At 35.8% G+C, this 107,710-nt stretch overlaps 9 protein-coding genes across 22 annotated transcripts; 3 read left to right on the forward strand and 6 right to left on the reverse strand.

The window, feature by feature from the left end:
* Nucleotides 1-3,256: 3,256 nt before the first annotated feature.
* Nucleotides 3,257-18,053, reverse strand: LOC132172844 (uncharacterized). Its single transcript, XM_059584409.2, has 9 exons — nt 17,935-18,053; nt 15,700-17,744; nt 15,019-15,160; nt 14,821-14,903; nt 13,233-13,471; nt 11,903-11,989; nt 8,916-9,015; nt 5,291-5,504; nt 3,257-5,201 (listed from the first exon to the last, which is right to left on the reverse strand). The coding sequence occupies exons 2-9, from the start codon at nt 17,680-17,682 to the stop codon at nt 3,667-3,669; spliced, it is 4,383 nt and encodes a 1,460-aa protein (XP_059440392.2). The 5' UTR covers nt 17,683-17,744; nt 17,935-18,053; the 3' UTR covers nt 3,257-3,666.
* Nucleotides 18,054-20,439: 2,386 nt separating this feature from the next.
* LOC132172845 (Ras-induced vulval development antagonist protein) lies at nt 20,440-24,870 on the forward strand. 6 transcript variants are annotated; one of them, XR_009439199.2, is made up of 4 exons: nt 20,440-21,961; nt 22,269-22,439; nt 23,666-23,753; nt 24,852-24,870. XR_009439199.2 is itself a non-coding variant. In XM_059584410.2 (2 exons), the coding sequence occupies exon 1, from the start codon at nt 20,512-20,514 to the stop codon at nt 21,946-21,948; it is 1,437 nt and encodes a 478-aa protein (XP_059440393.1). In that variant the 5' UTR covers nt 20,441-20,511; the 3' UTR covers nt 21,949-21,961; nt 23,666-23,994. The 6 variants fall into 6 exon arrangements, 1 of the variants encoding a protein (XP_059440393.1); XR_009439198.2 differs by lacking the exon at nt 24,852-24,870 and adding an exon at nt 24,144-24,486; XR_009439200.2 differs by lacking the exon at nt 24,852-24,870 and adding an exon at nt 24,066-24,083.
* Nucleotides 24,871-34,211: 9,341 nt separating this feature from the next.
* On the forward strand, nt 34,212-35,711 carry LOC132171392 (uncharacterized). The gene has a single exon (XM_059582700.2). It carries the CDS (start codon nt 34,689-34,691, stop codon nt 35,601-35,603), a length of 915 nt encoding a protein of 304 aa, XP_059438683.1. The 5' UTR covers nt 34,212-34,688; the 3' UTR covers nt 35,604-35,711.
* A 1,532-nt stretch (nt 35,712-37,243) lies between these two features.
* On the reverse strand, nt 37,244-41,928 carry LOC132171364 (spindle pole body-associated protein). The gene is made up of 3 exons (XM_059582661.2): nt 41,575-41,928; nt 38,591-38,732; nt 37,244-37,759 (listed from the first exon to the last, which is right to left on the reverse strand). The coding sequence occupies exons 1-3, from the start codon at nt 41,862-41,864 to the stop codon at nt 37,667-37,669; spliced, it is 525 nt and encodes a 174-aa protein (XP_059438644.1). The 5' UTR covers nt 41,865-41,928; the 3' UTR covers nt 37,244-37,666.
* Nucleotides 41,929-44,493: 2,565 nt separating this feature from the next.
* WDR5B (Transducin/WD40 repeat-like superfamily protein) lies at nt 44,494-46,736 on the reverse strand. 2 transcript variants are annotated; one of them, XM_059582490.2, is made up of 3 exons: nt 46,003-46,736; nt 45,280-45,584; nt 44,494-44,939 (listed from the first exon to the last, which is right to left on the reverse strand). In XM_059582490.2, the coding sequence occupies exons 1-2, from the start codon at nt 46,657-46,659 to the stop codon at nt 45,294-45,296; spliced, it is 948 nt and encodes a 315-aa protein (XP_059438473.1). In that variant the 5' UTR covers nt 46,660-46,736; the 3' UTR covers nt 44,494-44,939; nt 45,280-45,293. The 2 variants fall into 2 exon arrangements, with proteins under 2 accessions (XP_059438473.1, XP_059438472.1); XM_059582489.2 differs by lacking the exon at nt 44,494-44,939 and having other exon boundaries at nt 45,175-45,584.
* Nucleotides 46,737-48,909: 2,173 nt separating this feature from the next.
* LOC132172081 (F-box protein SKIP17) lies at nt 48,910-55,331 on the reverse strand. 2 transcript variants are annotated; one of them, XM_059583518.2, is made up of 13 exons: nt 54,845-55,331; nt 54,220-54,395; nt 53,309-53,503; nt 53,118-53,228; nt 52,462-52,547; nt 52,263-52,384; nt 51,077-51,141; nt 50,925-50,961; nt 50,754-50,816; nt 50,591-50,655; nt 50,436-50,510; nt 50,073-50,343; nt 48,910-49,396 (listed from the first exon to the last, which is right to left on the reverse strand). In XM_059583518.2, exons 1-12 carry the CDS (start codon nt 55,175-55,177, stop codon nt 50,127-50,129), a joined length of 1,545 nt encoding a protein of 514 aa, XP_059439501.1. In that variant the 5' UTR covers nt 55,178-55,331; the 3' UTR covers nt 48,910-49,396; nt 50,073-50,126. The 2 variants fall into 2 exon arrangements, with proteins under 2 accessions (XP_059439501.1, XP_059439500.1); XM_059583517.2 differs by having other exon boundaries at nt 50,889-50,961; nt 54,845-55,330.
* Nucleotides 55,332-66,392: 11,061 nt separating this feature from the next.
* LOC132172233 (splicing factor Prp18 family protein) lies at nt 66,393-69,597 on the reverse strand. The gene is made up of 2 exons (XM_059583695.2): nt 68,637-69,597; nt 66,393-66,940 (listed from the first exon to the last, which is right to left on the reverse strand). The coding sequence occupies exons 1-2, from the start codon at nt 69,471-69,473 to the stop codon at nt 66,527-66,529; spliced, it is 1,251 nt and encodes a 416-aa protein (XP_059439678.2). The 5' UTR covers nt 69,474-69,597; the 3' UTR covers nt 66,393-66,526.
* Nucleotides 69,598-73,560: 3,963 nt separating this feature from the next.
* LOC132171731 (Acyl-CoA N-acyltransferases (NAT) superfamily protein) lies at nt 73,561-86,852 on the forward strand. 2 transcript variants are annotated; one of them, XM_059583120.2, is made up of 7 exons: nt 73,561-73,729; nt 73,820-73,910; nt 76,010-76,142; nt 79,940-80,009; nt 83,172-83,232; nt 83,327-83,408; nt 86,717-86,852. In XM_059583120.2, the coding sequence occupies exons 1-7, from the start codon at nt 73,652-73,654 to the stop codon at nt 86,835-86,837; spliced, it is 636 nt and encodes a 211-aa protein (XP_059439103.2). In that variant the 5' UTR covers nt 73,561-73,651; the 3' UTR covers nt 86,838-86,852. The 2 variants fall into 2 exon arrangements, with proteins under 2 accessions (XP_059439103.2, XP_059439104.1); XM_059583121.2 differs by lacking the exon at nt 86,717-86,852 and having other exon boundaries at nt 73,562-73,729; nt 83,327-83,594.
* A 105-nt stretch (nt 86,853-86,957) lies between these two features.
* GA1 (Terpenoid cyclases/Protein prenyltransferases superfamily protein) lies at nt 86,958-94,491 on the reverse strand. 6 transcript variants are annotated; one of them, XM_088512317.1, is made up of 15 exons: nt 94,330-94,491; nt 93,547-93,633; nt 93,360-93,436; nt 92,932-93,244; nt 92,659-92,842; nt 92,258-92,472; nt 91,966-92,086; nt 91,770-91,882; nt 91,452-91,678; nt 91,209-91,324; nt 90,696-90,794; nt 90,385-90,624; nt 89,206-89,332; nt 88,429-88,623; nt 86,958-87,361 (listed from the first exon to the last, which is right to left on the reverse strand). In XM_088512317.1, the coding sequence occupies exons 1-15, from the start codon at nt 94,409-94,411 to the stop codon at nt 87,119-87,121; spliced, it is 2,439 nt and encodes an 812-aa protein (XP_088368443.1). In that variant the 5' UTR covers nt 94,412-94,491; the 3' UTR covers nt 86,958-87,118. The 6 variants fall into 6 exon arrangements, with proteins under 6 accessions (XP_088368443.1, XP_088368442.1, XP_088368441.1 ...); XM_088512316.1 differs by having other exon boundaries at nt 89,206-89,329; nt 92,932-93,235; nt 94,330-94,484; XM_088512315.1 differs by having other exon boundaries at nt 92,932-93,235; nt 94,330-94,484.
* Between the last annotated feature and the right edge of the window lie 13,219 nt (nt 94,492-107,710).

A 107,710-nucleotide genomic window follows, 5' to 3' on the forward strand; every position in this document is an offset into this window, starting at 1 on the left:
TTAACCGATCAATTACCGACCAATAAGCTTATCGGTATAAAATTTTTAACCGATAACTATCGATTACGGTTAATATCGGTTCGGTTAAAGTCGGTAATCGGTCGGTAATCGGTAATCGGTTAATCTGCCCACCCCTACCTGCACTTCCATCTTAGGCTCTGCAAGGGACACAAAAATATCAGCTGTGGAAGCCTGCAAAGTGGGAGGATGGAGGTCGTTCCACCTCCGATGCCGTCAGATATCAGTGAAGAATATAATAACGAATAACCAAGAGAATATTAGAAAAGTGCTTGCTCCAAGTCCACTCCATATCCAAAGTAAATAAATGAGAAAAGTGCAAATACTTCTTTTAAATTACCACCTCATTGTTAATGTCCCTCAACAAATTATGATTGCGTCAATATCCCTCTCAAATTGCCAAAAAACTATCAATGTCCATTCAAGACCAACAAAAAGACAAAAATAACCCATGAAGTCACCCCTAATACCTGCTTGGTGGGAGAGCATATGGAAAAAATGGTGGTCAAATAAAGTAGTAACAAAGTGTGCACACATATATAAGCCTGTCACGTGATGCCAATCTGTGAGAATCATAAATGAGAGTTTGCATGGAAGAATTATCAGTACTAAGGTAATCATGTTCAACTAAGTTTATCACCAAATGTACGTTATAGTGTAATTAAGTGGAAAATGATGATAATATAAGGAATGATCACACCATAATAAACCTGATCATCCCCAACACCAAATCATCTCCACGGAAGTTTGGAGATTATGAAAAGAAAAACAAAGCTTAGTGAATTTGGCAAGAATGTTTTTTTTTTTTTTAGACAAATCCTTCCATCTCTTATGCATTATTCATTCTCTTTCTAAATTTCAAACAATTATGTTGTTTTTATTTCCACTACCATACAAAATGTCAAACTATTCCTTTTTATTTTGGCTGAGAAATATTAAGATTTTCTGCATGCCCAGTCTGTGAGAAGCTAGATAAGATTATTGAACTCCTACATGATCCTGAAACTACTGAAATTTGTGTAATGGGCAGACAACATATGGATGGAGACTTTTATATTGTCTGGTCAGGTCACACAAGGTGGAACCGAACTGTACTTTACCGGGCCTCTTCCTAAATCCCAAAAAAATAATACCTTCACTTCAAAATTAATCCCAACATTCATACTTGTTATACCACATCAATCATTTTTTTTATTATTATTTAAATAAAAAAATCACTAGAAAACAAATTTTTTATATTTTTTTCATATAAAATATACTTTTTTTCACTTTTCTCCACAAAATATTTTCAGTAAAACCAATCAAATATATATTCCTAAAAAGGCACTACAGTGCCAACCCTTAGCTCCGCCTCTTGGCAAACACTACCAGTACCGATGGTATACAAAGTATTCAAATTTGGCAAATAAATATCAATCAAAAAGTAGGGGAATCACTGTTTCATCTGTTTCGACAGAGTCAAGAGTCAAGACAATTTTTGGATTAAGATGGAGACAAATTTGAACCAAATAACTAAGCACTGTCAAACACAGACAAGACCATGGAATCTTTGATTTTGTCCCTTTTTTTATTTATTTATTATTATTATTATAAAAAGGAGTTGAGGATAAGTTACACAAAAGATTCAGTGAAAATGTCTATATATATGCCGATAATAATATGATTATTATTTTTGGTTTAACTTAATACCAAGGGCTTGTCCAGTTAAAGGAAAAATAATAATAATAAAATTTAGGGAAAAATGCAGTTTACCCCCCTGAAGTTTTAGGAGTTTTTCAATTTTAACCCCAAAGTTTAAAAATTGGCAATCTACCCCCCTGAAGTTTCAAAAATTGGCAATTTAAACCCTCCGTTTAATTTTTCCGTCTAAATGGACGGAAATCTATGAAATTACATCACTACCCTCAGTCTTTTTTAAAAAAATTTCCGTCCAATTTAACGGAAAAATTAAACAGAAGGTTTAAATTGCCAATTTTTGAAACTTCAGGGGGGTAGATTGCCAATTTTTGAACTTTGATGTCAAAATTGAAAAACTCCTGAAACTTCAGGGGGGTAAACTGCATTTTCCCCTCAAATTTAAATATGAAAGAACCCAGTTGTGTACATTTTATTATAGTTGCACATCACACGTGTTATAGTTTACCAAACATATAATATATACTATTTACACTTGTCGTATGTGCTGCTTTTTGTATAGATCTAGAATATTATAAATGGGGGCCATGGGGCTCAACAACACTCTATCGTGTGACTGTTGGTTTTTCTTTCTTTCTTTCTTTCTTTTTTTTTTTTCACTTACGACTGTTGTTTATGACGTAAATAAAGCTAAAGCATATTGTACGACAAACTATCACGCGCAACGCTGTTCACATGTACTAGTTTTTTGTGCAGTACGACTATCGTTTTTTTACTTTTTTTCCTTTTTTCGAAGCAAATAGGAGAAAGTAGGAAAAATACATCAAATGAAAAATAGAGAAAATGGGTGAAGAGTGGAAGTTGTGGAACAAAGACCCCAATACAATCAGTGTAAAAAGCACCTAAAATTAATAGAGAATAGGCAAATAATAATAATTTGAAGGAATAGTTAAAGGTGCATCTAACCTACTAAATAACAAAATTTTCTTCTAAACTGAATTGAAAGAATTTCCTTCAACCTAATCTATAAAAGTGACATTTTTTTTTTTTTTTTTACATGTCCACACAAGAGAAGAGAAAATAGAAATTCGTACTAATGACATCCGCTTCATGAAGCGTAGTTCACAACCGATTCAGCTTCATGTGTCTATAAAATATATTTCAACTTTGTCTTTCCTATTAAAAAAACATGTTCATCTCATATGTTCAAGAAACACATGTCACTTTTATATACTAGGTTGAAGGAAACTCCTTCAACCCAGTTTGAAAGAAAACTTTGTCCCCTACTAAATAGTAAGAGAAAAGAGAGGCAAGAGCTCCCTTAAATCAACATAATAATATTAGGAAAGAAAAAAAAACGTGACTTAATACAACTATGGTTTATCACCTAAGACAGCAGCATGTGTAGGATGCAAAACAAGTAATATATTAAGATGAAACAGGGCCCATGACGAGTCAGATTTGGACCATTTGGTTCAAAATAAATATTGTAAAATTGGTTGGATGATGTTCCCAAATATATGTAAAGGCATCCATCCTATGTAGATCTCTTAATAGTAATTAAGAATGTAATGAAAGGATTGTTACGGGTGGGGCAAATGTGGGCAAAAAGAAAGGCCAATATTAATGATTAACCAAGTAACACTTTCATTTACAATGAGGATGGGGGATGGGGGATGGGGAAGACACAAAATACACAACCTTCAAAAGGCATCTAATTGACATTTTGGCAACCCTACATGAGACTACTATCTTACATTGCTATTAACAACTCTACTTGTGACAAAAAAAAAAAAAAAAAAAATGCTCCCCCAGCTTTGGAACATCCCCACAATCCCCCTAGGGTTTTATACATTCAAAAAATTGGCAGGCTCCGCCACTGCGATTAAGTGTCAAAAAAACTCCGACCACATCCTAGTCATGTACAAAATTGGCTAACCAAGGCATTCCGGCAACTCTGCTAATGCCTGCCATCAAAAGCCTGCTTTCTACTGAAAATGAACCAAAAGGCAATCAACTAGCCTGGTTTGAAAGAGCTATTACCTCAGGGGTGCCGCATGAATTACCCCCATTAGTGGCACAGTGAAGAGCCACATCAGAGGCAGAGCTTAAGTTGCACATAGACTCAGAATTGCACAGTGTGATACTTGCATGATCAATCTGGTGATCAGACTCGCACTGCTCTGAAGATTTAGAATTGCACTGTGTTGAACTAATGGGTTCAACCTGTGAACCAGATTCAAATTGCTTTGAAGATTTGCTCTTCACCTGAGGCCTCTCAAGAACTAAATCCTGACCAGTAGAATTGAAAATAGTCTGAGCCGCTTCTTTCTCTTCATAGACACCATCCACCACAACCTCGTGAGAATCAAATGCAATCTCCGTGATCATGCAAGCTCCATTACTCATGCAAGTCTGCAAATTAGGTTTCGTGATGGGATTTAAAGAAACTTCACAAGAAAAATGATGTCTTCCCTCGACTGCAGCAGAGACATCTGATTCATGAGTATCCAGCCCATTACCCTGGCATGTAGCAATAATGTTGGAGTCAACAGGAAAACCATTCATAACGGTTTGTCCCCTTTGGCAAACTGAGGAGGAAATTGGGTGAACCATGCAAGCTGATGCTAAAGTTGGGAGGGCTTCATCACACGAAATATTGCTAGTCTTGGGCAGAATCTGGGAACCAGAACAACCAGTAGATGATGGATCCACCTCATCCAGTGCTATAGACATATGCTGAACAGTAGCATGGCTAATTTTCCCTTCTCGAGTATCAAGCATCCGTCCATCTGACTCAATAACAGATCCCACTTCCTGCAACTGTTGAGAACCGGAATGCTTAATGTCCTTTGCATCAAGAGACATCTGACTTGCAGCCTCTAGATTATGAAGGACAATATTCTCACCAGAAACTTCTGATCCATCTACACAAGCCACATCTCTGGGCTGAGTCATAATAGTTTCAGCAGAGTGGCATATAGAAGCCTCATCACAAGAATTAGGGTTATGTTCAACAATGCCATCTTCTATTTTCATCTCACAATCAACATTGTCAGTATCCTCCCCAAAAGAAATAACAAATGGTTTTACACAATCAGAAGCTTCAGACCCAATATGAGATACCCTTAATAATTTGCTTTCATGGTCCGATTGGGAGTCCAATTCCATTGTTTTCTCATCAGGGGCTCGAATGACAGAAGCAATCTGATATTCCCTAATCTCTTCAGTTGGTCCATTAGCATCATAAACTGAATCCAACGGTTTCACAACAGTTTCACTCTCCTCCAGATTATTGTGAGTCACATGGATTTGAATTTGACATTTCATATCTGTAACACATTTGGGTAAATCGACAGTCTCACCTGGTTTATCAGATGTATCATTCAAGGAGCCATCAAGAAGCTGTGAACAGGATTCAAGGGCAGTAGGTTCGTTTCTATCATGTGCATGAGCTGCTGGAGCCCTAATAGAAACATTCAAATCCAACCCAGTTGAATATCTCGCATCAGTATTATGTGCCGCCATAAATTCAGTGGACATCATACCTATAAGAAAAGACACAGCTAATAACATATATCAACATAAAGGATGTGAATTTCTGTGTGGGCACGTGAGCATCCAGTAATTACATTACCTTGTGTAGGAATCATACTATCTTCAGCAAATTGGTGCTTCAATAATGGTTTCTGCAACATATCTATGCCGGGAAACACCAACATATTCATGTTCCTCATTTTCTGCTTGGCTGATACTCCAAGGGCCTTGAAACCAAAAACTGAAGTCCACGTTTCTCTAAGTTCGGAGATTGCAGGTATGACCAGTTTCTCAACATTTAGAGAGTAGAGAACCTAACAATAGGATCACAGAAAGTAATACCAAAAGATAGCAAGTTTGAATCAGCAAACTGAAAGGGCACAATGAGCTTTCTAATGAAATGAATGAGAACTCAGAAACAGTCATAAACACCAATAAGACATCACTCCACACAGACACTTTTAAATAGACTAGTAATATATGTTTAATGCAAGTGCACAAAAATGAGTCCTCTTAAAAGTACCACACAACTAGGAGATAGCCAAAAGCCCACTGATTATTAGAAACCAATCTGATTAAAGAATCAGAACCCGATTTGACCAAAATGATGATAACAACAATGATCATAGACATAAATAATTTTTCAAAGGGTCTTCAAACGATTTTCTTCATCTGCCCCCCTCAAGACGTTAATTTCAGTCTTGATATATGTTTGGTGAAACTTATTATTGAAAACTTGACATCATAATGGTGGCTAGCATCTGAATTTGGTGTTGTAACATTTAGGTTAACATATAAATTTCCAGCTATTGGATCAAGTTTAGAATGGTCTTAAACCATTTTATCCAGATGTCTCACAAGTTCCAACCACATTTTCATGCATGTGCATGAGATTGAAAACATAATTTGATCAAGGATTCTTCATGTAAGCCGAGGTCTGGAATAAAAGTATACAATTCCATTCTAATCCAGGTTGTTATCAGTTCAGGAAGCTTTTACACATTTCCAATGAAGACCATTTAGGGCTTTTGCATGTGTTTGACAAGATATTTTATTTCTTTAAGCATTTACTTATGCTTTCAATGCATATTATTATATCATGGAAAGTCAGAAGCATCAGGACCACTTAAAGCTCATAATGTACAATGAAAAACAAATATGAACAGAGATATGATAGTCATGGTCAATAGTGAAAATGATTAAAGGCATTATGAGAATAACAGAAAAATAATCAAAACTACTGTATAATGCCTCAATGCACCATGTTAATTATGCCTGAAAAAATGGAGAAGCAAAAAGAGCAATAAAACTAAAACATAACATCAAGGCATCTAAGACTACTCAACTACTCAAGTGACTTCACCTTGTTTGTTATATGTGTATCATCATAACCTGACATGGCGAAAGCATAGTAATTGCGAAATGTTTATAACTTGAGCATTGAAAACAAACTACAAGGTGTGAGATCTGACAATCCTGGTGATTAATATGACCAACTGATTATTCACACAGCCAAATCTTGGTAAAGTTGCATAATGTTTCACGTAATTGCTCAACTCTCTCCCCTCTCGTCGACCTGAGCCAACGTCTTCCTTCTTCTATGCTTATTCTTGGGTGCTGGTGTGGTTGTAGTCCACGGTTTTTGGTCGTCTGTGATTGATTTCTTGAGTTGGTTTTATGTAGAGGCCAAAGCCTTTGAACTTTCAGTACCAAATGGGGGACAGGTTTTTTATGGGTGATGGCTCTAAGATTAGATTCTAGCATGGATATGTGGTGTGGGGATCAATCCCTTAAGGAAGCTTTCCCAGATTTGTTCTATATTGCTGGCACTAATGATTTTTTGTGGCAGATCATTTGGAGTAATCTAGTAACTCTCATCAATGGAATATAAACTTTATCAGAGCAGTACATGATTGGGAGGTGGTTGTCTTTGCTTCGTTTTTCGATTTGTTGTATTCATCAGATTGAGACAGGGAGGTAAAGAAAAGCTTTGTTAGGCCCCTTCCAAGAGAGAGTTGTCTGACATTAGATCTTTCTATAATGTCATTGTTCCCCTTGATAGTACTCCCTTGGAAGAATATTTGACAAAATAAAATCCCCATGAGACTGTCGTTTTTGCTTGGTAAGCCACCCTAGGGAAGGTCCTAACCATGAATTACCTAAGGAAACTAACATGTTTTAGTTGTTGATTGGTGCTATATGTGTACGAAGAATGGGGAGTCTATGAATCATCTTCTACTCACTCCATTGTGAGATTGCTAGCTATGGAATGCTATTTTCAGTCGTGTTGGGTTAGCTTAATTATGCCTAGACAAGTGGTAGACCATTTCACTTGTTGAGGAAGGCTCTGTGTCAGTCTTCAAAGTGCAGTAATGTTAAAGATGATTCCATTCTGCCTACTGTGTTGTCTTTGGAGGGAAAGAAATGACAGAAGTTTAAAGACCATAAGAGGATGGTAGTAGAGCTAAAGCCTTTCCTCTTTACCACGGGAAAACCGCTTTAAACTTTCTTAATTTGCTTATTTTTCATGATTTTCTTGATCTTCTTTCTCTTTCTGACTAAGTGTATCTTTTGTATACTTCATGTGTACTTGAGGTACGCCTTTGCACTTTTTAAATGATATTTCAATTACTTATAAAAAATAAAAATAAAAATAAAAACAATTGTAGAATCAAAACATTTAGAACTTGGAAAAGTTAATTCAACACATTTTCCATTGTTTAAATAGTTTTAACCAGTGGAATGGAAGCCGCTGGCCTTTGGACTAAAAGGCAATTCCTTCCCCAATGAATAAGGGGGAGCGACTGAAGTCATAAGTTTGATCCCACATGGGTGCATGAATTGCATTTACCTATTAAATAAGAATACTAGTGACATGACAGAAACTTCAAAATAGTAAGCAAAGGATACAAATTTATCTTTCAGTTCCTCAACAGAAAGATCTTTGTAAGAAAATCATTTGATGCCCATTAACATTTAGGGAAACTAAAAGCAGCATGTAGCTAATTACACAACTCAAGCTCACAGTCTGCAACACCTGCAGCCAATTCTTTTATAGAACATTCTACATAACGAGACGATTCAAGATTTAAGTAAACTTACATCCCAAAAATGAGGTGACGAATTGTCAGATTCTACATGGAGATAGCAGAAAAGCTTCTGAACTCCCTTTTAAGGAATTGGAAGAGGGAAAACTGGGGATATATAATGTTTCTGCTTCAGATGAGGAATTCAGGGTTGTAAATGACTTCACAGAATACCATAAAGCATTTTGTTTATTATTCCAAAACTAAACTGAAATATCAAAAAACAACAGCTTTTAGACGCTCTTTTTCCTCATTTCTTGACACTTAACACTGAGATTACTAATTAAGTTCCTGTAAACTTAAAACCTAACTCTATACCATGTACGCAGCACCAACACTCAGGCAGCTCACTCTTGAATAAATCAAGAAGAAAATGTTTCCTGGAGCAATGTAAACTATTTAGATAGCCGCCACAAATTAAAGAAGACTAAGAATGAAAAAATATTGACATCGATAACAAATTTCTGAGAAGCAGTAAGCACCAATCCAAAAATAGATTTCTATTACCTCCAAAATAATGAACAAAAAGTAAATTAAACTGAGTTTAAAATTAACCAGCATTTTAAAGAACTTGTTCATGCAGGCAAGAACCTACAGACACACAAACACACACACAAAGGCATTAGATTCTGAACATACAGATTCAACAGCAGTTAGAAGCCGACGGCACATCCCTTGACGCCTATACATATGGCGGGTCCCAATGAATGGCATCTCTGCTAACTGGTTTCCATGAATCCTATTCAACAAAGCAGATGATAATAATTATTAATATCTGAATCTTACACACAAACCCATGTGCACACCAAATTGTCATCCTACTCCTGGCTAGGGATCGCCACCAGTAAACAACTTCACTCAATAAGGCAATTCATGGATGAATAGTAATGCATTAGCTAAGAAGGGGGAGACAGAAAGGCATCAAGTAGAGGTCTAGCAGTCCTGAGGGAAAGAGGAGAGCAGCAAAAATGTTACTTGCATATTCATAACAAAAACTAAAATCAACGTATCCCTGATTAATAGTGGTACACATAAACAAACATAAAAGGATGGAGTGGGGAGCTTTTTCGAGTTTTGTGGAGATTGGAGGTGGAAACCAAATATGATAGCATGAGGGGAGGTTGGTGTTCCAAGGAGGTAATGAGACCTTTCGAATTGGGAGTGTGGAAATATATGAGGAGGCGGGGAGTTTTTCAAGTTTTGTTACATATGAAGTGGGAGATGGGTCCAAAATCAAGCTTTGGCATGATTTGTGGTGTAGGGACCAGTCCTTGAAGGCACCTTTTTCGGACTTATTTAATATTGCATGATGTGAGGAGGCGTGGGTGGCGGATTATAAGCAGTTCTTTAATGAAAATTTTCAGTGGGATATATCTTTTGCCAAATCAGTGCACAATTGGGAGGTGGACTTTGTCACTTCTTCCTTCGATCTTCTGTATTCTATCAGATTGAGAGAAGGTAGTGAGGATAAAATATGTTGAATCCCCTCTAAAAAGCAAAAGTTTGAAGTAAGGTCTTTTTATCATGTGTTGTACATTCCTACTGGTTCCCTATTTCATTAAAAAGGGTATTTAGAGAGTTAAGGTCCCTTTGAGATTGGCGTTCTTCAGGTGACAACGACAATAGGAAAGATCTTGACTTTGGATAATTTGAGAAAGAGAAACGTCATAATAATGGATTGGTGTTGTATGTGCAAGAGGAGTTGGGAGTCTATAGACCATCTTCTTCTTCATTGTAAGGTGAAAGGAGAATTATACGTTTCAATTTACCGTCTTTTTGGTGTAGAATGGGTCATGACTAGAACGGTAATAGATTTGTCGGCAAATTGAAAAGGTTAGATAGGAGGCAATAACATCTTATAAGTTTGGAAGATGGCACACTTGTGCTTAATGTAATGCATTTGGGAAGAGTGAAATGCAAGGAGCTTTAAAGATTGAGAGATTTCGGTGGTTGAGCTCAAGAATGTTATCTTCAAATCCCTTTATACCTGAAGAGCGGCGTACAATAGCCTGCATTTTTTCTAGTTTTTCTGAATTTTTGGACTTTTGTTCTTCTTGTTCTCCTTATTAGGGGTCTCTCTTGTATACTTCCTTTTATTAGAGCTGCACCATTCTGCGCTTTCTAATGAGATTGAATTACTTATCAAAAATATATATCAGATGTAGATCTTTGAGATGTGATGTGTTTGCTTAAGAAGGATTGGATGAAGAGATTTACTGCAATTTGGGCATTATGCTTCCTTTGGATGCTGTTTTATTTTGGTTATCTTTCTTCAAGAGCCAAAGAGTGGGAGATGTTCCTCGAGTTCTGTTGGAAGTTGGTATTGGTGCTTCTCCAGGCTTTGATTGTTTAGGTGGATCTGTTGTGTGCTGAACTTCTCTTGTATCTTTCCCTTTTTGAATAAAATAATTGCATTCATAAAAAATAAAAAAAAATAAAAAAATAAAAAATCAGATATTTTTAAGTGTTATTTTTTTCATTCATTATGAAAGTAATCAATTTCTTTAAACTGTTTCAATACATGGACGTATGCTAAGTTCGGTTCTAGTCATTAGGATTTCCAGTATTCTGAGGATTTTAAGTAATTACCGTTTTATTACGGTAGCCAATTATTTCAACAGTTTTTAGTATTTGGTCATCGGAGCATGGTCTGCGATAGATGTTTAACAAAATGTGTAATAGAACGGATAAAGAAAAGTTCTGATAGGGGACTGTGATTAATATATAACTGGTTCGATTCAGGTACAAAATGAACCATTCAGTTGAATATTGAATCCGGTTATATTTATGATATAATTTTCTAACACAACTTGTGTATATGTACCCCTTTAATCAGCTTTTACCGCTTTATATTCCAAAATTAGATACCAAAATTAATAAATTCATAATTCAAATTCATCAATAAAGATTACTAATTATCAAACCAGATCAAGTTTGAATAAAAACCTCAGATTATAACAGGATCTGCTTGAGCAAATGGTAATGTTTTTTACGGTGGAACTTAACAAAGAAACCTAAATGTTCTAATAGAAATAACAGGTACAAGAGCAAGAGCAGAATCGTGTGAAAGCCTAACATTCCACTGCACCACAATTTTCCCAGATTCCACATAGAAGGCCTATCAGTATTGAACCATAGAATTTCAAACCAGGCCTTATCATTCAAGCCATGGTTCACTAAAAGGAAACAGAGGAATATCCCATATTCTTGGTGTTAATTCCAAGAAAGAAAATGTAGTCAGAAGTGAGAAAAAAACAGATTGCATCGACTTGTTCCTTTACTTTTTACATTCTTTAATTTTGATAAGTAACAAAATATATCGAAGTATGTCACAAGAATGAAGAGACTTCTTTTTTTCAATAGGTAATTGAGATATCATTAAAACAAGAATGAAGAGATATAAAAATGTAATCAGAGATAAAATCTAAACATCTAAGATCAAAGCCACATGCCATTATATAGTCATTATTTTGTATTCTGAGCTAAAATCCACAATCAGTTCCACTCTTTTCAAAATATGCTGTCTTCAATAATTTCTGTCTAGGAAGTAACACAAGAATTAACATTCATAACCGGCGACAAAGAAAGACATGGAAGACTCGGAGTCAATTTAGACAAACTTATACCTGATGGAAGCTGCAGAGATGATTTCGTCACCCCTCTCAAGTATTACAGTGAAAAAACCACTATAATTTAGACGAGTAAAATTTGATCTGAAAAAGGAAATGTTAAAATTTAATAAAAGACAAACAGGGCATAAATTATTGAATTCCAATTATCAGTTACAACACAAGCAAAACAAGGATACAAGTTGCCATGGCACATGTCACAATTAGTTTTAATCAAAACAAGGCACAAGGATGTGAAAGCTAACATCCTTAAAGAAACTGCCAACAGGGAAAAAAAAATAAAAACAAAATATAAGGATGTGACAGCTACCACATCATCAAAACAAACAAATCCATTCATCTTTCACCCAATAAACTGTCAATACTGCAATTGCATGATTGTTACGTTAAAATTTAATTACAGCAGCAACAGCTTTATTATGAGGTTTACTTTATCATTTAATTAAAAGAAACTTTTCTGTCATACAAACAAAAGCAAGAAAAACGAAAATATAAACACAAAAAAGAATTCACGCATTCAACAAAAACCTAACCAAATTTGATCGAAGGAGTAAAAGAAATGGAAAATTACTAATAATGTCTGATTAAGCTTTTCACATGATAAAACATAATTAAGTAGTTTATGAAATTGTTTGACCCATGTCAACAAAAAAAAAAAAATGCACACACCCAACAAGTCACTCACAGAAATATAGCATATAGTCAAAAAGACAACCTGGACTTCTTAAAAACATAACTCTAAAAAGAGATCTCAGAACAACAACCCCCCCCCCCCCCCCCCCCCGCAAAACAAAAAAAAAAAATTATGGGCAGTCTGTCTCTACAATCAATCAACTCCCAACTTATATGTCATTTTTTGAAGGTATCAATTCTGAATTCCTGTTAAATTATGACTTTCCAGGATCAGAATGCATGAGAACAACAGGCTTCTTGGCCTACAGCCTCATGCTAAGTTACAGTAGCGGTGAATTACAACCCAAGTGGAGCAAACATGGGTTCAAATCTTAGTGCTCTAGAAAAATGCTTATCAAGAAGTATGGATGAGAGAGGTTTGCGGTTCCTAACTTCCTAACACTACAGGTGCTGCTCAGAAATGTGAGATCTTACTCTTGATTTATTTGTCCAGAATTGCTTCTCTCCAATGGTCGCAAAGTGGCAAACATCAAAATCTTGAAGTCATATTTATTTCAAAAACAAGGAGTTTAAGTGTCTTAATTGACATAAAGAACCCCACAAACAAACAAAAATCACAATAAAATAAAAACTGAAGCCTGTCATTGATGTAAAAAGTGGCTTAGAAACACAATATACGCACAAGTGTACTCACCCACAATTATAGAGAATATTATGGATCAGATTGACTCCACTTCTGTGGTCAACAACAGGCAAAAAGCACTCATCCATTATGAAAAATGCCACAGCTAGCTTAGAATTCCATTCAACCTCTGGAGGAATTTCATTAGGATAAATATCTGATCCAACATCTGACCGGTGGATAAGAGTCCACGAAAATCCTCCTTCCAATTCATGTTTAACCCCAAGAAGCATCCGTAGTCTCTCAAATAACTGGCAGAACAAAAACATTTAGATTAATTTTGGTACAGATAAAACTTGAATTAGATTGAGCAACCTTCTCAAAAGGAAAGAATGTTTATCAGAAAAATTAAAAAATTAAAAAAAAATTGAAACATATATATATATGTGCGTGTGTGTGTGTGTGACTTGGGGAAAAAGAAAAATTAATGCAGCCACTGCTGCAAATATCTGAAACTTTCTCTAATCAAACTGGTACACATGCACATCCAGAGTCAAAACTGGCAGATATCACCTAAACACAAACCCTTGAATTTGGAAGGGGCTAACAATTTTATTTTATAAGTAATCAAGATATGATAAAATCTGTAGGGCGCTCTCATGTACACAAGTATGTAAGAGAAGCCACCTAGATAACTAATCACCAAAGGACAAACATATGCAGATGTCCAAAGATACTAAGTGTTGAAAAATAAATATTTAACTCCTCCAAAGTCCTCTTGTGATCCTCAAAACACCTATCATTCATTTCCCTCCATAGACACCACAAAAGGCAAGAAGGCACCATCTGCCAAAATATTCCTTCAAGGCATGAAATCTTTTATAAAAAGTGTTGTGTCTTGAAAAGTATTTTGTATTTTGAGTTGTTTGCCAAAGATTGGGAAATTGAAACTGAAAACATAAAACAATAAGAGAGTAGATTAGCAAACATAGCTGTTATTTCACAAGAGCTTTCTAGTAAACTAACATCATGCAAACTAAATTAAGATACACCTAAGTTCCCGGCTTTGGTTGATTGGCCAGGATAGAACCAGCACTTAGTAAGCAGCTGCAACAGCCTCCCCCTCTCTCTAAATAAAAATAAAAAATGCAAACAATTTCAAAATTACACCAAGACAGTGATCTCATAAAGACAAACACTCACTTCTAAGTCAATTAAAAACCTAGAAATTTGCCACTGAAGTGGTAATTGTGAATCTTGCTTCTTGTCATGACTTTATTGTAAACCACATTTTCTAGAATTAATTAATCAGATCTGAGATGTGAGAAGTCTTCAAAAGTACATATCTTTTTACTTTTTTTATTGTGTAATATGAAAATTATATGACACCATTCCATTAGTTCAGTACCCTGAAAAAGGCAAGATCTTCAAGACAGTACTATTTGCACAGTAATAAACTATTGTGCCATAACATGCGATACGGTCAAGCAGTAAGAAACAAGCTGTTAAAATTCTTAGCACTGTTGCAGATAGGCAAAACAGAAAGCTCAACTAAACTGCAGGGCAAACCCGACAGAATAGTGCAATCTCCAATGAATAACATGAGAGTAATAACTTACTGAAGTGATAAATCTAGACATTTCTTACAAAGAGAAATTACCTCTTGACATTTCTTCCCACAAAAGGATGGACAACTGGAATCAACACTTGTAGCATCCCCCGCTCGAATGCAGGATTGGTGGACTACAACAGACAAAAATTGTTAATGTTTTCAACAAAGGTACTAATTATAGGTATGAACATCTGATAAGCATAAGAATCTGCACATGATAAAAATAGATGAAGATAGAGCCAATACATTTTTCCTCACACAAACAGCACTTAAGTAATGCAGATGAGGAGATGTCATCATTATCATGCCTTTCATACGTATTCTCACCACCCATACCACAAAATTTGCATGAACAATATACACAGTGCCAGTCACCTGAAGGAAAATTCTGCAAGAAGAAGAAAAGGATTGGTGCACTGTCAGCTAGCATAAACATAACGTAGACATATTTCTAAATGTAAAAGCACCCAATAATATTCAAATTGATAGACACAATACACTGTTACAATTCTGCCTACTTTTCATGAATAACACATTATGGTGAATTAACTTTAAGGGAGCACTTCCATCATAAGCTTCAGCCAATATTTAGATCTTTGTTATATATGTAATTGGCCTAAGGGGAGGGAGAATGGAATATCCGAACTAGTGAACTCCGCTTCATAATGCGTAATCCATGTATGATAACAATAAAATAAGACAACAGAACCAGCATACCGGCTTCAATTTGTATAAACTAAAACATAAATCCAATTTCGCAAGAATTTCTTTTTTTCTGGGTTACAGAAGTATGCCCCCACACAGCTTTCAGGGCCAAAAAAAATAAAAATCAAAAATCAAAAGGAAAAAGATCAATGCAACAACAGCTTGATTATGTATGCATGTCTTTAGAATAAACCATATAATCATGTGGCAATGTATACATACTTCAATATCTAAGCAGCTTTGATGGAATGTCGATGGGCAACCATCACAACAGATCAAGTCCCCACCATCTCCACAGATACCACAGGTATCATCATTTGGGTCTTCACCATCAACATCTATGAAATGGAACCCTTTACATTGGGATTCCTCTTGTTTATTCCATGAGTCTAGCAGGCACTGCAAGAGGGAAGTTCCAGTCTCAAGAAATATATTTTGATATGGCCGAGAAGGATTGCTTCCTGCATGAGCTTCAAATTTTGAGATTGGGATGATTTCACTACAACAGTCACAATGAATGCCATCTCTGGTAATTCTACCCTCAAGCCTTACACGTGTCCTTCTCTGATTCATGAACTGCACCTTCCCATTAAGTGATACCATTCCCAAATCAATCATCCAGGCTAACACAGTACGTTTCCCATTATATAGAATATAGCCATCAACATCTGAATCCACCCCCTCCTTAGTGTTGCGAACCAACAAAGCACATCGCTTTTTATTTTGTGTTTGTCGTCGTTTATGACCCCTGACTGAAATTGGCAAAACTTCTTGTGATGTACCAGCTGAACTATCCTGCTCATGAAGCAAAGATTTCCGTTTCATTCTCCCCTTAATTGACTTACTCCCGGGACTCATGATAGAACTTGGTTTTTCCTTGTGCCTTCTCTTTTCCATAACTCCAGTCTTATCACCATCCTTGCGCTTTTTGTTTTTGTCCGCCCTTGTTTTAGAGACTACCCTTTTTAGTATGCCGAATTCCTCCTCTGGTATTGGAGTAAATACAAAACCAGCCTTATAAATCTTAGATTCACCATTACCAGCTTCATAATGCTTTTTAAGCACTCTGTAAGCCAATGTGACCGACCAGTGAGTCTTTCCATCTGGACTAACATAAACCGCATCATTGTAAGCTCTTTCAAATCTAGGCCTATACTCAACCGTCCAGCCTGCACTAAAAAGAAGATCTGTTATTTTGTCCCTTACTAAATTTTTTGTCGCAAGTCTACTAGGCTCCATGACTTCATCCTCCTGATTAGCTTTCCCTCCTTCACTTTTCTGTTTCTTGACACTAGATGCATTTGTCATCCTTGGTGACAGCCGTAATGAAGCCTTGTTGTCCTCAGTTTCCAAATCTTTCCCGGATTTATTCTTCTTTGCTGGTGAAAACCTCTTCACATTCAATTCTTTCCCAATATATCTCTTTTCCGAGTATGAACTAGTACTTGGCGCATTCCTCTTCACACTATCTCTCAGGTTTAAATCCTTCCCACCTTTCCTCAACCCAACCACTTTTCCTCTCTTATCAAGCTCAGCCTTCAAAACCTTATTACTTTCCTTCAACTTTGGGGGTCTCCCACGCCCACGTTTCGACTTTTTCTTCAACCTACCAACCGATTGATCACGGTCCTTTTCTGTCTTTGGGGGTCTCCCGCGCTTTCGTTTCAAATTCATCTTTAGATTACCAACCCCTAAATCAATTTCTTCTATTTCCACCTTAACCTTATTCATCTCACGCCCATCACTCCCAGTACCTTTCCCACTAAAACCCCGTTCACACACCCCCTTATCACCTTCCTCATTACCCCCACTTTTCACCACAAACCCCGACCTTAAAATCCGACCACCAATGTGCAGTTTACAATCCAAACCCTCTTCTTCCTTCACCTTCTTCTTCACAACACCGCCATGTTCACTCTCTTCACCACCACCAACCCTCCTTTTCCTCTCATTCTCAAGTAACCTGTCTTCCCCATCTTCTATACACTCCTTGACCAACGCACCTCTCTTTTTCTCAATTCCCACTACCAATGACTCTCTCTCATTCTCCACATTGCTCAAAATCAAATGGGGGTTTTCCTTGCCGTCTGAATCAGAAACTGTCTCCTTCATTTCATTTTGAACATTTTTGTATGTAGAAACCTTATACTTCCTATCTTTCTCCGGAATCAGCAATACCTTCCCAGATCTCAAACCCTCCCTCATCTCTCACAAAATCCACAAAACCCAAATTTCAAACAAGTCGTTTCCGCTTCAAACAGTTTCACCTGTTTCCATTTTAACCCAAACACACGTAAACAAAAACCTCCACTGATTTACTTAAGAAGTAAACCTAAACACACCCAAAAGCTAGATTTGAAGCGCTAATCAGACCCCGAAACCAAAAAAAAAAAGAAAAAAAAAGAAGATTGTACGGAACGAACAAGATCAAAACCGGACAAAAGCGACCGAGCTTACCAATGTAGAAGAGACTGCGAAATTCTACGGCACAATAAAGTCGTACGAGACATGTGTAACCAAAGAAACCGCGCATTGGGGCATGGCGTCTGAGATTTTTGGGGGTTTTAGAGAGAGAGAGAGGGGGGGCGTTTAGAGAGAGAGAGAGAGGGGGGGTTTGGGGATTTATAAGGTTTTACTTTGTTTACGTTTTAGTATTTTAGTTGTACTATTATGCTATTTGTGGAGAGAAGGAAGGGCGGGATCGTCAATTCAGTCAATTCCGTAATCACTATAAATTTATCATTTCCCTCCATAAAGTTTTATCCAAAATTGGAGCATAAAAAAAATCATACTTTAGGAAGTGTACGCCTCTTTGGCTGTCGTGAAGACACAGGGAGGAGACAGTTCTTCTGAGCAACTAGCCAACTACGGCGGGTATAGACTTGTAGTAAATATATGCTCAAAATATATATATATATAGAATACACGCGGCAAATCGCACGTGATAGATTACTGTTATACATCCCTCCAAAAAACATGTTATATATTATCTTCTACTAGAGAACTCCTATGAGTACAGTACTAAGTCCTATCTAACAAAAGGGGTTGCTGAACCCTAATATTGCATATTTGGAGCCAAGGGCGAACACCTTGCTTCTTGGTCGAAAGCTTGGGCTCGAGAGCGAACGTTCGACCAATGAGTTAGGTGTCTGAGAGGCTGGGCTAAAAGTTTCAAACTGTGTTTTGAGGCTTCTATCAAATCTAATGGTTGATATATCTCATCCTATGCTACTAAGCAGGCATAGCTTTTATAGGAGTTTGGGGCATGCCTTTCTCTGAAAAAAGTAGATAACGGGTTAAAACTGTTTTTCAGAGTGCCAGCGAACATTCGGGTACTATTACATGATAGATAAAAGGGTTTAGGCGTACATTATGGGGTATTGCCCACTGGATAAAAAGACTGGTCAACGAACATACGTAGGGTCCCTAGCAAACGCTCATACTTAAATTAAGGACGAACGTTCGTGTGGTCCCTAGCGAACGTTCAGTCAGAGAATCGAGTTTTCTAGATTTAGCTTGAAAACTTCTAGAAGATGGGCTACTCACTAGAGTTTTAGGTATTTTTGTTTTAAACTATTAGTAACTGTTTTTGTAGCAAGTCATTAATATTTTAAAACATGTATTTTTATTAGGGTATTACAAGTCACCCATACCCGGACATCCTGCCCATTTCCAATTCTCCACATGAGTCCATGAGTGATGACAGACTTGGCTGAGAGTCTACTCCTCGATGCAAATGAAGGACGTTTCCCTATATTTGCCTCCATAATGGAACCATTAGGATAGTATTTTGTTGTTATGATCCTTGCAGACAAGCAATCCGAGTTTTGCAATAGCCGCCAAATCTGTTTAGCCAAAAGTGCCGTATTGACTATCACCAAATCTCGAAAACCCAAGTCACCACTCGCCTTTGCTCGTCCCATCCGCTCTCAGCTCATCCAATGTATCTTAAACATATTTTCCTGATGTCCCCACTAGAATTTTTACATCATTCCATTAATCTCTTTACATAGGACACCCGGGAGTTTAAAAACACTCATACAATAAGTGGAAATGGCTTAGGCCACCACCTTTAGTAAATTCTCTTTCCCTACTTGGAATAGAAATTTGACCTTCCAATTATGAAGGCAATTCCATACTCTATCCTTAATGTTCTTGAAAGCCTGCACACGCAATTTCCCTAGAAGTGTTGGGAGTCCCAAGTATTTGTCATTTCTATTGGTGGCTGTTGTCCCACGTATTCCAATTGAAGAAAATTGAAGTCTTTTATTTATTTAGCTTCTGCCCTGAAACCGCTTCATACTTATCTAAGATCCATGCGAGTCTTCTCCATTATACAAGGTTTGCCTTGCAGAATAGAAAACCGTAGTATGGCTGATGCGGGGGGCCATGTTTGAGTTGGTAGAACAACATAAGAGCATCTTCAAAAGAGTAGTTAAATTCATCATAATAGCCAAATTTGACTATTTTTGTATTTTTTTTTGTCTCCAACAGAACAAGCTCTTTAACTTTTTTGATCTATTTTGCTATAGTAAATAGGCAAAAGAGCCTATTCACTGTTCACAACTACAAAATTTTGTAATCAGTTATCTCTCATCCCTTTCACCTTTCTCTCTCACTCCCTTTCTTTCTCTATGATAAAAATAATACTACAAAATAATATTTAATTAGAGTTGAGAATTAAAATAATTATTCTGCTGAAGTATGTTGTGAAAAATTAGTAACTAAAATAGAAAAAGTGGTTTTTTTTTTTTTTTTTAAATTTTTGAGATGTCCGCACAAAAGGGGGGAGAAAGATTCGAACTAGTGACCTTCGCTTCATTAGGCGCGATATTTTGAGTGGTATTTTGAGTGGCTAAAATAGCCACCCTTGGAGGAGATAGTTATAAGATCATAGTAAACTATTGAGCCTCCGACCCAACAAATAATAAATTGGGCCCAGGAAAACAATTCAAATAAATTCTGCCAAGAAGCCCAAAACAAGCCTTCAGAACAAACGACCCGCTCTGGTTATTCGTCAAATCTTCGTTTAGAATGGGAAGGCCAGCATCCACGATCGAAGTCCCCGAGAGACGACATCGTTCCAACGGCCGGTACACACCGGACTCCGACTACATCCGTCACCGGCGCAGCCCCAGCTATGACGTCTACGACCGCCACGATAACCACCAGCGCCGCCGGCTCCGCTCTCCCGACAGAAGCCCAAGCCCAAACCCTAGACGAAGCCCTAGGCCCAACAAAGCCTTGGACGACGCGTTGCCCAAGCGATTCGGCCGGCCTTACCTCGACCGCGACCACCGGAACGGGACCCGCTCGGACTCGGAGTCCGACGAGGAACTAAAGGGCCTGACCTATGAAGAGTACCGGAGGCTCAAAAGGCAGAAGATGCGGAAGGCACTGAAGCATTGTATTTGGAACGTGACGCCGAGCCCGCCGAGGGACGAAAACGATGAGTTGGAGGAGACGGAGGAGGAGAAAGCCGAGGAGATCTCGGACAAGTACGGTGGAGATAGCGGGGGCAAGAGCGATTCGAGCTTCAAAGAGAAAGAGAAAGAAAAAGAGAGTAATCGGAAAAGGAAATCCGACTCCGAGTCTGAAGAATCGGAGACCGAGTCTGAATCCGATGATTCCCGGTCGAGAAGGAAGAGGAAAAGTTCGATTTCTAAGCGTAGAAATAGAAAATACGAATCGGTCGAGAGCGAGAGCGAGACTGAATCTGAGGAAGATCGAAAGCATAGAAAGAAATCAAGGAAAAGGAGTAATCGCAGTAGTAGGAGGAGCAAGAGAAGTAGTAGTAGTAAAAGAAGAAGAAGAAAAAGGAGTAGGCATAGCAGCGATCCAGACGAGATCGAGGAGAATTCTGATGCGAGTGATCGAGTCAGGTCGAAGAAAAAGCGGTCTTTGAGCGCGAATTCTGATTCTGAGGTTGAAGAAATGAGTAAGGCGAAGGCAGAGGAGGCAAAAATGATTGCCGAAATCGATGTAGAGGCATTGCGGTTTAAGGAAATGATTGAGGCGCAGAAGAAGCCACCGCCGGCTTTGGATAACGAACAGGTGGTTGGGCCAATGCCGCTGCCAAGAGCCGAAGGGCATATTAGCTACGGTGGGGCGCTTAGGCCCGGAGAAGGTGATGCCATTGCGCAGTATGTGCAGCAAGGGAAGCGTATCCCAAGAAGAGGTGAGGTCGGTCTGTCTGCGGACGAGATTCAGAAGTTTGAGACTCTGGGGTATGTGATGAGTGGTAGTAGGCACCAGAGGATGAATGCCATTCGTATTAGGAAGGAAAACCAGGTTTATAGTGCCGAGGATAAGAGGGCATTGGCGATGTTTAATTACGAAGAGAAGGCGAAGCGCGAGCACAAGGTTATGGCTGATTTGCAGCGGTTAGTGCAGCGTCATATAGGGCAGGATGTCGGTCCTACTCATGATCCCTTTGGTGCAAAGGCCTCATCAGATGTTGCTGATGCTTGATTTTACGTATTTGGTTGGTATCTCTACCATTTTGCTCTTGTGTACTCATATATTTTCTTATGGTATTCGGTTCAATTATTATCTTTGAATGTCACTTTTAATCATATATTTTGGGTGAATCTCTGTCTACTTGTGGACCAAATACTTGTGCTTGTTATAAATAAAAATAAAAAGCTATCCCAAAAACAATGCATTAAAGGTATGAAGTAATTACTATATTTTAGTCCGTCCATTGTGAATCTTTTGTGGAATCAATTGTTGGAATTTGATTTGGTAGGTGAAATAAGATTCAGATACTAATAATTATTATCATTTGGTAGGTAGATTTGGTCAGATGTTGGATCAGATATTTATCTTAGTGAAATTCCTCCAGAGGTTGAATGGAATTCTAAGCTAGCTGTGGCATTTTTCATAATGGATGAGTGCTTTTTAACTGTTGTTGACCACAGAAGTGGAGTCAATCTGATCCATAATATTCTCTATAATTGTGGGTAAGCACACTTGTGCGTGTATTGTGTTTCTAAGCCACTTTTTACATCGATGACAGGCTTCAGTTTTTATTTTATTATGATTTTTGTTTGTTTGTGGGGTTCTTTTTGTCAATTAAGACTGTTAAACTCCTTGTTTTTGAAATAAATATGACTTCAAGATTTTGATGTTTGCCACTTTGCGACGATTGGAGAGAAGCAATTCTGAACAAATAAGTCAAGAGTAAGATCTCGCATTTCTGAGCAGCACCGGTAGTGTTTGGAAGTTAGGAACTGCAAACCTCTCTCATCCATACTTCTTGATAAGCATTTTTCTAGAGCACTAAGATTTGAACCCATGTTGTGCTCCCCTTTGGTTGTAATTCACCGCTACTGTAACTTAGCATGAGGCTGTAGGCCAAGACGCCTGTTGTTCTCATGCATTCTGATCCTGGAAAGTCATGATTTAACAGGAATTCAGAATTGATACCTTCAAAAAATGACATATAAGCTGGGAGTTGATTGATTGTAGAGACAGACTGCCCATAAATATTTTTTGTTTGTTTTGTGGCGGGGGGGGGGGGGGGGGGGGGGGGGTTAGGGGGGTGGGCGGGGGGTGTTGATCTGAGATCTCTTTTTCAGAGTTATGTTTTTAAGAAGTCCTGTTGAAGACAGGTTGTGTTTTGACTATATGCTATATTTCTGGGTGACTTGTTGGGTGTGTGTGTGTGTGTGTTTTTTTTTTGTTGACATGGGTCAAACAATTTCATAGACTACTTAATTATGTTTTATCATGGGAAAAGCTTAATCAGACATTATTAGTAATTTTCCATTTCTTTTACTCCTTTAGTTTTTCTTGCTTTAGTTTGTATGACAGAAAAATTTCTTTTAATTAAATGAAAAGGTGAACCTCTCAATAAAGCTATTGCTACTGTAATTAAATTTTAGCGTAACAATCATGCAGTTGCAGTATTGACAGTTTACTGGGTGAAAGATGAGTGGATTTGTTTCTTTTGATGATGTGGTAGCTGTCACATCCTTATATTTTGTTTTTCTTGTTTTTTCCATGTTGGCAGTTTCTTTAAGGATGTTAGCTTCCACATCCTTGTGTCTTGTTTTGATCAAAACTAATTGTGACATGTGCCATGGCAACCTGTATCCTTGTTTTGCTTGTGTTGTATCTGATAATTGGAATTCAATAACTTATGCCCTGTTTGTCTTTTATTAAATTTTAACATTTCCTTTTTCAGGTCAAATTTTACTCGTCTAAATTATAGTGTTTTTTTTAACTGCAATACTTGAGAGGGGTGACGAAATCATCTCTGCAGCATCCATCAGGTATAAGCTTGTCTAAATTGACTCCCAGTCTTCCATGTCTTTCTTTTCCACCAGTTTTGAATGTTAATTCTTGTGTAATTCCTTGATAGAAATTATTGAAGACAGCATATTTTGAAAAGAGTGGAACTGATTGTGGATTCTAGTTGATCCTCAGAATACAAAATAATGACTATATAATGGCATGTGGCTTTGATCTTAGATGTTTAGATTTTATGTCTGATTATATGTTTATACCTCTTCATTCTTGTTTTAATGATATCTCAATTACCAATTGAAAAAAAGAAGTCTCGTCATTCTTGTGACATACTTCAGTATATTTTCCAATAACACCCTGTCCCCTTGGCTCCGTACCGATTGAACTACCGATCTTACTCCTGAGCGTTGAAGCAGTTGTTGGAGACTGCCTCCATCCTAGCAGAGCCTTCGAATGCAACCTACCACTGCCGAAGCCTTTCTCCCTCTCACTGAAAAAGGATCACCATACTGAACGATTGAAAGTCATCATGAATGAAACTTACGAGCATACAAACCTCTACGCCTAGCGCTGAAGGACGATTCGAAAATAGTTGAGACCTTTTGCATCTCAAGAAAACTTCTCCAACCGTAACCTTATCGGCCTTCCGGTATAACAACTAAGCTTCTCCGCCGACCATTGCCATATTTCGCCAGAGCCAGAAAACAGTCGTGACTATTGAACATCTCTGTGCAATGAAAGTTGAACTGCTTAAAATGGAAAGTGTATTAAACTTAAAATGTTTTTTTATGGTTTAGGACTAAACTTTGAACTGCTTTTTTAATGGGCCCAGGGCCAAACTAAAAGTTTTGGGCCCAAATTCACATTTTAAAGCATATTTAATAACAAAATTTCAAAAGTTGGGGGTGGCCCCGTCTGTATGTAAATCCGGCCTGGTGTATATTCAACATCAGGCTGACTCCGCACGTTCCATGAAGTTGCTCCTGAAATCCATTGCCAGCCCAGGTATGGGGATGCTGTTAATGGATGTTGGGAACTCTAGAGAGAGATTTTTGTGCTCATTATCAATTTCTTTGTACATTTCTTTTGGGGATACGATTTGATACCAGTGTGAACAAATATAGGGTTTCTTGGCTCTTACAACTATGTGATGATGAAGTAAGTGAAATGAACATCGAGTTTGATGGATAAGGGGAGGGGCTCGCCCCTTCGGGACTGGATGTGTCTTATGAATGTGAAATGTGATAAATTCATGCATGAGAAGGGCAGAGCGAAGAATATATGCCAAAAAAAAAAGAGACCTTAAACGGGATTAAGAGATCTGTCTGTGTAAAGCCTCAAGCAATGCATTGTTTGAGTGAGAGTGTAAGACTAGTGGCTAGCTCTTGCATTTGGCTTATTCAGCCTCCAACAAGCTATGAGTGATGCATCCGAAATCCGTTGTACCAAAATTTCTTGGGTTCTCCAGTTCTCCTCAACCCGGTTGTTAGCATGTTTTGAAATAAAAGAGGAATGCTAAACCGAGTCGCTGGTCCGCCTCCCAACCAGTCAAGGAGGTGGTTTAACTATCTCTTCATGATGGTTGAGAGATGGTTTGACCATCCCCTTAATGTTGTTGTTGTTGTTTTTTTAATAATTTTTAAAAGATTTTGAAAAGTTCATGTAAAAACAATGCACGTGTGGCATTTTCACCCATTTTAACACTAAATATTAACGGTAGTTTAAAAGAGTTGTATGTTAAAGTTTAATCGACACGCATAAACACAGAGGCTATGTGTGTCATTTGTCCACCTCTTAATCATTCATGATGGTTGAGGGGTGGTTCGACTACCGCTTAATGCTTTGTGTTTGTTGTTTTCAAATTTTTAATAATTTTTAAAGAGATTTTGAATAAGTTTGTGTAAAATAAAATGCACGTGTGGCACATGTGCGACATTTTCATCCCTTTTAGCACCAAATACTAACGAATAATGTAATTCATATCGAAATAATAGTTTGAACAAGCCAAATAATAATTTGAAACTACCAAAATAATGATAATTTATATATTTTTTTTAAAAGAGTGATAATTTGAAAGTGGTAAATGTTTTTGACGTAATTCCTGTCATAGTCAATTGTTATCGATGAGAGACGAAAGAAAATATATATATATATATATATATATATTTCATACTCGATGGAAACAAGATTTATATATTTCATACTTGATGGAAACAAGATTTGGGGCGGTGACCTTATGGTGAAGTTGTGTGTGTGGGGCCGTGGGCTGGGGTCTCTTTAGCCCCCCCAACACTTCTTTTTTTTTTTTTCACGAATAAGTCTTTGCCATTCTGGATTCTAAAGAAAGAGAAAGAGAGAAGAAAAATTGTCGAAAATACTTTCCAACATTAAGTAGGAAGGGGCCTATTTTACAACTATGTGCGTTTGAGAACTGACATATCTAAAGACCTTAGAAGCGGACTAAGTTATGAAGAAGGAGAGCTGATGACGACAATCAACTATAACAGGAGCACATGGCCAATCTGGAAAAATGCAACATTTGTTGATGGCCAAATTAATGGAGAGGAGATAATCACCTTCAGTTCTACCTGGTTGTACAGCTGGCCTACTTGAAAAAACAAAATCACTTATATACTTGGAGAAATATCATTTATCATATGTTCGAAATAAATGTTATTTAATATATTTTTAGCATTTTTTTTCAATATTTTTAATTGAGTTGGCGTGTTGCATTTACCTTTAATTAAAAAAAAAAAAATCAACGATAAATTAATATAACAATGCCAACTCAACTGAAAATGGATGAAAATGATATGAGCTAGCTAGCTTCCGTGTGCATGCATATTGTCATGCATTCACCTGGAATTTGTTGACATTTATTTTATATTAAGGTGGTCATTCCCGTGATTATTTGATGCTGTTAAAAATGTCATAATTGTGTAGCCAGCATTCAACCCAACCATTATGAATTTATGAGAGAACCGACACTACCTATATAATAATGATGTTTTCTTACTATCATGACATTGGTGAAATATTGTTATATAGTTTTATTTTTTATAGAAAAAACATAACATTTCATTCAATAATACCACGAGCATAAAGCTCTTACGTCACAGAGCAAAGCTCTAAAGCAATCATAGCATAAAGCTATAAGATTACCATGTTTAGTACAAGATTCGAAACCAATCCGCTAACCCATAACTAAAATAAGATTTAATACTAGATCTGTGACAGACAGACTCAACCAAATGCATGGATAGCAATTATTCCTCGACCTTGAGAGCGGGAAAGACTCTCATGCCGAAACTCTTCCTCATCGACCCGAAGGCCAAGATAATGATCATAAATGTGAGTAAAAAAAATATTAAAGTTTATAATTGAAAAAATATCATAAATGTGAGTTATTAAGCTTTTAGATTGAGTAGTGTTTTAATATGTTATATTATGATTTCATTGGTAGACTTTTCGAAGCGTTAATCTTCTTAATAACTGGTATCAAAACCTATGGTTGTGTTATAATATATATGGTAGTGATTTTTTTTTTTATAGTTAGAGCAGGATCTGTATGAAGAGTTATTAGAGTATGGACATATATATATGGCATGAACAAGCCCACGTAGCACACTAGTGATAATAGTACTGATGTCCAATTAATTTCTCTTTTCTAAGATAGACTGTGAAATTGACTTAAATGCCCTTGTCAATAACATAAAATTTTTCCTTTTGTTTACTATTGTATTTGAATTATTGGTAGAAATTTTCTGGTTGATTCAGAAAATATTATGGTTTTGAAAGTTGAGTGGGCTTTTGTGACTGTAAAGCTGGTTAATTATGGCTCAATATCATCTTCAGGGAAGCGTAAACTTGATAGAATTCATAATTAGGAATAAATATTGGTGTTAAGAGTGGAATGCTTGATTAGTAATTTTGGTGAAAGTTGGTGCCTTAAAAAATAAATCCGAGTTGACCTGCATCGTGCATGTTGATGGTAGCATGGGCATAGATGTGGACCATATACCCTACACGAATTGGAGCTTTCAGCACATGGGGCAAGGTAGGGTTGCAAGACGGAGTCATGCTACATCCTTAATATCTTATCATCTTGATCTCTTATTACCGGGCTGATATGTTAGTGCTCATCAGTTTTTGGATCGGTTTTTATTAAAAAATAAATAAATAAATAAATGCTAATTGTTATTACTGTGTACAAGAATGATGAATAATATAAAATCGAAAAAGTGAGAAAATTGAGATACATATTTACGTGGTTTGATAAGGTGTCTATGTCCACAGGAGAGTGCGACTATATTTCACTATTAATGATTTATGATTATAACATAACATACTTATAAAAAAACCCTAATTGTACGGACGTAGTTTAAAAAATCCCAAAATACTTCGTACCGTACCACGCCGACTACTGGCCAACTGGCTAATATTTATGTATTACTCTTTATATTTGCCTAAGAGAATATGAGCTACTAGTTTTAACGGTGATAAATACAGTCAAATTAGTACAATTGTATTAAAATAAAATTAAAATGAGTATTTAGAATTACTGCACGAATAAAAAGACGTGTGTGTTACGTTGAAAAAAAGGGTGGAAAAATGGAAGCTTGAAAATCAACCTTTCACCAGCAAAATCGGTTTACGAAATCATTGCAGTGGTTCAAAGAAATGAGAAGGCATAATAGCTGTTCATTGAGGGGACAAACCAGCGAGACAAAGGCTCATAAAGTTGCTTCCCTTGTTTCACCCTTTATCATCACACTCAGCTCTAGAGATCGAGATACAGAGATGTATTTGAGGCAAGTTGATTTTTTTTTTTTTTTTTTGCAAATATTTATTTTGTATTTGATTTTGGGCATCCTTAAACACCTAATTTTCATACTTCCCGCTGATCATGTATCTCATTATATTCGTAGCGTGTTTTAAGTGACTTTTTATGCTAATCACTTAAAACATATCATGTCAGCCGGTATAATATGAGCTTAATAAATAAACATGAATTAGTCTTCACATAATCCAACTCTCACTTTCCCAAAGCCCCTATGATATCTAATTACTTATAAAACATCAGAAGATTAGAATTGTAGTAATTAAGTAACCGTTATATTTCCATGTTTAGTGGTGTAGAACCCCTGAGTTAATACTAGTTTTTTTTTTTTTTTAAGAACAAATATAGTAATACAATTAGTTATGTTAAGATGTGCTTTCTTTGTCTTTACTTTGAAAACAATAAAATAAAATAAAAAACACTAAATCCTTGTTGGGCATTGGAGAGAGTTGATGGAGTGCAGAAATTGTTGTGTGTACTTTGTTATTTAGTAAGTTGGACAGATTTTTGGCACAACTTCTTTGTGGATATTACGCTTTGGTTGCCATTGGTGGCCCATATTTTGTTTTGTCCTACTTGGAGGGTATGCGAGCCCCCCTATATGCACCTACCTAATTAGATTACTATTATCACTTCATCTTTACAAATTATGGCTCTAACTTCCTTTAATTGTTACACCAATTCTTGGTGGCCCATCACCATGTTTAATGCATGTTTCCTATATGGTGTGAAAATTTCACATTCAACCTTCTCACTCTCATGGCTGTCTATATTTAATGAGAAACGCTTTGTTGTATTCTAACATTTACTTTCGTTAAGTTGGTATGCTCTATTCATTATTGATATTTTTGTTTCCTTATTTAATTAATGGTAGATGGAGCATGCCAATCAAGTAGAGATGTATGTAGGACTGACAATTTTTGATACGACCTGCAAACCCGACACAAAATTATAATGTTAGGGTTCGGGTCATAAACAGTTTGACCTGGTTGAACAATCTATATATATATATATATATATATATGTGTGTGTGTGTGTGTGTGTGTGTGTGTGTGTGTGTGTTAAAACATGTTGCATTCGAGTCTAAATGGGTCTACTTTCTTGTGACCCATTTATTAAACAAGCAAGTCGTGTAGGGTTGCTCATGGGTTGTGTTCGAGTTTAAGGGCATGACCTGTTTAGCTAAACATGGCCGTGCAGGTTAGGGTTTACCCTTATTAAGTTGACGGGTCAAGCAAATCAAAAATTTCATTTTATTTGAAATGAAAAGAGCCATTTTTCGAAATTTTCGAGTTGTACATATTTTGATAAAAAGTGATTGTGTTATTAATGTTAAAACTTAAAAGAAAGGTTTATTTGTACGTTTCAAAAAAAAAAAAAAAATGTTTATTTGTTCAGGTTAAATTATGATATTCTCTAATTCATTTGAAGTAGAAAAGATCCTGTTGGATTGAGGTTGAGGTTGAATGGTGAATTAAAGAAAGTGATCCGTCATAATTGGAGACGGTTGGGGCATCCATATCCTTAGTGTGAGTTCAATTAATTGGTATGGCCAGGTAGGGCTCCCAATCTCCCCTTTCTTAAGGAATTGGTAAAACTATTTATTGTAGACTGTGATGCTCAGATAGGGCTTCTTTTTGGGGACCGAATCAAAACCCTAAAATGTCAAAATCATTTGGAAAATATGTTTCATGGTCCTCACTACTTTTTTTTTTTTTTTTTTCAAACTACTTAAAAATTTTATTAATATTTTTTTTTTCTAGGGTTAGAATTGCTATAAAAATAGATCCTTATCTTTATATTCTGTTAAATTTTTAATGGTGCTGTCACGTTATACCTAATCGGAAGGCGACATGTATGCCCTTTAAGAAAAAAGAAAAAAGAAAAACAAAACAAAATGGGCCTCAAAAAAGCTGGTATATATTAGAGCAATGTAGCTCCAACACATTCGAACCGGAAATGGAGCTTTTGAAAGAAAGAAAATTGATTACCATGTGTTAAACCTCTCTGGATTAGGTATTTTTTTTTGAAAAAAAAAATAATAATAATAATTTTAAATTCTAAAATTTTATTTTTTATTTTTATTTTTATGTTTTTTCGAAGCTTCAATTGCATAGCAGAAAGTTTTGCAGCGTTGTCTTGAACCTTTCTACGGTTTTAACTCTTACGTATATTAGCCGTTTGCCTAACTATTTTTTTTTTTTAAAAAAAAAAAAATTTTAATTTTCTAAATTTGTACGAAACTATATATCAAATTTCTTTGAAAAGACAAGGTTTATAAAGACAAGGGGTTCAGAGCCTTATACAATAAAATAAGGCTATAAACTAAGAGTATGTTTGGAATTGCATTTGATGTTTTGGCTATTTTAAAGTTTTTTTGACCTTTTAAAGCGCTTTCAATTTTTTTTACCAAATGAATATTTTTTTCTTTAAACAGACCTTTTAAATGTTAAACGTACACACAAACAGGCCATAGGAAGCATATAGAATGAAAACGTAAATTAATAGCCTGTTTGAGATTGTGTTTGATAAACAAAGCTTTTAAGACAAAAAGAGCTTTCGGGCAAAAAGTTCATTTTTAAGCTTTCGCCAAAAATGCGTTTTGACCATTTTTAAGCTTTTTGAACCCTTAAAAGGACTTTTAATTTTTTTACCAAATGGGTACTTTTTTTTCTTTCAAACAAACTTTTTGAGTGTTAAAGACATTTTTAAATCCTTCAAATGTAGTCCCAAACAGACCGTAAGTATACCTCCCTGAACCATTTGGTTGAAAAGCGAACAATCCACTTCACACCATATATCCAATTTCATCTATTTCTTTCTTTACATTATGTGGTTAGCGAAAGCATCATGTATATTTCTTGTGTCATGTATATATTTTTTTGTCTTTTTTATTTGCAAGATCTCATTGTCACGGCCAAATAGTGTTATGTATTTTTCTACTCACAAGTCACACAACAATTACGTCCTTTGGTCTTAGCCGAGTAATTCCATAAGTCTCTCTTATGTCACTTTTGTGTCTCTAAAAAATGAGATGACTTTTAAAATCACAATTTGATCAAAATTCAATATTGATCATTTTTGTTTTTCCATTCAAATAAAGGAAAGAAGAAAAATGGACCAATATTGATTAATTACAAGGTCAATGGTGATTTTAAGAGCCGTATCATCCTTAAAGAGACACAAGAGTGAGTGACCAGTGCCGGCACAATGCTTAGGCAAATTAATTAGGCAATCACCTAAGGCTCCAAATAAAAATAAGGCTCCAAATAACTATAGTATAATTAAGTTTCCTTTTTATAAAAAAAAAAAAAAAATTAGAGCCTCAATTATGATAAAAAGTTAGTCAATTGTCTTTAATTAAGGCCTCAATTATGGTAAAAAAATAATATCATGACAAAAAACTTAGTAAGTGCTTTTAATTAAGGCCCAATTACGGTAAACATAAATACAAAAAATTAAATTATAAGATTAACTTGAAAGAATGAAACAAACTATTTTTTATTTACTATTTTGACTGTGCTGCATGGCCAAAATTTTGTTTGTTAGGGGCCAAACAACCAAACACGGTTAAAACACCTTATAAAAAAAAAATTCTGAAGGGGCTTTGATTCTTATATACATTTTTAACATAATATAAATTTCTTACAATATGTGCTCCTACAATTCAATTTCTAAAAAATGGCATATATCCTTTAAACATGTGAGAAAATTATGTTATTAAAAAACATATGTAATTCACTTTAAGTTAAGAAATATATGTCAGTTTTTTGGAGGTTGGGTCGTAACTCATAAGAGTCCTACGACCCAGTTTATAAGAAATTTTTACCTGTAAAAATAAGGAATATGATCCTCTCATTTGAACTGAAGAATATTCAGTTAGTTATAGTGGAGGAATATTTTTGTCTTTTCATTTTTTTAGGGGACAGAAATACTAGTTCACTATAACTAATTGAATATTTTCTAGTTTATTTGAAATGGAGAGGATCTTAACCATGCCTCAGAGTATTGATTATAGGCCACGTTTCATTATCCTTAAAAACAATAATAAAATAAATAAAAATGGCCTCGTTTGAAAATGTCTTTTAACCGCCTTCTAAAATGTTTTAAGGAAAACTTCACAAATTCCTTCTAAACTTTCACGCTTTTGGCATTACTCTATCAATGTTTAAAAACTCTTAATTTAGGGTATTGAATTTTCAATTTTTTGCAATGTCCTCTCTCCGTTAATTAGTGTTTTCCGTTAAATCTGGTAAAAATTCTTAAAAAACACATATTTTTTATTATAAAAAAATTACAAAGATTTAGACAGTGGTCAGGATTTAAATAAATTTGCAAAAATACTTACGCCTGAATCTTTGCATTTTTTTTAAACCATTTTTTAAAAATAAAAAATATGGTTATTTTGAAAATTTTGACTAGATTAAACAAAATATTCTAACGGACAGGAGCTATTGCAAAAAATTGAAATTTTGATACCCTAAATTAAGAATTTTTAAACATTATGAAGATAATTTCAAAACGGGTAAAAAGTTCATCAGAGTTTTGTAAAATTTTCCCAAAATTTTATCAAATAACTCATAAGCTTCCACTCAAATTAGTGCCATTTTTTTAGGGTTTCTAATGCCCTTCATCAAGTATTAACATTACCAATGGGTATAGCTACTTAATTGGTCCCTCTTGGGTACCCCTTTTTAAATTCCTCTTTATTTTCTTGGACTCTATTTAGCACTTGAGACAAGTTACTTTTAATGATGTAGGTATTTGGCAGGCAGAAGTTGTTGGTCAAGGATGACTGCCGCTATTAATAGAGAGGAATGGCTAATTCTCATAGTCCTCAATGCTTTTTCAGTTTATCCTTAATTTAAAGCATGACACTTGAAACCTCTCCTTACCTTTTTAACCCATTTAAAAATAAAAAAATAAAAAATTCTTTTTATTTTTTAAAGGCCCTTTTTGGCAATGGACCGGATAGGTAATTTCATCCCAACCATTTTTTTTTTTTTTTTTTTTCACAAAAAAAATATAATTGTAAAAATTATTGGAGATCCTTCTATAAACAAATAAACGGTAGTCGCGGGTCCATTATTTCATAAAGGTAAAATTGTTTTTTTTTTCTTTTTTTTTTTAAGTGAAATGATAATTTTACCCTTGAAATAAGGGACCGATCTCTCTCCAAAGACAACTCCATAATGTTTTAGAATAGTAATACTATTTGATCATAATTGTGCATTTGGCACTAGTAGAAACAGTCCAATAAGTGCAATTGATGGTAGACAAGGAAAGCTTCAAATCTATCTCTGTAGTCTGTAGAATAATACCCAAAAACACTAGAGAATTTGCCCTGCTTTCCTTGCTGAAATCTTTCTTTGTTTTTTTGACCATTATCGTAATATTTGTCTTACTTGGCAAAGGTGACATTAATTATGCAAAAGTAAAATTCCACAGTGTGGGAGGTTTCAAAAGTTGGCGTTTTAGGCTTTTAAGCTTTGGATTTTTCAGCTCTCATGCATGTGTTGTGTCAGTTAAAGGAAGGCCCATCATTATTCTTTTAATTATGGACAAGAATAATAAAAAGAAAGAATATTATATTTTATTTATTTATTGGTGTGGGAGAGAAAGATTTAGAGCTTTTTTCTTTTGTCTATGTAACGTAGCATCATAAAAGAGCAGAGCCAAATCCAGCAAATACCCAGTAATTGCCGTTTCTTCGTATTTCCCCACCATGTGACTTAGCAAGCTGCTGTCTCTCTCTCTCTCTTCATTACCCATTCTTCCTCTTCTTTCTTTATTATTTCTAAGCCTATTTTTCTTTTGAGTCATCTTGGACTTGGCAGGGACTTTGCCAGTGAAGCAAATCTGAGTCTTCTCTGTCTCTCTTGCTCATAGTCAAGTGCGGGCTACAAAAACGAGACACCCAGATCAAGTTGATGTGCTGAGAAGCTGATCTTGAAGCATTTGGGTGATGGGTGCTTGAATTCACCTTCAGTGATTTGAGGTAGAAGACCCTTCTCTTGTATCCGTTTTACACTGTCGACATTCTCTTGTTTTTTTTTTGTTGCTTTTTTAACATTATAGAGAAATCGGAAAGAGAGTCTGTTAAGTGTTTGGTTTTGGTACCATGAGGGACTTTCCTTCTTGTTTTGGTGAAAATGGGGTCCAAGTTGCTGATTCATCGTCTTCGAGTGCAGCCAAAGCTGCTCAAAATGTGGTTACCTGTTTGTATCAGTGTAAATTGCGAGGTCGATCTTGCTTGATTACTATTACATGGACCAAGAACTTGATGGGTCAAGGCCTTAGTGTTGGGATTGATGATTTGTCCAATCAATGCCTCTGTAAGGTTGATATAAAGCCATGGCTGTTCTCTAAGAGAAAAGGGTCTAAGAATTTGGAGGTAGATTCTAGTAAAATTGAGATTTTCTGGGACTTAACTAACGCCAAGTTTGGTGCTGGGCCGGAGCCGTTTGAGGGATTTTATTTAGCTGTTGTGTTTAACCAAGAAATGGTTCTACTTCTTGGGGATTTGAAAAAAGAGGCATACAAGAAGATTGACACCGACCCTGTTCCTGTTCATGTTCATTCCATTAATGCCACCTTTGTTGCCAAGAGGGAGCACATTTTTGGGAAGAAGTTTTATGGCGCAAAGGCTCAATTTTGTGATAAGGGGCAGATGCACGATGTATCGATTGAGTGCGACACTGTTGGGCTTCATGACCCTTGTCTTGTGATCCGGATTGACAGCAAGACAGTCATGCAGGTGAAGAGGCTCAAGTGGAAGTTCCGTGGAAACCACACCATTTCTGTTGATGGCCTTCCGGTTCTAGTGTTTTGGGATGTCCATAATTGGCTCTTTGGCAATGCTATGGGCAATGCAGTTTTCATGTTCCAAACATGTCTCTCAGCTGACAAGTTGCAGGGCAATCACTCTATTTTCGATCCCTCCGTATTAACTTGGTCTTGCTCTCAGCATATGAGCGATTCCCAGTCACGAGGTCTTGGTTTCTCACTGATTTTGCATGCTTGGAAGAATGAGTAGAAAGTGTATTTTTTTTTCTTCATTTTTGAGTGTTGAAAAATACTAGTAGCTGTGGATTTGATAAAAAAAGATGTGATTGAAATACAGTAAATGCGAATTACTTGTCCATTTTTCCTTTTCATTTCACTTTCTTCAAGTAATTCAGTAAGTTCAATTGCATACACAAGTCAATCTTGCTTGTTTCAATGCTGCAACTGAGGATTCTTGTTTTGATTGTTCACTGAAAACTGTTTGTGGGTAGATGATCTCCCTTCCTTTCCCCCATCACTGTAATTAACAAAGATTGGGAGCCCTTTGTTTCAAAAAGAAGAAAAGAAAAAAAGAAAAGGTTGGTGGGCATTTACAATATATGCATACCTTGTAGTTGCAGGTGTCTAGCTAGATTTCTGGCATGGGATATGGACCGTACTTTTGATTGATACAGATATTGAAAGTTCTCCAGAATCCACATGTATATGAGCGTTGTGATGTGAGAAGCAAATGGTTTGCACCATCTGAGGCTCCCCTTAAAAATTTCTGGGTGCATGACAGAACCAGAATTCTGTATTCTACCATGAAACAAAGAGCGGTAGGAACCAATTCCTTATTAAATGAGTGGAGGCATGAAGGCTAACTAGTCTTATCAACGCTTTTAAATCATTTTCCTAGGCCACATGCCACATGCCACATGCTACTTGAAAGCCCTAGAAAAGCTTCTAATGCATTAAGACAATGGTGAGATTACATAAACTTGGGAACAGATTGGTTGGTGCCACCATGGCCCATGTTAATTGGCATGGTTTAGACCATTGATGGATCCGGCTAATAAAATGGATGGTAAAGATTGAATAATAGCAATTTTTACTCAAACGACGTCGTGCGACACAACGTCGTTTGCATCCTTATCTTCCAGATTTCTCTCTTTCATTTGCAGAGCAGAGTATATTCTGCTTTGCATCTGATACTTGTCCTAAAAGGTACCATCTCAATCCATTCCCCCACCTCCAAACAAAAAAGGAAAGATAGAAGCCTTTTTCAAGTAGAGGTTTCTCTCTCTCGTCAATTCATCACATTCTTAGTCATTGGTGATACTCTCACTATATTTGTGGTTGAAACAATAGGGACATACTAAATGATCATCTTGCAACATGAGTGCGAAAAGAGAAACTGAAATTTGAGGAAGAAACCTATGTAATGCGGGAAATGGATCATGTGTAAATTTGGTTTAAGGTGATACTTCTCAAAGCCAATTAGGGTTTGGAGAAGGAAAGGATTTTGCTTCAGTTCAACATGTTGAACTTACTTTGCTATGGTCTGAGTGATAGAGATGCTATATACCCTACTTTCAATATATACAACTGCACAAAATTTCATAATTTTGAAAGGCAATGTGCTACGATGATTAATGTTTCAAAGCTATCCATGCTTGCAGATTTCCCTTGCAATAATATAAACTCTAAATTTTCTTCTATCCTTCTACCTTCTTCAATGTGATCTTTAATGGCCAAGACTTATTACACATTTCATCCCAAATTCTGTCAATAGTTATACTAGCATCAATTTAAATACAGAGTATTTACATATGGAACTTGATTACTTGATTAGTAGATGCAATTAAAAGAAAGGGAGAAAAATCTTCTTGGAATTGTTGGATACATAGCAAGGAAATTTAAGTTTGCGAGGTAGGTTGATGGGCAGAAAGTACAGTAAGCCTAGAAAATGATGTAAGGCTTTTGGGTAAGGAGAAGAGAAGCATTCTGAGAATGAGCTGCTCGCAAATTCAATGCTATAACTTTGAAACTTGACCGTTTGGTTACAAGATGGCCTGCAATAAGCTAATCTCAATAAATGAAAAAACATTGCACATTCAATAACAACATTTCTTGAGAATTTAACTTCTAGAGTCGGAGGCTTACCTCCCCCCCTCCCCCCACAAAAAAATAAAAAATAAAAACAAAAGGGGAAAGGAAAAGAAAAATCATAAAACTATAGGAGCAGAAAGACTTGTCAGGACTCAGAGCATGTCTCTGCGTGAGAGAGAGAGAGAGAGAGAGAGAGAGAGAGATCCGGCAGCAAATTGAAGTTTAATTTGATTCATTGCCTCTTCCAAAACCAAATGTGTCTTCAACACCATTTGTCACCCTCCTCCTCCGCTCAGAAATCATCTCTGAATATGCCTAACAAAAGAGAAGAAACTTCAAAATGCAATTCCTTCCTCTAGCCCCAAATTACTTTCTAAAACGCCGAAAGGAAAGAAACAGTAGGTGAACGTGTTTCTAAGAGTCCTCAGCAGATGGATCCTTCCCTCTAATTCTCAGTAAATAAGAAGGTTGATACAAACGTTTTAACTAGAGAGTACTCACAATGAATCAGCAAGATAAATATGAATTAATTAAGCATCTACAAGATGCAGCACATGGTTTAGTAACCTTTTCCAGATGCCTCACTGCCATAGATTTTTGGGAAGCAGGACACCAATTTATTAAAGGGAATCGCCCATATGCAGGCACCAAACAACTTCCATATACATGTCAAACCATACATGTAAATAACCTAGTCATGCAATATCCTCAGAAACTTTTCCTCAGTAAACATTATTTCAGCAACTAGCAATCAAGAATCATAAATCCATAACATCAAGAAGCCCTTTCAAAAACCAAATAATCTTATACATAAATGGTTACTCATTATTTCAACAGAACCATCTTATTTCCAGAGAGTATGACATTAACTTTCCAATTTTTCAAGTTTTGAATTAACTATTATCATTTGAAGTGAAAAGGGAGCATGTGTGTGTGAGAGAGACTCCAGCTATAATATAGTGTTTGCATTCCCTCCAAATGACTAAAAAGTTTTTGAAATTCAGTATAAGAAGAAGAAAATACATCAGGCAGAGCAAGAAACATACAATAATCAATAAGCAAGTGCATGCTCCAAGAAACGAAAGAAGGGGGAGGGGGGGGGGGGGGGGGGGGGAGAATTCATAGACTAAGAGAAGATGCTCAAACCTTTGGATAAGAAAACAAAAAGATGTACCACCATGTGCATATTAGTAACAGTATGACCACTGTGACTACTATCGAGTGCAAGATTAACCAGCTACTAGCAATCACTGATACTCCAGTTAGAACTATCGTCCATGGTTGACACCTGGCAGCAAAATGGAAAGGAATCAAATCAAATAATACGGCAAGCACGGATACCAAAGTAGGTAATTCAAAATACAAGCCAATTCCTTTTATTTTCAAGATGTCAAATTGCTCAATTCAACAAAAGTTTTTTATTTTTATTTTTATAAGTAATTGAAATATCATTTAAAGCGTAAGACGCCCTTAGGTACGCAGGAAGTATACAAGAAAAGCTAAAAAAAAGAAAATCATGATAATTAATCACCAAAAGAGAAACAAAAGCTGCTGACCAAAGATACAATGTATTGAAAATAAATACTTAATCTCCTCTAAAGTCCCCTCATAAACTTTAAAACTTCTATCATTCATTTCCTACCATAGACACCACAAAAGGCACAAAGGCATCATCGTCCACATAGCAGCACTCTGAGTGTTGCTAACAATCCATCAACAAGCATACAAATTGACTACTCGTCTAAGCATGACCCAAGACAACCCAATACGACTGAAGAAAATATTCCAAATAGCACCAGCAACCTAATAACAAAGCAAAAGATGGTCCACAGACTTCCCATTCCTTTTACATAAACAACACCAATAACCACAATGGCGTGCTGCTTTCGGAGATTATCCATGGTAAGGATCTTTTCGAAGGCTGCCGACCAACCAAAAAAGGTCTCCCTCAACGAAACCTTAGTACACCAAACACTTTTCCAAGGGAAACAAACTCCGTCATGACAACCCATGACATTGTAGAAGGATTTAACACCAAGCAACCCTTTTTTGGAATGAGGGACCCACCACAGCTTGTCCTCTCCTTCCCGTCACATTCTCGCTAAATACAACACGCTGAAAAACGAGGCAAAGGCTTCCACGTCCCAAACACTCTCGCTAAATTCAACAAAAGTTATTTGTTTAGAACATTACTTAAACATACCTGCTAAACAATTCGTACATGTTTATTAGTAGTCACTGTTCAGGATCTCCACTAAACTTGTACAACATAGTGGCTACTCTATTTAGTTGCCCAAAAGTGGAAGAAACGAAAAGAAGTTTTGGATTCCTATAACTACCATTTTAATCCCAGAGAGCTGTAAGATCCCCTAGGAAACAAATGAACCATAATGCCAATGTTTTCCATGAAAAACCATGATGTTAACATGAAAATGTATAAAACTTTACCAACACATATTAAGTGGCGTAATTGATCCTTAGGAACTCATTTGACCTAAAGTCATATATCATTTCATAGTTAATATACTTATTTGTTAAGATAGTCAACTTCCATTTTGTCTGTCCATCTTCCACTAGATTCATCTAATGGTTAGCATTGTAAATTTATAATTAGTTCAGGCTGCATTGTTGTGTCATGAAAATTGACCATTGGCATTCGCATAAAAATTCATGATGCAAATCTATCATCTTAAATAGGACCGAGAAAGAAATTTGGAGTCACCGCCTATATCAATAGAGCATGGGGTTACTATTATAATCTCAAGACTTGCTATCATCTCAAGTTAAATTACTGTGTCAGTAGCTGTCACATAAAAATTGACATAATTCAATGGGGTGAACTTAGACATAAAAGTGGACAAATTGTAAGAAATTTAACATTGAAGAGCCCATTGCTATAACAAGTTGAAGCAACACGTAACCCAAAAGTTTAAGCGAATAAGGTTGGACCCATCAATGTTGCTTTAGTCACTGACTTCTGTTACTATTTTCAAATATGAGACTAAATCTCGCTATTACATAACCACTCACAATGTGAGAATCTCAACAGCTTGTTTGGAATGGAGGACTCAAGTATTCCTTGAAAAAAAATAAAAAAACTTATATTTAAATTTTTCTATCACTTTTTTTTTTTTTTCTTCAACATCATGCTCAATAGGAGGCAAACAAACTTTTATACAATGGGTGTTGGCTCACTTGCCTATCGAACCATTGGTTCTGTTACCAATTACAGAATCACTAACTTTTGATGATTCTTAACACACATAACAGAATCAAATTTTTATGAAATCAACACAATTAATATGGAGGAGAGTCTCACACAAAACTGATTCTTTTTATTCATAACAAAATTATTACTCTTTCTTTGTGTGTGGTAGAGGCAAGATCACACCCTTACTCTCTCATACAATAACCCTAAATAACATAAGATATATACAGCTTTGATCTAAAACCAGAATATTATCAAGTGTCTTATATTCACACTAAAACAATTAATTTACTAGTAATAAATTATTAAATAAAATCGGAAGCAATAAGCTCATTGTTTGAATTCAACTAGAGCAACTAAATTGGTTTAATTTCCTATACAAATCAATTTCCAAGGGATTTCCATACATGCCCTCGTTGTTTCAATATACTGGTGGTTCTAGTCAGTCATCCGGGACATAATCTTTTTGATAGATAATCAAGCTGAGGCGCCCCTAAGTACACAGGGAATATGCATAACAAACACAAAAAAGAATCATCCGGGACATAATCCTACGTCTTGAATTAACTAAAGCCTACAACTACTATGCAATCAAATTCGAAACAATGGGAATTGGAAGATTTGGGCTGAAGTGTGAGCCTTAAGATAATTATCATCATAACCATTACAAAAATAGGCAAGAATCCCAATTGAAAGTAGTAAACAGAGTCGAAAACTAGTACGGCCTAGAGGGTACACCTAATATCCATTCATAAACTCAAAGGCATGATATCGAAATGTAAAATGATATTTAACATAAAATACAATAAATTAGCCAAATTTGGAAAGAAACTTTGGAATTACAATAAAAGATGATCACAAACAATGAGGGTTGGGGAGTAATTCTGAAAAATAAGAAAGACCCATCAAGGGAAAGGCTCACCAGGATGGTTTGGTGTCCCAAACAGAGTCATATTCTAGAGAGAGGTAGTTCATATACCCATCCATATCATCAACCGCGCCATTTTCATCCAAGAAAATAGACTCTTTTGGTTTTGGGTCATTTGTGTTGCTTCCAAAGGCAACGGTTTTGCTGGGAAACCGTAGTGATTTAAGAGTCGTCGAGGAGCCGGGTGGGCAGAATATGGGGTTGGAGAGTTGAGTCTTGGAATGGGAGGTACAGAGTCGCAATGAAGCAGTTAACGAGGCAGGGAAGAGAGATAGAGTTCCCATTTTGCCGGCCTTCCGTAGAAAGTTGAGGAAATTCTGTAATAAATCACTGATATCTGTTTTTTTTTTTTTTTTTTTCATCAGCTGAGAAATATATTTGTATGGCTTGGAATGGAGGGCAGCAAGATCCTTGTCCTTGTAAATGGTAGTTTTTATTATTATTATTATTTATTTATTTTGGTTAGCAGCTTGACCGGCGTCGTTTTGGAAGGAGAAATACATCACATTACCGGTATTTTAATGTGTGTGGTGTAAAAATAACTAACGGAGTTGATGAAAGTTCAAAGACCAGAGAATTGGATGCACAGTTTGGTTGTGTGCAGGGGGATGATAGACCTAGCTCCAAATTCATGTTTGCAATGGAAGATCCGGAGCAAAGATACTGGATTTTTTTTTTTTTTTTTTTTTTGACGAGTAAAGAAATGCTATGGATACTGAATTTCTATTTTTTACCAAGAGATAGATATCAAGATGATGTGAAGCTTATTTATTGGAGAGGATTAAAATAATTAATAAAAAAAAATGTTATGAGTACCAATAAATAAGCTCTACATCATTTTGGTACACTCATTTTTTGGTAAAAGATTTGGTACGGATAGTTCTCAATAACAACTACCAACAACCAACACAATTACAAAAATAAAAAATTACAGAATCTAAAATACAATGACAAAAGGTAAAAAATAAAAATCTAATATGAACAACAGCTCCAGAATGGATCTCGAAGGTCAAAAAGACCATTTGTAATACCTTGGTACAAAGTTTGTTAAGATTAGATTTGAAAATCTAGATCTAAATAAATAAATAAATAAAAGTCTTGCTTTAACTAGTTAGTAGGTGAAACTAGGCTTTATAAAGCTCCAAGTAACTAGTCATTTTAGAGGTAATAACACAGATGTGGCTAGCGCTTAATCTACTAATTATCCCATTTCAAAATTTTTATTTTTATTTTTTTTTTATTTTTTTTTTTAAAAAAAAACTACCATCCATTATTCAATTCTTCTTGCACTTGAAAACCCACCCACCACTTTAATAGATTTTAACCTTGTCATCTCATCCACGTTGAATTTTGAAAGACCATAAAATCAGCTATGATTTTGAAGTTGAGAAATATCCAAACTTTCAAAAGCTCCAACAATTATCTACAAATTTTAAATTCAAATCCCTAAAAATTAGCTAGTTGAGCATTATTGAATTGGATCAGGATCTATTGAAATTCCCAGTTTTTCGAATTTTGAATTCAAGTCGTCTATTATTTTATTAGTAGTAGGATACGTGGTAGAACAATGACCCTTGAATGAAAAATTAAGGGCCTAAATCTGAAATTTCAGAAATTGGAATTCCCTTAAGAATTTAAGTGGATCTAGATCCTATTGAACTAGTCCACCTACAACTACATCAAAACACACATTACCTTGTTTTCTCTCACTCAACTCTATAACACATTAATTCTTTTCATTCTCTCTCAACCTTCTCCCAAAAAAAAAAAAAAAAACCATCGAGAACCTTCTCTCTCAAACTTCTTGATCCAAAGTAAGTATTCTTGGAACTCTTATTTTCTTTTTGCTCTTTAGATCCATCAAACTGATTTAATTATGAGCATTTTTTTATAATCATAGAAAAGCTGAATTATTTGAATTGTACAAGAAGTTTTCTTAATTGCCGAAACATGTAGTGTAGGTGTGTTATAGTCCAAATCACTTTTTATATTACGTGATTTCTGCTTGCATAATGTTTTCTGAAGGATGAGAATATGTGCCCTCAATAATATTTTCTATACTTGAAAATGTAAAGTCTGATTCATAATTTTTCCACTTGAAAATAACTTTCTGATAAAGGAATGCATAGTTTGTGGTCAAGTCCTCTAAACCCATCACCAATGCTAACTTATAATGTAAGTTAGGCTTTAAGTTGGAGTGTTACACTAGTTATAAAGGCCCATAATGGGGGTTGTGAGTATCAACAAAGGAAATTCATTTTAACTTTGTGTTCATGACCAGCTTACGAGGGAGCTGAAGAAACTAAGATGTAGTTATACAATTACGGAAGAAACATCATATGGGACAATGGAGCAAGAACCACCAAGATCAAATATTTTTGAGGTCTAGATCTAGATTTGAAATTTTTAGTAGACCAAAAGGGCTCCATAAAAGAAGAGATCTGCTGCTGGAGATCAAAAGGAGCAACAATGCATGGGGTACAAGAGTGAGGGAGGGGGTTGGTGGATGGTTAAGCGGCAGCCGGGGATGAAGGAGGAGGTTGTGGGTTTTCAGTAGTTCTAACCTCTAATAACCCAAGCAAAAGACTAGAAAAACTAAAGTTAAAAAAAGACGGTAAAGAGGAAAACATAAAAACTGTGGTGGGGAGATGAGGAAAGAGCTGATTGAGAGAGAGAGTGGGGCTTTTCAGTGTTTATTGGATGCTTTTTTTGTATTTTTAATTTAAGAGGACTATAGGGAAGAATCTTTCCCTCTTATTCCAAATGGAAGGGATAAAGAAATTCAATAAAAATGCTTAAAAAAATAAAATAGAAAGCGACCCACTGAGCTAAAGCATATGCACAAAAATTGACATATCGAAAAACTTTCAAAGCATTCACAAAAACCTAAGCTAATATCAGAACTAATATATTTACTGAATGTTATTAGTGTTGGGGATGTCTTTCAAGATAATTGAGGTTTCCATCAATCAGGCTTCTCATGATTTTAGCCTCATAGAGGAGCACATGACCTCAAGTGCTCCTCTATGAGGTTAAGGCCACAGGTTTTTGTTGCTCCATTGTTGGCTTGTTGCTGCCCATGAAGAACTAGTTGTCTACTAGACCATTTCCAGTTACTATTCGTATTCCCTGGAAGAGATTGTCACATTAAATGGAATATTTGGCTTGTATCTCATTCTGACCCTGCTTTTGTATTTATTAGATGTATGAAATTATAAAGCATCACTTTCTTAATGGATGCAATCCCCTTTCTGAGTAGATCTTGGCGTAAAATTATGGTCAAAGCAGCTAGGATGAAATTGAAAAACATGACAATAGCAACAACCAACATCTTGCACCACCAACTCGTTGTAATGAACCTGCATCATATGAGACTAATTATGCTGACTATTCCAATGATGAATCCTTTCTCAACATTGTTCCTTCAATCGTGTGTGTACATATATAAAGTCCAGTACTTTTTCTTACTTTTCTTTGTTTTGGGAGGAAAAATGTTAAAACAGCCAAAGGAGGAGAAAATAGAGAAACCCAGAACACAGAAAACCAATCGATGCCTCACATTCACATGCAAGTGTTGTGGAAAATCGGTGAAAAGATATGAACATAGAAAGGAACTTTACATTGACATGTAATTCATATTAGGAAAAAAAACAAACAAAAATTGTTGTATAAATGAGTAAAAGAAGGAAATCCACATACAGTTTGATTAAGAATCATGAATCTTGAACCCAAATCCTCACAGTTCTATCAGCCTCAAGGCCTGCAGAAGCAATCTTGTTCTCAGTTGGGTGACAAGTAACAGAAATGACAGTATCAGTGTGGCCTTCAATTTTCTGAACCATGGTTTTCTGCTGCAGATCCCATAAATAAATACAGCGATCCTCTGACCCACTAACGATGTATTTCCCATTTGTGACAGAAAATGTGGATGTTAAGCAGTAAGCCCTATTCACATGCCCCGAGTAAATCTTCAAAAACTTCCCTACTGAGTAATTCCACAACTTCTGCACCAATAATTAACAAAGAACAAAAGAATGTTATATCTGAAAATGGTAGAAAAGAGAGATAAAACCTCAACCCCCTAACACTAAAAGAACCAAAAGAATCCACATTCTCATTTCTTTCCTTCTTTCTTTCTTTCAAAACAAACACAAAGGGTAACATTAAGCAGTCAGGTTATCAGAACAATTGAACACAAAAACTCTTTGAATTTATGCAATCCCCCTTCAAGTTCCATTATAAACCACAAAAACTCAAAACTTTTTTCCTCTTAATTAAACATGATAACGCAATTGGACCAATCTCAGAACGTTTACAATCCAATTAACAAGAAATAAATAATTTACACTCTTAAATTATTCAACTACAATGCTTTCTAACGCCAAAAAAAAAAGAAACTGTAATATAAGTTAAAGAACTTACGAGGGAGTCATTGAGCGTGGCGACAAGGATGAACTTGCCGTTGGGTGAGAACTTAGCGAAGGATACGGCGGGGACCTTGTCGTCGATGAGCGTCTTGAGCAAGGTGGCCTTGGAGGAGTCCCAGATCTTGCACGTGCCGTCGTGGCTGGAGGAGACAATGAGCGAGCCGTCCCGGTTGAAGTGCACGGAAGTGACGGGCATGGAGTGGGCACGGATCGCGTGGAGGCACTTCCCGGTCTTCACCTCCCATATCCGAATCGTCTCGTCGAAGGACCCTGAAACGATCAGATTCGACTGCGGGCTGAAGTTCACGCAGAAGACCAAGTTCGAATGCCCCCGCAGGGTCTTCACGTGCGCCGACTCGCTCGTGGCGGCGCGGGCGTCCCAGATGCGGAGCGTGCGGTCGTCGGAGGCGGAGCAGATGTAGTGGGAGTCGGAGGACCAGGCCAGGTCGGACACGCCCTCCGAGTGCCCCACGAGGCGGTGCACGAGGGAAAGGGACTGGGCGGTCCACACGATTAGGGTTTTGTCCAAGGAGGCCGAGGCTAGGAGCGTGCCGTCGTTGGAGAATTTCACGCACGAGACGGCGCGCGTGTGGGCGGTCAGGGTTTTCAGGTGGCGGTAAGGTTTGTAGGGAGGGGTCGCGCCACTGGCCATTGGGAAGGGGTGTGTCCGTGTGTGTGTGTTTGCTTTGGCCTTTGGGTAATTTTCGGAATAGAGCTTCCACCGTGTGTATATATATATATATATATATATATATATATTCTAATTGAAAAATACTTGGGGGGGTAGAAACAAATTTTACAAAAGAAACTTTTACAATGATTTGATTTTTAAAAGTTGAATTTAAAAGTTATATATATTCAGTCATGTTGTGCCACATCATATTGTAAAAATTTTTTGTAAATTTTGTTTGTAAGCCTAGCATTCCTCATTCTAATTTGAAAAGCTATTTTCTCTCAACTAAATTAGTTAAATGGATAAATATAATTTAATCACCTGAAAAAAGAAAAAAAAAAAAAAAAAAAAAAAGGAGTCAATAATCTTTTTTTTCAAATTATCACATAATTGACAATATTCACAAATTTTCAATTGCAATCTAAACTACCAAAAATTGTCAATGTCTTCCTAATGATGAAAATACCCTTAATCAAATTAAAATAATAATAATGAAAAAAAAAAACTAAAACTAAATAAAATTAAAAAAAAAAAAAAAAAAAAAGGAGGTTTAAAAGGGAGTGGGATTTTTTTGAAAAAAAAAAATATTATTTTTGAAATTTTTTTTTTGTGTATGTTTTTTTTTTTTTTTTTTCTCTTTTTAAAAAAAATTTAGGGTATTTTTGTTTTTTTCTTTTCCACCTTATGGGTAGGGAGACATTGACAAAATTTTGATAGTTTGGAAGGAAAACATTGTCCCAGTTAAAAATTTGGGCTGAATGATAATTTGAGCAGGTATGTGGACTTTTTTCATTTTTAATTAATATTTTAAAAATTCTTAACTCATTTTTAAAAATTGTGAATTTTTTTAAAACATACTCCCTTGTCCCTTTTTATACTGTGCTTTTTTTTATTTTCAAGCCACTTCCCAATAAAAACGAGCATTTATTAAGAGCATTCACAATGAACTCTTTATATTTAGCTTTTCTATAAAAATTTAACAAAATTCATGAAAACACTCATCTAACAAGCTCCCTTCTCTACTTCATATTTAATTCTTGTCACTATCCCTACATTCGAAGAGCCAAAAAGTTACAGTTCTATAATTTTTTAAGCTTATTTTTTACCCCCCTCTCTCTTGATTGGTTTAAAACTAATAAAATAATAATATTTAACTAAAGTAAAAAAAGATATAAAAAGTTTAATGTTTGATTCATTTTAAAAGTGTCTCTCTAAATTTAATAAAGTAAATTTTTCTCCTCAAATTTAAAGACCATTGTGAATGTTCTTAGCCTATCAAATTGCAAACGGATGACCAAAATTTAGTTAAATATTTCCACAACTTAACTGTAAATTTTCCAAGTGAAAAAAAAAAAAAAAGAATTAATCTCATTGCTTATTCTTATAGGCTGAATTTAGAATACAAAGCTTGCTTTTCTTTTGGTCCAACTTCAATGAGTAGATTGCTTTCCTTTTGGTCTAGCTTGCTTTTCATTTGATAGTTTAAAAAACCTTGTGCTTTTTACTTGTTTAAGGACACAGACAGTTTAACAATAGATTGGAGAGATTTCTATCTCAAACTTATTATTTTGTATTCTCTCATCTTTCTTAAAAATCAACCATTGAATATGTAGAACCCCACATGTGAAATAGGGATAGATCTAAAAGTTGATTTAAATAAAAAAAAAAAAAGAGAAATGAGAATACAAAATAGTATCTCTTTCCTCCCTGTCTGAAGAAAATTTGTGTCCAATTAGGACGGCAACTTAGAGATACAAGCTCACTTCAAATAAGGCATATTACTTGGTAGTTGGCACCATCGGTTGAACATTACGATTTCTCAAGTATCAAATAGTGAAGGGGAAAATCTACTACCGAATACAATCTAGTAATGACAGCGCAAATCAACATCAATATTACACTTCATAGCAACTTCGAACGCTAATTTGCTCAGAGAATCTACTCGTATCCTTTTTTTTCTTTTTAATTTTAATTTTCATTGAGATCGTCTCTTAATTAATGATGATTACTCTGCTTCAACTCTAAAAGCTAAGGCAAAATAAATTGAATCACTGCTACCCGAAGAACCATAACCCCATTCCATTTCAAAGACAACAAAAAAAAAAAAAAGTATACATTCTGCCAACACTTCCATTACACCATATGAACGTATTAATGTATTATTTATCAATATCTACTGGCAAGGATGAGAAATAATTGCAGAAAGCCGTAGGATAATCCAAGTGTGACTGATAAAATTGGTATTAGCATATGACTATCATATTAGAGGAAGAAATATAAAGTAGTAAACAATCTAATGAATATACAAGAGATTCAACCATCATTTCATAATAGTTACAATTACTAAAAAATCATGTAAGGCTCTCTTGATACCAATTGAAATATAGACAGCTGAAAGCATCAACACGTACCCTCATGACTAATAAGCATGCTTGACAACAAATGAAAATTTCCGGGGAAATGATAAAATTAAAAGAAAAAGGTGGTGGGGGTGTGGGAGTGGGGTGGAGAAAGGCCTTCCGGGTGGCATTCTAGTCTTTGTAAATTGGAGAAAAAAAGTACCCGGAAATGGGCACCATAAACCAACCTGCTATTTTTGCAAATTCGAAAATCCTCATCCAAGAACTGCTATAAAGTCAAGGATGAGATGGCCCACACGGTCCATGTATGAATTTGTCAACGTCGCCTCAGCATGCGCTCCATAAAAGCCTCCTCTCTAGTAATTGAAGTAAATAAGAGCACGCTGTTAGAGATGCAGAAGCTCATAAATGTATGTAGCTCAGACAAAATACAAAAGACCAAAAAAGAAGCTCATATGAGTTTCTAACATTTTACAAAACGGATATAAATTTCTTCCGAACTGGGTTGGACCAAATTTCTCCAAAGCCAGTCTTTAAAAATGCTGTGTTCTCTGAGCGTGTGCTATTAAAAAAACAAGTGTTTCTCCTACGCTAAGAGATACATAACACTTTTAAAAACGGGGTTGGAGAACACACAATACATTTATACATACAAAACATGGCTGCAATTTAATTTATCAAACTGTATCACATTTTACTAACTAAAGCCCACAGATATTGCAGGACAGATGTGCAATTATTATCTGCACTTCATGGGAATAATAATATAAGCAACTCCTGACCACTGACCAAGAAAAAAGAATAATGCTCCTACAAAATGCAAATCTCTGGTCCTCAATAAGCCTTCCCTGAATTAGACTTTTGTATTATGAACATGGAAAGGTGCTACTTAAAAAGTGATCCTGAGAATACAATTTATAAAGCTAAGAAGCTAACACAACTCCAAGTACTACTAAACACAAATCCCAACCTCCCAAATGACCAGATTCCACGATTTCCATATGAGAGAGAGAGAGAGAGAGAGAGCAGTACCCAGTCCCTTGAGTGGCCACAAATTTCAATCGTCGCCATAAATGGGTATTTCTCCTACAGCATCAGAAAGTCCACCTCATCTGAGCTTTCCTCATAAATTACGTAACTGGCATCACGCCCGTCCTCATTACCACTACCTTGATCACTGTTGTAACTGCTCTCGGATGAACTCAAAAACATTGAAGCATCTGATGTATGACTGCTAAGCTGCGATGGCAGAAAGACCTCAATATCTTGCATACTGTCAATCATTTGATCAATATCAACGAAGCTGCAACACAACCCAGAATGCCAGACAACAACAGTGTCATGCATGCTTCCAAAAACATTTCATCAACCATAATACATGAAGATTAAACCAACCTTCCTTCAGTTGGAAACTCGGCCAGCAAACACATCTCAGGCCTTTCTGCCAATACCTGCTTTATAGGAATGACTCTGCAAAATATGAACCAACATTAGCTTAAAAAAAAGGTCATACAGTTATGACATAAACAATCCAAACGGAGAAGCATTACCTAGAGTTGTAGCATCTGTTATACCAGTCACCCTCTGAGGCTAAACCTTCCTTATTGGATATGTCCTATATGAGGCAGTAATCAGAATTAGACGAGAAACTAAACATCAAGCCATAACGCCAAAATTGCATAGAAAGGTTATTATAAATTGCCGTCCACCCACAAGATGTTTGAGGCACTTAAAATCCCCTGCAAGAACTGCTGTCAAAAACCGCGCAACCTCTACCTGCACAGAACAAATCTGTGTTTGAGACAGAGAGTGGGAAAAAAAGAGAGGGAGAGGGAGAGATCATAGTGCCTCTTTGAGATGCATGCAGTCCCGTAAAATCAAGACCTCAAGCAGATTCCCACCCACGCTGCTCCCAAGGTTCCTAAGGATTAAAAAGTTAGTTTATCTAATAAGACAGTGTATGTAAAAGAGATGCTTTAATAACAGTAAATATAGAATGATTCTCAAGAGGTCTTCTCCATAGAAGATAAACAGACCTTAAAAAGCCTCCGGTGATCGAGTATGATGTAGAAAAATCAATGTATCTTAGCTTCCGAAATCCCTGCCAGAAAGATAGATTATCACAAATTTAACTCAAAGATGTTCCCTGTAACTAATTTAGAACCAAGTTTTTCTATTCATATTAGGAGCCAAAGTAATTACCAAGAAAATCACCAATTAAACAATATGCAGTGAACGTTGAGCATGATACATCTAACCAATAGATTAAGAACGTAGAAGTTCATTTCAAAGCAATGGATGTGTCTCAAACCCTTACCTTCTATATATATATATATATATATATAGAGAGAGAGAGAGAGAGAGAGAGAGAGAGAGAGAGAGAGAGAGAGAGGCTAAGGAGTGGCCAATGTTAAATGAGGAACATTCAAATAACACTTGATGGCATGATTGATAATAGCAACTTATAAGACCTAGATGAATTCTAAAACGATCACATATATAAGATTCACCTTTACATTTTTTCCAATATGAATACAGATCGATTATCTAAATTGTAAATTTTATACTTGGTCTTCATCACTCCATGTATTCTGAGATTTATATGTTTCTCAATATGGAGCAAATCCATTACGTAGATTGCAAATTTATACTTCCCATCTAATAAGAAAAAGTGTGCCACTACTACTATGTTTTATTGGTGCACTCATATAAGAAGTTCCAAAAGGGGAGAAATATATATTAAACAAAAATTGACTGGAGGGAAAATACAAGAAATTGTGGTCCAACTATATATGCAAGATTACTTTAGCTAGAAACCCAACTTGAAAAGGAACAGTATATGAGTACAAGAAAAAGATTCCTGATCCATGAACTATCAAGTGAATTCAACAAAGTATGCTCAGACGTGAAGGAATGCCTAATTTTCCGGTCAGAATCTCAACAGAACTGTCTCTGTTCTGGATATCCGACATCCTACAAGCCTACATTTCATCAAGTATGCCCCTAAAACTCAAGAAAAAAGAATTCCTTCAACTACATGGAGTCAGTTTGCATGTCCTTTCTAGTCATAATACTCATTTATTTTGCGTTTACTTGCTACTGTTGCAATATGAAACCACACAGAGCCATTAACAAGATTCAGGGCATTATCACATGGAAAAAAATCTCAAAAACCAAATACATACCCTAGATCTTTAATTCCAATGTTGCCAAGGAACATACCTTAACAAGTATGCGAACTTTATGATCTTGGAGCTTAAACCCTCTAAGCGCCAATGAAGTCAGATGAGGACAATTGTTTACCAGATCAATGCAGGTTGGTGATTTCAAACTGTCATCCCTGCCTGATGTTCAGAAAACACATGGTAAGCAGATTTATATATATATATAACAGTACATCTTTATGAAGGAGATACTACACCTGTTTTTGAAGACTCAAAGAACAGTCGCTCTATTAAGTGACAGTTTGCACTCACTGACATCAATGTTTGCCTCAATTCAACATGACTATTCAATTCAAAAGAAAATCATTAAAAGTGAAAAAATAGGTTATTAAAGAAATAAGAAAATGGATATATACTTTATAAAGGACAAGAGATTGTGCTCATTACAAAACTAAAGGACCAATCTAATAAAAGAAGGCATTTATTAAGTGAAGTTAATATACAATGTATTCTTTAATTGAAAATCAACAAATTCAAGTACTCAAATTCAGAATGAACATCATCAAAAGCAAGCTTGTAAAAAAGATCAAGAGTAGCCTAAAATAGAACAAAATTCAGATGACATTAGACAAAAATGCATATATTCAGCATCCAAAGCAACCAAGACGTTACAAATAAAAGGCTATCTGCTTACACACTCATGCATCTTCCTACACTGTAACAACATAGGCATACATTCTATTGTGCAGTAGCCATGAGCTGATGCTCAAATACCTTCTTATAGTGTTCTAAATCAACAAGAATGCAGAGAAGAAAGCGTTGGCTCAGAGACATCTAAAGCCAACAAAATTTAGATCAAGTGCTTAAACCAGCAAGAATCAACAGAAGCATGAATCAGCTCAAAATCACTTACAGGCCAACAATTTCCAGATCAAGGAGAGATGGACAAGCCGACAATGCCCCACAAAGTGATGTGTTATCCATTCTTTCAATATTGTAAAGGTGCAATCTTCTCAAAAGAGACCTTACAACATGAAAATGAAAATATTAAGAAGAAAACACCTATAAACACCAAATTTTAAAGTGCAAGGATTCAAAAGGTACCCTGGAGCAGCATTATCAGCAACTAAAGGGCTCAAGCAGGATCTAGTAAGAGTCAATGACTCCTTCCCTTGTCTTGATCTCTTATCATTCCAGGAAAAGTTAGATACATCCACAGAATTTCTGATGGTATAAACCAACGGCTGACAAGATCCAGGTGAAACCGTTGGGCCCGGAACTACACCAAGCTTAAGAGACCTGGATAATCCAAAAGAGGCATAGAGAAAAAGCACAAAATTACCAACAAAAAAAAAGAACCAACACATTTCATTGAATAATTAAAGCATACAGGGAGACAGAACAGCTAATTGCTCCAAAAACTTGGGTAGTCAACCGGTACACATGAAACTTTCTATAACACTTTATGGTCATCTGCAATGACTACTTTAGAAACTAAGTAGAGCAACAGAGTTTCACAAGATCATCAAATGGTAGGTCCCCATCATCCTTCCCATTTATATTAAAATAGACCTAATTAAAGTGACAGAAGTATAAACTTAGATCACAAGATGTTTCAATTCTGGTTTTCTCATTTTCTATTGGACAATGAGGGGACTGGAATGGAAATTAGCACTTATGGACACCAGTGCCAATAAGATGGATTAACCAAGTAACCATCCAGGCCCAACCAAATGATAATGGTTTGCCCTCTATGGAGTTAAAGTTTCTAGTTCAGTTCAGTCAGTTTTCAACATCTGTGCGATAAACCCCAACATCGCTTAAGTAAACATTTTACCAGGAATTTAAGCCACAATTCACAAAAAAAGAGTAACTATTAAGTTAATCAGAAAAAAAAAATGCAATTAAAAACAAACGGAAACAGGAAGCACATATTATAATGACACCGAGATTCACATAGGAGTAAGAAAATACAATGGAGCATATGAAGGATATTTTTAGCCGAAAATTCTTACCGAAGGGCTTTTCCAGCACGGTGGATCATTGTGGAAACAACTGCATTGTTAACTTTCGGGACAACTGTTGTCAAGTCAATGTTAGCATAGCATGAAGGATCCCTGGCACACTTGTTGAACAGAGAACATGTGGCCGCTGCATAGCATAGGCTTTGCGTATCGAGCATGGAAAAGACCTACATCACCACATAATACTCTCCACATACTTAAATAAATCATCATAAAAATGCACCAAACAATTATCATCACGTAAATGAAGGGTGCGAAACATACAATTTTTGATTTATCAATAAGCGTAACTAGAGACCTTGCTTCAAAATTGATATTCGATGCTAAACAAGTAACTACTCTATAGCCTCTGTAAGGTGTAGATTTATAGAATAGTTTCGGCATCGCCGCAAAATCAAACTAAAGATCGATCAAGACCATCATGATCACCAATTCCATCAAGAATCTACATTCTAACCATCTATCTACAGCAACACATTCCACATCATAATTTCTCACCCACGCATTATTTCAATATCAATCTTACAAAAGCACATTTCGCGGCACCTATAGAAATTGCACATAATCACACGAAGCAAAACGGAGCATTGCGAAATTGGGGGAGAGGATCACATACTTTGATGGTGAGGTCGGGAGGGAGGGCCCAAGCGAGGGAGTTGTGCTTGGAGGCGCGCTTTCGGGCAGAGCGGTTGGCGGCGCCGAGGAGAGCGGTGCCCAACCGGAGGGCGCGGTTGATGAGCAGAGTCTGATCCACATCACTGGATGCCCGGGAGTCGAGGAGGCGGTCGAAGGAGAGGTCGATGGAAGAGGGAGAATCGGTGAGGGCTAGGAAGGCTTCTAGAAGGTGGTCCGTGTGGTCCATTTGGTTGAGCGGAGGTTGGGGCCTGGGGGTTTGGGAGGGGCAGGGACGCTTGGCCATGGAGGTTGGGCTGTAAAGGAGGGCATCCATAGCGGGTGGAGGATATCAGAGAAAAAGCGAGAGAGAGAGAGAGAGAGAGTGATGAAGTGCCACGTGGCCGTGTACGTGGGTGGGATAGTGGGTTGGGGGGAGATCGGGTGGCGTGATGGTCGATGTACTACTCTGTGTGATTGGATCAGAGCTTCTTCCTGGAAATATTTTATTCGGAAATTGGAGGTTGGAATATGACGCCACCTTCTTTTTCTTTTTTATTCTCTCCCTTTGGTAGGGGTGTCAATCCAGTTTCTCAATTTTTGGCCAAAATCAGAACTGAAACCGGGGTACCCCGGTTCTCAGTTTTGGAAAACCGGAACCGGAACCGGGACCCCGGTTAACTGGGGTCCAGGTTCCCGGCCGGTTCCGATTTTACCCAGTTCGGTAACCGGTTTTTGAAAAAAAATTAGTGTTTTGAGCTTATTTTAGGTATTGGGCCTAAAATAAGCCAATTATTTTTTTCATAAGTTAGCTCATTTAAAAAAAAAAAAGTTATTAATCTTTTTGTCTAAATTAAAGAGGCTTTATTGTGATTGTTCCAAATAATTAAAAAATAAACCTAAAAAAAGCCTAAAAATCATAAAATAAAAATAAAAATAAAAATCAATGTTTTTGCCTATATGAGCCTTAGAAATAAAAATTCAAATTTTTTAAAATACCATAAAAATCATTTTAAAACCTTCAAAACCGGAAAAGTGAGAAACCTAATTGACTAAGGTCCTAAACGCTACGTAAAAGACTAAAAGAATTAAAAAATATTAATATATATAATATAATAATATATAAATATTATTTAATAAAATAAGACCCGGTTCCGGTTTTCCCGGTTTTTACCGGGTGCCAAAAACCGGGACTGGAACCGGGGTCCTGGTTTTTTTTTTTTTTTGGCAATCGGAACCGGAACCGGTCCCCGGTTTCCGGTTTCCCGGTTTTCCGATTATTTTTGACACCCCTACCCTCTGGCAGTCATACTAATTTTTTTTTTTTTCTTTCTTAAAATAGTTTTTAGGACAAAATGTACAATAAATCACTAAGAGCATTCCCAATGGAAGAGCCAAATGTTACTTTTATCTAGAATAGCTCTTCAAATGTTCAAAAAACCTCCTACATTGGATGAGCCAAAAATATATGTAAAATAGATATTTGATTAGAAGAGCTAAAAAAAAAGTTAAATGTAGCAGCACTTTTTAAGGGAGCCATTTTATTTTTTAGTGTTTCTCTCTCCTGCTTTATCTTTTTCCCAAATCTTTTCTCACCTTTTTTTTAGAAATATAGTTAATCGGATGTGGAGACACTTAAAAATAGCTTAGCTAAACTAGATAAAAGTGAATTTTGAAGAGCTATTTTACATAAAAATATGTAAAATATTACTTTTATCTAAAATGGCTCTTCAAATGTTTTAAAAACCCTACATTGAATTAGCTAAAAAAAAATGTAAAATAGATATTTGATGGGAAGAGCTAAAAAAAAAGTTAAATGTAGTAGCATTTTTTAAGTGAGCTATTTTATTTTTTTATTGTTTCTCTCACCTATTTTCTCTTTTTTCCAAATCTTTTCCTACTTTTTTTTTTTCTCCATGTTCTTTTTTTCCCAAAACTTTTCTCATTTTTTCTCTCATCACATGTTTTCTTTTTTCCAAAAATTTTCTCACTTTTAATAATATTTAAATGATATAGATAAAAATATAGCTAATCGGATGTGGATGCATTTAAAAATTCATTAGCTAAACTAGATAAAAGTGAGTTTTGAGGAGCTATTTTGCATAAAAATTTGGCTCCTCCATTGGGAATGCTCTAAGAGCAAGTTAAATTGTACATTTATCTAAAATGGCTAATCATATTTGTAAAATAACCTCACATTAGATTAGCCAAAAAAAAAATGCAAAATTGATATTTTATTAGACTAGCCCAAAAAAAAAAAATGTTACATATAGCGACACTTTTCTCAAGAGCCATTTTATTTTTTTATTATTTTTCTCACATGTTTTCTCTTTTCCCAAAACTTTCTCCTGCTGTTTCTCTTCCACATCTCTCTTTTTCCAAAATTTTCTCATACTATTTCCCTCACCACATCTCTTTTTTGCCTAAAAGTTGAAAAATATGATATTTAGGAAAAATACAATCCTTATTAAAAAAAATATTTAAAGGATATAAATAAAAACATAGCTAATCGGATGTAGAATGCATTTAAAAATTCATTAGCTAAAGTAGATAAAGTGAGTTTTGAAGAGTCATTTTGCATAAAAATTTGGCTCTTCCATTGGGAATACTCAAAGAGCATCTTCACTGAGCTTTTTAAAATTCACTTTTAACTAAAATTTGGTTAAATTCTACGAAAAAGCAAGCTTTATCAAGCAGTCTATTATCTCCGTCAATTTTAAGGTTTGTCAAACCTCTCCCCACATTTGGAGAACAAAATTTTTTCTCTACTCCATTTTTTATGTTTGAGGTAACTTCACTTTACACGCTTGAATTACCACGCGATTTGACAAGTCTCCTGAACTTCAAAACCTCTCAATTTGAACCCATAAACTTTCAATTGCAGTCAATTTGAACCTATCCGTGTCCCCAAGAGGTAGCTCAATCGGCTAGGACCACACCTAATGAAGCGGTGGTTACTAGTTCGAATCCCCCTCCCCCCTCTTGTGTGGACATGTAAAAAAAAAAAATTGAACCTATCCGTCAGATTTTAAACGTTAAAAGTGAAACAATGACGTTTATAACCATAACTTTTTTATAAAATTTCAAATAAAGAATAAAATATATATACATTATAAAAAAAAAATCACAAGGTGATCCACGGTTGGTCCACCTTGTGACCTTTTTTTTTTTTTTTTTTAATTTTTTCAATTTTTTTTAATAAAAAGAAATTTAAAGGGTAATTTTATCTTTTTAGGGGTTTTAACGGCAAAAATTGACGGAGATGAGTAAATTGATTGCAATTAAAAGTTCAGGGGGTTCAAATTAAGAGGTTTTGAAGTTCGGGAGCTTGTCATATTGCGTAATAATTCAGAAATCTAAAGTGAGTTACCCCTTTATGTTTTTATATTTTCCCTCACACTTTCTCTCTCCCTCACTTTTATGGGTTTGTAACTTTGTAGATGTGCTTTTGAGAATAAAAAATGAATAAAAATTATATTTAAGTAGAATAGAGTAAAATTTAGAAATTATTATTTTGTACTTTTGCATAACTGGTAGATAAATTTTTTTTAAAAAAAAATGGTGTTTTAGCCAAATTTTAACTAGAGAATAGAGTTAAAATTTGGCTAAAATTTTAACTCTAAGAGGTAGCTCAATCGGCTGAGACCACGCCTAATGAAGCGTAGATCACTAGTTTGATTCATCTTCCCCCTCCGCACATGTAAAAAAAAAAAAAAAAAAAGAATAGAGTTCATTGAGAATGAAGTAAATTTACTATAGGCCGTTAATACCAAACCTTAGGGAATCCCCTCGCTGGCCAATCCCAGCAGTAGCAGTACTCCCTAAGCAGTGGTGGAGTTACATGGTGCCTTGGGGGCTTCACCATGTTTTCTCCAAAAAATTAAAAAAATTAAAATTTTATCCTCAAATTTATTTATTTATTTATTTCTCCAAATTCTAAATGTTAGTTCTGCCTCTATTTCTAAGGAATGACCCCCGGGTACCCATGGGCAGGGATTGACTTGCTAAGGGGTAGGGGTGTCAAAAAATACCGGGGAACCGGAACCGGAACCGGAAAACCGGGAAACCGGTTCCGGTTCCGGTTTGAAAAATCTAAAAACCGGGTACCCCGGTTTCGGTACCGGTTTTTGGCACCCGGTTTTTACCGGAAATACCGGAACCGGGTTTCTATTTTATTTAATAATATTTATATATTATTATATTTATATATATATATATATTAATATTTTTTACACTTAGGTTTAGGTTTAGGGTATTTTAAAAAATTAAATTTTTATTTCTAAGGCCCAAATAGGCAAAAACAATGATTTTTTAGGATTTTTGGACTTTTTAAGGTTTATTTTTTAATTATTAACAAAGTCCTTTTAATTTAGACAAAGAAACTAATAGATTTTTTAAAAAATGGGCCAACCTATAAAAAAAAAATTAGCTTATTTTAGGCCCAATACCTAAAATAAGCCCAAAAATCAATTTTTTAAAAAAACCGGTTACCGGACCGAGTAATACCAGAACCGGCAGTAACCGGGACCCCGGTTAACCGGGGTCCCGGTTTCTCAAAATTGAGAACCGGGGTACTCCGGTTCCGGTTTTGGCCAAAAACCGGGAAATCGGACCGGGTTGACACCCCTACTAAGGGGGAGTTTTTGTCATTTTTCTAATTCAGATCCGAGCGCAAAATGATCATATGTTTGACTTGCCAGCACCGTATTCTACGAAAGCCAAATATGAAATATAGGTCGTGGCGATTGGAACAACGTTGAGTTATATAAGCTATGCTTCCCTCCATGCTCAACAGGACTAAGATTCTCTTCATACCGACCGTATGGGGTGGCCAAAACCACCCTCAGGCCCTTGGGGGTGGTCCGGCCACCCCCAAAAGCCCCAAACAAGAAAAAAAAGGTTTGGGGCTTTTGGAGGTGGCCGGACCACCCCCTTGGTCATGGGGGTGGTCAACCCCATTTTGGCCAAGGGGTGGCTCTAGCCACCCCGATCTCTTTCTCCACTTTTTTTTTTTTTTTTTTTTTTTTTTTTTTTATAAGAAAAAAAAAACAATTTTAATGCCCAAAACGACACCGTTTTGGGCTTTTTTTTCTTTTTTTTTTAGTTTTTTAATATTTTTCACTTTCTTTTTTTTTAAAAAAAAAAGAAAAAGAAAAATATATATATAATTTTAATGCCCAAAACGGTGTCGTTTTGGATTGGGGTGGGTGCTGTAGTTTTGGGCATTTTTAGAATTTCAAGTGGGCTGGGTAGGGGTATAATGGGCATTTAACGTTGAAAACTAACAGAAGGGTCCAAAATGAGATATTTGAAAGTTCAGGAGGGTTTGCAAAATCGGCCGGAAGTTCAAGAGGGCTTAGTGAAGTTTCCCTTTTTTTTTATTTTTAATTAGGTATATGGACACGTGTAGAGTTTTTAGGGGCGCTGATGTGGATTTCTGTCAAATTTTGGACGAAAATACCATCTCCGTCTTTATGAATAACCGAGGTACTACATGTGATAAAAACTAAAACCTATGAGACAAAAAATAAAGTTATTAAATTACATGGGGGCAAAATAGTATTTAACCCTTCGCCTAATTCTATAATAGGAATTTTTCCTACGAAGTTGGCTTTCGAAATTATGGTAAAAAAAACATAAAACAAAAACAAAAATCCTAAACTAATAACCCTGGCCACTCATAGCTCTCTAGAAGTTTAAATTTTGAAAATTAGTTTGATATGGAAAGCTCGTTATTTTATTAATTTAACTTCAATTCTTTTGTGGATTTGGCTTTCCTGCGCCGGCTGGGATTTCTTCTTAGAAGAAAAAACGTGAATTAAATAAAATAAAATAAATAAATAACCGTATTCCATCCATTAACTCTCTTCCTTTTTCTTTTTTTTTCTTCTCTCTCTTTTGGCCGTGAACTCCCATCCAAACCAACCCTCTCTCTTCTTCTTTGGGACCCAATACGACTCCAAAGCATACTTGAACTAAGGCCCTCAAATCCTCGGATGTCGTCAAGTTTGCACTAATGGGAATCTGACCCTCTATTTCCAACTACAGAGTAAGTCCAAGACTCTCCAGACAGGTTTGTTTTAAGGTTTAGTATTATTTTCATCCTTTTAGAAGTTATTATATATATACCTAAAATTCAGTTTTTGCGTGAAAAGATTCAATTTTTATTGATTTTTTTGGTGAAAGTATGGATCTCAATGTGCCAGTGAATAATAGTGGTGACAGATGCTAATGAATTTTTGTTTGAACATTCATATACAATGAATAAGACTTTTATATATATATATATAAGTTCTACGAAAGATTCATATTTTGCAATGAATTTGTTCTAGCATTTAATAACAAGACTTAAACATTCTTACACATTTTAAATTATTTTTTGAATAGTTATATGGGGGAGACGAAAATGATCATAATGTGGTTACTAATTATACGCCAAAGTTTGACATTGAGTTTGATTATGAACAAAAGGCATACAACTTTTATAATGAGTATGGACGAAATTGTGGATTTAGTATTCGTAAAGATTTGTGTAATAAAAGACAGGTAGACGACGTGGTGACTTCAAGACAATTTCTATGTTGTAAACAGGGATTTCGAGATGAATGAGAGTAAATGGACAAAAAACATATGAGCGAGCTAAAACAAGGATAGATTGCTAAGCACATATGAAAATTCGACTTGGTAAGAAAAATGAAAAATATTATATACATAGTCTTTAGCTTAGTCATAATTATGCTCTTTATGTTTCACAATGTGCTCACATGATGCCATCACAAAGGAGAATCTCACATGCACAAGGATTATAAATCAATGTGGCTGATAATAGTGGCATAAAATTGAAGGATTCGTATAAGGGTAGGCCAGCCGATGGAAGAGATGTTCTTGGTTACACCAAGCAAGATCATAACAAAATTCAATAATTTTTTTATATTTTATTTAACCTTTGATTTTTTCTTTTTGTATTTGTCTCTTGAGTTTTTTTTTTTTATTTTTTATATTTTTTGGGTGAAATCTGAGTTACGATAATTTTTGTAAATAGCATTTTTAAAGAATTGAGCGTAACAGAGAAGATAAATGCCAGGGAATTGGTGGAACCAAGAACATCTCTTCCATCAGCTTGCCTACCCATAAACTCATACGAATCCTTCAATTTTATACCATTCTCATCAACCAAATTGATTTTCAATGCTCGTGCTTGTAAGATTCTGCTTTGTGATGGCATTATGTGAGCACATTGTGAAACATGAAGAGCATGATTATGACTGAGCTCAAAACTATGTATATAATACTTCTCGTTTTTCTTACCGAGTCGAATTTTCATATGTGCTTGGCAACCTGTCATTGTTTCAACTCGCTCATATGTTTTTTGACCATCTCTCTCCCATTCATCTTGAAATCCTTATTTACAACATACAAATTGTCTTGAAGTTACCACGCTGTCTACCTATCTTTTATTACACCAATATTTACGAATACTAAATCCACAATTTCATTCATACTCATTATAAAAGTTGTATGCCTCTTGTTTAGAATCAAACTCAATGCCAAGCTTTGACGTATAATCACTAACCACATTTTGATTATTGTTCTTGTTCGTCTCCCCCACATAACCATTCAAAAATAATTTAAAATGTATAAGAATCTTTAAGTCTTGTTATCAAATGCTAGAACAAATCCATTGCAAGATCTGAATCTTTCATAGAACTTTTATATATATATATATATATATATACACACACGGGTCTTATTCATTGTATGCATGTTCAAACAAAAATTCACTATTATTCACCTACACATTGAGATCCATACTTTCAACGAAAAAATTAATAAAAGTTAAATACTTTAACGCAAAAACTGAATCTTAGGTAAAAAAAAACAAATACATCCAATAATAACTTCTAAAAGGATGAAAATAATACTAAACCCTAAAACAAACCTGTCAAGAGAGTCTTGGACTTACTCTGTAGTTAGAAACAAAGGGTCAAATTTCCATTGGTGTAAACTTGACGGCATCAACGGATTTGAGGACCTTAGTGCAAGTTTTTCCGTGTTGGACCACAATCAAAGAATGCTTAGAGTCGTTTTGGGTCCCCAAGAAGAAGAGAGAGGTTTGTTTTGAATGGGACTATGGGAGTTCACGACCAAAAGAGAGAAAAGAAAGGCCCTCAAATCCATTGATACCGTCAAGTTTACACCAATGTCACTACAAAAACTAGGCTTATTAGCAGCGACCCAAAGTCGCCGCTAATGAGCAAAAAGTGGCCACTATTTACAAATAGCGGCGACACGTGGCTGCTATTTAGTAGTTGCTAATAATCCGACAGTAATGCTAAATAGCAAATTAATGGATTCTACCAAATTCATAACAAATTAACTATAGCGATTTTGAAAAGGGAGGGAAATCTTAGCCCTTAGATGAGCCACATAAGCATGCAAAAAATAAATAAATAAATAATCTTTCCAAATTTCCTTACAAACCTTGGAGACAAAATTGAACACAAAACACGAGCCCTAGCCTTCATTCTCTACCATAGCCTTATGTATTTCTAAAACATGAGAGAAACACATGTTTTCTTATTAATGTTATTAAAAACATATGTAAGAAGTATATGCTATTAAAAAAAATTGTGCTTCTCACATGCTAAGAGACACATGTCATTTTATTAAACTGGTTTATATTCTTGCAATGGCATTTTCCTTATATTTAAATATTAATTAAATAATATTTATTTTAATATTAATTATATTTTTATTTAAATATCATTCTTCTCGCTTTTTGGGGTGCAAAATTACCGATTAAGTTTTTATATTCAAGATTTTCTAACATTCTTTTTTCAATCGATAATATGGCTAATCCATTGAATCTCTCTTGTGACATTATTGATATAGGTAGAATTTTATCAATTTTAATTTTGAAAAACTTCTTTATGCAAAAGTAATTGTAACAAGTATTGTCATTTCACAAGGCCAAAAAATAATATTTACCTACAACCTTGAAGAATGGAACTTTAAGATTGCATTTTATTTAAGAATATCTTTATTATTTTTTTATTCTCTTATTTATTGATATCAATTTTTAAGCCTTTTTTTATTTCGGAATGTGAATCAAATGATACTAATGCCTTTTTGAAATTAAGTTGGAGGCTTAATTTAAGCATATATATTGACGGCAATTAGGTCTTTAATTTTTTAATTTTTAATTTTAATTTTAATTTTTTTTAATTTTTTTATGAAAATTGTTTTATTAGGATTCATTAATTGTGGAGCCTTACTAAATTGGGGTCTTTTTTAAATTACTTATTTACCATGATTGGGCCTTATTTAAAGAATATTGAGGGTGATAAGGGCTTTAATTTATTATTTTTTTTATGGAATTTTTTTATTAATATTTATTAATTATGGGCCTTATTAAATTGGGGTCCTAAGCGGCTGCCTAATTTGCCTAATGATTCAGCTGACCCTGCTTTGCCTGCATGAAATGTTTTTAAAGAGCTCTCGAAATGAAAAGTTAGTTATGGAAAATTGTATCATTCATAACATATATATTTGTTCTAGAAAGTTCCTCACCATGAAAATACTTTCTAAATATAGTAAAGTACTATTCTTGGATTGGAAAAGCTCTATTTTATTATTATTATTATTATTATTATTTTTTAAGGTGATGAATATGAGAAGAAGAAGATGAAAAAAAAAAAAAAAACCATCATACACACTTCTCTAAGATACATAAAGAGAAGTCAAAGCAATGAGAGAAGTTTATAAGATGGTGACACATGTGGAGAAGATTATTTTGGCCACAAGAGAATTAAGATAAAATAGAACTTAGTACCGACGCCGAGATAGAAGCGCAACCATTGAAGGAGGCTTTGTTAAAAACTCCCATCAACAATCGCGCTAAGTGCACCAAAAAGTTAATTCGTGGACCGGTAGGTCTGCGATCATAGTCGCTGTCAAGATCACGAAGCCTGCGCAACCCTAATATATATATTCTAAAGAAGAATAAATTGTATCTCGATTTAAATAATGATATGAGATAAATATGTTTTGATATGAGTTTAAAGAAGAAAGTGTTTTAATAAAAATGTTTTAAAGAAAAGAACGTTGGAGACCTTACAAGACCTAATCATTGGTGAAGCTTTGGGGGCCCTTGGTACAGCAGAATTCAGTAGGAATCTTGATGTTTTTTGACATTATCCTTAAAGGAGATTCCAAGCAGGTTGTTGATGTCATATCATGGGAGATACTCTTGAAGTCTTGAAAGCTTTTAGAAGATGGGAGATTGGACATGTAAAACGGATGGCAAATGGGGCTGCTCATGGATTAGCAAAGGCCGCAATTAGGGAGATAGGTGAGAGGATATGGATAGAAGAGATTCCCAACACCATTTTTTATGTTGTTACCTTCGAGTAATTTGCTCTTTCTTTTTAGAGCTTTTCCAGCTCTAGATTTTTCCATTTAAGTGAATAAATTGAATTTTTATTGATTCAAAAAATAATCACATTTAACTGCTCTGGTAAACCTTATAATTCATAAACTTAAACTTAAGGAACAGTTAGAATTTAAATGAATACCACATATAAAATTACACAAGCTATAATGAAGAGAGCATAAACTTAAAGAAAGAATAGAAAAAACCGCATGTTCAGTTAGCTAACATATTGTACGTTTTTAAGAAAAGCACTAGTATATATACGCTAACCACCTAAAAAAATGTTTTCAAGGAAATCATTTTTCAAGTTAACGTTTTCTGCTGAAAACATTTTACGTCAAAATAAACAGAATAGCGTTATATTCTGGAAATCTCAAGAGTCAAGGAACTCCATACGAAGTCCCATAAGAGCATTTATATTGATTAATTTGTTGTTTCCCTTTTTAAACATGTAAGAGTTATATTCTGGAAATCTCAAGAGTCAAGTAACTCCATACAAAATCTTATAAAAGCATTTTTATTGAGCTCTCCAAACAAAAGTTAAATTTGAAAAGAAAAATTCTTTTATTTTATCTAATTTGAAGAGCCACTTTTAAAATGAATTAAACATCAAACTCTCAACATCTTTCTCTACTTTAGTTAAATTTTTCTTTTTTAATCTTCCTTTGCTCTTGCTTTGTTCTTGGTAGATAGATAAAAGAGAGAAAGGAAAATGAATATAGAAGCTTAAAAAACTAAATAACTTTCACGTTTTTGCTCTTTATATTTGGAAAGCTTTGTTGACAAAAAAATAAATTTGAAATAGCGTGAGAACTTGTTGAATTGCCATTTTTGTGAGTTTTCTCAAATTTTTAGAGAAAAAGCCAATTTTAAGGAAATAATGAAATGTTTGTAACTGCCTTTTCCCGAAGAAAAATAAATAAGTAATGCTATTTTGTAAATTGTTATACAACTGCCATACAACTGAGATGACGTGATAATAAGAATAAACCCCTATTATTATTATTATTTTTTTATATAATTATTGATTTTCATTGTCACATCAAGTTATAGGACATGTCAAAAAAGAAGTTATATGACAGTCATACAGTTGTCTACTAAATAACGTTACTCTTGAGTATACAAAAAATTGAACCAACTAGAAATACAAAGTAGTCGGACTTGAAGTAAAATTTCAACACAACATTTTTGCATGGATAGAAAATCAATCTAACATCCAAATGTCAGAGAGTGGAGTTACCATTTACATAATAGCTAGCTATCCTTTGAAGCAGGCATTATCCTAAGCCTTTCCTCAGAGGCTTCATTACCCCCAGAAAACCTCTCTTCTGCTAGCAGAGATTGTAAGTCACTACCATTTGCCAGGCTGTTGAACTCAACAGCTTTGGATGGCATTGTTGGGTAGCGTCGTTGGCAAAAGGTCATTAATCTCTTCACTGATTGCAAGTACTTCCGAGTAGTCTCATCGTTCATAATGTGAGCCACACTATTGGTGTAGATCTTCTCCCGGGCTGAACGTTCGTGGATACCAACCATAGTAACACCAATAGGCCAGGGGGCATTTCCAATGGCCATCCTAATATAATGGTCCATTGCAGCCAAGTAGTCTCGCCTCATGCAGCATTCAACCACCAATAGCAATGCTTGGCGAATATCATCAGGAAGAACCTATAAACAGAATTACCACGAGTCAATGCACTGTTCTTTATACAAAGGGAGCAGCAGTAAATAGTAATCAACAGTATATATATATATATATAACAAGGATCTGAAAAAGGAGGTTAGGAGGAGGGAATCCCTTTCATTGAGAAGTCCACGTTGGTGCATGATGCCCTCATTTGCCAAGCCAATCAACATCCAGACATCCAACGCCAGTGATTAATATGGCGATGTCTTGCTCAATAAAACTATGACTCTAATAGCTTTCTATGTCCAGGATTGACAAATTTCTAGTTTCTCCAGATTGGGAACAGCGTTTCCCAAACTTGATTCAGTGTCGTCTTCCTCGTCTCTTGTCATACCATTTTAGACCATTTTCTATTTTCTGCTCGATAGTGGAGGTATGGTTAAAGGATCATGCTATTTTAAATTTAAGAACATATGGCTGAAAGTTAAAAGGTTTTGTAGACTTGGTGAAATAGTAGTAGGACTCGTACCAGTGTTTTGGTACTCCCTGTTATGTCTTCAATAATAAACTTAAACAACTGAAGCTCGATTTAGACGAGAGAAAAAAGTAGACGTTTGAACAAGGAGGTCTTTGGAAATGTAGACGAGAGAAAAAAGTCCTTCATAGAGGAGATCCAGTCCATTGGTTTTTTAGAAGAGGAAAGGCCTGTTGTAGAAGAGGATGTCCACCTATATCTCTCCTAACAAGGCATTGATTCCAAAGCCTTGTATCCTTCAACTCATCAGGTTAAGTACAGTTACAAGTTTCAGGCTTTCTATCACAAGGCTCTCAATAGGGCCGATAATGTCATCTCCAACAACCTAACACCATGTTTTAACGAAGAGGAAAAACAAAAACAATAGCAACATTTATTTATTTTTTTCTATCGATGTATGAATACTATATTGCTTGCTCTAGAAGTAGCAGGGATATCTAGTTTTGCTGATTCACACTGGCCATATTGTACTTAAACAAAGAAAAATATTAAACTGATTAGCTCTTAATAAACCTTCAGCACTGACGTAAACCCAACAACCTTACGATTCCAAAGAATTTATGCAGGCTAAATCCACCTTCTTCCTCTACAATATAACAAGATAACAAGGCTCATTCGCACAAATGTAGTATTGTGAGCTTAAGTAAAACAGATATCTTGGTTGTTTTACACATAGAAGGTGGCAAGCACTGCTCAATTCAATTGCAAGAGGCCAACAGCAATATTCTCAAATGAGAAATGCTTCTTTGCATTATGGCGTCCATCTCGCCTACAGTAAAATCAGTTGTTTTTTTTTTCTTTTTCTTTTTTTTTTAATTAATGATAGATAGAGCATGCCAACTCAGCCGCGAAATGGACCCCAAAATGCAAAGAAGCATTTTTTCTTCTCAAATATCAGTCACGATAATGTCAAATAGTTTACTCACCCTAATTTATACGTCGTAAACAAGTTCTATCAACCTAATTCTTAGTAGGCGTATTCACAATCCTAGAAAAGCCACATTCATAGCTACAAACAAAACTATATTCCCCAACTAGTACCAAGTAAAAATGGTAGGTGGGAGGGTTGTAATTGTGTTGATTTCCAGAAGTTGATCTTCTGGAGAGAATTGTAATTGTGTGTTGGTGTTATATAATTTTTTCATTTATCCAAAGATCTATATATGAATTTAGGTATTTAAGACCAAAAACAAAGCACTCACCTTCTTCCTGCAAAATTTGAAGAGTGGATTCAGATACCGCGCACACTGCTTAAAAGTGGCGACCATGGACTTCCCCTTGGCCGTCCGCTTCTCGGAGTCGGCCATCTCATCCAATTCCTGGTTCCACTCATTCAACAGCCTCTTGAAGAACACCAAAATCTTATCCTCCTCACATAACTCCTCAAAATTCGCCTTCATTCGCTTTGAATCCTTATCCACCGCATCGGCGCCGCTCGAACCACCGTCGCCGCTCAACTCCTCTTCCCCGCCTCCTCCGTCCCTGTCCTCCACCTTTCCGTCGTCGCTCTTGTGCCTCTTCCTCTCGCTCAGCATCCCCGATCTCTGCCGCTTCCTCAGCTCCGCTATGTCGCGCAGGAAATCGTTCGTTTGCCCCTCGGTCATGTCGCTGTCAACCTCGAACGCCCCAGCCTTGAGCACGAACTTCAACCGGTCGAGCCGGGCCTCGTCGTCCTCCCCGAAGAGCGTGATCGGCTGCTTCAGGAATCGGAGTCTGCGGATCACCTCTTGTCTGGGAAGGACGAGATTGTCTATGTTCTGCTCGTCGGTGAGGGATTTGGAGGCGGTAGATGTCGAGGCCGATGACGCGGCAGTAGAGTTGTTGGTGGTGGCGGTAGAATTGTTGGGATTCGAGGCGGTTGTGGTGGTGGAGGTGGTGGATTGGCGGTGGGCTTTGGCTTGGAGCTCAAGTTTCTCTTGCTCGCGGAGCTTCTGGATCTGTTTCTGTTCGATCTCGGAGCGCTTGAAGACTCGCCTGCCACCGGTGTTCTCGGCGAGGGACTGGCGCTTCTTGAGGAGTTCCTGCTTCAGGAGGTCCATCTAGGGTTTTTCTCTGATCTAGGGCTTGTTTGAATTTCGATGATGATGTGGAAGAAGAAGATGAAGCGGATATGGAGGGTGTTGAGGTTCGGATAATAATTAGGTTTTATTTCTGTTCTGGATAATAAATTAATATGTTGATGAATACGATTCTATTCATCAACATATTGTATTGTATCCTGGGGTGTAAACGAGCCGAGCTTGAGCGAGCTTCCCTTGTTCAGGCTTGGCTCGTTTAAATTTTACTCGAGCTCGAGCTCGAGTCGAGCTTAAGGGCGAGCCAAAAAAATCGAGCTCGAGCTAATAATAAGTCGAGCCGAGCCAGCTCGCGAGCTGGCTCTTATATTTAATGTTTTTGTTTTAAATTGTTTTTTTAACTTCAAGTACTCGGCTTAAGAAGTTAGTTTGCATATGAGCATTTGCTTAACCTAACTAGTCGAGTATGGAGCCTGAGTCAATACAGCAAGGCATTTGGTTTCAAAGAGAGAGGATATGCATCCTTTTATAGATAAGCAAACTTAAAGATTGATGTTTTCTTAACAATGTGGGACAAGTTAACATGTTGCATTCAAACTGCATTGGGACAACGCCACTTACAAAAAAATATTTTTTTAACGTTTTTCTCTCAATCCCCCTCATCAGTCACAACAGATCTTCCACCTAAACTCTCATTTCCCACTCTCTCACTCTCACTCACCAAACAAGTAGTGATAGTGTTTGAGTCTGTTTGATTCTTCAATAGTTTATACCTTTCGCAATCTCCCTAAATAGTTTCTGCTTGATTCTTCTTCCTTTCGTTTGGATATGTTCTAATTGAATCAAGGTCTTTTTAATGATTGCTCTCTCTCTTTGATCATGAAGGGTCTAGAATTTTTCATTCTCTAATGCTTAAATATAAATGCAATTTTAAGGTTTTAATAATTATGAGATTTATAATTAATTATGTATTACTTAGTTTATATATATATATACACACACACACACACTCGAGCTTATACGAGCTGTTCACGAGCTTAGCCGAGTCGAGCCGAGCTTGCTTCGTTTAATATTCGAGCTAGGATTTGTGTTCATGAAGTGCTTCATTTAATATTCGAGTCGAGCACGAGCCGAGCTTATGCGAGCCGAGCCCGAGCTTGCTCGCGAGACGCTTCGCTCACTTAACAGCCCTAATTTATTTGTATCAAATGAAATAATGAGATTAGGTAGTCTATTTCAGCGTTACAACCAAACAATGGAATATGACTAGCCAATCTATTCCCAGTGGTAATTAATCCCAGTGGTAGCTAATCTTATTCCAATGGACTAGACAATCTGCGAACCAAACGAGGCCTTAATTTGCTCAAAGGAATTAGTACATGCTTAATGAGAAGTGTTAGACTTATAAATAAATTTTACAGAAAAATTTTTATAAACTAATGTGGCATAATATGATTAGGTTTTTTAAAATTTGAACTTATCTTGTATCCAATCATGTTATGTCATATCAGTTTGTAAAAATTTTTCTGTAAAATTTGTTTGTAAACATAGTATTCCTCCATGCTTAATTCCTATTCCACTTCCATGCTTTCTCCATTCTTAGTAGGAATCAAGTTCCGAGATGGAGATTTGGACCCGAACCCATAACCAATTTCTAGCCAAGGTGATCGTTCATTAAAAAAAAAAAAAAAAAAAAATGATTGATCCTTACCATATCATATTTTTAGGATTTTCAAAGCCCCTAAATAACTGTGTAAGCCTATAAAAAAATCTTTAACTTAACCTGTAACACCCCCGCTAAGTTAACCAACCTATAGTTAACTTGGAGTGTCTCCCTAAGACTCATTCACTAAGTAAATAAGTCACAAGGGATTTAACTAACAATCACAACAGAATAATTCTCAACTTAAATTAAGATAACACATCTAAATAAATCCATTGTTCAATGATTATCCAGAGCAAAAACTAAATCTTCCAAAATAATTAAACTTAAGTCAAACCATTACAATCTTAAATATCCTCAAAACATCAATATCAAAAGAAACTCTAAAGTAAGTAAAGTCTCAATCATCATAATCAATGTTAGTCTTAACCATATAAATAAGATAAATAACATTGACCAACTCGCATTGAGCATCATCGTCACAATGCTCCCACATGTTCTGTAGGCACTTGAAATCTAAAGCCTCAAAAGAGGATTCTGACTATATCCTCCACAAATACAAATCATCTCTACAGCATCGCCATCTAGTTCCTGGCTAGCTACGAAACACAATTGTGTTCCACAGGTAGAAAATACATCAAGTGTAAGTCCACCACATGAAGATAGTCACATAATTTGTGAACTCATGATTTTGCACAAAAGGTTTATTCCATATTAAAATGTAACATCGTGTAAGACAATTGTTATCAGTAAGAGAATATGAATATGGTATAAATATATGGATACATGATAATTCTGATAATACCATCATAGCTCAACTCTATATGGTGTATTCAGGCCCTTACCCCTTCTTGATAGGATTTGCGTGTTCTCGAAAGAACCTCGGGTACACACAAGTGCCTCGATGTGTACAAACTAGCAGTCATTATCACATAGTCCGATCGGATTTGACCTAGTTACCCATACTGCTAACAATGCTGTATATCATAACCACTATGCGTGTATGGCTGCGCGTGGTTAATCAGCCGGCCTCTTAGATCTAATGATAAATCATAACTTAAACTGGACCATATAGCATTGTTCATTTAATGGTAGCCCATGACACAAGGTTTTGTTTACTGAATGCACATGTCTTCACTGTACTTTACATGCGTGCAAGACATTAAATACTTACACGAATTTCAATTTATCTCGTAATCACAATTACATCATATGCACAAATAAGAGAGTTCATATATTCATAAAATAGACTTCATGCAATAAAAGCCTTGCATTTTTTTTTTTCTCATTCACATCGAAATAATATGCTAAAACAGTGTCAATCACATAACAATATCCATGTGAGATTCACTCACTTGAATTGTGGGGACAGTTCTCAAAACCAACATTGAACTCTTCAAGATGGATTTATGCAAAGACTAATGTTAGACAACTCTCTCGGAACAAAGACGATGACCTAAGATCTAAAAACTAACAAAATAGGGTTCTAAAAAGGGGTTATCATTGATTTTGGAGGGGTTATGATCAATCATGCTGAGGGAGAGATCCTGTTAGAAATCATCATTACTTATCAAACATACTTGCTATGGTCTCAACTCATTAAGATAATATAAACAAAACACAAACACTTAATAAAATTCAAGAACATAACCCTAATAACACTAACTTACGGTAAAAGATAATTTAAATGATGAATAACAATGAAACTAATCATCTTACTAACATTGTGGGGCTTAGAAACTTCCCAAAAGCGATCTCAAACTAATGAAGCAAGTCTCTCTTTTTACAACAACACTCTTGAAATCTCTCAGAACCTTGAAATTCATGCATTTGTATTTGGTGAAGGCTAATAAGGTATTTATAGACATTACGGCCGCGCTAGGACTCCAGAAAATCCTAAAATCAATCTCATTATGACGTAGGAGAATTAGTCTTGAAAAATGGAGGATCAATCCTAAAGGTGAAGTGTAGATACAATGATTTTTTTTGTTTGTTAGCAAAAAATATTTCAGTTTGATTAAAATTAAAAAAGGAAAAGAAAAAAAGTACAATACATTTTCAAACTACCATCCCTTTATCAATGTCCTTCCAAACTATCAATTGTGTCAATACTTTTTATAAACTACTAAAAAATTGTTAATGTCTCTAATAACAATAATACCTTCATAAAATTAAAAAAAAAAAATCTTAAAGTTATATATAGAAAACTATTTTTTTTTAAATCTAAACAAAAATGAAAAAAATTAAAAACCAAAGGGGTGGCTCCCTATTTTTTTCTAATTTTTTCTCGAATTTATAATGATATTTTGTCTTATTGAAAATTTTTTAAGGTTATTATTTTTTTTTTCGGCTTTCGGGAGGACATTAACATTATTTTAATATTTTAAGAGAACATTTTAGGCCGAAATACCTAATCTAACGGCCTTCTATACGTTAAAGACCGGGGCTGGACTGTAAATTTACTGTACTCCCATTGCCAGCCCAATCGTGATTTTGTTTTCAGCTGCGTCTCGAAACCCAGCGAGCGAGAAAGAGAGAGATGACGACGATACGCAGATTTTGCTGCAACGATCTTCTCCGATTCGCTTCTGTGAATCTAGACCACCTAACTGAAACCGTAAGATCGTTTCTTTTTTCAAGATTTTTGTTCATTTTTCTTAATTTTTCGGCAAGTTTGTGAGGTATAATTGGGAGTCTGTATGTACAGTTCAACATGTCCTTCTATATGACCTATTTAGCAAGATGGCCCGACTATTTCCATGTCGCCGAAGGCCCCGGAAGCCGAGTCATGGGTTACAGTGAGCTCTTCCCTCTTACCCTTTTCCATTTATTTTTTTTTTCTTTACCCTTTTAATTTTCTCTCATTATTTCTCTGTTTCTTGAAAATTTTACTGGCTTGCGTTCAATACCTTACTCACAGAAATTTCATTTCTGCTTTAAAGAATTGAAAAAATTAGGGTGTAAAATTGTAGTAGATGGTTTGTACATTAAGGCTAGTATGCGCTTATATTGGTTGCAAACGATTTGGTGGGGGTGGAAAAGCCAACTACATTATGAGTGGTAAAAGGGCCAAATAAGAAGAAGGATTATTTTATTTGATTTTCTGCAACTTTACATTTAGTTGTTGTGCAACTTACAATTTTCGCCTTCTGGTTTAATTTTTAATTATAGCTACTTATTCTGCTTAAAGCAAGATGTAAAAATATAGCATGTCTGATATCATATACAAGGCCTCAAATTGTTTTCACATATATGTTTGTTAATATGTTTGTGAAGGGTTTTTTTTTATTTATTTATTTATTTTTATTTATTATTTTTTATAGAAAAAATGTTTTGATGTGATATAAAGGTGAAAACTGTTTTCGTGTTTTTAAGAGTGTTTTGTGTTTTTGGGGTTGTGAATGTTTTTTGTTTTGAGAATAGGAGATAAAAGATAGAAAACAAAGGTTTTAACAAACATAATGGTTCCGTCTTCTAAAGTTTTTGTTTTCTTTCTCAAAGCAAAAATATTAATAAATAACCCAAACACAAAACACTCTTAAAAAGATAAAAACAGTTTTTACCTTTATGTTACATAAGAACACTTTGCCAAACCAAAAATAAAAAACACCCCCAAAACACGGTAACAAACAAAGCCAATGGTGTTTTAAAGTCACGTACTCTTGTCTGCAACCGGTAACGCATTGAGTTTCCAGTGGAGCCTTCAAATTGTGTAGGTAATGTATTCCTTCCACTCAAAGTCTAAATTTGATTCAAGAGACAAGAGGGCATTCCATACTGGTCTTTTCATGAAGTGCATCTGTATGTCCTGCTGAGAGAACCTCAAGCCCCAATTCATCCTCAGAAGTTTAATCATTGCATTTTTCACCTTTAAATCATGTTTTCTTGAATCATACCTACTTAACTGACCCCTAAGATGAGGATGCCATTGTTAACTGGGTGTCCTGTAGTCATTCAACATCAGAAACACAAAACCACAATATGCATCAACCCACTTGACCTTCAAAAACAAAATTCGCTTTGGCAGTTGACAATCATATAATCGATCGCCATACCCACTTCTACAATAGCAGCAAAGTCTAATCTTAATGACCTATACCCTTGTTTTAAACCATACCCACAAAAATTATACATTGCAGCAGCTTGTAGAGAAAAAGACATTTATTAGAATTTAAACCTTGCATCAATTTCATCAATTATCAATTCAATGGTAAGCTAAAATAAAATTTATCGATGGGAAGGAAGCATCCACACGGTCAGTACCAACCCAAACGATCAGATAAGCATATCCATTTACAATTACACACACACACACACACACACACACATATATTTTTTTTTTGATAAGTAAAAGAATTATATATCAAAAGCGCAGAGGGGCGCAACCCATATACACGGGAAGTATAAAAAGAGAGCGCCTAGGAAGGAGAGAAATGAAAGAGGAAGTCAGAAAAACTAATTATTAAAGGAGCTAGCCAAGCGGCCGTCCAAGAGTAAAGAGTAAAGAAGAAAAAATGAGTCAGCTCCTCTATAGTTCTAGTAGAATTCTCAAAACATCTAGCATTTCTTTCAATCCATATACACCACATAAGACATAGATGAATCATCTTCCATACTACCGCACTTCGAGCACGACCTCCCGACCACTAGCAATAAAATAAATCCCTCACTCTGCGAGGCATAACCCAATGCAACCCAAACCGACTAAAGATAGTGTGCCAAAGAGTTCTTGCGGTTTCGCAATGGAGAAGAAGATGATTTACCGACTCTCCTGACTTTTTGCACATACAACACCACACACACATATATTTTGAAAAGAGAAATATTATCACCGAGTTTATCTACTTTATAATTAAGCATGTTCTTTTCTATACATTGATGATCGGTTATCATGCAGTTATGGGAAAAGTTGAAGGGCAAGGTGAGTCTTGGCATGGTCACGTTACTGCCGTAAGTGTTGCTCCAGAATATCGAAGGCAGCAATTAGCTAAGAAACTGATGAACCTGCTAGAAGAGATCAGTGACAAGATGTAAGGGCATTCCAAACTGTCTTGGCTGCATCTTTCTCAGTTGAACATAGTAGTTTGTTTACATTTCTAATGTTCTTCCAGAATTTTCACTTTTCATGTGCGATTTTCTAATGATCACGAAAAATTAGATATCAAACTTTTATAATATGACCGAGTCTTATTAGAATCATCACTGGGTTCAGCTTTGAATATGGGATTTCTGTTTTGATGCGATCTTCCTTCCAGAATTTTCACTTTTCATGTGCGATTTTCTAATGATCACGAAAAATTAGATATCAAACTTTTATAATATGACTTGAGTCGTATTAGAATCACCATTGGGTTCAGCTTTGAATATGGAATTTCTGTTTTGATGCGATCTTCCTTGCTTAGTTATTCCCTTTAAATTTTTTTGATAAATAAGTAATTCATTGAAAAGCGCAGAGGGGCACAACCCTAGTACACATGATATATACAAAGAAAGGCCCTATTGAAGGCAAACAGAAGAACATGAAGCCAAAAATTGAGGCATAGTAGAAAATTGAGACACATTAAAAGTGTCCGCCCATTGGAACAAAGTCTGGATAAACAGCTTTTCAAGCTCATCCAGCGTCTTTTCTTGATCTTCAAAACATCTGTCACCGCTCTCTCCAAATAGTCCACATTAGACACAATTGGGCTATTCTCCACACCTCCTTTACTGCACTATTACCTCTTTAATTGTGCCAACAAGATAACAAATCTGCTACCCTTCCATGCATGACCCATGTGACATCAAAAAGAGTAAATAACACACTGACACATATATGTATAACCCACAACCGAAGGTACAGGAAAAAGATAAGGTGGAAATCTATCTTGAGAGTTCTGTTAAACTTCATTCTGATACACTTCTTCCTCAGCTGTAAACCCTCACCAATGGCTATGGCATCTATAGTACTAAGAGGTGAGGGGGAAGAAGAGACATAAAGGGAGGTTCGGGAAAACTAAAAGTTGATATACCATCTGTATGGATAGGAATTTATACCACCAACATCAGGTTTAAGAAAGCTAAACCTAGAAACTGCAGTCCATCTGTTTGGGTATTGTATCATTTGATGAGACAGGAGAAAGAAACTACTAAAATGACAATATATTATATAGACCCAAAATTAAACAAGTGCTTGAGCTTTTCCTATCTCAATTAAAACAAGCCATGGAAGCCTGAAAACAACTGCCCATAAAGATAGTCATATATGCTCATACTGTCTAATTGGTGAGTACTGGTTTCACTAGTCATTGATTATTCCTTTAGGTCCATCAAGATAATATTAGCTTTTGGTTGATTGTTATGCGGTTTGAGCCACTACCATCAATTTAAACCCTGTTAAGTGTATTAATTCACCTGATTTCATAAGAAACAGTCAAGTTACATATGAAATGCAAAATAAGCATTTTCTACAGCTTCCTTGCTAGACTATTTGGGACGTGTCTATAATGTGGTTAATGAGCACTAGCTCAAGTATAGAGTGGAGGGTGAATTATTGAGTTCAAGGCTCACTGTGTTTAACTTATCAATAAAAAAAATGAAAATTCTATAGTGTGAGAGAGAAAATATTCTGTCTCAAACCTGTGAACCTACTGGATAAAATTGGATTTGCCTTGTTCTACTATATACTGGAATCTGGGTAGCTCAATAAAACCAAATTATAACCAGATAATCATAAGAGTTTAACCCGAAGGGGTTGGCCCATGTGGTGAAGGCCTTGGTCTTGAGGTTTGCTCCCTTCAAAGTCCAAGGTTCAACACTTCATGGGTGCAAACAATCCCTTATGGCCATACCCCTTGGTAAAAAGTGAGCGACTTAACCAGTTCCGTATAGGGAAACTTCCGAGTGTGCGGTGCACAGGACCGGGGTTTACTCTGCAGGGGTGGGTCCATGCCTTGGAGAGGTTTCTCGACATAAAAAAAAAAAAAAAAAGAGAAAAAAAAGAAAAAAAGAAAGGAGTTCAATTCAGGTTGCGGTTTAGCTCATTTCAGGTTGTTATGTGTATCACAGCCATCTCTGCTTTCAGTAACATTGATTTCAGTTGAAAATTAGCATGAGCTATTTTTCTCTTTTCAGTTGATATTTCCTACCTTTGTGATTGAATATTTTATTTGATTTCAGTATCCACCGTTCTACATATATTGGTTCTGCTTATCTATAGGTATCTATATTTCCATGCATGTAGTGTATATGACTTCGAGCATTCATATTGGAGGTTTGATCACTGTATTTATCAAAAGATTTAAAATAATAGATTTTGGTATTCTAGGAGCTGCATTATTGTGGTTTATATAATTATTATTTAATCAGGGTCAAAAAAATTCTTTCAAAAAACTTTTCTGGTTATTACTAGAGATTGAATTCAATTTAATTTTAGGACATTTTTTGAATTTTGTTTTTGGTTCAAATTTCCCGGAGAAGATGATGCAGTCTGTAAGTTCATTTAATTATGGATTTTGGTAGGAATGATTGTCAGGGCTATTTTGGCCTTTTACATTGCTATACATGGAGAAAATTTGGAAGACTGGATAGTCCCACTTATTTATCTTATATTAAGTGTCCATTGGAATCTATTGGGCCAGCATGTAACCTGTATAAAGTCTTAGTTTGACTGCAAAGGGAGGTGATGAAATTTTCAGTGTTACTCTGTCTAATAAGCTAGTATTTTGATTTATCTTGTTTTATTTTAAATTATTATGGAGGACCTTTTGAGCTTTTTTTCTTGAAATGAACTACTAAAGCTTCCAGTGCAAACATTCCATTGATATCTAATTGAATGAAAAGCTTGTGGGTTTTTAGGTACGAGGTCTAAGTTGCTATTGCTAAATCTGGGTGGGGTAGAACATGTAGATCTTGTGTAGTTATCAACATTTCTGATATCCACGTGGGGCATTTTACCCATTACATTTTTTTTTATAAGAACAATCAATCTTATTAAAACGCAAAAGGGGTGCAACCTAATTACATATAGATTATACAAGAGAAACATCCACTTATGAAGAGGGAAAGGAACACATATCTAGAAACTCTACAAAGTTGGCAAAACGAGAACTATTGATAGCAACCATCCACCCACAGAGAGTTTTGAACAAAATATCTTTGAAAGCTACAACTGTTCTCCCACAGTCTTTCAAAATTCCGGGAATTGTGTTATCTTCAGATGCAGCACATCTCATTATGGGGAGCCTGCCTCCTAGCTTCTAAGTTACCATGACTACCAAACTGGCCATTCCAACTAGCTGATAACTCCATCACCTAATTGGGCAATACCCATTTTATCCCAGAAAGACCGAAAAAAAATAGTGATAAATTTTTCCCTGCTCTGGCTAGGGAAGTAGAGAAGGAGAGAGAGAAAAAGAGGGGGGGGGGGGGGGGGGGGTGCGGCGCAGAATTGCAATTTTGTAACCAGCACATGTTGAGGGTGATTACTTAATGAAGTTATTACCCTTTTGAGGTGTGAAATCTTTCTTCTATGCTTGTACTTCTTGCAATTATATATTTCCATTTCATGTTGATTGATGTCGTGACATAGCACAGAGATTTTTAAGCAAATTTTTGAGATGTGATCCTCTATATGCTGTTATTAAGTTGAACCATTTGGATCAAGGTCATCTACGCTGAATTTTGTGTTAGATGTGTGTAGAAACTCTTACTGGCTTGTTTCTTTGTTTGTTGAGTCACTTAAAGATGGTGAGTAATTTTGCAGCCTTTCCAGGTCTTTAGATGTATTAGGTGTTAGGGGACTTGGCCCCCATCTTTGTATATACTAATAAGAACTTCATTGTGGCAGTGACAAGGCTTACTTTGTGGATCTTTTTGTAAGAGCATCAAACACACCAGCAATAAAGATGTATGAAAAGGTGATATTTCTATAACTTTTCTTTTCAACATGGACATTTGTTGCTTTGTTATTAATATTATCCGAGTAACCCCAAGGGGTTGGCTCAAGTGGTAAGGCCTTGGTCTTTGTGGTGTTTCTATGAGGTCTAAGGTTCAAATCCTCTTGAGTACAAACAATTTCTTGGGGCCAGCCCGATTTGTGCTGAGGGAGTGCTTTGCACTGGTCCGAGGTTTATTCGACATGAGTAGGTACACAAAGTGACCTTACCTTGGAAGGGTTCCTCGACATAATATATATTATACAGGAATGTTCTAAGTATCTAAATTCTTACGGTATTTAGAAGAAAAAAAAAATTCTTAATTGAAATTTTTTTAACATTCTTGTCAATTGTATGAGTTTGGATCTGTCATTGTCATCACCTCCAATGCTTTTATATGCAAGAAAAGGTCCTAAACTTCTGGATTCCATTCTGATTGAGAATTATTTAAGTACTTTAATAGTTTAGAATTTTGGCCTTGCTTTGGCAAAATGCAATTGAGGGATGTTCGTATCACTTATCCTTTCCATGTTTAGGACATATTATATTCAGATGGTCTTCATTAGAAATGAAAATAAACATTTACAATTGTTACAATGAATATTGCTCCGATATTTATTTAAGAAATATAGCTGTTAGGTTGTTGGGAAGAGGCCCCGGGGCGGGGGGGGGGGGGGGGGGGGGGGGGTTTACACTGCATTACTTGAGAGCTCATTGTATTTCCATGGTGCGGTTCTCGGTTTTGGTTAACGGCACTCCCACTAGTTTTTTTCGTAGTAATAGCTCTCGTGGCTTGAGATAAAGGGATCCTTTGTCTCCTCTACTATTTATCACTGTAATGGAGGCTTTGGGTAGGATGATCTCTGCGGCAATGAGTGGGCGAATATTATCCAACTTCTCTGTGGGGACAAGGTTTGATATCTCTCACATTCTGCTTGCAAATGATACTTTGATTTTTAGTGGGGTTGACCCAGCTCATCTACATCATTTGCCATGCTTGTTTTTTTGTTTTGAAGCTATCTTGGGCATGAAGGTCTATTTGGCTAAATCGGAGTTGGTTCCTGTGGGTAATGTTGATGATGCATCCGTTGGCTGGCATTATGGGCTATGGGGTTTACCCTTTCCCTTTGAAGTATCTTGGTCTTCCTTTGTGGCCCTCCTATTGGCCTATTTGGAATGGTGTTATTGAAAATTTAAGCTTTGGTTGGCTAGTTGGAAAAACGATGCATTTGTCTAAGGGTGGTAGGGTCACCTTCATTAAGAGTACACTTTCCAATTTACCTACGTACTTTATGTCCCTCTTTCTTCTCTTGGCAGGTGTTGCAACTTGTATTGAGAAGCTTTAATGCGATTTTTTATGGGGTGGGCTAGGCGAAGAATTCAAATATCACCTGGTAAGCACCGAGGCCTGTTCTCCGATCTCCGAGGGGTTGGGGGTCTAGAACTTGTTGATGTTCAATCGTGCTCTCTTAGAGAAATCACTATGCTACCATGTGGATGAGAGAGTGGCCCGGTGGAGAGTCCTGGTGGACTCTAAATTTGGTAGTTCATGGGGTAAGTGTTGTTCTAATGAGCATCTTGGGTCATATGGGGTGGGGTTATGAAAAAATGTTGGGAGGGGTTGGGAGAAGTTCTCTAGCCACACTAGATTTGAGGTGGGAGATGGTTCTAAAGTCGGTTTCTAGCATGATCAAATGGCGTGGGGATATAACCCTTAAAAAAACTATATGGCATTAGTTGTGCAAAGATACTTATGTTGCGGCTCACTTTAAGATTTTAGGTGGCTCCAATCAATGGAACGTAAGCTTTGCTAGAGTGACTCATGAATGAGAGGTGGATGTCTTTGCCTCGTTCTTCAGGGTGTTGTATTTAGTTAGATTGAGATGGGAAGGTGAAGACAAGTTTTGGTGAGTTTTTTCCAAAAGAGGCTTTTTCACTGTTAGCTTCTTCTACAGTGTCTTAGTTCACAATGATGGCTCTAATTTCCTTAGAGTGTTTGGCAGACTAGGTTCCTTGAGGGTGGCATTTTTTAGAAAATGACATGTCATCGTGGTTGATAGGTGTTGTATGTATAAAAAGGATGGGGAGTCTGTAAACCACCTTCTTTTCCATTGTGAGGTTGTCGGGGCCTTATGAGACCTTCTCTTCAGTCAATTTGGGCTGCCTTGGGTTATGCCTAGACAAATAGTTGACTTATATGCAGGTTGGTAGATTTCTGGTAGTGCTCGTAGTGCTGTTGTGAGGAAGATGGTGTTTTCGTGTATTGTTGCAGTGTTTATAGAGGAAAATAAATAGCAAAAGTTTTGGAGACCGTGAGAGGGCTTCGGAGGAGATTAAGGCTTTATTTTTCTATATTGTATATCTTTGGACAGTTGCTTTTGTTTTTCTTTTGGTGATTAGTTATCGTGACTTCCATGTTTTTTTCCTTGTTCTATCTAAGTGTTTTCTCATGTATACTTAATGTGTACCTAAGGCAACTTACGCTTTTAATGATATCTTGATTACTTGTAAAAAATTAAGAGCTAAGGGTGCTTTTTCCAAAAGTCAATTAGATTAGGGTTTGTGAGCTTTTAAACAACTTGCAAAAAGAACCACCTCCAAGAAAAAAGAAAGAAAAAAAAAGGAGGAAAAAAAAGCTCAGCGCACTTTTATTAGGGTTGAGTGAGGATTAAGGAAATTTTTGTATTCTTGTGTTTCAGTTTTGGGATAGGAAAACCATCATTTATTATTGTGTTATGTGAAACCTTTATTGCTGCGTACACTTTGTTCTGTCATTTCAGGAACCATTATGTCAATCGTTACCATGTGCTATAAAGATGTCATTCATTGCTTCTCTCAAAAGAAATTCCTGTCTCCACTTCTGGCCCCACCCTTATTTCTATTTTTTTGGCTGGGATGAGTTGGATTAACTGGGTTTGATACCTTGATTGCTATTGATAAGGACCAACTGGATGATGCTTTCTTGTTTCAATGGGTCACGATGATGATCACTTACTTTGATTGATATTGATAGGGACCAACTGGATGATGGTCACTTACCTTGATTGATTTTGATAGGGACCAACTGGATGATGCTTTCTTGTTTCAATGGGTCAAGATGATGCTCACTTACCTTGATTTTCTTTTTTCTATTTTATCTTTCAGCTTGGGTATGTAATCTATAGACGGGTGCTGCGCTATTATTCCGGGGAGGAAGACGGGTTGGGTGAGTTTCAACATCCAAGCATAAAATGATAATGATTTCTTGTAATTATACTTGTTTGCCATCTTATCTTTTTATCAATGTGTTCTGTTTTCAGATATGAGGAAAGCATTATCTCGGGATGTCGAGAAAAAGTCCATCATCCCCCTTAAGCGACCGATTACTCCCGATGAATTAGAGTATGATTAGATCTGCGTTCTATGGAATTTCCGTCAACTAATTAAATGACTATTCATTGTCATCCTAGATTTGTTTTAGAATCTCATTTCGAAGTATGATTTCGTATGGTAGCTGAAGTTTTGTAGTTCCTGTACCATTAGCACCTCTTTCTCATGCCCTAAAAATGGAGAAACCTTTTTCTCTTTTGTGAATGAGTAGTTTGCATTTTCATGCAACTCTTAAAATAGTTCTTAATAGAAGTACCATCCATGGCAAGACACTTTGTAGGATCAATGTTACGACCCTAATGTAACATGCTATGGGTCATGTCATGCAAGAACTTTAGCCCTAGATCTGGTTGTCTAGGACTTTCGTCTTTGTGGCTTGATACACTCACGAAACCTTACAACAATTTAACCGACACTTTCACTTGGTACAGTTAGGCCTAAGCTAGGGCTCATATCACAAAAGAGGAGGGCAGGCTGACGAAGAATAATGCTATATACTGCATTTTTATCCTGTTGATGTGGCAATTTCGACCTAGTTTTGATTTTGTTTTTTTTGACAATAACTGATTCAAAAGGTTGGTTGAGACGATTGCATCAGCATTACGTGTTGTGAAATAAGAATATTGCTTTTAGCATTAACTGTTAAAGAAAGTGGAATGAGGACCCAACCACAGGAGGATGTACATTGATTGGGAGAAAGTTGGCTATCCATACAGAATGTGAAGTGGGCTCAAAGTATACAAACTTTAGGAGGTTTGCATCATCAAATCGGCCCGAGTAGGCCCAATTCACCGTCTCTGAATTTTTATTTTACAAATTTAGACAAACTCATTTAAGTGAAGAAGCGTAAATAGGTTTTTTTTTAAACAAAGTAATTTTTTTTTTTTTTTTTTTTTTCCCTTATTGGAGAGTAAGGTTGATACAACAGCCTCTTCCTTCTTTGAATCCACCTCCTCTCTATTTCTATTTCGTTTGGCAACCAGAGAAGACCAAGAAACGACATCTGTTTTGCCTTTAGCGTTGTACGTTATTTTTGGTCACTGAATGACGTCGTTTTCTATTATCAAATCTTGACCGTCCAAACCTTTTACAGGAGATCTTACACGTAAGCCGATGGGTAAGAATTTATGTAATATAGAAGAAGTGAGAAAAGGAGGGAATTATCCCCCAATTTCTTAAAAGAGAAAAAAAGAAAAAAGGAAAAACAGAGAGAGGCAGCAGCACGCAGACTGGTACAGACTCTGAGCACTGAGGTAAACACAAGGGAAGTGAGCAGAATTGAAGAAGAATCTTTCTTGGCTGTTGGTAGGGGGCCCCCCACCATTTAGAGAGATGGGGTTCGATGGCATCTGCATGTTCGCCGCTTGCAGAACAAAGAATCAGGCAAGAAACACAGGCCCTCACGTGCCCTCGTCCTTATTCCAACAACTTGAATCCCATCAAAGTCACAGAGATGTGATGGAGATTGGAGGGCCACTCCTATAACGAGTTAGCCTCCAAACAGAGTCTCCCATTTCTGCTGTTTTGTACTGCCAATTCATTCATTCAACCCATCTTCCATTGAGATTCCCCTTCACCTTTTCCCCATTCTGTCGTGGCCCATATTATTATTATTATACCAGTTACTGATGCTGACCATATCCTCTCTCTCTCTCTCTCTCTCTCTCTCTCTTTTGGCGTATTTGGGTTAATGGGTATAGCAGACAACGTCAACGTGGCAGCCAGATGGAGTTCTATGTGACCTGGTGGGTGTCTATGACTCCATACCCAGTTGAATAATTTCCAAGTGGCCCTGGACTGCCGGATGGACCTAAGTTGTACTTTTTTCTTGGAGTTTATTTTGTCATATGAAATGCTACACCAATTCTCTGTTTTACACTCTCAAATACATATTTCTTAATCTCTTTTTGCAACTATCGTATTTGGTAAGCACCTCGAAAGAAAAAAATTGTGTAGCATTTCTCTTATTATGACATGTAGCATAAGTCACTCTACCCCTTTTATCACTTCAGGTGATCAGGACCAAAACTATCACGATGTTCCTTTATGAAGACCAATGTCACCCATATATATATATATATATATATATATATATATTATACCTTGTTTTGTTCGTTTTATGAGGTCGTTTTATGAGGACCCAGCGACAGAGCAAAATGCCCTGTTCCAGTTGGCTCTAAATGGTCATGCTACAATACCCTGTTTTTATTCCTTTTTTTTGTTTGTTGCTTTTCATGATTGTAAGTTGCACTGCAAGACACAATCTAAAATATCAAAAAAGGAGAACCAAGCCAGATGGTTAAGAGTCTAATCTTGTAGTGCTTCTTCCTCCTCCTAATCTGTGCGCTTTTCCTTTCTTGATTGCAAGTTGTCAAACAAACTCTGTGCCGTGTTGAAGCTGCAACCAGAGTGAGATTTGGATGAAAATGATTTGGTTGGTAATTTTACAGTTATGTTTGTCAGTCTAAATATGGATGAGAAGTGAGAGATTGGATCTCATTGGGCTTACTAGTCCTCAAGTCTCTGTTCTTGAAATTGGATTGGAAGTGGCAATACTCGTTCATGGATTGGTCTGATGGCAAAATCATGGTAGGTCATAGGCACCAGTCAAAACATTATAAGAGAGTTGGTTTCCTTTTTACAGATGGGACTAGTTAGTAGGTGTAGTCAGGGTTTCACTCTCTCTCTCTCTCTCTCTTATCTCAACAAATGGGATATCAAATCTTTTGTGTGGGATTTGGTGAACTTCCACTTCATGTTGAAGACCAAAGCACCACTCTGTCACGTGTCTGTGCGTGATACTGTCTGCCATTTTTCAATTTTGCTTACATTTAGCAGGAGACCAATATGGCAAGAAGCTCAAAAGAGGTGCTTCTTCTTTACAAAACAACAAGATTTGCTCTACCATATTCATCCACTAAACTAAAATTGTGCAGACCACTTTATCGATTTCTTATTGACAAGTTCTGTGTTAGGTAGTGTTGGTGCCTCTTCACTGCAATGATTTTTATTCTTTCAAGGATATACTGGTTGGAATATTTGTCTTCTGAATTATGTATTGGGAGTAGTATTTTGATCCTATACTTCTTAGGCACGTAGACTGGCCTTTAAGGCATCTATTAAAACTTTCATGCATAGGCTTTTGAAACCCTTGCATTAAAAAAACATTTAAGCAGATATATTTCTCTGACGTTGCATTGTTTTGTATCATTCTTAAATTAAAAAAGCAATGATTCTTGGATACTTCTCAACTCTACAAGACATGATCTTGTCTGATAACATTTTCATTTTGTGTGATATTTTCATTTCGTTTGTCACAGGTGTATGTTAGATAGATTTGGATGGTGCAACCATTCGTCCTATCAACTGGTTACTTCTTGTGTTTTCTACCTCTTTCTTTCTCTGCTTATTCTTATTCTTCTTCGTTATAATATAATGTAATTATGAAGAGTAAATATCTTTAGAAGAGTATTATACGATTGATTCAACGACTAAAACAGTCGTATAATAGTCTACAAAATAGCATTACTCAATTATAAATTTCACTGCTCGTCTGGTTACTACCTAAAACATCATAGTTGTATAGCTATTAATTTGAATACAAATATCTTTTTGGGCCAGTAGGACAAAGATTGAATCACTTGTGGTTTTTTACTTTTTAATATCAATATTGATAATTGAGAAGAATGTGCTTCACAAAAGCCATCATTTACAGAGAAAATTCAAACTACTCTTTCAAATAGTACTTTGGCAATGTGGAAGCTGATAGTCCCTTGATCACAATAGGCTGCATAATAAAAACTTTTTGCTATTGCAAGAAATGTATGCTTGGTTTCAGAATCAATATCATCATCTGAGGAGTTCTGGAGCACCAACTGGACAAGTTCTTGCATGTTGGATTCTATGTCGGGGTTTGTGATGCTGTCATCACATGAAGAGTGACTGCCATGGTTGTTGTATATCTGCTAGATTTGGAAGATTAGCGTATCAGAAAGCAACCTAACCTCTTTGCAATGAAGGAATTGGGTAGTGAAAGACGTTTACAAGTTACAACCATGCAAATGAAAGTTGCATGCATTTAGTGAAAAGCTATCAACTCATTAATTGAGGTCCCTACCACATACAAAGCTGCTATACCTTTCACAAACCCTTGGTCTCTTCTTGGGCCCTACCAAATAAAAAGCTACGGGTTTGGAATCTCTGAGAGAGTTTATATAAAATTCATTTTAAGCTATCCGTCCACCTATATACTAGGGTAGGCGACCTAGTTTCATATAAAATCTCTCATATGTACTGTCAAAATTGCTAACAATTTTGACACTAATTACTAGATATCCTTATCTAAAGATGCAATAGTACCTTTCACAAAAATACCTCTACAACCCAAAGGGAATGCTTTTTTTTACAAACAACCCATATTGTTTTGTGTTCAGAAAAATACCAAACATGTAAAATAACATCTTACAAAGTTAAATTTCAAGATTAATGTAGGGGTCATCAAATGTCACCATAATTTGTTAGTGGTCTATTTAAAAAGCTTGAAATAGTGTATTTAATCATTTAATCAATATTTTAATACCAACTTTCACGTGTAGGTTCAAACTTCTCTCTTAATAAGTAAAGTCTAGCACGTAAGATATCTATTATTTAACTTAAATGAAATGGTGAATGATATCTGTTAATCATCATTTATCTCAAAAGTTTAAACTGATAAAATATAATAAATAGCTAGTGTTATTGGATTGGGTAGTAAGAGACAACTATACATAGGGCATTGTTTTTGTACTTTTAAAATTTTATTTGTTGGTTTGTACTGAAATGCCCCAAGAAAAAGCATGCAACTCTGCTTTTTACAGCATGCTTCTAGGCCAGAGCAGAAGACTATGAAATCTACGCAGAAAATGATGAAATCAATTGAAAATGGCGACAGAAGAGCATGCAGCCAAAATAACAAAAATAAAATAAAATAAAAAAATATCCAAAAAGAAGGCTTTGTCGAATGTGCAGAGGGATTGTCGTGTCTCTCACTAACCTTGTTGTTTTGGTAAAAACAAAGTTGATAGTATAATCTGTTGATTTGGTCGGACAGTCGCAGATATTGAGGATGGGACAAAAGCTCCTCCTTAGCCGAGCGGCCAGCGGTGAGATTTATCATATGCGCTACCAACTCTGCCTCTCCTTTGTGCCTATCGCCTTCCCTATGCCACTTCACCAACCACTTTTCCCACTATATATATATATATATATATATATATATAATAACAAAAAAAACAAAAATCCCACCAAATTAAAAAAACCATTACAATTGCTTTGTTAGATTGTAATATATATATATATATGCTAAGAATATTATGCTATCAAAGCATTCTAACAATATATATATAGAAAAATAATTGGGGTATACTATAATTCACTTAGAAACTCACGTGACAGATCACATGAGTATCACATGGAACAACACACACTTTTATATATATAATTTGACTGGTAAATTTAATTGTTTAATTCTTAATATAGTAGTTGTCATACGGACTACCACGTTAGTTTGTAAAAGACTTACAATAAAAGCCGTCATGGCCGGGCAGACCTCAAAATTTTAAAATTAACTTTTTACCTTAAAGAGAAAAAAAAAAAAAAAAAAAAAAAAAAAAAAAACCATTCTTTTCAGTTTTGTCTGCCGCACCTTAAAATTATAATTCTGCCCTCGAAAGAAAGCAATAATATACCTTTAATTGAAAATAGATATGGATGAGAAGACTTTATTATAATAAGTCTGAGAAGCGTGGAGAAGTTGTCCAAAGTAACTCACCGATCGTCGTAAAGGGTGGCTAATATCTTGAGCGTGAGAAACCAGAGCCTCAAATGAGAGATAGTTTAGGGTTTGAAGCAAGGTCCCCACCAGTCCGAGCCCTCCACCCTTGTTCGTATTTGACCTTCTCCATACACAAAAATCACATCAATATCACTTTATTTAGGGCATGCCAGACACTTAGAATAATTTTCATTTTGGACTTTCTGACTTCCCATGCATATGAATATATATGACTTTTCATGAATGACCATAGCCCATAGTCCATAGAGTTATATATATATATATATATGGCAGACACTAATTACCACCAATATTGCATTTTGGACTTCTAAATTTTGGTATGCACGGCTACTTATCCTTTGATACATGCACCCTCATTGTTTGAGCCACTTTTATCCATATTGAGCAATGAGCTTAATTATCCCTTGTGGGTTTCCTCTTACTAGATATTTCTGAATTTCAATTCTTGGGGAACTCCCATTTTTATAGCTAATTATTTTCTTGCATGTTTCTTTGTTCCATCTAGAATAAAGAGTAATGTTATTTAGTCGATTGTTATACGATTCTCATAAAATTTGATGATGTGGTACGTAGTAAAATATTAGATCACAAGTAATAAAAATAAAAAGATTCAAAATTTGATTTTTATTGTCGTGTCATCCTAATTATATAGCAGTAATATAAAAATCTGATATACTTAGCATTACTCTATATAACTGCACTAACGTGTCACATTAATCCAATTATATAAAAGTGAGATGAGAATTGAATATGTAAGGTAGCTACATCAGAAAATGCTTATTTAAGTGAAATAGAAAAAAGACAAAGACCTACCAAACCAAGATCAATAAATAAAATAAGATTAAGAAAAAAAAAAATTCGAGTCATATATGAAACACCACTTGGGAGTTATGTCGTCCATGCAGGACAGACAGTATTCTGAGTAAAGCAAAAAAACAACGAAAACAACAAAGCGGACGGTTTTAAAAGCCAACAAAGCAGACAAAAACAACAAATTATCAATAAATTAAAATTTAATAATAATTCTCTTAAATTTAATTTAATGGTAATTTTAAAAGCCATGTCATTTGTATATCATTACTCTATTTTATATTATAGAAAAACTCTCTGGATTGATCGAGTCGAGTCGTATATATATATATGCATACGTGGTACCTTCTGTTTATGCAGTCCCGTGGATCAGCGTTGTTCTTGAATTCATGTAGAAAGGCTCTCCTCATTTCCTCCTCGTCAAAGTACGACGAGATTGCCTCCACCAACGCCGTCGTTTTCACCCATGCAAGTCGTTCATTGGATCTTTCCGGTTCGAAAATACTGGCTGCCGCCAAAAAATAAGCAAACAGTAGAGTTTTTCTGCTCAATCCAAAGTCTCCAAGATTACAGTCTGAGTACCACCTGCATGAACATCACATATATAATAATAATAATAATAATAATAATAATAAAGTTCTATTAATGCCACTTACTTTTGAATGCTCTCCCACTCCATCCGATGAGTGGCTTGGCAATTGTTGTAGTCTAGTTTTGCTAGCTCCAGATACGTTTTATTGTTGACATAGGGCATCCTGAAGTTATTAATTTACAATCATTATATTAAAGTCAGAAACAAAAATGTTAATTATAGAGTGCTAATTAATTAATTAATTAGATGATGACCATCCTAACCCTGGTTATATGTATATATATACACAAATGTACCCTAGTAACAGTATATATGTAGACAAACATAAAGTCAGCTTTCAACAACTATTTAGCCGTACGTGCATGTCGCATCCTTGCTTCGTATATAGAAGTGGGCATCTTTTCTAGAACATGTATATGTTGTTAGTTAAAGTCCTAAAGTAAAAAACGCATTATATATGCATTATTAAAAGGTTAATTATGATTGTTCCATACTAAATTACACCTTCACCTATATTATTATATACACCGTTAAATATATTAACTTTTAAATCCGACCGTAAAAACAAAAGGAGAACCTGTAGAGAGTCTTTCCAATCCAAACATCATCGCCACCACCATATTGCTCTATGTAGAATCTTGTCTCCACGCGAGGTAAGCTTGCATACCAGGGGACTTCCAGGGCATAGCCTACCTGTTATTGTTATTGTTAATTTGTTAAATAATTTTTTAGTTATTTAACAAATTTAAATGCTATAAAAGTTTTTTTTTTTTTTTTTTTTTTTTTCTTTTTTTTGGGACCCATATATGTATACATATACCTCACTAGGCAAGTCCTTCATTATGATCCATTTGTCAAAGAGTTCATTAGCAGTTTGTTTTTCTCTTAGGAAGTTGAATGCGAAGTGCTTTGCATCCTCAAGGATCTTCTCTCCCGGAAAGACCACCTGAGAAGCCCTGTACAGGTTAAACATTCCGGTGACGGCCTGTGTCGACTGCCCGGCAAAGCAGAAGAACTCGTCTCCTTTCCGAAAGTGTTGAAACACATCTGTTACAAACAAAAAACACCAATATCGATCACCCTCCCTACTGGAATCTGAAAAATGAGTAAATAATAATAAATAAACAAGCAAACTTACCAGCGGAAACCTTATGGCCATGCAATCTTAGTAGCCTGAATCCCATGGCCGTATCATCAACATCATAAACCTTTGAATTTCTCGCCCAGCAAATCCCCTCATCCGTCCAATAGCTGAACATTTTTTAATACCCATTAATAGTACTACTTAAAAAATCTACTTTTTTTTTTTCCTAATATATTAAATATTTATGTACCTGTAAACATAATTAATGCATTCCTTAATCTCTGGCTGAAAATATCTCGAGATTCCAAGGCGCTGCAAACGATCAGCAGCCCACATGTGTTCGAACAAATCCACCGGGTACACGTTGGGGACTAAAAAGCAGAATGAATAATAATAATAATAATAAGAAAAAAAAAAAAAGAAAAAAAAAAAGAAAGAAAGAGAGAGAGAGAGAGAGAGAGAGAGAATAAAAGCAAGCAAGCACAAATGGAAAGTGAAAGGAACAGTTCCTTGTAATGGGCGGGTAAAAAGGTACTTTTTACCTCCACCATTAAACCTGTGGACCGCATTTTTTAAATAAGTGAGGCAGTTATCGTCTTTAGTCTGCATGAGTGCAAAGGCAGTGGATGATGGAGAGAACAAGAAAGACCCATCTTGGGACTGCAGATTAAGAAGCTTTTCCCACTCCAGCCCTGGCATCCCTTCCAAGCTATGGAGTAGTGTTGTGGGCACTTTGTGCATCATGTCTCTTGGTATCCTATATATATCCCCCACCCCATACAAACTATAATCATTACTTACAGTCTTACACATATATATATATATATATATATATAATGGCCATGGATTCTAATTTTATTTTATTTTTATTAAATCTTGTTGTTATAAACTATAAAGCAGCAAGTAAACATAATCATGGTTCATGTCTGAGCTCGGAGACTACCTCGTTAGCTTTATGTTTCTCTTTGCATATATCTCTTGCAACACAGGGGAATCATCAGCTACTTCAATGTTCAAACTTCGAGCTATTTCGAGTAGTGAGGGGAAAGCAACTTCAAATCCAATGGGCATGTGCTCTGCGTTCTCGTATTCCAGCTTACATATTTTCTCTTTCAAAAATGAAATCCCTATTAATTAATTACAAAAAAAAAAAAAATTAATTACAAAAAAAAGACTAATAATTAATTTTCTTGAATTAATTAATAATATATAATACCTTTTTCGTACTTTTCAGGATGAATATTCCATGATTTTAAGGCAATAACACAGGCTAAAGTGTTGATTATCCGATCATAACTAAAAAAAATAAGACTGTCGCCCCATGAACCATCGGGAAGTTGGTTTTTGGCGATCCATTGAAGACTAGATGGAAACTGAGGAAAGCCACTTCCATGAATATCTTCAACAAGAGCAACCCACGCTGTGTCATAAGCTGAAATGCTTATTTCTCCATCTTCCATGGAGCCCAACATCGATTTGATGGAGTCGACACGTTCCTTTATATGATTTGACGTGGAAACCTTTATTTGCTTTAAAGCAAAAACGCATTAAAAGCAGAATTCCAAAATCAATTAATATGTCAAACGCCAGTAAATAAATGAAAAAACAAAAGAAAAAGAAAAAGTAGAAGAGTTTTCAAAGCACCTTCAGAGCTTCCCTCTCTATGTCATCCTCCACAATCTCACGCCACTTTAAGACTGGCAGACCATTTTGAAACACGTCTGTGTATTGTATTGCACACATAATAATTACATTTTATATATAATTTTTTTTTTGAATTAACAACTTTATTTGTACTTGTATGTGTGTGTATATATATATATGTATATACCTTGGATGCGAGGCTTGGATATAGCGCTGCATCTTAAGCGAGAATCAGAGTTAACTCGTTTGTCTTTAGCCCCGAATGACCAGACACCTACAAATATGATAGCGATGCAATCAATCAATTGATGGAATAATTTTGATATATAATTAAATTATTACTACTTAAAAATAAATAAAAAATAATGTCAAATAAAAAAAAAAAAACTTTTTGATGAGCATATACGAATGCAGCGCTCTTGTCAGGGAAATATACGATGCTGCCATTGATAAACAATTTGGTTAATTATTTCTTTTAAAAGAGATTGGAAAAAGCTTATCCACAGTACCATTAATTCTTCGAAAAAAACTCAAGAGTATAAGAAAAAATAAATAAATATTCTACTACTGTATGAAATATTGGATTCATCAACCTAAACTAAACCTGCCATCTCATTACTAATTAGGCTGTTAATTGCATTTTGGCTTTGTAAAACAAAAATTATAACCAGAAACATAACTACTTGCACACTTTTTGAGCCCCCTTTAACTGCCAAGTAGAAGAAAATAAAGCTCTAGCTCCAGCTTTTTGGATATTTTCTTACCTTTTTCTCAGCAATCAAACGAAACATTCCAAGACAAAGATCTGCCCAGAATCCTTAAAAAAACTTGACCAATTCGTACATGGGCAGCAAGGAATCGTTACTCAGAAACAAAAACAAAAAACAACCTTTTCAAAAACCCCAGTTGAAATATATATATATATGGGGTTGAGGGGGTAAGAGAAGGAGAAGAAGAGAAGAAAACTTACCCTCGAAGGACAAGGAAGATGGTGGTGGAACGCCGGGGGGAAGTGTAGGAGAGAGGTGGAGAAGGATAGATAGATGAGACATGATGTTTTTGTTTTGCTGTGGATAGCAAGGTAGCGATAGGGGGGAGGATTTAAAAGGATAGTAGAGGGAAGCAAGAAGACAGATAGGACTTTCCAAGAGATTCCCGCTAATAGGTGCATGGGATCATCCTAAAGCCAAAACCATGAAATTGAGGGCACTCCTGTCCTTTTCCTTTCTCTCCTCTAACTTATAAACAATTTCCAATTTCTTTGGCTTTATATATATATATATATATATATATATATATTAGACTCTAGTAAAATTATCGTATAATTATAATGATGTGATAGTAAAAATTAGTCTTTTAATTAATAAGAAGTTGTAAAAAAAAAATTAATAATTAATTTTTATTGTCACATCTTAATAGTTGTATGACAATCCTATAAGAATCTACTAAATATTATTTTTCTTATAAGATATATGTTTATTTTTAACGGTTTATTTTTAATATTATTTAATAGACAATTATATAACTGTCTTCTAAAAAAAATTAAAGATTAATTTTTTACTTTCATACGTCTAGGACGGACCCAAGTGCCAAAATTTTATAATTTGGCGACAAACAAACGTTATGTCAATTGTATATAGCATCCTATTAAATATTATTACTGATTATTTAATTCTCGATGTTCCCATCAAATTCGACCTTCTATACAAATGATCTCATAATTTTAAGTCACAATTGTGTGATATGACATGATGTTCAATTAAAATACGTGCCCTCCAATGCTTTTGAAAGTCCAAGAACATTCTACCACACGAATATCCTTTTTATTTATTTATTTTTTTTAATGTTCCCATCAAATTCGACCTTCTATACAAATGATCTCATAATTTTAAGTCACAATTGTGTGATATGACATGATGTTCAATTAAAATACGTGCCCTCCAATGCTTTTGAAAGTCCAAGAACATTCTACCACACGAATATCCTTTTTATTTATTTATTTTTTTTAACATTAAAGGTACAGAGCTAAAACTCAGGGCGACTATACTAGTGCACTTATTCACTGGAAGCCGCTCATAGGCACTTCTTTAAATTCGATTGAGCCATAATTTGACCTAACTCTAATAAGACATCAATAAAAATTCAAGATGGTTAATATTAATTAGGCATATATGATAATTGTTCATTGCGAAGATTCGAACATTCATCCTAGTACATGCCGTGACCACTTAAAAATTTTCTTGACTTATTAAATCACCGTCCTCGATGGTACCCATAAATGTCTTTGAAAAACCTATTTTTGCAGCCTTATAATTCTTCTCTTGACTGTGGCTTGTAGTTGGGTTTTTTTAGCCGCCTCTTAGCTGCTACGAAAGTGTATATTTGCAGTCAGAAAAAAGAGAGACTTTTGAAAAACAGAAGGAGCCGCACCACGGCACCAACCCTGTTCTTAAAGGCTACACCACAAAAAAAACAAGGTTTAGTGACATAGTTATTTGTGGCATTTTTGGCTAAAAAAACGTCCCTATTGATTTCGCAACGCTTGATTAGGGGCACTTGGGACATGTCGGTTTTTATGGCGACTAGAATTTAAGATTGAGACGTTTTTTTACGAAAAAATGCCTCAAAAATGGAACGTTTGAAACAAAGCGCCCCCTTTTTAAAAGGGGGCGCGTAGTTGTGAAAAACGCCCCCTTTTTAAAATGGGGACGCTTCCTAGGCAAGCGCCCCCTTTTTTAAATGGAGCCACTTCCTAGGCAAGCGCCCCTATTTAAAAAAGGGGGCGCTTCCTAATCAAGCGCCCCCTTTTTAGAATGAGGGCGCTTCCTAGACAAGGGCCTCCTTTTTAAAATAAGGGCGCTTCCTAGGCAAGCACCCCCTTTTTTAAAAGGGGTTGCTTGCCTAAGAAGCAACCTCTTTTTAAATGGGGGCTCTTGCCTAAAAAATAGGGCGCTTACCTAGGAAGCGCCCTCATTCTAAAAAGGGGGCACTTAGGTGGGCAAGCGCCCCCTTTCATAAATGGGGGCGCTTGCCTAAAAAATGGGGCGCTTACCTAAGAAGCGCCCTCATTCTAAAAAGGGGGCGCTCAGGTAGGCAAGCGCCCCCTTTCATAAATGGGGGCGCTTGCGTGTAAATGACCCCTAATTCTATATGGAAACACTTCCACGCTGCGAAGCGCCTCCAATAATTAATATTTAGAAAAAATATTTTTCCCATGCAATCCATATATATTTTTTATTTTCTTCTGATATACAATACGCAATACAATATTGTATTGCGTATTTTCTCCATAAATATTGGATTAATCCATAAATATTTTCTCCATTCATCAATCTCATACAATCTTATACATATATATCTCACAATACATATCTAATCCATATATACAATCTCATATCTCATAAGACATTTAAATTCAAAATGATGATATCATAAACACAAAGTGTACGTATCACATCTTAAGGAGTTAACAAAAATTGTACCATACATATGAAATAAAATATCCAAAAACGATATCATAAACACAAAGTGTACCACCTCTTAAAAGAGTTCACAAAAATTGTATATTACATATGAAATAAAATATATCAACGAGTTCGCTTAGCATTTGGCGTCAAATACATACTCAACCTAACAGGTCAAGTATACGTACGTCACTTAACGATTACCTGCAAATAATAAAACCAAAAATAAATAAATAAATAAATAAATTTCAAACCTATATCTAACTATTTTGAAAGTTCAAACCTATATATAATTAGATTATATTACAATTGACTAAGATATGAAGATCTCCACATACTTTGTGATGATCCACAATGGTCGCCTTCTCCATCAGCTGCATGCTCATCTTCATTTGTTAATTCATTCTCACCTATATATAAATAGATGCAAATGCATATTATGCAATCATATATATGTTCTTAAGTCAATAGTAATGAATTGTGTTTGAGCAGCTAGTTCCCCTATAAAAGGATAAAAGATAAAAGAAGAACAGCATAAAATAATTTTTATTGTGTTTAAGTTATATAAGCCAACATTAAAGGATAAAAGATAAAAGGATGAAAGATAAGCCAACATTAGAATTTCAAATTTTATGTTGTTCTTCCTTTATCTTTTATCATTTAAACAGCATAAAATAATTTTTATTGTGTTTAAGTTATATAAGCCAATATTAAAGGATAAAAGATAAAGGATAAAAGATAAGCCAACATTAGAATTTCAAATTTTATGTTGTTCTTCCTTTATCTTTTATCATTTATTGTGTTTAAGTTATTTTTATATAACTTAATGTTTGAGCAGCTAATTCTCCTATATAACTAAAAATAATTTCGATGCGTCTGCTATCCAGGCGCCCTTAATTAAGTGCACCTAGATAGCAAGCGCCATTAATTAGGGGCGCCTACCAGCTAGGCACCCTTAATTAACGATGCCTGGCTGGCAAGCGCGCCCCTAATTAAGGTATATTCCGGACTCCAGAAGATCATCATGGTTCTTCCACAATGGTATATATACAACTTTTTCAAAGAATTTACATAAGGCAATTAAAATTCAAAAAATGGCACCAATCTTGACGAGTAATTTTGGATAGTAAAGTAGACTATTCTGGCACTACCAATAAAGAGGAAAAACAAAGGAACATGATAATAAAGAATAAGGAAAAACAATAAATTTTTTTTAAAAAAAAAGAAAAAAAAAAGAAAAAAAAAGAAAAGAAAAGAGAGGTATTCCGATCCACTTAATTCTGCAATATGGCCAAACGTGTGGGTCACTGGGCACCGAAGAGAGAGATAGGAAAATCGAGATTGAGAGAGGGGCGACTAGCGCCGTAGAGAGAGATATGGATCGATATATATTGAGGGAGAGGGGAGAGGCTAGGGATCTAATATATATATATATATATATATATATATATATCCTGATGCAGAGAGGGGGGACAGGCGGGCCGCGCGGGGAAAGGTTAAGGAAAATATATATTGAGGGAGAAATTAAGTCTTAGAGCGGGAGCTGAGGAATCAAAAGGAAAATTAAGTTCCCGCTCGCAAAAACAAAAAATATAAATATATTAAAATTAAAAAACACTTATAAATTTATTTATAAAAATAAAAAGTAAATACTAAAAATTAAAAAACACTTATAAATTTATTTGTAAAAATAAAAAGTAAATACTAAAAATTAAAAAACATTTAAAAGAGACTTAAACTAAAAAATATATAAATGCAAAATCAGTTAATGTGGTTGTCTAGATTAAAAATTAATCTATATGATATAAAAACAAAAATAATACTAATTCAGAAATTATCGGGATAGGCCACAATAATAATTTAATTCCTGTAGGCACCCTTAATTAAGGGCGCCTAGCTGGCAGGCGTCCTTAATTAAGGGAGCCTAGATGGCAAGCGTCCTTAATTAGGGGCGCCTGCCAGCCATGTGCACTTAATTAAGGGTGCCTAGCTGGTAGGCGCCCCTAATTAAGGGTGCTTGGATAGCAGGCGTCTCGAACTAAGAGCGCTTGCAAGCGCCCTTAATTCGGGACGCCTACTATCCAGGTGCCCTTAATTAGGGGAGACTGCTAGCTAGGTGCCCTTAATTAAGTGCGCCTGGCTGGCAAGCGCCCCTAATTAAGGGCACTTGGCTGGGAAGCGCCCTTAATTCGGGACGCCTGCTATCCAAGCGCCCTTAATTAGGGGCACCTGCCAGCTAGGCGCCCCTAATTAAATGCGCCTGGATGGCAAGCGCTCCTAATTAAGGGCGCTTGGCTGGCAAGTGCCCTTAATTCGGGACACCTACTATCCAAGCACCCTTAATTAGGGCGCCTGCCAGTTAGGCACACTTAATTAAGTGCGTTTGGCTGACAAGCGCCCCTAATTAAGGGCGTCTGGCTGGCAAGCGCCCTTAATTAAATGCGTTTGGCTGGCAAGTGCCCTAAATTTAGGGCGCCTGGCTTGCAAGCGCCCTTAATTAAGTGCGCTTGGCTGGCAAGTGCCCTTAATTAAGTGAGTTTGGCTGGCAAACGCCCCTAATTAAGGGCACCTGGCTTGCAAGCGCTCTTAGTTCGAGACGCCTGCTATCCAAGCACCCTTAATTAGGGGTGCCTACCAACTAGGCACCCTTAATTAAGTGCACATGGCTGGCAGACGCCCCTAATTAAGGACGCTTGCCATCTAGGCTCCCTTAATTAAGGACGCCTGCCAGCTAGGCGCCCTTAATTAAGGGTGCCTACAGGAATTAAATTATTATTGTGGCCTATCCCGATAATTTTTGAATTAGTATTATTTTTGTTTTTATATCATATAGATTAATTTTTAATCTAGACAACCACATTAACTGATTTTGTATTTATATATTTTTTAGTTTAAGTCTCTTTTAAATGTTTTTTAATTTTTAGTATTTACTTTTTATTTTTATAAATAAATTTATAAGTGTTTTTTAATTTTAATATATTTATATTTTTTGTTTTTGCGAGCGGGAACTTAATTTTCCTTTTGATTCCTCAGCTCCCGCTCTAAGACTTAATTTCTCCCTCAATATATATTTTCCTTAACCTTTCCCCGCGCGGCCCGCCTGTCCCCCCTCTCTGCATCAGGATATATATATATTAGATCCCTAGCCTCTCCCCTCTCCCTCAATATATATCGATCCATATCTCTCTCTACGGCGCTAGTCGCCCCTCTCTCAATCTCGATTTTCCTATCTCTCTCTTCGGTGCCCAGTGACCCACACGTTTGGCCATATTGCAGAATTAAGTGGATCGGAATACCTCTTTTTTTTTTTTTTTTTTTTTTTTTTTTTTCTTTTTTCTTTTTTCTTTTTTTAAAAAAATTTATTGTTTTTCCTTATCCTTTATTATCATGTTCCTTTGTTTTTCCTCTTTATTGGTAGTGCCAGAATAGTCTACTTTACTATCCAAAATTACTCGTCGAGATTGGTGCCATTTTTTGAATTTTAATTGCCTTATGTAAATTCTTTGAAAAAGTTGTATATATACCATTGTGGAAGAAGCATGATGATCTTCTGGAGTCCGGAATATACCTTAATTAGGGGCGCGCTTGCCAGCCAGGCATCGTTAATTAAGGGTGCCTAGCTGGTAGGCGCCCCTAATTAATGGCGCTTGCTATCTAGGTGCACTTAATTAAGGGCGCCTGGATAGCAGACGCATCGAAATTATTTTTAGTTATATAGGAGAATTAGCTGCTCAAACATTAAGTTATATAAAAATAACTTAAACACAATAAATGATAAAAGATAAAGGAAGAACAACATAAAATTTGAAATTCTAATGTTGGCTTATCTTTTATCCTTTATCTTTTATCCTTTAATGTTGGCTTATATAACTTAAACACAATAAAAATTATTTTATGCTGTTTAAATGATAAAAGATAAAGGAAGAACAACATAAAATTTGAAATTCTAATGTTGGCTTATCTTTCATCCTTTTATCTTTTATCCTTTAATGTTGGCTTATATAACTTAAACACAATAAAAATTATTTTATGCTGTTCTTCTTTTATCTTTTATCCTTTTATAGGGTAACTAGCTGCTCAAACACAATTCATTACTATTGACTTAAGAACATATATATGATTGCATAATATGCATTTGCATCTATTTATATATAGGTGAGAATGAATTAACAAATGAAGATGAGCATGCAGCTGATGGAGAAGGCGACCATTGTGGATCATCACAAAGTATGTGGAGATCTTCATATCTTAGTCAATTGTAATATAATCTAATTATATATAGGTTTGAACTTTCAAAATAGTTAGATATAGGTTTGAAATTTATTTATTTATTTATTTTTTTTTGGTTTTATCATTTGCAGGTAATCGTTAAGTGACGTACGTATACTTGACCTGTTAGGTTGAGTATGTATTTGACGCCAAATGCTAAGCGAACTCGTTGATATATTTTATTTCATATGTAATATACAATTTTTGTGAACTCTTTTAAGAGGTGGTACACTTTGTGTTTATGATATCGTTTTTGGATATTTTATTTCATATGTATGGTACAATTTTTGTTAACTCCTTAAGATGTGGTACGTACACTTTGTGTTTATGATATCATCATTTTGAATTTAAATGTCTTATGAGATATGAGATTGTATATATGGATTAGATATGTATTGTGAGATATATATGTATAAGATTGTATGAGATTGATGAATGGAGAAAATATTTATGGATTAATCCAATATTTATGGAGAAAATACGCAATACAATATTGTATTGCGTATTGTATATCAGAAGAAAATAAAAAATATATATGGATTGCATGGGAAAAATATTTTCTCTAAATATTAATTATTGGAGGCGCTTCGCAGCGTGGAAGTGCTTCCATATAGAATTAGGGGTCATTTACACGCAAGCGCCCCCATTTATGAAAGGGGGCGCTTGCCCACCTGAGCGTCCCCTTTTTAGAATGAGGGCGCTTCTTAGGTAAGCGCCCCATTTTTTAGGCAAGCGCCCCCATTTATGAAAGGGGGCGCTTGCCCACCTAAGTGCCCCCTTTTTAGAATGAGGGCGCTTCCTAGGTAAGCGCCCCATTTTTTAGGCAAGAGCCCCCATTTAAAAAGAGGTTGCTTCTTAGGCAAGCAACCCCTTTTAAAAAAAGGGGTGCTTGCCTAGGAAGCGCCCTTATTTTAAAAAGGAGGCCCTTGTCTAGGAAGCGCCCTCATTCTAAAAAGGGGGCGCTTGATTAGGAAGCGCCCCCTTTTTTAAATGGGGGCGCTTGCCTAGGAAGTGGCTCCATTTAAAAAAGGGGGCGCTTGCTTAGGAAGCGTCCCCATTTTAAAAAGGGGGCGCTTGCCTAGGAAGCGTCCCCATTTTAAAAAGGGGGCGTTTTTCACAACTACGCGCCCCCTTTTAAAAAGGGGGCGCTTTGTTTCAAACGTTCCATTTTCGAGGCATTTTTTCGTAAAAAAACGTCTCAATCTTAAATTCTAGTCGCCATAAAAACCGACATGTCCCAAGTGCCCCTAATCAAGCGTTGCGAAATCAATAGGGACGTTTTTTTAGCCAAAAATGCCACAAATAACCATGTCACTAAACCTTGTTTTTTTTGTGGTGATTGTTTAAACTATATGCAACAATATGCAACATATATTGTTCCATCAGTTTAATTATAAGTCATGTAAATGAAGTATAGATATAAGGTACATGATAATCAAATGAACATGTCATAACTGTATTCTATATAGTCTATCCAAGCAAGTTTAACCCATTTTTAATAAGATTGACGTTATCCCAAAAGACTTATATTTACAACATTGGTGCATCAAATGTTGTCTCATACCGTCCCTCAAAAGTTTCCTAAAAAATTTTCTTAGGAGTCACAAACAACACTTTTCAAAACAGTCAATAAAAGTTTCTATCAAATCAACAACTCTTTTCAAACCACTTACCAAAAATATATATTAAATTTGGGTGAAGACCTCCCTTGAATCAGTAATGTTAAAGGATATTTAGAATCTGTTTGGGATTGTATTCGAAAAATAGAGCTTTTAAGTCAAAAAGAGCTTTTGGGCAAAAACTTTATTTTTAAGCTTTTGCAAAAAATGTATTTTTGCCATTTTTAGGTTTTTTTGCACCCTTAAAAGCGTTTTTTAATTTTTTTTATCAAACAAGTATTTTTTCTTCAAACGGACTTTTTGAGTATTAAAAGTACTTTTAAATCTCTCAAACGCAATCTCAAATAAACCCTTAATGCGACATGGTTCCGGTTGACTCTCGCACATAGGCGCGTACGCACACTTGGAAAAGCACCATCATTGTTGCCAACTCCATCGCATTTCTTGCTCTCCATTATTATTACATAGTATTGCACTCAACCACTTTTGTTCGTTTACTAACTGTCCGTTTATATATATATATATATATATATATATATATATATAAATTATGTATAATTTCATTAAAACCCACCTATCTTGTATGTGGAATGAAGCTGAAAAAGAAAAGAAAATCTAACCATTTTCTCATTTCTCGCCATTTGGTTTGAAAATTAATGGGGAGAGAAAATAAAAGAAAAAGCCATATATATATATATATATATATGACAACTAAATTGGAGGGAGCCTATATAATATAAAAAGGGTCAGAGGGTATAAGGTTTGGCCGTATATCCCTTCATAATTAATCACAGTAGTGTGCAATCAAGTCAGAAATAGGGTTTATTAGTAATAATGGAGGGAATAGTAGATAGATAGATAGATATAGATCGATGATCACTAATTAATGCTTTCTTTTGTCGACAATTTTTTAGGATGTTTGTAACAATATTCAATGTATTCCCTCATAAAGGCATGACATGATACCAACCCAGTCATTTCATTTTCCTGACCAAAATCGGCAATAATTACTAGAGATCTCTTCGATCAATAAAAACAACTATATATGTAAAAAAAATTAAAAAAATAAAATCCAATTTTATTATTAGCAGTCGAGAATTGAAAAAGAAAGTGGCATTGGAGAACAATATAAATGATAAAGGTTGGAATTGCTTGCACAATTGGAAGGTGAATTTTTTGTCAAAAGTAGGGAAATATATAGATTTTTTTAAAGGCAGTGGCTCAGGTAATTTCCACTTATTGTATGAGTGTTTTTCAAGTGCCACTATCCTTAAACAATGAAATCAATGGGTTGATGCAAAAATTCTAGTAGGGGCATAAAGAGGAAAATTCAAAGATCCATTGGATGAGCTAGAAACGAATGGGAGTTGCAAAATCACAAGGTTGAATGGAATTCAGAGACTTGGTGGTTTTCAACAAAGCTTTGCTAGCAAAAAGAATTTGGCAACTCTTCCAAAATCCTAACTCCTTGGCTGCATGGATTCTCAAGGCCAAATACTACGCTCATAGTTCGGTGTTGGAAGCTATGGTTGGAAAACGACCATCCTTTGCATGGGGGAGTATTATTTTATCTCAAGCAGTGATTCGGAATGTGCTAGTTTGGAGGGTGGGGAATGTGAGAGACATCCGAGTGTGGGGTGATAGGTGGCTCCCAACCCCGACTACATTCGCAGTGCAGTCACCTTGTTGTATTATTGATAAGGATGCATGGATTGTAGACCTCATTAATCAAAGCACAAAAAGGTGGAAGCTTACCCTTATTTCGAATATTTTCAACAAGGAAGAAGCTCGGGCTATTAGCAATATCCCATTAAGTCCTCTTCAGCCTTTGGATAAATTAATATGGCAATGTACTGCAAATGGACAATTTTCCATGCGCAGTGCATACCATATGGAAATGGATATATAGGCTTCGTCCCGTAGTGAGGGGTCTAGACCGAGCACAAATGAAAGGGTGTGGAAAGCATTGTAGCAACTCAATATTCCCAATGCTGTTAAATTATTCATGTGAAAAGCTTGTAATAACCTCCTCCCTACAAAAACAAATTTATTTCGCAGGAGGGTAGTTCCAAACAAATCATGCCCTATTTGTGACATAGATGAGGAGACTATTGAACACATTTTATGGAGCTGTCCTTCGGCGAAAGATGTGTGGGGAAATGGCACGACAAAGATTCAAAAAGGGGACTATGTGGGAAGGGAGTCCATGCAAATTTTTGAAATGCTGTTGGACATGTGCGAAATAACCGACGTAGAGCTGTTTACAGTCGTGGCTCAGAAGATTTGGTTCTGCCGAAATGCTGTGGTACACGGGGAAGTTTTCTCTCATCCAAACCAAGTGATCAGTGAGGCTAGGGAATCCCTTGGTAATTTTCAACGACAGAATTTGCAGGATGCTGAGGGAGTGGAGCTTCCCCAAGCACGACAACTAATTCAATGGCAGCCGCCACCCTACAACACGATCAAGTTTAACTGGGATGCTGAGGTGGAAAAAAATGCGGACATATAGGCATGGAGATGATAGCTCGTGATAGTATTGAGAGGGTGATCGCAGCTCGGAGCATTACACTTGCTAGCTTAGCGGAACTAATCCTGGCCGAAGCACAAGCAGCTCTCTATGCGGTGATCTTTAGCTAGGAGATGGGCTTTACAAACCTAATTTTGGAAGGAGATGCGTTGCAAATTGTGAAAGCGGTAAATTTGAATATGGAGAATAGCAGCAATTATGGACATTTTGTGGAAGGGATTCAAACAGGATTATGTCAATTTTAGTCTTGTAGTTTTATTCATGTATATTTTATTCAAAAGGGCATGCAAGGGAGATCAACATTGGCTATTTTACTTGGACGTAACCATAATAGCATTTACTAGGAGCCACACAATAAGAGCTTAGACCACGTGAGAACCATAGGTGTCTCCCTCTAGTCCAATTGAGCCATATAGACCGACTCAGCCCCATTGGGCCACTAGGGCATTAATAAAAATTAAATTAGTTAAGTACATAATAAGGCATAAATTCAAATCCCGCAATAAAAATATCCATGCCTATGGATGGTTGGTTGGTAGCTAGGAGAAATGGTTAGCTTGGGAACCTCCATTTTCTAGATTTTCTTCGTCATATATTGTTGTGGGTCCATAACCCGGTAAATATATATATGGGAAAAATATAAAAAAACCCCCCAAACTACCAGCCGTTTTCGATTTAGCCCCCTGATGTTTCAAAAGTCATAAAGTAGCCCTCCAAACTACCAAACTTTTGCATTTTGGCCACTCCGTTAGTCAAAACCGTCAGTTTGGACGGAAATTGCAAAACGACGTCGTTTCATTACAGTAAGTTACTAGAATGCCCTTTTTTTTTTTAAAAAAAAAATCAATTTTAAAAAGGGTTTAGGAAACGACGTCGCAGCAGCTTCGTTTCTTCGTTTTCTTCTCCATGCAACCGTACAAATGAAGAAGAGAGCTGCTACGCCTACAACTGGAGAAAAAATGCTACAGGTACTGACATGGGCAAACAAAAACGAAGAAAGCTTGCTTACCTGATGATGCGAAAAAATTTGTGACTCCAGAGAAGATCACTGGGGCTAGCTCACTTGCCGCGACTTCCACGGATCCGGCGAAGGCTCCGATGGTTTTAAGGGCTCCTCTGGCGAAGGTTAGTTCGCTGGAAAATCATTCATCCACACTAGATCGGTTCGCTCTAGAGTTTCGTTGAGTGCTGTTGTTGATATTTCTAGGACAAACAGTGGCTGCCTGAGAGATAGAGAGAGAGGCGTGGGTCGCCGTGACCCACGCGGGTCTGGCTGCCAGACCCAGTCGTGGGTCAGCAGACCCACGACGGGTCTCTAGCCAAGACCCGCTTGGGTCACCAAAACCCACGGCATGGGTCAAATTAGAGGAAATTTTTTCTCCAATTTTCTGTTTTGGGTACGTTCTCCTTCCCCCTATTCCTCCTTTGTTTCTTGTGCTTTGTTCCTGGATTTGTGCCTCATGTTCTGTGTTCCTCCTGTGTTTTTGGGTTGGGCTTTACCCTGGGTAGGAAGTGCTGGGTGATGTAAGTTTCCTGTGGTTTGTTGTTTTCGCTTTTTAGTTTGAGTTCAGATACTTTAAAATCCACATTCAAAAGCAAGGAAAATGGAAGGCATTTATAAAGAGTTAGATGAAGTCAAAGCAGAGATGGTGAAACTAAACAGAACTCCCAAGGCAGGAAACAATATCCGGACAACCACACAGTTGCGCCAACACACTTTCCTCCAATAGGAGGGAGAACGACTTCACCTTTGCCACATTGCCATGAAATCCGAACAAGCACAAAAACACAGAGAGTGAAAACAAAGCTGCTGTGTGTGTAGGTACTAGAGTGAAAACGACGTCGTCTCCTAAACCCTTTTTAAAATCGATTTTATTTTTTGAAAAGGGCATTCTAGTAACTTACCGTAACGAAACGATGTCATTTTGCAATTTCCGTCCAAACTGACGGTTTTGACTAACGGAGTGGCCAAAATGCAAAAGTTTGGTAGTTTGGAGGGCTACTTTATGACTTTTGGAACATCAGGGGGTTAAATCGAAAACGGTTGGTAGTTTGGGGGGCTTTTTTATATTTTTCCCTATATATATTAGAATTATTATTAAATAAAAGATAATGATATTTTATTATTCTTATTATGAATTTATATATATTTGCTGGTTATGGCCTCGTAACACTTATCACGGAATTTCGAGGGCATAATTAGAACTTATTAAAATTCGCTTTGGTCAATATTCCTATGCCCTAGAATTTATGTATTTCTTAATTTGGCCACATTCTCCAACTTCTCGTCATGCGTGTGGGCAGGCTTAAGTAGTACTCTTTATATTTGTTCTTAATTTTGTACTCCGCATATATATATATATATATATATATATATATATATATATATACATACATTAGAGAGAAAACTAGAAAAATCAATTGATAATCACATGCATGTTATATTATAATTCTAACAATTTTTTAATTAGC

The sequence above is a fragment of the Corylus avellana genome, chromosome 1, assembly GCF_965113065.1.
Source record: "Corylus avellana chromosome 1, dhCorAvel1.hap1.2, whole genome shotgun sequence".
Classification (NCBI taxonomy): domain Eukaryota; kingdom Viridiplantae; phylum Streptophyta; class Magnoliopsida; order Fagales; family Betulaceae; genus Corylus; species Corylus avellana.

What these genes read in the sequence shown, in the direction of transcription:
- LOC132172844 (XM_059584409.2), bottom strand. Translation starts at nt 17,682, where the DNA reads ATGAGGGAGGGTTTGAGATCTGGGAAGGTATTGCTGATTCCGGAGAAA. An exon ending in AAAGCTGCTTAGATATTGAA is followed by an intron (nt 15,161 to 15,699) that starts GTATGTATACAT and finishes TTCTTCTTGCAG; the next exon opens with AATTTTCCTTCAGGTGACTG. An exon ending in CTGTTTGTGTGAGGAAAAAT is followed by an intron (nt 14,904 to 15,018) that starts GTATTGGCTCTA and finishes TGTCTGTTGTAG; the next exon opens with TCCACCAATCCTGCATTCGA.
- LOC132172845 (XM_059584410.2), top strand. Translation starts at nt 20,512, where the DNA reads ATGGGAAGGCCAGCATCCACGATCGAAGTCCCCGAGAGACGACATCGT.
- LOC132171392 (XM_059582700.2), top strand. Translation starts at nt 34,689, where the DNA reads ATGAGGGACTTTCCTTCTTGTTTTGGTGAAAATGGGGTCCAAGTTGCT.
- LOC132171364 (XM_059582661.2), bottom strand. Translation starts at nt 41,864, where the DNA reads ATGGGAACTCTATCTCTCTTCCCTGCCTCGTTAACTGCTTCATTGCGA. An exon ending in TGGGACACCAAACCATCCTG is followed by an intron (nt 38,733 to 41,574) that starts GTGAGCCTTTCC and finishes TTTTGCTGCCAG; the next exon opens with GTGTCAACCATGGACGATAG. An exon ending in TTTTGTTTTCTTATCCAAAG is followed by an intron (nt 37,760 to 38,590) that starts GTTTGAGCATCT and finishes CTCTTTTGTTAG; the next exon opens with GCATATTCAGAGATGATTTC.
- WDR5B (XM_059582490.2), bottom strand. Translation starts at nt 46,659, where the DNA reads ATGGCCAGTGGCGCGACCCCTCCCTACAAACCTTACCGCCACCTGAAA. An exon ending in CCACGCTCAATGACTCCCTC is followed by an intron (nt 45,585 to 46,002) that starts GTAAGTTCTTTA and finishes TTATTGGTGCAG; the next exon opens with AAGTTGTGGAATTACTCAGT.
- LOC132172081 (XM_059583517.2), bottom strand. Translation starts at nt 55,177, where the DNA reads ATGGATGCCCTCCTTTACAGCCCAACCTCCATGGCCAAGCGTCCCTGC. An exon ending in CTCCCGACCTCACCATCAAA is followed by an intron (nt 54,396 to 54,844) that starts GTATGTGATCCT and finishes GTGGTGATGTAG; the next exon opens with GTCTTTTCCATGCTCGATAC. An exon ending in ATCACCGGAGGCTTTTTAAG is followed by an intron (nt 50,962 to 51,076) that starts GTCTGTTTATCT and finishes TTTAATCCTTAG; the next exon opens with GAACCTTGGGAGCAGCGTGG.
- LOC132172233 (XM_059583695.2), bottom strand. Translation starts at nt 69,473, where the DNA reads ATGGACCTCCTGAAGCAGGAACTCCTCAAGAAGCGCCAGTCCCTCGCC. An exon ending in TCAAATTTTGCAGGAAGAAG is followed by an intron (nt 66,941 to 68,636) that starts GTGAGTGCTTTG and finishes TTCTGTTTATAG; the next exon opens with GTTCTTCCTGATGATATTCG.
- LOC132171731 (XM_059583120.2), top strand. Translation starts at nt 73,652, where the DNA reads ATGACGACGATACGCAGATTTTGCTGCAACGATCTTCTCCGATTCGCT. An exon ending in AAGCCGAGTCATGGGTTACA is followed by an intron (nt 73,911 to 76,009) that starts GTGAGCTCTTCC and finishes GTTATCATGCAG; the next exon opens with TTATGGGAAAAGTTGAAGGG. An exon ending in ATTACTCCCGATGAATTAGA is followed by an intron (nt 83,409 to 86,716) that starts GTATGATTAGAT and finishes CGTTTGTCACAG; the next exon opens with GTGTATGTTAGATAGATTTG.
- GA1 (XM_088512317.1), bottom strand. Translation starts at nt 94,411, where the DNA reads ATGTCTCATCTATCTATCCTTCTCCACCTCTCTCCTACACTTCCCCCC. An exon ending in CCACAGGTTTAATGGTGGAG is followed by an intron (nt 92,087 to 92,257) that starts GTAAAAAGTACC and finishes TCTGCTTTTTAG; the next exon opens with TCCCCAACGTGTACCCGGTG. An exon ending in CGGGACTGCATAAACAGAAG is followed by an intron (nt 89,333 to 90,384) that starts GTACCACGTATG and finishes TTGTGTATGGAG; the next exon opens with AAGGTCAAATACGAACAAGG.